At 45.7% G+C, this 144,179-nt stretch overlaps 2 protein-coding genes and 1 non-coding gene across 3 annotated transcripts in view; 1 reads left to right on the top strand and 2 right to left on the bottom strand.

Moving 5' to 3' along the window:
* Positions 1-40,738, bottom strand: part of MTHFD1 (methylenetetrahydrofolate dehydrogenase, cyclohydrolase and formyltetrahydrofolate synthetase 1) — a 66,400-nt gene extending 25,662 nt beyond the window's left edge. Inside the window, exons 1-21 of the mRNA XM_033136578.1 lie at positions 40,588-40,738; positions 31,440-31,524; positions 30,432-30,491; positions 29,104-29,157; positions 28,282-28,418; positions 26,623-26,723; positions 25,511-25,647; positions 24,458-24,569; positions 16,219-16,346; positions 14,404-14,501; positions 13,371-13,544; positions 12,616-12,752; positions 12,160-12,206; positions 11,015-11,122; positions 10,832-10,906; positions 9,767-9,869; positions 8,563-8,639; positions 5,428-5,568; positions 4,811-4,879; positions 2,370-2,481; positions 176-315 (exon numbers count right to left, since the gene is read on the bottom strand). Coding sequence (XP_032992469.1) covers positions 176-315; positions 2,370-2,481; positions 4,811-4,879; positions 5,428-5,568; positions 8,563-8,639; positions 9,767-9,869; positions 10,832-10,906; positions 11,015-11,122; positions 12,160-12,206; positions 12,616-12,752; positions 13,371-13,544; positions 14,404-14,501; positions 16,219-16,346; positions 24,458-24,569; positions 25,511-25,647; positions 26,623-26,723; positions 28,282-28,418; positions 29,104-29,157; positions 30,432-30,491; positions 31,440-31,524; positions 40,588-40,628 — 2,136 coding nt within the window. The 5' untranslated portion in view covers positions 40,629-40,738. The remainder of the gene's footprint in view (positions 1-175; positions 316-2,369; positions 2,482-4,810; positions 4,880-5,427; positions 5,569-8,562; positions 8,640-9,766; positions 9,870-10,831; positions 10,907-11,014; positions 11,123-12,159; positions 12,207-12,615; positions 12,753-13,370; positions 13,545-14,403; positions 14,502-16,218; positions 16,347-24,457; positions 24,570-25,510; positions 25,648-26,622; positions 26,724-28,281; positions 28,419-29,103; positions 29,158-30,431; positions 30,492-31,439; positions 31,525-40,587) is intronic.
* TRNAK-CUU lies at positions 12,038-12,107 on the bottom strand. Its single transcript has one exon. It is a non-coding gene; the product is annotated as a tRNA-Lys (tRNA).
* A 46,404-nt stretch (positions 40,739-87,142) lies between the features above and the next one.
* On the top strand, positions 87,143-142,977 carry ESR2 (estrogen receptor 2). Its single transcript, XM_033136462.1, has 9 exons — positions 87,143-87,410; positions 105,806-106,288; positions 109,413-109,588; positions 115,314-115,430; positions 119,928-120,227; positions 126,842-126,980; positions 128,721-128,854; positions 132,778-132,958; positions 142,419-142,977. The coding sequence occupies exons 2-9, from the start codon at positions 105,855-105,857 to the stop codon at positions 142,594-142,596; spliced, it is 1,659 nt and encodes a 552-aa protein (XP_032992353.1). The 5' UTR covers positions 87,143-87,410; positions 105,806-105,854; the 3' UTR covers positions 142,597-142,977.
* Positions 142,978-144,179: the final 1,202 nt, after the last annotated feature.

The raw sequence follows: 144,179 nt of genomic DNA, 5'->3' as shown, positions 1-144,179 counted from the left end.
AAGTCTTCAGAAATCAAAACATACATGTGAATAATATCCATAGGTATTAATGGCCATGCTTGCTGGAGCTGATGCGCAATGTGGTGCAGAATACCTGGAGGGCACCAGAACGGGGGAACTAAAATGACCTAAGCATTGGTCTCTGGGCTTCCCTATCGCCAAGGCTGCCACTCACTGTAGGTCCTCCGCCATGCATCTTCAGAGCTCGGACAGTAGCCACCAAGACGACCACATGGGGCTGCAGGCCAGAATACCGGCACTTGATGTCAAAGAACTTTTCCATGCCAATATCTGCTCCGAAGCCAGCTTCTGTCACTGCAGGCAGAGCAAAAGGAGAACACTGCATTATATTTTGTACCATCTCCTTCCTATTTGCTTGGCAGCGTTAGCATCATTCTCATTTTAATCTCCGTCCTTAAGCCATCCACTCTGCGTTCAACTCGGAGGAATTCACGCTTTGGGAAACATGCAAGAGTTCCCCAAAACGGCAAGAGCGAAACGAGGAAATGGAACTACCTGAAGCACAAATGAACCAGAGATGCGCAGCAAGGATGAAAACTGGAGGGTTTAATAACTCCTCTTTCCTTTCTATTCGCAAACCTCCAGCAGAAGCTCCCCAGGCATGGCATTAACAAGCAGCAGCAGCAAACTAGAGGAGACAGGGCAGTGACGATGCCGCAAAGGATAAGGCGTGCCTAGCAGAGATCCAGCAAGCCCCTGAGTCTCTTGACTCCTAGCGCTCAGATTACCTGGCCTCCTATCACCTGAGTCGCTGCAGCACACCTGGAGGGAGAGGGTCAAGGCAGCGGCGTGGCCAGCATGGTGCAAACACATCAGCACTTCTGGCACTTCTGCTGTTTGTTTGCACCACACTGACCTCATTCCTCTAGTCCAGGCATCCCCAAACTCAGCCCTCCAGCTGTTTTGGGACTACAATTCCCATCATCCCTGACCACTGGTCCTGTTAGCTAGGGATGATGGGACTTGTAGTCCCAAAACAGCTGGAGGGCCGAGTTTGGGGGTGCCTGCTCTAGTCACTTCATTGCCCTCACTCTTTCCTAGTTATGCAAAGTCCTTGCTCAAAGAGTTTATGCAAAATGCCATCTGGTTTGGGGACCCCAAGCAGTCAGGTGGGCTCCCACAAAATAGTCATTCGTTGTGGAATGGTCTCCCCCTGGATACAGAGCAGGCGCTGACAGTACTGATAGTCATTATCGATTTGTGATTATCACAGACAAAGGAGGATTTACTCCACGTGATTATTTTGTGGATAGGCTACAATAATATATATTAAGGTCTTAAGCAGAAATTTGTACCTGCACTCTGCCTCAGCTACTTCTGATTTAAAGGCTTCATGTAAATATTCTAAATAAATAAATGATGGCAGCCGGAAGGGTGAACCAAAGTGACAAGGCCCATTTTCTCAACCTCTTCGCCCACTTTGAAACCGGCTGTTTTGTTTGGCTAAAATCCTGGGGTGAGGTGAAATTATATTGGGGCGATTTGAAACAGAGGTGCAGCCATTTTGTTTCCCCCATGAAGTCCTGTTCTGAGGTGCTGTTTGAGAATACGGTGGAAAACACAGCCACTTCCTTTGCCATTCCCTGGGGGCTGCCAATTCAGTGGACAGCAGCTGAATATATGCCAAAAAATACACCCTTCTAGGAAGTGGGCGGCTTGTTCCTCAAGCATCTCATTTTATCCGTGAGGTGCAGTGTTAAATACACCTCCAGAGAAAGGGCAGCAACTGAAGCAGGCTTGTTAAATATATGAACTCACAGCGTGCTGTTCCTTGAAAGCCTTTTTGAAAACCCTGAACAAAACAAGACTTTTGTTTCATGCTTGAATTTCTCTCTGCCTTTCTTTTATTTTTAAAGCAGTATAGCTGTCAACTTTTCCCTTTTCTTGCGAGGAATCCTATTCGGAATAAGGGAATTTCCCTTAAAAAAGGGAAAAGTTGACAGCTATGCGTAGCAGTTCTATGTATATCCAAACAGAAGTAAGCTCACTGTGTTCAATACGACTTACTCCCAAGTAAACAAGCTGAGGAATCGTTGAACTGATTATGGGAAACAAACTTGTGGAAGGGGCCACAACTTCACAAAGCTATTCCTCCTTGAATTACTTAGGTCAATTTCACAAATGTTTTTCGGTGCAACAGTTTCTCTACTGCAACGATAGGGAACCCATGGCCCTCCAGATGTTGCTGGACTCCAACTCCCATCATCCCCAGCTAGAGAGGCCAACAGGGATCATGGGAGTTGTAGTCCAGAAACCTATGGAAGGCCACAGGCCCCCCACCCATTGCATCGTGCAGCCGTGGATTCCGCAAGTAAACGGTGCATGAAAGTCAGCGCATAGAGACTCACCCACAAACCCTTCCTTGCCGACGAGCTTCAGGGCAATCTTGTCTGCCAGGACGGATGAGTTGCCGTGGGCAATGTTGGCAAATGGACCGGCGTGGACAAACACGGGGTTGCCCTGAGAAGAGAAGGGGGAAATGGAAAGGGAGAAGAGCTGCTTTGCCATCTGGAATGCTGCAAGCCCAACGCACACTTAAAGGTAAAGGTACCCCTGACCGTTAGGTCCAGTCGTGTCCGACTCTGGGGTTGCGGCGCTCATCTTGCGTTACTGGCCGAGGGAGCTGGTGTACAGCTTCCGGGTCATGTGGCCAGCATGACTAAGCCGCTTCTGGCGAACCAGAGCAGCGCATGGAAACACCATTTACCTTCCCGGCAGAGCGGTACCTATTTATCTACTTGCACTCTGGCGTGCTTTCGAACTGCTAGGTAGGCAGGAGCTGGGACCGAGCAACGGGAGCTCACCCCATCATACGGATTCGAACCGCCAACCTTCTGATCCGCAAGCCCTAGGCTCTGTGGTTTAACCCACAGCGCCACTCGCATCAGAAATCCGGAAATCAGAAGCAAATTCCATGGATCTCAATAGTACTTGCTTGCGAGTAAGCATGTGTTAGGGCTCTAAAAATCTTGCAGCGAGTGTCTCTGGTGAAGCAACCCAACAAAGTAGAAATGGGGTAGAACTGAAAATCTGCAGGAAAAATCAGCCCATCACAGTCCCTTTTGTGTCGTCCCAAGTTGAGTGATATTTATTATAATTGTTAAGAGTGAATTTGATTATTATTTGCTGATGTTTTGAGAGTTAATTTTATTGTGTTCTATTATATTCTAACACATCATTGAATATCACTTTCTTTATATGACATAAGTCGTTCATTTTTAAAGTTGCGTTTCTTTATGGGTTTTTGTGCTGGATCAGATTATTTATAAGGTGTGTATATTTTGTTGCTGCAAACTGCCTTGTGTATAGTAATATAGAAAGATGGTATACAAGTGAAATGAAACGAGACACTCTCTCTTTCTGTACCTGTCAAACCCCACACAGTCCTACAGGTGAGGAGGGACCTCTCACTTCTCAATCCCTGAGCCAATCCTTTCCTGCACACAACGGGCAGGATCCAGGACGTTTAAACCTTTCTGGCTACTTCAGGAATGCAGATGGCAAACCCAGCTCCAGAAGCGGAAACCCACCCACCCCCCACCTCTGCTAGCTGAGGGTAGGGGAAGAAGATGTAATATTGCCTGTTAGGAATTGGCTTCCCTCACAGCTCAAGAGTCCTTTCTTGGCCACCCCCACACCTTCTGGGAATGCGACAAATCTGTAAACCACATCCATTCTTGCTGCGTTATATTTCGGTACTTAACTTTAAATAGCAAGAGCTTTGCCCCTGGAGGAAGAGCCTGCAGGATTTGCAAGAATCCCTGCTGGAGCAACTAGTCTAGCATCCTGATTCCAACAACACCTCTGGACAAACACTTCCTCTTGTTTTCCTCGCAGTAACTCGTATTCCAAGATACACTGCCTCTGCATGGGGAGGTTCTATTGATCATGGCCAGTTGCCCTTGATAGGTCTATGTAATTTCTGTTTTAAGCAACATGAAGACCAACCCCCATTTACAACCTGTGTGCTCTGAGGTAAGGCAGAAGCTAGGAGCACTAGGCCAAGCAGCAGAGAGCCACCAGCTCCTGACTGGACCACCACCGGCCTGGGAGATCTGTTGAGGCAGCCTTTGCCCCTCCTTCCCCAGACATTTATTTTTCCTTGGGGGAAGGCAAAAGAGGATAAATCCAGGCCGGGGATCTAGTGCCATCGGCATCTGATGCCACCCTGAGATTATTTTTCTGCCATTTCACAGATTAAGGGTCTCATGACTGAGCTATCCCATTTGTTTGTGTTAATATTTTTTAAACGTAAACCACTTTGGATGCCTTGTAGAAACGCAGCAAACAAACAAGGCAAACCGTGAAGGGGTGATTGGTTGCCAGGTGCAAAATGTTATTGAGAACCACTGCTTCACAGCAAGCAACAAACAAACAAACAAATGTGGGGGGGACGACTTCCGGTGAAGCGCCATTCTGACCAGTTGGGAGATCTCTCAGCTCCGAGAGACTCGGGCACTGTCAGGAACGGGGGTGCCGTAACTGCGCTACGGACCCCCAGAAAAACTTCAGGAAGAGCGTCCTGAAGACGTGGTGATCCGGCGGATGCCCATCGCGCCTCCCCTACTCCCCGGTATGTTAATATTTTTTAATCGTAAACCACTTTGGATACCTTGTAGAAACGCAACAAACAAACAACACAAACCGTGAAGGGGTGATTGGTTGCCAAGTGCAAAATGTTCTTGAGAACCACTGCTTCGCAGCAATCAATCAATCAATCAATAAATGGGGGTGGGTGTTTTCCGATTTCTAACTGAAAGTACAAAGCTTACACAGGATATGCACTTACCTCCAGAGTCTGCATGAGGTTTGGCTCAATAGCATCTTTCATCAAAACTGCCAGGGCACCACTAACTCCCTAAAGAAAGAAGTGTGTAGAGTTACCTGGGTGGCAGTTCTTATCCATTTCTCCAGGTTTAGGATGCACCAAGAACCGCAAGCAAACCCACTATTCTACCTTGACAGAAATAGGATGCTAAATGGACCCTAAGCATAGTCCTCGAGTGCTGAAGAGACCAGCCTTGGTGCGTGCGAGGCCTCTACTTCTCCCTATTTTTAATTCTAAAATGTAAATTAAAGCTGGTGTCCAGGGCAATTTACCTTAGGCACAGAATGGGATTCTGGAGCAGGGTCTCCTCAGAGGAATCATAGGAGTTGTAGTCCCAAAGCATCTGGAGGGCCGAGGTTGCCTATGCCTGGACTAGATGACCCTTGGGTCCCTCCCAATTCCACAACTCTATGATTCTAAGTTATCTTAGGGGCCAGCTTAGGTTTATGAGCTCCACACCCAGATCCAAGAGACATTTGAACCCGAATTAAGTCCGGCAGAGGTTTCTGGGAAACTTGCATCATCAAGGTCAGCTTTGGCAAAGTTTTGTCTTCTGAGAAAGATCACGGCCTACGTACCAGATCTTCTGTGGTAATTGGAACGCCTTTCTTGCTGGAAGCCACCACCATTTTGGCTAGGCGACGCCTCATGTCCTCCAGGCCATCTGTGAGAGCCAAGACCGCCATGATTTCACTGGCAACCGTAATGTCGAACTGAGCCTGCCAGAGGGAAGGACAGTCTCCTTTCAACCCAAGCGGCATTTTTTGTTTTAAAGGAGAACAACAGTGGGATACCACTGTCTCTGGATACAAACTCTATAGCGGGGATGTGGGGTGGGGGAATCTTCCTTGCTTCGCAAGGGCCCTGTTTCCTTGGAGGGACGCGGTTGCGGGCTGCATGCTTGTGAATGGGCAGGGCTTCTGCAACTGCAGAGGTTGGAGATCAGATGAGGGGATTTCAACAAATATAGCTTGTCCTGCAAACAACACCCACTGACCTTTCCGGAGCTCTGTCCTCTTTTCTATCTGGGCACCCTAGGGCCAAAGTGGGCAAGGCTGGAGCGTACAGCCCCCCTTCACCCCATACACTTTGCTCAGTCCCTGACCGCTGGATAGCTCAACTGGTTAGCAGAGCTTTCCAAACCTGTCATGTCGGTGACACACTTTTTAGACACGCGTCATTCCGCGACACGGTAATTCAGTTTTAGTAGCAAGCCAGAGGTTTAAACTAACTCCTTTCCAGCCCCGTGAGGAGCGCAGGGAGCATTCGCACGACACACCTGCACACTCCAGCTGACACGCTAACGTGTCGCGACACACAGTTTGGAAAGCTCTTGGTTAGAGTGTTATGCTGATAACGCCAAGGTTGCAGGTTTATTCCAGTAACAGACAGCTGCCTATTCCTGCATCGCAGGGGCTAGAAAGATAATTCTAAGGCTCCCTTCCAGCTCTATGATACCCCTGGCAAAGGTGGGGAGCCTCAGTCCCAGGGCACCTCAAGCCTCTCCATCCCACTCAGGACTCTCTCCATGCCACATCTCCTTGACCCTGTTCATTGCCCTCCTCAAGTATTTTCACCTGGCTGGAACGTGTCCTTGAACTGCAAGAGTGCCTCTTGCTTGCCTGGACGGCAAGATGGATTTTTGTGGTTAACAGGCGAGAGAAGCATTAGACTCAGGGGCCAATGTGGCCTTTCTGCTTGGCCCCCGAGGTGCTTCCCAGGTCACCCACATCCTGCAAGCTACACCTTCCTTGAGTGCTTTTGTCTTTCTGGAATGAATCCTTGAACTGTTAGCATTTTATGCATGCGATGCTGCAGATGTGATTGGTGTAAATCACATCCCTGTCTGGGAAGAACGTGGGAACGGAAGACAGCCTTATCTCTCTTCCATAGTGGGTACAGTTGGACTGTACTTTTGCTTTTACTTCGTCCTGTTCTCTCTCAGAGCTGATGAGAGAGGACGCCATAATTCTTTGTCTGTACATAGCATGTAAATAAATACGTCGATTAGCTCTACGATGTCTCACGCTTCTTGCTGTGTAATGCTAGAAGTTTAATGTGCATATGCCATCTGGTATATATCGCTGAGTGCACTGGAGAAGAAGGGAAATGCCTTTTCCAGAGCTGCGCATACTGGAGGACGCTCGGACAGTGGGGGCTGCAGGAGCACCCCAGGGCGTTTTCCAACATGAACTGCCACAACGCCTCTTGCTTGCGTGGAAGAAATCCATCTTTAGTGTGGCAGCGCCACACTTTGGAACTCCTTGCCTGTTGACACTGGGTAAGTGCCTTCACTGTAGCCTTTTTGCTGCTTGCTAAAAACATTTGTTTAAGGTGTGCAGAATGTTGATAAATGCTTTAATCTGGTTTTTGAATAAACAACAAAGGAAATCCCGTGTTGCAAAACAGACAACTCTTGAACAGCCACAGGCAACACGTGGCTAATAATCTGCTAACAAAATATTTGTAACATTATAATGTTTCACAATTCAGTCGGTATCAAAGAACCTGGAGATGGAGGCAAAATGCAGAGTCAGCGTAGAACAGTTTTTCCAGATAATGAATTGTTTCAATGGTAATTCTTCATCAGCAAATGAACTGTCCCCACAGGTACAGCTAGTAGCAAAGGATCAGCAAGCACTGAGAAAAGTAGTAAAAACTGTTCTACGCTATGTTCGGAGCACCGATCACTGCACAGACTGTGACTGTTGAAAGGCATTTGCCCTCCATCTCCAGGTTCTTTGATACCGACTAACTACGCTCTCTATTGTTGTTCATGAACATTGACTCCGATTATTCGTTACTCCATTGCATATTTTCTGTTTATGAATTGTGAAACGTTGTTGTTGTTCAGTCGTGTCCGATTCTTCGTGACCCCATGGACCAGAGCACGCCAGGCACGTCTACCTTTCACTGCCTCCCGCAGTTTGGCCAATGTTGTAAATATTTTGTTAGCACATTATTAGCCGTGTGTTGCCTGTGGTTGTTCAAATTAATCTGGTTTTTATCTGATCGCCGATTCCGTGTTTGTTTGTTTTTTTAAAAAAATGTTCCCAATCGTTGTTTTTAGCTGTTCCCCCAACCCCTGATAATGTTATTGTTTTTGTAAAACATTTTGAGGTTTTATTACGATCAAGCGGTGTCTAAATCTTGGGAAACAAAATATATAAATAAGAGATAAATGACGGGTGTCTACAATACACACACCTCTCACTTTCGTACGGCTGGAAAGTCACCTGTTGTAAGGTAAGAGTCACCCACATTTTGCCTCTGGCTCCACCTACCACCCACATGCCGTCCCCGGAAGGGATGAAAAGGGTTTCCAACCACTACCCCCTGTTCCACGGGAAAGATAGCGCAAGGTTGTGCTGGGGGAAGTGCCATTTTTATGCCAAAGACAACACAAGAGTCAAGCAAACTAGATGTCTGAAATGGAACAGACTACTCCGAAAGACTGTGGGTGGAAATGCCAGCCCCTCGGAGTAATTTAGCACCAGGTACATATTGTCACACACACAGGCCCACTTTTATGTTCTCATGCATATCATCTGTAGAAAAACACTCAGTGGGGAAACAAAACCCAACACCTCTTAGCTCAAGGTCAACCCAGTTGCTAAGGGAAGGTAAGATGGTATTGTTCAAAGACCAGCCAGCACCCCCCCCCCCCCCGCAATAGGAAAGCATTTCGGAATGAGCGAGGAAAGGGCACTTACTGTGCGTGAGAACCCCTTTTCGGTTGGAGACTGCCCAATAGTGATCTTCCGCAGAAACCTGTCATTTGTGTCCATCACTGAGCAAGGGAAAGCAAGGAGAGGGAGGGAAGGAAGGAGAGAATGAATGAATGAATGGGTGAAAGCAGGTTGAAAAAGACCCATGCATTTTAGGCAGGTTATTTTTGGGGGGGTTAGCAGGGGTCAGCAACCTTTTTCAGCAGTGGGCCGGTCCACCATCCCTCAGACCATGTGGTGGGCCAGACTATGTTTTTGGGGGTGGGGGGGGGGGGTGGGGAATGGACAAATTCCTATGCCCCACAAATAACTCAAAGATGCATTTTAAACAAAAGCACACATTCTACTCGTGTAAAAACACACTGATTCCCGGACCGCCCCCGGGCCGGATTGAGAAGGCGATTGGGCCACATCTGGCCCCCGGGCCTTAGCTTGCCTACCCCATTAGCTCAGAAAAGCTGCTGAAAGGGGAATGGCTATTCATACATGCACACACAGGGCACACACTCAAAACACATGCAGGAACACACACACAGGTGTACAGAGGCGGCCCTCTCCCTCCCAAAAACTTTTAGAGGTCAACAGGTCCCCCCAAGCACATCAGCGTTCCAATCAGTGCTGAGCAGCTACATCTTAAGAGCTGCCCAGCAGCGTCCGTGCGGCTGGCCTGCCAAGAAAATCAAATTAAATGGTAGCTCCGAAAGCCTGTGCTGACCAGAACATTTCTGCCGGCCACTTCCTGCTGCCAGATAAGCCCACTGAGAGCGAGGACATAGGAAGGAGAAGGCCCAGCAGAGGGGATATTGCACAGGGCCCCCCTCAAATCTGGAGCCAGCCCTATCAATAACACTGCAAAGGCCCAGCAATTCTGGGGGTGTTCCTGATTGGAAGTTGGCAAGCCCAGAGCAATGACTCATGCAGAGAAGCAACGGCCGTCTCCTTGGAGGATGGACGGTTCTGCTACACAGGAAGCTGAGGACCAAAACTATCTATAATCTGTGTGCAATCAGATGTTGGCTAACCTCGAAGGCTGTGGGATGGCAGTGGAGGGAGATAAGCAGGAATCTCTAAGTCTAAACCTTAAACCTTTTTTTTTTTTTGTACACACACAAAAACAAAAGCTCAAACTCCCCCACCCTTCTAAACATCTTTCTACTTTGCCCACTGCAGGTTTTTTTTGTGCCAGTACCTCTTTGCCATGTTATGCTGTCTGGATCAATATCCAATCTCACAAATTTGTTTATTTCATCATCCGTCAAAGCCCTTGGGTCTGTTTTCTCAATATGCAATCTCTGAGGAGGAAGGAAAGGAGGGGGAGAGAAACAAGATGATGGGTTGTTACAGGAAACGAGCAAGTTCATTTGTGGGGGGTGAGGGTGGGGGATAATTCTTAAAGCAAAATAATAATAAAGGGAGATCAGCGTCTAAAAGCCCAGGCTGAAACTCGAAACCTGCCAAGAAGAAATGTGGAAAAGCATGGTTTGCACATAACGCTGAGCCATGGTTTGTTTAACCCGTGGGTTAGCATCCTGTGCAAACCAGGAATGATGTATGTGACAGAATCTTAACAAAGCCAGAATGTCAATGGGCCAGCTATAGATATGGGTCCCAACCGTGTTTCCTGCCTAGCTAATCTGAAAGGAGATATATACTGTAATAAAGAAATGAAGAAATACTGAAGAAATAAAGAGAGACTTGTGCAAATCAGCCTTCTCCAACTTGGTGCCCTCCAGCTCTTTCAGACTATCCACCAAAACAGATGGGAGGGCATTGGTGAGGGCTGGCATAGTGCAAATCTGGCCTGGGTGCAAATCTCATAAATTAGAGGGCCAAGATTCTGGGTTTTGCAATTGTTTGCTGGCTCCTGATGGCCTACTTGGCAACACTGATGCACACATATGACTTCATTAGGTGTTCTTGATTAGTCCTTTGTGTGACTTTTCGGTTTTGTAATTTTTCCCCTGAATGTCTCATGCCTCACCCTCCTAAGGCAAGTCCTCACGTTACTCTTTGCACTCACTTGCCGGATACCTGACCTTGCATTTTTTTTTTGCCTCCTGTTTGCCTGTTGTTATTTATGCTTTGCTGTTTTCAGTACAAGTTATTAAAATAATATAAAGGGATTCTGGGCTTTGCACCAAATTCTATGCTTGCGAACATGCAAGGTGGTCACCCCCCTGAGTATATAGTCCACAAAACATCCACACGGAAGGGACCTGGAAATTCGTTACCGGAACAGGCTCTGTAAACTCACCCGCAATCTCTGGATCTGGACGTTGGAGAACTTCCTAGATCCGTCAACAGAAGGGACCAACCGGGAGTAGAGAGCCTTAAGGAGCAAAGGCACTTCATTAGCGGCTGCAGGGCAATCAATAAGACACACACACACACACACACACACACGCTAGAGGGGAAAAGATAAATCGCACCACGTTACCTGATCAGACTGTGTGGCCTCATGGAAGATGCGGGCGTCAATAGCGGCAGCGACCAGGTTATTGGCTGCAGTAATGGCGTGGATGTCACCAGTGAGGTGGAGATTGAACTGGGGGGGGGGGGGAGAGAAATGTCAGTTTGCATTTCTTAGTGCAGAAAGTATTGATCCAATGTGTGGAGATCTTTCCTATTCTAATTAATTCAAGAGGGTTCTGGAAGCTTCTCTGCGTGAAGGAAGATTCATGATATTTGGGTTATTCCTTCAGAGAAGCTGAGTACAGCTGGCTTAAACTGGTTCAGTTATCTCTTCTGTCAAGGTCATGCTGACTATAAAAATAAGGCCAGAAGGAGCCTGGGTTTCACTCTCTCTTTCTATCTCTTTCCCTTCTGGCGTGGTGTTCTGTACATAGTATGTTTAGTGTTAAGATTCAGACTTATTATAAGTTATTGCAAGTTTAAGTTAAGTCTGCTGCAGCTGGATTTCTTACGGACTGGGCCAATCCTGATTGTATTGGATTTGTGACCATTATGCGCATTTGCCTTCAGTAGCAGTAAAGCTCTGCTGGATGAAATATTAATTGCCTCCGGTCTATTTTTTGGGAATCCTGCAACATGTTAAGTTTTTACTCGGCTCACTATACATTGGAATCTACCCTGGATCAATATTGAGTAGAATTTCCATGACAAAAAGGGGCAGACAAATTGGATCGGGCTGGAGAGGACGTCAACAGCAATCTCAAACCCTCTGTTAAACCCCAGAAAGTCCCAAAACAGGACTATGAGCTGGAGAGGGAAGTATTAAGAGCAATGTTCCTGTAGGCGAGGTAAGAAAATTGCTCTGTGATAGGTAAGAAACAAGATGTCACACTGCAAAATTTCCTGAGGTCCAGGGAAGTAGGTATTGAAGAAAAAGTTCCTTCAACCAATACAGGCTTCCCAAAGGTTTCCCAGTCCTGCTTTAAACACAGAATTGTAGACTTGGAAGGAACCACAAGGCCCAACCCCCTGCAAGGCAGGAATCTTTCGCCCAATGTGGGGCTCGAACCCACGACCCCGAGATTAAGAGTCTCGTGCTCTACCGACTGAGCTAATGCCACATCAACCGTTCTGTCTCAAATGCAGTCATAAATTAAGGAATCAAGTTACCTCCTCCATAGGAATAACCTGAGAATATCCACCTCCAGCCGCACCGCCTGTATAAAAGGAAGGATGCGGTTCATCAGACCGCGCTTGCAAAAAGTGTGAGCATCTTTAGATTACGAAGAGGATGCATAGGTTTCTAAAACCGAACAACTTCTCTGAGCAGTGTTGGGTGTCAAAAAAAAAAAAGGGCTTGCCCAAAAACCTCCTGCATCTGATTACCAGAGATGAAAGTAGATCATGTGCTTATCCATAAGTTGTCTTGTGTTATCTCATAACTTTTAAGTCTAAATTACTGATACAATATTTCAGTAATGTTCTGGGAAGGGATGCAGCTCACGGCAGTGCATCTGCTTGGAATGCAGAAGGTCCCAGGTTCAACCCCCCCCCCCAACATCTCCAGGTGCACCCTGGACATAAGAAGAGGCTCCTGGATCAGGCCAACGGCCCATCTTTACGTACCTTTAATTCCAAACGTGGGTCCTTGCGAAGGCTGCCGGACGCAGGCAAAGGCATTCCGACCAAGGTATGCTCCCAGCGCTTGAACCAGTCCCACTGTTGTGGTGCTTTTCCCTTCTCCCAGGGGTGTGGGCGTTATACTGAAACGCAAAATAACCCCCAAACAACTCCCATGGCGTTGGGGAAATGCAGCCATTTCCTTCCGAGCAAAGCCGACAGGCTATGAACAAGGTGATCTCCCGCATGCACCCTTAGTGCTGGTAATCAAAGCTCAAGACAAGCTCTTTGGGGTCCAACAAATCACAGGAGAGCCACAGGTGCTGCCTCACCTCTGCCCCTCCCAGCAAACAACCACCCTCTGCCTCCTGGGAAGTCAGTGCAGAGGCTCCACCCAGTGGCATAGCATGGGAGGGGCCACAGAGGCAGCTGCCCCGGGCACGAAATTGTTTGGGGTGCACAATTTCAGCACCCAGAGCTGCCTCAACACAGCTGGGAACTTCCCGCGAGCGACTCTTCCTTTCTTATCCCTGCGGCTGCAATCCTCCTGAGTGATGCGGACACAGTTGAATGTGCATGCATACTCTGTCTGTTTCCATCCCTCTCTCCCACCCACCCTGCTCCAAGCAGCCCCGGGCACCAGGAACCCATGTTACGCCACTGGCTGGTTCCGCCCCACCTGGCAAGCTGCTCCCAAATCTCCTCAACCAAAAAAGACTACGAGCCGACCAGAGTAGCAGAAATGGACCCACGAAACTTACCCCGTTACAACAACATATCTGCCATCGGGCTGGTCCTTCAGGCGCTTCAGTGCCGAGAGCGAAATCTTGGCCTTGCACTGGCCGTAGAGTTGCACCTCATCTGAGAGCAGGCCGATCTCCTTGGCCAGCTGGCCGATGGGCTTGGGGAAGCAGGACCGGGATACTTCGATGTCGCTGAAAGTCAACAAGAGGGCGGTGAGGAAGAGTTATACGGAGCAACGATACGCAGGACTATAGGAAGCTGCTTTAATGCTGAATTATAGACCACTGGCCCAGTAAAGTTCATGGCCGAGTGAGGATTCGAACCCAGGTCTCCCGGGCTGCAGCCCACTACTTTAATCACAACACCACACTGGCTCTCTTCACCACAGGTGTGTGTGTGTGTGGAGTGGGAGTCACGTTTCTGAGTGCTCGCCTATATGAAAGGCTCCTAGCAAGCTGGAAAATTAGCACGACGAGAAGGATGGACCAGTGCGGGCTCTCATCTTGGGTGCCCTCCAGCTGTTTTAAAACTACAACACCTGTCACTCCCAGACACAACATCTGGAGATATTCCTGGAACCACAGAATTCTGGAGTTGGAAGTCATCATACAAGCATCATCTGATCCACACCCCTGCAATTGCAAAGCTCTCTCTGCCCAATGTAGAGCTTGAACGCACAGTCCTGAGATTAAGAGTCTCATGATCTTCCCCAGATTGGGGGAAGATAGACCTTGTTTTAAAACAACAACAACAACAACTAGATTATTATTATTTATTACAAAAAAGCTGTTCCCTGAAAATTCAACAAAAATCAATTGCATCACCCATTTGCAGACCACAGAAATATATCCCATCAGTTCCAAATTTCTATCACCCCATTCTGCTGCAGAGAACATGCTGCACCTCTGCAAAGACTTCATAAAAATATAACACCTCCTATCCCACCCCCCTGACACCCCCCACCCAATAAATTCAGGCAAAAACCAGAACGAAATCATCTTTATCAATGGCCTTCCAGCCGCAACCCTTCCCAGTCCAGTCGCTCCTTACCTTGGAACAGGCGTTCTAGGGATCAGCTGGTTATATTGAATATTCCACTTGCCAGGCTGATATTTCTCCAGAAAGCGCTGTGCGCTTTCTACAGTGCTCTAAATTTGTATTTGAAAACAAGGAAGCGAACCAAGGAAAGGTGCGTCACACAAAATGTTCCAGCGGGTCAGTCAACAATGTCACAGGCAAGACGGAACAGGAGCCCAGCACACACCTGGCAAGAATACTGGCCACAATTGCTGTGTTCTCCCTCTGAATACTAGCTGCTGGGAGTCGGGGAGAGTGCAGTTGCACCCAAGACCCGCTTGTGGGCTTTCGACAGGCGTCTGGCTGCCTACTGTGATAACAGGATGCTGGACTAGGTGGACCAGTGGCCTAGATTCTGCAGCCAGGCTCTCTTCTTACGCCTGCTGAAACCAGAGGAAGGGCACGGAGCATTTATGTCCAAAGAGAAATACAGAGCTCTCAGCCCCCCACTCCTCAGGGATTCAAATCATGCAAATTCTGCAAATTTGCAGAATATACGCTTGCAGAAACCTGCATTTTTGGTGCAGAATTTAGGTCCCCCAAAGGATTACCATTTCCCATAGATCTCGCATGAAGACTTCAGCCAGGAGCTAAGGTCCTTCACCAAGAACCTCCATCACTCATTGTTACGCAGGTGGGTACAAGCTGCAGGGGCTTTTTGGTTGTGGCACTGCTGTTATGGAATGCATTCTCTAGGAAACCTGGCCTCAATACTCCCATCCCCTGCCTCGTTCTAACATCTTCATTACAACCTGGTTGCTTGGGCAGGTTTTGGGGGAAGGCCGATTATTATTTCTGTTGCCCCTGAAGCCAATTCTAGATTATTCCCCCTCCCCAAAAGCAGGATATAGAACAAAGGACCGTAACTGTTTACAGCATTAATTGCTGTATTATAGGATTATCGTTTCTGATCTCTGCTGTCAGAGATACTCTGATGACATCAGCAGAAAGCCAGGATACAACGGTTAAATCATCATCGTGGTTTATATTTTGAGCAGGGGTGAGGAGCCTGTGGCCCTTCAGATGCTATTGGACTCCTGTCGTCTGTAGCCAGCATGCTCAATGGTCAAGGATAATGAGAGACAGGTTCCAATCTGCCCCTGATTTAGAGGCACAGCAATCAGAAATACTGAAGGTTTCTATTTATTCCGGCAATTTATATAGCTCTTCATGCGACACAGAAGTATCCAAGCAGCTTACAATGTTACAAAACTATCAAAAACAAGTTTTTAAAAAATCAACTAACATATGGGGGCCGTCATGGCTAATGGCAGGTGAAAAACACAGACATACAGCAGAGACAAGCAGCTAATAATAATAATAATAATAATAATAATAATAATAATAATATTTATAAGCTGGCCATCTGATTGGGTTGCCCCAGCCACTCTGGCCGGCCCCCCACAAAAAACATCAAACATTAAAAACTTCCTTATACAGAGTTGCCTTCTGATGTCTTCTAAAGTCAAATAGAATAATAATAATCCCAGTATTTATCATTTACAAGCATGCATTCATAGGTAGCAGCTGCACACTCACCTCTGCAATTTATGCTCACGCCAAAAGGTGGGACAAAAACAGACACACATTGAGAACACCCTGGAACACCCACAACCATCCCTCCCCCTCCCCCCACACCTGTACATAATGTGCAGGTGCTTTGGGGGGAAAGCAGAGTTTTGAGGGTGGGGTTGTGGGAGAGCAACGCAGCCCATATGCCTCCCCCACAGGTACAACCAGACAACGAGGAGGGGAGATGCGCTCTCTCCGCGAACCAAGGGCACACACCTGCATCAGCATGGCAACCGTCATTGGCCCGACACCTCCAGGGACCGGGGTGATGTAACCTGCCTTCTCCTTGGCCGCACTGTAGGCCACATCGCCGACAACCCTTTTCCCACTTGCCCTCGTGCTGTCTGTGTGCGAGAGAGAGAGAGGGAGATAAGGAGAGGGTGCGCATCAGAGCAATACAAAGAGGGAGCAGGAAAAAGGCCCAGGAACATCTTTGCAATGGCAGAAACACACATGCATAATCTCTTGGCAGCGCTAAGGCAACACACCAGACCACTCTGTTTCTCCTCCTCTTTCAGGTTTCACTAATAACTGCTGCGCTGTTAAGCTGGTGAACTGCACAGTTCACCCACAGAAGAACTCCCCTGGAACATTTCCCCACTCCCTGGGTTTTAGCGCTGTTTTTATCCATGTTCATGCTGCTCCAAGCGGCCTTATGCTGGTTCGACGTTCAGTTCTGAACACAGCGCAACGACTGCAGCAGCAATCGGATTTGCGTTTTGCAGATTTTAATTTGTGAACCACTCAGGAGGACGTGTATATAAAAAATTCAAAAAGAGAAAGAAAAATAAATTGATCAAAGAGCGAGCAAGGTTTGCTCAAAAACTCCTGCATGTACCTTTTTTTTTTTTAACAAGCGGCTGATGATACATTATGCTTTTCTCAAGACTTTGCAAGGCAGCTTGGGATTTGCGGGGCGAGGGGTTGGGCATGAAGAATAATCCTGCATTAATGCCATGGAGCCAGAGCTGCCTTAGCCAAATATTTTCCTTTCTTTAAAAAAACAAACACAAAAAAAACCCATTCAGTTAAACTGCAAGCACTTGTGGCCAGCTAATACGGATGGCACACTTCAATGACATTCAAGAGTCCAACACACTAACTGCTACTCTGCACTGTTTCAGAGAACCAGTTGGAGTGTTGGGCTTGGGTCTGTGAGACCTGGGTTCAAATCCTCCACTCAGCCATGGAGCTCACTGGGTGACTTTGGGCGAGGCGCAACCTCTCACAGGGCTGTTGTGAAGATAAAATGGAGATGGGGGGAATTGGAGGGAAAGTGGCATATAAATCCATAACACATTCTATGGCTTCCCTCTAGCGCTATTTAGATATAAGATCATGTACGGGGTGGGCTAAGAGGCAACACAACAGAAAGCGTATAAAATTTACTTGTTTATGAATGCAATTATCTTGCACGTGAAAAACTGAAAAAAAAAACGCCAACAAAAGGAGGATGGATTTCAAAGCTAATGGATTATGTAGAGCTGGCAGAACTAACAGCAAAAATTAGAAACCAACACCACAGGGTATTCATGGAAGAATGGAGGCCCTTTTTGGGGTATCTGAAAAAATGTAATCAGATGAAATCGCGAGCAGGATTTGAAATATGGGCAGCGGTAGGAGATTGATAATGTATGAAATAGAATATTATGTCTTAGGCGAAATGTTTATTAAAATGCAGTAAGTAAATGGGATGAGTTTATGAACCGCATGGAGGGAAAGGGAAGGAAGTCAAAGTTTAAAGAGAAATGTATAACAAGTTTAGAATCTGGGATATATATGTTAAGATTCTAAAGTTTAATAAAAATTTGACTCAAAAATAGTAATGAAAGTCTAGGATTAAGGACAGGCAAAATTAAAGTGCATAAACCAGAGAATTTGCTCCCACAATATCGTAACGGTAGCCATTGAAGTTGTTGTTGTTCAGTCATTCAGTCGTGTCCGACTCTTCGTGACCCCATGGACCAGAGCACGCCAGGCACCCCTATCCTCCACTGCCTCTCGCAGTTTGGCCAAACTCATGCTAGTCGCTTCGAGAACACTGTCCAACCATCTCATCCTCTGTCTTCCCCTTCTCCTTGTGTCCTCCATCTTTCCCAACATCAGGGTCTTTTCCAAGGAGTCTTCTCTTCTCATGTGATGACTTTAACAGCGAATTAGGCACATTATTGGAGGATAAGGCTATCAACGACCGTTGGCCACAATGGCTATCTTCTTCTATCTCCCCTGTGGAAGGCAGAGTCCTTCTGAATGCCAGTTGCGGGGAATCTTATTTTGGGAGAGCTCCGAGGCCTCCAAGTTTTGCTTGGGGGCTTCTCATAGGCATCTAGTTGGCCACCATGGGACCACGATGTAGGGCCTTGGCCTGATCTTCTTTTGTAGGGCATGTTTTAAAAAAGAAAGATGAGTTGCTATCTTATTCCTGCATTTGTCCAAGCCAGACCTGCCCGCAGCAATTTTAAGCAGTCACTTGGAAGGAAACAATGTCGGTATAGGGTAAAGGAAGGGATGCAACTTTTCAAGCATTTAGACTGATGCCTCTGCCTCTCTCCAGGAACAACAGCCGCTGAATGCAGAGCGAAGGGGTGACATGACACAGGGAGGGGAACTCAATTTATATTCATTTGCTGCACATTGCAGACACACAAAGCGAAATATCCCGGGGGGTTCCACAGGTTTCTGAGTTTTCATTTAAATACAGTGGTACCTCAGTTTTCAAACGTCTCTGGAGTGGAACGTTTCGGCTTTCAAACACCAAAAACCCAGAAGTAACTGCTTCAGTTTTCGAATGCTTTTCGGAAGCCGAACGTGCCACGAAGCTTCCGTATTGAGTTTTCCGGACATAACTGCTTCCGGAAATGCATGCTTCGGATTTCAAACGTTTCAGAATTCGAACAGTCTTCCGGAACAGATTATGTGCGAAAACCGAGGTACTACTGTACACACAAACACACGCCGCAAAAGAAAAGCGTCTAGTCCTCTTGACAAGGAAGGTTATCTTAAAATACTGGAGAAAAGTTCGTATGCATCTCTCACACTGGCTGCGAGAAAATAAAATAAAATAAAAATATGTTTGTACCCCACCCATCTGACTGGGTTGCCCAAGTCACTCCTGGTGGCTCCCCAGGTGAGAGCTGGGAGGGTTCACTTGCTTTTGTGTGAGATAAGGGTTAAGAGCTACCCTGACAGAGGGCTCTGTATTATTCTCTCTCTTTCTCTCCTCCCCGCCCCATCTCTATTTTCTGTTTTCTTTTCTTTTCTTCTCTATTTTTATTTAAGATTAGTTTGGTTTTTAGTGTATGGTATGTTGAAAACTTTCAATAAAAATTCAGGTTAAAAAACAAAACACATCTGTCACACTTTGTGTTGGCAGTCATTTCTTGGGGAAAGGGATTGGTGGAATCCTCAGTGCTTTTCACACCATCTCACCTTCCAGAACATTCTTTGGCAGCCTGGCATCCCTCAGGTGTTTCAGCCTAAAACTCCCATCAGCCCCAGCTAGCTGCGATGGGAGTTTTTTTGGTCCTAAACATCTGTAAGCTGCCAGGTTAGCAACAGCTGCTCTAGACTTCAGCTTAGGCAGCAGGGATCTTTAGAGCACATTATCCTTTTATGTAATTATACCCACAGTTCAAAAATAAAGAATTTAAGCTTCATGCATAATTTGATACCAGCTCCATGTAGCCCATTTCATCCAATAAGATTCTATTTCAATATATCCTTTTTTTTTTTTTAAAAAAAAATGACTTTGATCCTGAAATTGGGCTGTTTTATATCCCTACCTCAATAATAACCCGCAGAACAAGGGCAATTATTCTCAAGATCATTAAATTATTGCCTCCCCTTTTGAACTTCCAGATCAGCTGCCTGCGTCTCCATAGCAGCCGTCAAACTGATGCCCAGGGCAGAGATGGAGCCTCCATCTGACAGCTCCCAGGCCTGCAAATGCTCTCAATGTCTCTGAGAATTATATCCCACATGCAGAAGTCTGTGTTTGTCCACTTTACCTCCTCTCAACCTCTTCCCCTGCATTGAAGTGGTGTGGCTAGGGTCGGTGCATGGCCTGGGGAGACTCCCAGGGGCCAGGCCTAGATAGTTTGAGGTTCCTCAACCCTGTATTAAAGGTTGACTATACAGTATCATATACAGAAGGGACCTGAGGGTCATCTAGTCCAGCCCCCTGCAATCAGGGCCGGATTTAGGTCTGATGAGGCCCTAAGCTACTGAAGGTAACGGGGCCCTTTATATGTCCAGCTGTCCTTTGTCAACAACAAATTGTCACTTTTTGTGTTGAATATATGCTATATGGTAATTTATGGACCTAATAGGTATCTAAAGCCGTTTGCACATAACCAAACATGTATTTTATCAAAGTAATTGCTGAACTGAAATACAATTAAGAAGAAGTATATTAATAGTGAAATACATCATAGGAGCCTAAAAGGTAAAGGTAAAGAGACCCCTGACCGGCGCTCATCTCGCTTTACTGGCCGAGGGAGCCGGTGTACAGCTTCCAGGTCATGTGACCAGAGCAGCGCACGGAAACGCCATTTACCTTCCTGCTGGAGTGGTACCTATTTATCTACTTGCACTTTGACGTGCTTTTGAACTGCTAGGTTGGCAGGAGCAGGGACCGAGCAATGGGAGCTCATCCCGTCACGGGGATTCGAACAGCCGACCTTTTGATCGGCAAGCCCTAGGCTCTGTGGTTTAGACCACAGCGTCACCCGCGTCCCTACACAACACAAAACACTGTTGCTGCCATGTAGGTTTTATTTGTTTTTTATCTTATATTTTGGAAATGTTCATCCAGCTTTTTTCCCCCCTTTAATTTTTTGGGGGGCCCCCAAGAGAGTGGGGCCCTAAGCTATAGCTTGTTTAGCTTATACGTAAATCCTGCACCATCCAACCTCTGCTTAAAAGCCTCCAGGGAAGGAGAGTCCACTGCCTCCCAAGGGAGTTATTTCTGATGTTTAGTCGGAATCTCCTTTCTTGAAGCCACTGGTTCGAGTCCTAACCCCCCCCCCCCCCCAGGGCAGGAGAAAACAAGCTTGCTCCATCCTCTATGTGACATCCCTTGAGATATGTGAAGATGGTTATCTCCTTCACAAATCCTGGTGTGAAAGAGTTCTATTGGAAGTGGAGACACTTTATAAAAAGAGACCCATTCTAAAGGGGAATCCTAGGCCTGGGCCCTAAGGCAAGCTAAAGACATTCACAGAAGGAAATTTTCCTGCCCACCATACAAAGCAACCTGCCTCCCTCGCCCAAGGGTCCCCAGCCTAGTGGGTCCTGAACCGTGTACGCGCGTGTGTAAAATTTTTCCAAGCTAGGCTTGGATCGCAAAATAAAACAACTCAAAGATCGATTTGAGTTGAGCCTCCAGGTGCTGTTGAACTGCACAGCGTTTCTCAAACTTGAGTCCCCAGCTGGTGTTGGACTACAACTCCCATCATCCCTAGCTAGCAGGATCAGCGATCAGGAATGATGGGAACTGTAGCCCAACAACAGCTGGGGACCCAAATTTGAGAAACACTGGTTCCTCTGTTAATTCATAAAACTTGGGCCCCCAGAGCATCTCCCTACATGAGACCATGACGAGTCACAGTCGCTGAGCGAGAGGCGCCGATGGTCTGACCTGGTGGAAAGGCGGCTTGCGAAGTTCCCTGTCTGCCCCACAGCACAGCCCCCTAGACACCCACCTTTCACTCAAGCGCCTTTGTGTCGCTGGGATAAGTCCCTGGGCTGTGACGGCTTGCCTTGGTAGCTTTGGGGGGTTGTAACGAAACGGATCTAAGTTAAGGGATTTTCAGAAGCCCACGGTGTTTTATGAGTTAATGGGCACCCCAGTTTGAGTGGCAGGTATGTCATGGGAGGCGGGACATTCCGCTCTTTAAAAGGAGGGAGCAGCCGTTAGAGAGGGGGAGTGGTGACTGGAAGAAGGAGGGCGTGGGGCCAGGATAGTGGTGGGTAGGTTAGGATAGGTTAGGATACGTTGAAGATGTGTATATGCTGCTGAAAGAAAGAGTTTACACTGTTAGGAAACTAAGCTTATAAACCATTACTGAAACTGTTATGTTCTGAAAGAAATAAAGACTTCTTATTGTTGAGCTAAGAAAATATCGTCGTTCATTTGGTCCAGCGAGTTATGTATGCTCATGAGGAGGTGAACTCAGGGAAAGGACAAAACTGACCTGCAGGGTGATAGTTTGTGTCTTGGGAGTTCCCTCAGGAGGGGCGAGCGGGCGGAAACCCTGGTATTGCCACAGAGTTGCTAAGAGGGCTTAGCTAACTGACATAGTGAGGGATCTAATGAAAGAGAGACCCTGAACTGTAGGCAAAGGAGAGGTTAACCCCTGAAGACCTGAGAAGAGGATATAACCGGCCACGGCCGCTGGAAAGGAAAACTCCCGTTACTAAGAGATCCCCAGATTATAAATAAAAGGGAAGTGACATAACAGACGGACCTCAGAGGGACAGGTGGGGTGGACTGAAATTTGACGCAGAACACCTGATTAGAAATTCACTTAGTAACAAGGGGAGAGTGTGAAGTGGAGGTTCGTCGCAGAGCATGTGCGCCTCTGAACTTTGCACGGAGGGAATGCGCAACGTGAGGGCCACATCAATTGCTCCGCCCCAGTTTTTCCTCCGCCCTCGCCCACAAGCACAAAAAGGTTGCTCATGTGGGGACCCCATGCTGGAAAAGCTCACCCCACCTTGTTTGGAAGGCACGCTGACCAGTTTACAAGGGGGCAGCTCTTTCTCTAGATACCTGGCCTGCGAAGTGATGCAAAACGGCAGACGTAAAACACACACCTCGCTTATCCCTGCTTGGATGCAGAGGCCAAGATTTTTTGGCCCTGCTCTTCGCTGACAGCTCTAAGAACTCAGTTAATGAACCAGAGGCTGGTTGGCAGAGATTGCTTCTTTAGAAACACTTCTTTGCTGAGTTTCTCTCCCCCGCCCTGCACCTTGCGCTTAAGAATCTAACTCTCAGGTTCTTAAATAAGAGGATTACTCACACCTGTCAAGCTGTTGCTATCCTCCCACTTAACTGCGCTTCCATGAAGCCTGTTTTTATAAGTGATTTATTGCAATTATCTAATGGAAAGTGGGGGTCTTTTGTTTTTTGTTTTTTAAAAAGCACTCTTATGACTCCATAATTTTATTTAACATGGTGACAATCACGGCTTGCTGGAGTCTCTCGTCAACCCGATGGAGTACGGAAACTGCTTTGTTATGGGAAGGATGGGGGAGGGTGCATAATTTCGGGCTTTGGAAGCCACCTCCCAGTTTCTGGTTGCCAGGATCCTGTCCAGCTCCCTTCCCCTTCCTCCCCAACAGGGGAAGTCTCTTGCCCCCCCCCAACCTACGCTGACCTTTGGAGTCTTCATAGACTTAGTGGTCACTTCTCAGCTTTCTGAGAGTGTAGCAGCTGTGAAAACTGGTGAAATCCACACTAAGGAGCATTAGGAAAGGAAAATAAAACTCCTGATGTCATTACACAGCTGTGTTTGGAATACCGTGTGCAGTTCTGGCTGCCTCACCTTAGAAAGGGTATTGCCGAGTTGGGAAAACGTCCAGGAAAGGGCAACCAAAATAATCAAGGGGTTGTGAGGGAAGGTCGCAACCAAAACAATCAAGGTCGCAACATTTGGGACTTTTTAGTTTTAAGAGAAAAGGTGAGTAAGAGACTATCACGACAGCAGCTGAAACTATGGAATTTGCTCCTGTAAGAGGCAGAGATAACTACCAAATGGCATTTCTTTAAAGGAGGATTAGACAAATTCAATGGAGAATAAGGCTCTCAATGGCTACTGTGCGCTGACTCCACAGTTTGAGGCCGTAGCGGATAGCTCAATTGGTTAGAGTGCGGTGCGGATAATGCCAAGGTTGCAGGTTCAATCCCTGTAAGGGACAGGTGCATATTCCTGCACTGCCCGGGGTTGGGCTGGATGATCCTGTCGGCATCCGGGGGTCGAACGGCCAGACGGCTAGCCCCCAGCTGGACCGTCTCCTTCCAGCCGTCACGCTGCAAAGATCCCTTGACCTCTGGTGCGACATAAATCAGTGACCCAAGTCTGCTGACATGGGCACACTTTACTCAGCAGAGCAAATTGCGCAACAAAAAGAGGCTTGAGGCTTGTGATGACATACTAGCAAACTACGGATTTTATTACCATAAATCAGAAACATGTCGTCCCTCTCCTTGCCGCCTCTTCCGAGAGAAAGAGAGTAAAGCTAACTAAAGGTGGAATGGAAAATTCCAACAGATCCTCAGGGTCCCTTCCAACTCTATGATACCAGTTGCTAGAAACCACAGGAGGGGAGAGTGCTCTTGCTGGTTTCCCACAGACATCTGGTTGGCCACTGTAAGGATAGACAGGCCGTTGGCCTGATCCTGCAGGCTCTTCTAATGTTTTTGTTTCCCAGAAGCCGCTTTTTAAAAAATTACCTGGTATGTGGTTGATTCCACAGTCGATCACTACCGCGCCAGGTTTGATCCAATCGCCTTTCACCATCTCTGCCTTGCCAGCAGCAACCACCAGGATATCCGCTTTGCTGACCTGCAAACAGAGCTTGCATCAACCCAGGGGTCACCAGGCAGGCTCTACCACCCTTCCCTCTTGCTCAGTCTCTCTTCTACCCCACCCCTTTAAAGCGAATACTCTTATTTTAAAAGAAACGTTTAAAGACAGAGAGAAGAGAAGGACCCAGTGGTGGCTGGAGTCCATTAGGACTGCAAGGCCCATCCTCTTGATCCCATGCTTGATGGGGATGTAGGAGAGGGCCTTCTCGGTGGCTACTCCCAGACTCTGGAACTCCCCTCCACTTGAGAAGTCAGACTGGCGCTGTGCTATTTTTATTGTAATTATTTGTACAGTTATTACAGGTTTTTATATAATTATAAACAGTATGTGTTGGTGTGTGTGTGTTTGTGTATACATACATGTGTGTGTGGATATTGTTTAACCCCCCCCCCAATGTTTTAGCTGTTCCCATCAGGGGAGAAAGTGAGCTATACAGTGGTACCCCTGGTTAAGAACTTAATTCATTCCGGATGTCCGTTCTTAACCTGAAACTGTTCTTAACCTGAGGTACCACTTTAGCTAATGGGGCCTCCTGCTGCCACCGTGCGATTTCTATTCTCATCCTGAAGTAAAGTTCTTAACCTGAGGTACCACTTCCAGGTTAGCAGAGTCTGTAACCTGAAGTGTTTGTAACCTGAAGCGTTTGTAACCCAAGGTACCACTGTAAATAAATTTAGAAGAACAACAAGAACAGGAAGAGGAAGAAGTAAGGTGTAATGCAGGAGGCCAACAGTAGGTGGAGCCAGAGCCAATGATGGGCAGAGCCAACTAATCCTAGCTTTGTCCCCTGCACCCTTCTCTGCTGACTTCTACAAGGAAACGATGAATAGGGTGGTGATGCGATCGACTACTGCAACCGACACAAGATAGTATCATCACCAAGGCAACTTTGTGCAAGATCAGCCTCCCGGCCTTACCTCCTCAGCCAGGGAGGCTGTCTTCGAGTGGCATGTCGTCACGGTCGCGTGGTTCCAGAGCAGGAGGTCATGCATCGGAGCGCCAACTATCTTGCTGCGACCAATCACCACGGCTCTTTTCCCTGCCACCTGAACACCTGAAACACAGAGCTCACAACTTAGTTCCACCTGCGTGGTAATGACATATTTCAGCCTCTAGGGCTTGTGGGATTCCACTGCTCCCCGGGACCTACTGCATGAAAAAAGCAGAAGCTACACCACTGAGCCACTTTGCTTCCCCACAGGCGGGCTGGCATCTTTTTCCTAATCTTTTTTTATATATAATTTTTATTTATTTTCCATTTAATATTATACATTCACACCATCATTATCCACAATACCGCCCTGGCCCTTTACAGCCCAACGACTTCCTTCCCTCCCGCCTCATGGCTTTCAAAATTAACCTTTATTATCATTGCAATTTATACGTTTTCCAATTCTAATTACGCTCACTACTGAACGGCTCAAAATTTAAATATAGAAAGACAGAAAATTTCTCATTGCAAGTCTTCAAACAGCCCTGCTAGTGACGTTAATTGCTTACAATAATCTTTCAGGTATCGCATAAATTTACTCCAATCCCTCTGGAATACTTGATCGTGCTGGTTTTGGATTTTTCCTGTCAGCTTCGCCAGTTCTGCAAAGTCCATCATCTTCACCTGCCACTCTTCTTTCGTTGGGACTTTTTGTTATTTCTTGTTATAATTCTTGCCGCAGTTGTTGCAGACATAAACTGTCTTTTATTTCCCTTGGTATCTCTTCACCCACTATACCCAGTAAAAAGGCTTCTGGTTTTTTTTAACAAAAGTATTTTTAAACCTTTTCTTTAACTCATTATATATCATTTCCCAGAAAGCCTTTACCTCTTTGCAAGTCCACCCCATGTGGTAGAAGATACCTTTCCTTGCATTTCCAGCACTCATTAGTTCTTGTCTTGTAGATTTTTGCCCTTTTGCCTAATATTTTGTCCCTAGCACAGCAAAACTTTGCACCAGGACCTTAATTCTTCCCGGACCTCTTTCACAGTAGCATCTTTACCAAGGAAAGAGGCCACGTGGCTTTTCCTTGCTCACCTGTCTGCCTGATCAGCTCCATGCATCCTTTCGGCGTGCAGGGGATGAAACAGTCTCCGAGGTCGCCGCGTGAGAGCTTCCCTGCGTTAATACTGCTCAAGCTGAAAAGGTGAGAACAAAGCAGCGGTGGTCAGCGGTCTCTGAGGAAGGAAAAAGCTGGCTGGAATTCTATTCCCTCGTTCTAAGTCTGGGGCAAACTGAAGCGCAAGCTCCTCTGGAAATAAATGAATGGGGGGGGGGAGATGCAAATGTTATCTGTTCCAGAAGGTGCAGGCATCCGGTTCTGGACTGAAATCCCTTTGCCGTATACGGTATGCTTGTGATGATAGAGACCTGAAACCTTCTCACTTCAGTAGCAAACATCATCAGTAGCAAAGATCTCACTTCAGAAGCAAATATCACCAGTGTCAAAGAATCATAGAATAGAATCATAGAGTTGGAAGAGACCACAAGGGCCATCCAGTCCAACCCCCCTGCCAAGCAGGAAACACCATCAAAGCATTCCTGACAGGTGGCTGTCAAGCCTCCGCTTAAAGACCTCCAAAGAAGGAGACTCCACCACACTCCTTGGCAGCAAATTCCACTGCCAAACAGCTCTTACTGCCAGGAAGTTCTTCCTAATGTTTAGGTGGAATCTTCTTTCTTGTAGTTTGAATCCATTGCCCCATGTCCGCTTCTCTGGAGCAGCAGAAAACAACCTTTCTCCCTCCTCTATATGACATCCTTTTATATATTTGAACATGGCTATCATATCACCCCTTAACCTTCTCTTCTCCAGACTAAACATACCCAGCTCCCTAAGCCGTTCCTCATAAGGCATCGTTTCCAGGCCTTGGACCATTTTGGTTGCCCTCCTCTGGACACGTTCCAGCTTGTCAGTATCCTTCTTGAACTGTGGTGCCCAGAACTGGACACAGTATTCCAGGTGAGTTCTGACCAGAGCAGAATATAGTGGTACTATTACCTCCCTTGATCTAGATGCTATACTCCTATTGATGCAGCCCAGAATTGCATTGGCTTTTTTAGCTGCTGCATCACACTGTTGACTCATTGATTCTTCAACACCAACTGGTCATGTTGTGGACTGGTACTGTTGCGCTGATACCTGTTTACCGTCTCCCAAAGCAACTACTCTACTCCGAACTTCAAAATGGAAAGCGTAATGCTGGTGGTCAACAAAAGAAGTTCAAAGACTCTCTCAAGGCAAATCTAAAAAAAATGTAGTATAAACACCAACAAGTGGGAAACACTTGCCTGAGAGCGCTCCAATTGGAGAACTGCCTTTATCAAAGGTGTCAAGGGTTTTGAAGACGCTCGAACTCAGGATGAAATGGAGAAACATGCTAAGAGGAAAGCACGTTTGGCAAACCCTAACCGTGATCAACTCCTGCCTGGAAACCTATGTCCCTACTGTGGAAAGACATGCGGATCCAGAATTGGCCTCCGCAATCACTTAGACTCACTTATAAAACCGTGTTTATGGAAGACAATCTTACTCGGCTACGAGAGATCGCCAAAGAAGAAAGAAACCTTCCCACTTCAGTCTCCTCTCCAGGCAGTTCTCCGGGATTCCAGACACAGGACATTCCTATTTCTACCTGGAAATTGCCTACAAGGCAGATGCTCTACCGCTGACCTTTGACCCTTCTGCAAGCTTACCCGTCCACATCCTTTTCAGGTGCCACAGAATTGGTTACTTTCTCCGTGTTGATGGGCTTGTTGGTATCCAAAGGCAATTGTACTATAAACCCATGAACAGCAGGGTCGTCGTTCAGATTGTGAATGCATCTCAGCACCTGTTCATTTAAAAAGAGGAACAGGATGGGGGGGGGGCAATTAGAAAGAAACAGGTGAGGCTCTGCAACAAAATGTTGCAGCATAGCATTCTCCTGCTCAGTGTTCCAGACTGCCATTCTGTCTTCTATTCCCCACTGCTCCCCACATCTGTCAGCATTTTGTGCCTACTGAGAATGCTAACCCAGCATGCTAGTCCTCACTGAGCTGTTTTGAACCTTCTGGTTTTTTTTTTCTACATGTGATGCATGTGTATAGTTAGGGGGCTTTTTGGGAGGGGTCACAGGAGGATGGACACACTTACGTCCATTAAAATATTTGAATTATCCACTGATGTCTGAGGGTCACTCTCACATCTATCCCTGAGGAAGTTTAGAAATAACTCCTCTGTACGAAAGCAGGAAATTACCCATCTAAACAACAATATGGTTCTTTCTACACTTTAATTTTGTATCTCATAGAATCGTTCTCTCTCCTGAACCTCCCAATATGCAGCTTCATAGCACAACAGCAGATGACAGGAAGGTCACAGGTTCGATCCCAGGGACCTCCCAATTGAAAAAGGTCTCAGGGAGCAGAAGGTTTGGGAATCGATGAGGCACTTTCAGAAGAAACCGTGATCCGGCAAATGCAACAGGATCTCCCTGTGAAACCATAAGAGAGATTCGTAAAGCAAAACGGGGTTACCTCGGCTTCTGTTGCAGTGCTTGGCAGCTTGATGTGGTTGGCACTGATCCCGATCTGGAAAATAAAATAAGAGAGCAAAATAGAAATCTAATGTGACTCTATGAATTGTGATGTGATTAGATGAAAAGCAGCCAAGTAATTTTTCTCATTCTGATGGCAGAACTGAGCCGAAACCAAAGGCTCCCTTCTTCTCCCCCGCCACATGCACAGAAATGGACCTTGCTCTGGGCAACTTTTCCAGAGAGGGAAAGTGTTTGCCCACTGGGCAGGATAACACGTTGCCAAGGCAACCAGGAGACATGCGCCGTCTTCTCACGCCGTGATGTGAAGGTGGCTTAGCCGTCCACCATCAACAAGGCAGTGTGCGGCGGCAAGAGCATGTCTCCACTTTGCCCTCTTTCTCCCTGGTCTTGGGATATAAACAGAAATAATATTCTGAACATTTTGCCTTTCATAGAATCATAGAGTTGGAAGAGACCCCAAGGGCCATCCAGTCCAACCCCCTGCCAAGCAGGAAACACCATCAGAGCATTCCTGACAGATGGCTGTCAAGCCTCCGCTTAAAGACCTCCAAAGAAGGAGACTCCACCACACTCCTTGGCAGCAAATTCCACTGTCGGACAGCTCTTACTGTCAGGAAGTTCTTCCTAATGTTTAGGTGGAATCTTCTTTCTTGTAGTTTGAATCCATTGCCCCGTGTCCGCTTCTCGGGGCAATGGATTCAAACTACAAGAAAGAAGATTTCTTTCTTTCTTTCTCACTGTGACTTTCCGTGGAGGCGCTTATTTGGAGCAGCTGGGAATCAGGGCAGCGGCCACAGATCGGTGGCAGACCATAATGTTCCGGGAAGGGATGTAACCCAGTAACAAGAGCGTCTGCCGTTGATGCGGAAGGTTCAATCCCCAGCATCTCCAGGAAGGGCTGGGATAGATGCCCTATCTGAAATCTGGCTGCAAGTCAGTGCAGGTAATACTAAGCTGGATGGAGCAATGGTCTGGCCCAGCACATGGCAGCTTCTGATGTTTCGAACTCACTCCCCCATGCAGATTGGCCATCCTGTTGCCCATCACAACGTTCCTCCCATAATACTGCATCCTTTCCATGTGCCGCTGCCACAGCCAGGAACGGTGAGAGGAGTGCAGAACTACCACATGGCGCTGAAACAACACCCAGGTGCTCTCCCCGAGTCACTGTTTCCTGGGCTCTGACGTGGTCCACCAGACTAAAGCCACTGGGCCTCTTGGCCTTTCTCATCAACACCCAAGTGAAAAGGGGGAATGAAACACTCCAGAGAATCCTACGCTATTTGGGTGCGTGGGTAATATTACCTCAGCAGCGGCCTTGAGTTTCATGCTAATGTAGAGATTTGAATCATCCCGATCGCCAACCTTTAGCAGGAGGGAGAGACAGAGGGAGGGAGGGAGGGAGGGAAAAATCACAGATACGAGGCAATTTATTGGTTTATTTTTGGTTCGGTTCCCAAGATAACTTAGCTCAAGGAAGCCCACGAAAGAAAAGTTTCTCGCTCCCCTTGTGTAACCACCGACATGGTGTATCCTCGCACCCCAAGCTCATCCGGAGGATTATGGGACCCTCCTTTAAGGCATGCAGTGGTATGGAAGAGGGAACCTCACACAAAATTAGCAGACCTCCCGGTTTGGGGCAACCCCGCCCTCCCAACAACAGGCCTCCATACCAAATCCCACATTACGCAAGGACCACCCGCTTCCTCACGTTCCACTTCGGTCACTGAAATTCCAACTGGGGGAATGGGCAGTAGCAAATGGGGGGGAAGGGTTAAGAAGAAGAGAAGAAGAGTTTGGATTTGATATCTCGCTTTTCACTACCCGAAGGAGTCTCAAAGCAGCTAACATTCTCCTTTCCCTTCCTCCCCCACAACAAACACTCTGTGAGGTGAGCGGGGCTGAGAGACCTCAAAGAAGTGTGACTAGCCCAAGGTCACCCAGCAGCTGCATGTGGAGGAGCGGAGACGCAAACCCGGTTCCCCAGATTACGAGTCTGCCGCTCGTAACCACTACACCAAACTGGCTCTCCTCACCCTCTGTAAATTTTAATTTCCTCCTCCCAAAGACTGCTTCACGGGTAATAAGTGGTATTTCAAGACACAAAGTGGCCACGGACTGCATTGTCCTAGACAGGCCTATGCCAAAGTTTCAGATTTTGATATATAATACAGAAAAACTATATTTGCCCGAAATTCTGCCCAAAACATCTGGAGGACATCAAAGTGGGTGAAGGATGCTGCAACACCTGACCCCGTGAGCATCTGCTTTAGATGAAAACAAACCTCAGAAATTGTAGATAGAGCCACTAACCTGTAGAATTGCGAGGCCTGGTCTGAAACCCGGGACTCTCTCCTTCATTTCTGCCACTTGGCTCTTGAGCCTCTGCCTCACTTGCCTAGAAAAGGAAGAGACCGGAGGGAGAAAAAAAAAAAGGCAACGGTTACAAATCCAGAAGCGGGGAAAACTAGGAGAAGCAGAGTTCCAAACAGATGTGCCAGGGTTCAAACCATCTTGGAACTTCCTGGAAGACTTAATCTTGGAACCTACGTTCCCATGTTATTCATCGTGGAAGTGGGAAACGGGGTACTCCTGGCCACTACTTTGCTACTCTGCCCATAGAGGAAACTTCCCCTACTTGGCACTCTCCATGTTGTGGACTACAACTTCCATCAGCCCCAGCCAGCCTAAGCCAATGGTCGGGGTGATGGGAGGTGTAGTCCTGGGAGGCACCAGGTTGGGGAAGGCTGCCATAATGCCTGAAGGTGGATAGAAAAATTGTGACAAAGCAAAACCGTACACAGTGATGTACGAACCCAGGGAGCTGCCTTATACCAAATCAGACCTTTGGTCCACCTAGCTCAGTATTGTCCACACTGACTGGCAGCAGCTCTCCAGGGAGATGCTGGGGATTGAACCCGCAACCTTCTGCATGCAAAGCAGATGCTCTGTCACCAAGCTATGGATTCCAAGCCGCCGAGGTCCAATCACAGATAAAGCAGTAAGGAAATCCATGCATTTTCACAGAGAAACCACAATTCATTCTCATCTGTACTATATGTATGATCTCATGGATAAAAAGCTTCTTGTTCATGATATAGCTGGTCTCCAACAGCTGTTCAGGCACAAGCTAAAAAGATTAAGTCAGGCACATTCATTGTGCATTTAAAAGTAATAAGATTTAAAAATAACAGCCCCAGTGAAAACAAAATCAAATGGATCCGCCAGTTGCTGTTACAGTCACTCCTGAGGCGCACTGCACCACACCGGTTTGCAAAAATAATAATGCTCACATTGCAATGCCATCTACTGAGCACAGGGTGCAACTGCAAGTAACAGAAGCTGCTTTTGTAAATAAAAAAAGGTTTTAATTAAAGAGCATAAGTCCCATTTTCAGCCTACAGATATTCATATTTGACAAAGTACGCAGAATCTTCAACTATTGACCTCTGTTGAAAAGCGTTTTGCTTTGATTTTACAGCTTTCTGCTTCTTACTTTGCCCAACCTGGCACCCTCCAGATGTTGGGAACTAGTTTTCACATCTGGAGAGCAGCAGGTTGGCAAAGGCTGACATAGGAATGCGTTTGATACTCGCTTTACTTTTTTGAGGGGGGAATAAAAATCTGGTTCTGGCTGCAAATAAGTTAATACTCACACCTAAGTAAATTATTACTTCCACCTGGAGGAAACCAGTGTGCTACACAGATCTGGCACCAACAGATCTGGCAGATTAGGAGAACCACCACAGATTCACACCCAACCCCCACCCTTAATTTCTTTGCTAGTCCAGCACTCTAAAAAGCACCAGATGGCGCTAGATCTTGCCACCCTTTAAATATTCCATAATAATCCCCATCTGGGGCATTGTGGGAAATTAAAAGGGTGGCTAGAGCCAGCTGCCAGCACCACCCAAAACATTGTCACCATCAGGGACCACTGACAAAAGGATGCTCTCCAAGTGAGACCATTGGTCCAGCTAGCGCAGTAGTGTCTACACTGACTGGCAGCAGCTCCTTGGGATTTCAGACAGGGTTCTCTCCCAGCTATACCTGGAGATACCAGGGATTGAACCTGGGTACTTCTGCATGCCCATAAAGAAGACTGATCGCCGAAGAATTGATGCTTTTGAATTATGGTGCTGGAGGAGACTCTTTGAGAGTCCCATGGACTGCAAAAAGATCAAACTTATCCATCCTTAAAGAAATCAGCCCTGAGTGCTCACTGGAAGGACAGATCCTGAAGTTGAGGCTCCAGTACTTTGGCCACCTCATGAGAAGAGTAGACTCCCTGGAAAAGACCCTGATGTTGGGAAAGATGGAGGGCACAAGGAGAAGGGGACGACAGAGGATGAGATGGTTGGACAGTGTTCTCGAAGTGACTAGCATGAGTTTGGCCAAACTGCGGGAGGCAGTGGAGGATAGGGGTGCCTGGCGTGCTCTGGTCCATGGGGTCACGAAGAGTCGGACACGACTGAACAACAACAACTTCTACATGCAAGGTAGATGTTCCACCAAAGAGCTACAGCCCTTCTTCATCAGCAGTCACCTTCCCCAGGGCCCGTTCAGACCTGGTGTTGTCCCTTAAGATCATACTTTGTCCTTTGCCTGCAAAAGCTCCCTTGGGAGGTTGTGGACTCTCCTTCCTTGGAGGTTTTTAAGCAGAGGTAGGATGGCCATCTGCCATGCACGCTGTAGTTGAGATTCCTGGATGGCAGCGTTGGACTCTCCCCAGGGACATTCACCTGGCGCCTTCATTATACACCTTTAGGCGCCAAGACAAAAACGTTATTTTAACCCAGGCCTTTGGTTGATCTGATTTACATCTTATGCCCGTTTTAAATGTGGGATTTTTTTGGCGGGGGGGGGGGGGGTCCTACTGGATTGTTGTTTTTATTTTTATTATGTATTTTGTGGTTTTATATCTTGATTTTACTCTGCGAACTGCCCTGAGACCCCCCCAGGTACAGGGCATTATATAAATTCAATAAATAAAATAAAATAACCCTCGGGGACCCCTTCCAACTGTACAATTCTATGAATCGGCAAAATTGTTGTTGTTGTTGTTGTTGTTCAGTCGTTCAGTCGTGTCCGACTCTTCGTGACCCCATGGACCAGAGTACGCCAGGCACGCCTATCCTTCACTGTCTCTCGCAGTTTGGCCAAACTCATGTTAGTAGCTTCAAGAACACTGTCCAACCATCTCATCCTCTGTCGTCCCCTTCTCCTTGTGCCCTCCATCTTTCCCAACATCAGGGTCTTTTCTAGGGATTCTTCTCTTCTCATGAGGTGGCCAAAGTACTGGAGCCTCAACTTCAGGATCTGTCCTTCTAGTGAGTACTCAGGGCTGATTTCTTTGAGAATGGATAGGTTTGATCTTCTTGCAGTCCACGGGACTCTCAAGAGTCTCCTCCAGCACCATAATTCAAAAGCATCAATTCTACGGCGATCAGCCTTCTTTATGGTCCAGCTCTCACTTCCGTACATTACTACTGGGAAAACCATAGCTTTAACTATACGGCCTCCGCTCTTCCCCAGTAGCAAGTTGAGATCGGCAACATTATAACATGTGAATCTGTCAGCAGTTAGCATCTCCCCTGCTAACTTTTGTTTCACAATTTTTAGAGTTGAGTTGGCAGATTCCGTGATGAGCCATGAAGGACAATCTGTTCTAAATGTCAGCTAGTTAATACTTCACCAGAACCCACTCAAATATCTCCCTCGGCTGCCATGCTAGGGGAGGAAGGCGATGGCTGAAGTCCCAGTACAAGATATTACAGATGCTTCTCCCTTGTCCCAAATAATTTAAGAGAGAATGTAATTAAAATGCAATATAGATGGTACCTGAGCCTGGTCAGACTGGCAAAAATGTATAAAAACTGGCAGGAACCTTTCTACATATGTGGTGGGAGTGCAAAGAGATAGTGGGAATTCTGGGAAAAGATCTATAACGAATTGAAAAAAATGTTTAGATTTTCATTTGGGGGGGGGGAAAACCCAGAATCCTTTCTCCTAGCTTTCATGTCAGAGGAAATAAAAAGAATGGTCAGACCAATATTTATGTATGCGACTACGGCGGGAAGGTTATTGATTGCCAAAAATTGGAAAAGCAGCAGTGTCCCAACTAAAACAGACTGGCTATCTAAAACGATGGAATACTTCCATATTGCTGAACTAAGAGGGAGAATATGAGGAGATATGGTACAAAAAGTGAATAAGGAGTAGTGTAACAAGAGCGGCTGGAAGTCAAGTCACTTGGTGGGTGTCCGTGTGGGATAGCTGTGTAGGTATGTTGATATGTAAAGTATAGGTAGGTATTATATAGAGTAATGTAGGTACCGTATGTTTTATGTTATGAAAATAAGGTAGTGTGTTGTGTATGTGTATTGTGTAAATGTAAAAGTATGTGTTTTATATGTTAATAAAATGTAAAAAAAAATGTGATAGTAAATAAAAAATTGTGGGAACAAAGTACATTCTCTGGTCTGTCCTGCATCTCAGCAAGATATGTGCAAATCACATAAGCAATGTAAATCTATATATTAAATAACTTTGTGGCAACTGAAAAAGACATACAGATTTATTGTGGCACAATGAATGTAGCAAGACCAATTGCTGCAACATTTACTTCTTGGGTTTCATGCTTCTACAGCAGACTTCATCAACCTGGCATCCTCCAGATGTTTCAGACTACAATTCCCACCAGTCCTAGCCAGGAGCAGTAGTCCAAAACATCTGGAGGCAGTGTTCAAAATTCGCCAGCGCCAGGCGCATTTTGCACCTGGCTATCAGCCACTTGGGCCCCAGGTGGCGCTGTGGGTTAGACCACAGAGTCTAGGGCTTGCTGATCAGAAGGTTGACAGTTTGAATCCCTGCGACGGGGTGAGCTCCCGTTGCTCGGTCCCAGCTCCTGCCCACCTATCAGTTCGAAAGCATGTCAAAGTGCAAGTAGATAAATAGGTACCGCTCCAGCGGGAAGGTAAACGGCGTTTCCATGCGCTGCTCTGGTTCGCCAGAAGCGGCTTAGTCATGCTAGCCACATGACCCGGAAGCTGTCTGCGGACAAACGCCGGCTCCCTCGGACAATAAAGCGAGATGAGTGCCGCAACCCCAGAGTCGGACACGACTGGACCTGATGGTCAGGGGTCCCTTTACGTTTATCAGCCACTTGTGACCAAGTGAAGATGCCAGAGGGCTAGGACAGGACGGTACCTGATATCTCCACCATCTGGAGCTGCAGACACTAGCAACACATCCTGTAGAATTCTATCAGTTATATTTTATCTGCACAATCAGAATGGATTTTAGGAACCAAAATGCTATGTTTAAGCTAGATTTAAAAAATGGGGTTTGGGGACCAAAGCTCACAATTTGAAAGAGAATTAACACAGAACAAGGATAAACGTTTTTCTAAAATGTATATTTTTTTACTAGAACGGGAAACAAAAGATGAGCTGGTTAAAGCTTCAATGACACACTGGGCAACAGATATAGGACATAATATAAACTTAAACCTCTGGGAGAAACTTTGAAAGTAGGATTTGAAATATACTGCATGCGAATCACTGAAGGAGAACTATATGAAAATGATTCATAGATGGTATTTATCTCTGAGTAGGTTGGCTAAGGTGTATAAATCAGAATCAGGTATGTGTTGGAAATGTAAAGAAATGGAAAGTGCTTTTATTATATGTGGCGGACATGTAAAAAGGTAAAAGAATATTGGGAAATGATTTATAATGAGCTGGGAAAAAAAGTTTTAAATAACTTTCCCCAAAAAACCAGAGTTCTTTTCGTTAGGAAGAATCCAGACAGAAACCCCCAGATTTTAATCCCCAGAATAAAAATTATTTATGTATGCTACAACTGCAGCTCAAGTTTGTTATGAAAATTCAGCGGAGCAACTGCTGCACAGAAGATATGCAGAGGAAACTACACGTATTTAAAATGGTTTTTAATTATAGGAAAAAGAAGTTACACTAAAATTACAAAATCCCACAAACCATGACCTGGCCCAACCAGTGACCCACCGACCAGGGTACACAGAGGAGTACACAACACAACACTCCTTATACACTAAATTTACAGCTCAGTTAACAACACCTGTTGTGCTCCCTCACATCTGCAAAACTAGGTCATGAGATTTACAGTAACTTTTAAAGAGGTATACATTTTGTGGAATAATAATGAACCTTGATATCTGAACTAATCAACAGAGTTTTGTCAGCCCCAAACTGGAAAGTGAGAGAGGTCCCAGGCGAAGAAAACTGGCAACTTAAGGTGTTAGAATATGCGGAACTTAAAGGTTTAATATATAGAATAAGAGAGCAAGAAGAATATTTATTTAAAGAGGAGTGGAAAATATTTAGTGACTCTATGGAAAATAACTACATTGCTGAGAACAATGGCAGCATTAAGTTAAAAAACAACAGTGTAATTATTATTTGAGGGACGTAAAAATGGAGAACTGGCAAAAATAGTTTTAGTAAAATATGCAGGAAGAGTAAATAAACAAAATGAACCAAGGAAGGAGAGGGAGGGAAGTCCTTGCTGGATATTTAATGGTATGTAAAATGTCTGTTTTGTTTGTAAAATTGAAAATTATTATTATTATTATTATTATTTTAAAAAGAGAGGATCTAGGGGCAGCTGAAAGACTAGCAACCGTATTTCAGCATCAAATTCCATGAGCTAATGTCCACTTTACATATTGGATGAAGTCTGGGCTCAAATTCACAAAAGCTGATGCCCCAGTAAATCTGCGTCACCAAGAAGACACAGTGCTTGCTGTAACTCAGATGGGGGAGCCTATGGCCTTCCAGATGTTGGTCACAACTCTCACATCAGTCCCACAACCAATGGATGGAGATGGAGTCTGAGAACTTGAGAACTACCGTTCCCGACCCTTGCTAAGAACAGATTCACACTGGGAATTGCTTGGAAGAACACAGATACATTAATGTGAGCGTTTCAGGAACCAGAAAAGAGGGAAAGGGCACATGAACCTCACAAATAAAGGGCTAAGGCATCCCACGGGGTTGCACATTCAACCAGATGCAACTACAGTACAAGCGTTCCCTGGTTAAATTTCATGCAGGCCCAGATCCTGTAGTCGTCCAGTGCTCTTGCCTGAAGCTGTTTGCTTTGCTGGCTCCCTTGTCTTTCCACTTCTAGCGTTAAAATTGTGCAATTGAGCTGGGGGAGGGGGGGGAGAAGGGAAAAGCGGCTGGATCAGATGCCAGTTATCCACTTCCAATGCAAAATTGACAAATGAAGGTCAACCCGTATGGATTCAAGGGTGTACCAGCGGCAATAATGAAAGCAGCCCCACTAAATTAAAGCAGTCCACATTACTCAGTCATCAGCTCTGGCTGCATACAAGCCATACATTTAAAGCCAATGACTTGCCCCTGAATAATCACGGGAACTGTAGTTTACCTCCCGCGGAACTATAATTCCCAGCACCCTTCAACTAATCTACAGCTCCCTGCCTGCAAATTGCCTAGGGACGCATATGTCCAATTCACAAATAAATAACGGCAACAGCACAAGCCGCAACAAGTATTGCCAATGGTCAGGGATGATGGGAGTTGACCATATATATAAAGGACTGGGAACCTGCAGACTTGCAGGTGTTGCTGAACTACAATTCCCATCACCCCTGACCATTGGTCATGCTGGCTTGGACTGAAGACAGCATCCCATGGTTTGCATAATTTTCAGCTCCAATGCACCCCTGCACACAAGGGTAGAGATGAGCTTCAGAAAAGAGGCTGAGGGACAATGGCAAAACTCATGGTGGAATCCAATTTAACACTCACCCCATCATTTCAACAGCACAAAGATTTCAAGATCTGCCCCAATCCTCTGGAGCAGCTTGGGGAGAGGAGAGGAAGGGAGCAGTCTTTTGCACAAGCAGAAAACTTTGCACGGAAGGAACAAGGGAGGCAGCTTCTGCTCTCATGCTCCAAAGAGGTCCAACAAGCCTCCTGGGCACAGGCAGAAATCTAACAGGTGAGGTTTTGTTGTTGTTGTTGTTGTTTTGCAACATGCAGGTACAATGACAAGGGAATAAAACTAAAAGCAGCTTCTTCAGCCAAGCCCCCAGAGAGAATGAGTTTTAAAAGCAAAGGTTTCAAAAGAGGACAAACAGTTTCAGACACACACATATGATTTCAGGATCAAGGAATCAAATGTGAATCAGTCAGGGACCAGCTGCTGGGTTAATATTAAGCCAGCAGAGCAATAAAGGGAGACAGGGGTATAAGGGAAATCTCCGCAGGCCACAGCCCTCCTCCCTAGATCACACCCCTTCCTGGTCCTCTCCTAGTATTTCTACCAGGCTGGAATGTGACCCTTAGGGTGAAAATCCCCTGGAGCAGAGGTAAAATAGTAGAATTGCAGGGTTGGAAGGGAGCACGGCGGTCATCTAGTCTAAACCCTTGCAATGCAGAAATTTCTTGACCCTGAAATTAAAGAGTCTCATAGCTCAGTTGGTTAGAGCATGGTGCTGATAACGCCACAGTTGCAGGTTCAATTCCTGCATGGGAGAGCTGCATATTCCTGCGTTGCAGGGGGCTGGGCTGGATGACCCTCAGGGTCCCTTCCAACTCTACAATTCTTTGGTTCTATGCTCTAGCGACTGATCTATCCCTGACGAGTGGCCATGCTGGCTGGGGCTGATCTGAGTTGCCAGCCCAACAGCAGCTGGAGAGAGCCACGGGGCGGCTAGCCCTGCCCTGGAGGGAAAGGCCCGTCGCAGGTTCGATTTACAGTCCCATGACGCCACCAGCTTGCAGAGGCTCAGCAGCGCCGAGTCTGGCCCGTGCCTGGATGGGAGACTACCTGGAAACCGGGCATAGGACACTCCTTTGGCCTCCAGGCGATGGGGAAAAGGCGGGCGATTAAAAAAAAACAAAGCTAAAACGAACGGCAACTACATGCAACAACGAATAAGGTGGATGGAAGCGAAGGGAAATGGCACGTGGCTTTGGGGGAGTGTGCGTGGGAGGGCTCCCTCCCTCCAAGCACGAGACTCTTAATCTCACGGTCGTGGGTTCGAGTCCCCAGCTGGGAAAAAGAGCAGCTGATCCTCTGTTGTCCCTTCCAACTCTACAATTCCACGAACCTGGTGAAATCTACGCCAAGTGGCACGAAAGTCCCGCGGAACTCAGCGCGGGCGACTCCTGTCCGGACGTGCGCTGGGGCGCGCAGCAAACCCGGCAGCCTTCATCCTAAGGGGGTCTGGACCTCTTGGAGAAGTGGGGCGCAAAACACCTCCCCCCACTTACAGCCCCGGCGGCCAGGACCCGAGTCCATGTGCGCCCTAGCAGGCCCCGAGAGCGATGCATACACACGCCTTCAGCGAGCGGCTCCTTCCTTCCCGCTGCCCGCCTCCCCGCGCTCAAGCCCCGGCCCTCCCCAAACTAAGCCCCGAGGGGGGGGGGCGGCGGCGGCGACCTACTCGGAAACGGCCTTGCCGCTGATGATCTCGGCGGGAGGCATGGCGACTCCTCGGGCGAATGCAGCTCCTGCGCTCAGTGAAGCCCCGATGGTGCCTGCCGAGGGGTCAAAAGAGGCCCGGCACGCCCTCCCCGCCCCTCTGCACGAGCCACCCACGTGGCCGCGAAACTTTTTCCTCTTTTCCCCCCCGCGAGCCCAGGCCGGTCGACCCCGGCCGATCCCCGCCCGCGCCCTCCCCTCTTCGCCAGGGGCGGAGGCAGCAGCAGCAGCAGCGGTAGGAGGGAGCCAGCGGATCTCCAACGCGACTGGCCGCCTCTTCCTCCGGCGCGCCCGCCCCCTCGAGGCCCCCCGATCCGCCCCTTTGTGCGCGATCCAAGGTGCGTCGGTTCGCCCGAGCGAGTGCAGCCGCCTCCTCCTGGGTAGGTGGGGCCGGTGGTGATCGCTCGCTGCCTTTCGATATGGGGGAACAGAGGTCACGGGGTGGAAAGAAGGGTGGTTGTGTGGGACCCCCCTGACTGCTGCAGGCTTACCCAGCCCCGATCCTGTGCGCGTTTACTGTGCTGGGGAGTAAATCCTGCTTTGGGGCCGCTCCAGGGCTCCCCGTGACTTTTGGAACTGCCTACTTCAAAAACTCAGGCTGCTGGAACGGATCCCGTTCGTAACCAGAGGTACCACTGTACAGTGGAAACTTGTGTTACGTACTGTCGTCCTCGGGAACACTTCGGGTTACGAGCTCCACTAACCCAGAAGTAGAGGCTCCCAGTTGCAAACTTTGCCCCGGGATGCAAGCGAAAGTCGCACACCAGTGGTGCGGTAGCAGCAGGAGGCCCCATTAGCAAAAGCGCACCTCATGTTATGAGCAGTTTCAGCTTAAGAACGGACCTCTAGAACAGTGTTTTTCAACCTTTTTTGGGCAAAGGCACACTTGTTTCATGAAAAAAACCACGAGGCACACCACCATTAGAAAATGTTAAAAAAAATTAACTCTGTGTCTATATTGACTATATATAAAGTAATTCTCTTGAATTTTTCAATTTTTCCCACGGCACACCAGGCAACATCTCGCGGCACACTAGTGTGCCGCGGAACAGTGGTTGAAAAACACTGATCTAGAACAAATTAAGTTCGTAACAGGAGGTACCTTGCCGACAAAGGTCCGTATAGTTAAAGCTATGGTTTTCCCAGTAGTAATGTACGGAAGTGAGAGCTGGACCATCAAGAAGGCTGATCGCCGAAGAATTGATGCTTTTGAATTATGGTGCTGGAGGAGACTCTTGAGAGTCCCATGGACTGCAAGAAGATCAAACCTATCCATTCTCAAAGAAATCAGCCCTGAGTGCTCACTAGAAGGACAGATCCTGAAGCTGAGGCTCCAGTACTTTGGCCACCTCATGAGAAGAGAAGACTCCCTAGAAAAGACCCTGATGCTGGGAAAGATGGAGGGCACAAGGAGAAGGGGACGACAGAGGATGAGATGGTTGGACAGTGTTCTCGAAGCGACTGGCATGAGTTTGGCCAAACTGCGGGAGGCAGTGGAGGATAGGCGTGCCTGGCGTGCTCTGGTCCATGGGGTCACGAAGAGTCGGACACGACTGAACGACTGAACAACAACAGGAGGTACCACTGTAAATAAAATAAGGGCCTCCTAATGATGTTAAAAAACAAACAAACGGGAAATGATATATAATGAACTGAAAAGGATGTTTAAAATACCATTTGTAAAAAGACAAAAAACAGAAGTTTTTTCTTTTGGGACAGAACTACCTACAATGTACAGAAATCTATTCATGTCTGCTGCTACAGCGGCAAGAATGTTACTTGTCCCAAAATGGAAAGAAGCAGAAGTCCCAGCAAAGGAAGAATAGATTAAAAAAACCTTAAGGAATATGCAGAAATGGCAAAACTTACTGGAAAAATAAGAAATCAAGATAACAAACTTTTTTTCTAAAAGAATGGAAATGGTTTATTGAATATTTACAGATAAATTGTAAACAGATAAGAACATTGGCAGGATTATTGTAATAACCTGCAGTTTCATAAGAGTACCGGTATATATTTAAAGTAGATAAATAAATGAACAAATTAAGTTAATATGGCTATGCAGAATATATTGATAATAAATTTAAGGAACTGCAGAGAGGGGGAAGGAAGTCATGTTTTGAACTGTAAAATTATCAAAATGTATAAAACCAAAGAATCATAAATAAAATTTACAAACAAACAATGTGTTTAATGTAACTGTAGTTTGGCCATCAATTTTTCTTCAAAACCCTGGCCAGGTACAAAACAGAAAGTCAGCCCTCTAAGTGGGGCTACGACCTCTCTTTCTAAATTTCAGGCAGGTCTCCTGTTTGAAGAGTTAGCTGGCAGTGAGAAACAAGGAGTGAAGCTTTTTGCCACTAGATACTGCATTTTTCGCTCCATAGGACGCACTCGACCATAGGGCACACCTCATTTTTAGAGGAGGAAACAAGGGAAAAAATATTTTTCTGGTTTTCCTCTAAAAGCCCTGTTTTTTTGAAGATCAGCTAAAAGTTTTGCAGCTTTTTTTGCAAAGGGAAAAGCCCTGGTTTTTTTTGAGGATCAGCTAAAAGTTTTGCAGCTTTTTTGCAAAGGGAAAAGCCCTGGTTTTTTGAGGATCAGCTAAAGGTTTTGCAGCTTTTTTGCAAAGGGTAAAGCCCTGGTTTTTTGAGGATCAGCTAAAAGTTTTGCAGCTTTTCTGCAAAGGGTAAAGCCCTGGGTTTTTTTTAAGGATCAGCTAAAAGTTTTGCAGCTTTTTTTGCAAAGGGAAAAGCCCTGTTTTTTTGAGGATCAGCTAAAAGTTTTGCAGCTTTTTTTGCAAAGGGAAAAGCCCTGATTTTTTGAGGATCAGCTAAATGTTTTGCAGCTTCTTTTGCAAAGGGAAAAGCCCTGGGTTTTTTTTGAGGATCAGCTAAATGTTTTGCAGCTTTTTTTGCAAAGGGGGAAAAGCAAAGCTCCTTTTGCAAAGGGGGAAAAGCAAAGAGGAAAAGCCCCATTTTTATGGGATTCAACTCACATTTCTGAAAAGTCTTAAGGAAAGGGAGGGACTCTTATCTCTCTCCTGATCTCTTGCTGATCAGCTGCTGAGCAGGGTCCTTTCAATACCCCCTTTTCTCTTTGTAAAATAAAAAGCACAATCTGCTTTTGGCCCCTGGGCAATTTAGCTCCAGGGTCCACCATTCGTTCCAAAAGACGCACAGATATTTCCCCTTACTTTTTAGGAGGAAAAACGTGCGTCTTATGGAGCGAAGAATACGGTAAATGCAGAAACTGAGAAAGTTTGAATCTTTTGAAATCTGGCTTTGACACAGAAACTCAGCCTTACAATTATCCCGTCCTTCCCCTTTCTCTCATATTATCTCACCTTCAGTCCAGCGTTTTACCGGTCCTGTTTCGGAAATTGGAATGTTTGTGAACATTCTGTGTCACTGCAGTGGCTCAGTAGGAAGGCCTGAAGCTCTGAAGAGCAGCTGTCAGTCAGTGCATAGACAGTGATGAGCCAGCAGCACCTGTGATCTGATTTGGTATAAGAAAGCTTCATTTGCTCCCATGACCAGCTCTCTTGCTACCATTTCAGCAGACTCTAAAACACATTCTTATTCGCAGTTGCATTTATTGAAGGTTTGCGAAAGGCGGGGGCTTCTGTTTTCTATTTTTATTGAGCTGGCCGATGAAATTGAATTGGAAGTAATAAGGTGTTTTATCACTGCTGCTGTCATCGTTAGTGTACTGCTTGGTATTTTATGCGGTTTTAAATGGTTTTTATATGTTGTAAGCCCTGATGGGAAGGTAGTATATTTTGAAAGGAAGCGTATAAAATAGAATAATGATCAATACCCTTGCCTTTCAGCTCCTTCCAGATTCAGGACACAAAAATACAGTAAAGATAGTGAGGTTAAAGACAAATACATGAATTGCATCATTAAAATAGCAGCACCAGAGAGACATAAAACAACTGGTTCCATTCTTAAAAAAATAATTTGCAACAGTTTAAACACAGTCAGGATTAAAAAAATAAAGAAATGCCGATGCAGGGCTGCCTTCAGACAAATCTGCTTAATTTTGCCTGGGTAATGCCTGCTATAAATATACATAGGAGATGTATAAGATCAGTATCTGGGGGGACATATATTCCAATATTTTATTTATTATTGCATGTGTTATTCCTTCTTCAAGGAGCTCAACGTGGCATATGTGGTTCTCCTTCTTCCTGTGATTCCCAAACACCCAGTGGTTCCCCATTCTACCTTACAAAAAGAATTTTTCAGAATAGCCATTTGCACGACCCACAGAGGAAGGTAATAGTTGGCCTACCTCATGGGGATGTTGTGAAGGTTGTCAAGATAACAAAGTGTTTGAGCGCTTTGGAAAAGTTATGTATAAATACTAAGTGGCGTTATTAGCGATCAATGCCAATGAAGTAAAAGGTAAAGGGACCCCTGACCGTTAGGTCCAGTCGCGGACAACTCTGGGGTTGCGGCGCTCATCTCGCTTTACTGGCCGAGGGAGCCGGCGTACAGCTTCCGGGTCATGTGGCCAGCATGACTAAGCCGCTTCTGGTGAGCCAGAGCAGCACATGGAAATGCCGTTTACTTTCCCACCAGAGCGGTACCTATTTATCTACTTGCACTGGTGTGCTTTTGAAGTGCTAGGATAGCAGGAGCAGGGAATGAGCAATGGGAGCTCACCCCATCGTGGGGATTTGAACCTCCGACCTTCTGATCGGCAAGCCCTAGGCTCAGTGGTTTAACCCACAGCGCCACCCGCGTCCAATGAAGTACTTTGCCGCAACTCCGTTCCTGCCCATCTCTTCCTTGCTGCCCACACCCTTTGCCTTAAATTATCTTTACAACAACTGCATGTGGCTGTTAAGTGTAATTATTTTACTGATGAGAACCTGGGGTCGAGAGAAGAAACGGGTCTATTAATATCGAAAGCATTTTAGCTCGATAAGATTCGGAACAATCCCAGAGATGGCCTCAATAGGCCCCTCGTTTGAGGTTATCTTGACTCCTCTCCAGGGCGAGGAATGATTCAGAAGGAACAAATGAGTTTACAAATTGACATTTCACACCGCAGCCATAGCAATAATGCTTATGTACTTGCAGAGCTGTCTCGATGCTTCTGCAGCGTTTTGCCAGCTAATTAACCACGACTGGGCGGGGAGCTGGCATCCAGCCTCCTTCATCTGAAGGACAGTCATAATATTTGAGTAATCGGAAGTTTTCAGAGAAAACGGGGGCCTTTGAGGATGATGGTCTTAGAACAAAGCAGGAATAATGAGTAGCCAACCGTAGGCAGCAGAGGTAAAGTAGATTCGGGGCTAGCTTTGTAGGCAGGATGGGACAAATGGGTGCCCCCCCCCCCAATCACACTCTGAGCTGTGCATTATATCTTCCCTGGACTTTTCGGGGAAACTGCCTTTTCAGTTTACGACTTAGCAGACAGCTTCTGGTTAAAGAATTGCTTTTAGGACACAAGCAATTTAAGAATAGGACCCCCTGAAAAGTCCATCGAATGAGTCAGGGTAAGTGTGCAATAGAAATCTCACCAGGAAAAGCCTCCCCCCCCTCCCCGCAGTCCGCTCGTTCGAGACTCCCTGACTTCGGGTGGATTTTTCATCAACGCAATCGCTCTGTGGTTACTTAAGCGATAGTTAAATATTAAAACTTCATATTAGGAGCTCGAGTTAGACTTTACCCCTCAGACTTCCCTTTGCTGTGCTTCGGGCAATTTTTCGGGGGTTGGGGTTGGGTGGGGAGTTAGTTAAGTCTTGATCACAAGAAAGCAATGTGAGTAAAATAAGAGTAAAAACAACAACAACCCACGTGTATGCAGTGCAACAAATAAATGGTGATCAGTTTTGCGCCTCTGTTTCGGAAATATGTGAAGAGCTAACTGGATTTAAATCACTGGTTTTGATGGGCCTTTTTTTCTCTTGCTGAATTAAGCTGTCTGGATTTAAGTCTGGTACCTGTTGAAGTGTGCTGCATTTGTGCCATAGCTGTCAACTTTCCCCTTGCGAGGAATCCTATTCGGAATAAGGGAATTCCCCTTTTTTAAAAAGGAAAACGTTGACAGCTATGATTTGTGCACACTTAACCACAATCCAACTTGTCTTACAGGATGCTTGGGGGCTTGTCCAGATTGCCCAGGGGTGCTGCATCAGTGCTGCCCCCTCCCCTGGTTTCTTAAGATCCAGGAATATGATACCTGTGGTTTTCACTGGTGCAGACCATAGTCAGGAATCAATCCAGCCCCTTGCACAACGGTTGGATTCTCATGCTATCTTCACTGATGTCCTAGAGAAAAGTATTGTACAGTACCCAGGTCTCCCCAAGATCCTCTCCTTAATCCTGATTGGGCTCTGCAACCCTGTTTTAGAACTATTAGACTCCGCTATCTGGAATAGCCCATTGAGGCATAAAGCCAGCTCGTGTTTCTTCTGTAACACTGGTGCATTTATCTGAGAGAGGTCACGCTACTTCCTTTCCTTTCTCGATTTGGCATCCATGATTGCGAGAGGTCACAAGACAAGGGAACTCCCTAGAATTTGGGTAATGCAGGCTGGACACAGAGTGCTCTTCAGATCATACCCAGGGTGCAGAGTTCTTGTGTGGTTTTCACCAGCTGCACAAATTTATTTCTTCCTATTTTTCTTTCCAGGGCACTGCTTAGTGAGTTTAGTCAGCATGAATATGGCTGGAGCCCCTTCATTTAAAACACAGCAGCTAGGGTCAAAACCTTCTCAGGGACTCTTTAGCAAGATGGGGACTGATTCCTGTTCAAATACAACCTGAAAATGTCTTCAATATCACACTTCAAAATGACCGTAACAGATTAGAGAACTGGGCCAAAGCAAACAAGATGAATTTTAACAGGGAAAAATGTAAAGTACTACACTTGGGCAAAAAAAATATGAAAGGCACAAATACAGGATGGGTGACACCTGGCTTGAGAGCAGTACATGTGAAAAGGATCTAGGAGTCTTGGTAGACCATAAACTTGACATGAGTCAACAGTGTGATGCAGCAGCTAAAAAAGCCAATGCAATTCTGGGCTGCATCAATAGGAGTATAGCATCTAGATCAAGGGAAGTAATAGTACCATTGTATTCCGCTCTGGTCAGACCTCACCTGGAATATTGTGTCCAGTTCTGGGCACCACAGTTCAAGAAGGATACTGACAAGCTGGAACGGGTCCAGAGGAGGGCAACCAAAATGGTCCAAGGCCTGGAAACGATGCCTTATGAGGAACGGCTTAGGGAGCTGGGTATGTTTAGCCTGGAGAAGAGAAGGTTAAGGGGTGATATGATAGCCATGTTCAAATATATAAAAGGATGTCATATAGAGGAGGGAGAAAGGTTGTTTTCTGCTGCTCCAGAGAAGCGGACACGGGGCAATGGATTCAAACTACAAGAAAGAAGATTCCACCTAAACAATAGGAAGAAGTTCCTGACAGTAAGAGCTGTTCAACAGTGGAATTTGCTGCCAAGGAGTGTGGTGAAGTCTCCTTCTTTGGAGGCCTTTAAACGGAGGCTTGACAGCCATCTGTCAGGAATGCTTTGATGGTGTTTCCTGCTTGGCAGGGGGTTGGACTGGATGGCCCTTGTAGTCTCTTCCAATTCTATGATTCTAGTTCACCGGATTGTCTTAGCAGAGTGCTGCATTGACACCCTCTTTGACCAAAACGTTTTCATGTGTTTCAACAGTTTGCAAAGTCAGCACGAGACTGTTGAATACCAAACTGGAGCTGGCCCCAAGGGATTCACCCTACGACAGTAGGTTTTAAATGACATCTTCTGATATTTCCTGTTCCCTGGAAAATCTAGTGTCGGGGCGTCTGAGGAATTCTCAGCCTATTTTCTTCAGTGTTGTAAAATGCAAAGCCCATCTAAGATAGCTTCTTTGTGTAGGAGGAACTGGTTGATGGTAACTTCCCATGTTCCTAATACTTAACTAGGTGACTCTGGGGCAGTCTCTCTCCTGCTCAGCTAGAACAAACCAAGAACTGCAAGATCCGGGCTTGTCAGCTAAACCATTCCAGCACCTTGCCTGTATTCTCTAGTTCAAGGACTGAAACTCAGCTCCGGCAGAGCTTGAAGGCAGCCCTGTTGAATAAACGGTCAATAAAGAGGAGTCAATGTTGGCATGGACCAGAGAGATTTTTTATCAGCGATTCACTTGGCAAAGACGTCACAGCAGGCTACTGAGTAACTTATGTTTCTAGAAGGATGCCTGGAAGCAATTGCACCACTCTCTACCCAGAAAAACTCTTGAGTTCTGCCATCATTGCTAGCATCAAGTAGACATGGAAATTCCTCTCGCTTGGGTAGAGGGTACTGACTGCAGGACAACCCTAAAACCCTATAGCCTGTATTCCAGATATAATGAAAAAGGGGAGCCTGGAGTAGAGAATTCCAGAGGAAACAGGAGTGGAAATTGCCCATGTTCACTTACACATCCCATGTCCAGAATGGAAATAAATCCAGAAAATATGCTTGACATTCCAGAGGTTGTTGTTGTTGCTTTCAGCCTACAAACAATATGTAGTTGATTGTTTTCCCATTGCATTTTTTGGTGTGTTGAAATGAAGAGTGCAATGTATGTAATTAGATAAATTACGTAAGTTACATGCTTTTGCCACTGAGGTCATAGAGACAAATGTGTAGGTTCTGGCAGAAGGCGAATTGCAGCAGAGCAGAAACATCGCTGCGTGCAACAACTGCAGGGGAGAATGCCTTCTTGTACCCCATAATCCAGAGTGTCCCACATGGGCACCAAAGGGCAATGTCATCGTTTCACAAAGTAGCACTGTCACATCTTGATGCTGGGGCTCGGTTCCACCAACGCACAATTTTGTGTAAGTGATCAACTTTATCAGCAGATTGCTGCAACCTCCTGGCTTGGAGGCGCAAACTTTGCAGTACAAATAAAACAACCCCCCAACTACGTATTAGCTGCAAGGGGCAGCCAAGAAAAACAGAAAATTGGCAGGCATCAATTGGGGTAGAGCTCAATGCCCTTTCAAGCATTGCTGCAATCACTGGTTGATATTTTGCCTTAAGATCAGGACTAACTCCCAACTCAACCTCAACACCTGACATGGTATAATGCTTCTGAATACCAATTGCTGGAGACCACAAGAGGGGAGAATACTTGTGTGCTTGGATCCTGCTCGCAAGTTTCCCACAGGCAGATATCTGGTTGACCATCGTGAGAACAGAAGAACTGAACTAGATGGGCCACTGGCCTGATCCAGCAGGCTCTTCCAATGTTCTTGTGACCAGTACTGGTAGCAGACACAAACAGGGGCGTAGCAAGGTAAATTGGTACCCGGGGGCAAAAAAAAAATTGTCACCGCCCCCCCCCCCAGGCATGAGAAGGTCAGGAAAATTTCTTGTCAAACCCCCCCCCCCATTGATCCCCCCCCCGCAAAAATGGTTTTACGTTATTTCATATTTTCTTACAAAGGAATAATAACAAGTAATAATAATAATAAAACCTTTTATTTATATCCCACCCTCCCCGGCCAAAGTCGGGCTCAGGGTGGCTAACATCAGATACATAACATTGGTATAAAATCAAACAATAATTAAATTACCTCCTAAAAACATCTCAAAATCAAATTAAAGTCTAATTAGATGGCTTTCCACAGGGTTAGGGTTGGGAACAGTAAGTGTTCTCTGAACTGAAATTTCTGCCTTCACGACATAGGAAAACAGCCAAGTGAACAGCTATTTTGGTGGAGGAGGGTCAAGATATTAACCGATATGCATGAAATTTCATATATAGCTATATAATCCCTAGTATAGTAAGATAAGACCATCAGAGCAGGCATTTAAAAAAAAATTCAAAAAAAAATTGTTCCTTGATAATTTGTCACCCCCTCCATTATGGAACACGGGGCGGCCCGACCCCCCTTGCTACACCCCTGGACACAAACATCGCCCTCACACTCAAGATGGGCCTGAAGGCCACCAGATTTAGATGACAACTCTGTTTCAGATGGGATACACAATATTCATTGAAATGAACTCATTTTCTCCTGCTCGGGGGTGGGGTGGGGTGGGGGGAGGTAGGGCCCGAACCAAGTTACAAGAAAGGAGATTCCGACTAAACATCAGGAAGAACTTTCTGACATTAAGAGCTGTTCGACAGTGGAACGGACTCCCATGAAAGGTGATGGCATCCCCTTCACTGGAGGCTTATAAGCAGAGGTTGCGTGGGTTGGCCATCTGTCATGGATGCTTTAGTTAAAGTTCCTCCATTGCAGTGGGTTGGACCAAAATAACCCTTGGTGTACCTTCCAACTCTACAGTTCTGTGACTCTATGACCCAAAACGTTATTGTTTGTCATCACATATCTCCTCCTTACGTAGGAGGCCCTCTCAGCAGCTTCATTAACATGTCACATATTAATGAAGCTCTTTCAAGCCAGGGTATATTGATGGATAGCTTGTTGTTGGACTTTGCCCTAGTGGAAATGCACTGTTATCACAATACAATAGGATTTGTAGACCTACCTGGGAGCTGGAGCTGGCTTTGACGCTTCAGCTAGCAATTACAGTGGCTTCTGTGATCTTTTAATGCAAGGAAGAGGAACTTCTGACTCTCCAGATGTTGTAGAACACCAAATGCCATCATCCTTGAACACCGATGTGAGGTTGTTTGGAGCTTTCATGGTTAAAGAAGCTCAACTGTTCGCTCCTCCCACAGGGATGAGGATGTGTCACAACATCCGGGTTATATGCTGTATGCGATGTCTTTGTGATTTATGTGATGCACCGTTTATTTCCGAGTCAGTCTTACTTTCGGTTCTGAACTGGAGAGACCGGAGCGATGATGGCCTCCCACTCTCCGGGAAAGTGGCTATGATTTATATGCTTGTAAATAAAGCTTACTTGCTTTAATCAAGCCAGACTTTGTGGGAGTTTAATTGCTGGCACGAAAGGAAGAAGAAGTTAGAAGTTTGAACAAAAACTCTGCTAAAGCACTGGAGAAGCAGGAGAACGCAGATGAAGCGTTGCTGGACACCACTCCAAGTGCTAAACTGGTTTTAAGGCTTTTCCAGTTAAAACCAAAAGCCGCACAACCGACCATGCTGGCTGGGGTTGGTGGGGTCCCTGACACCATCACCCTGCTCCTTTTGGTCAGGAGAAAGGAGGTGGCAATAGAAGGAGGATAGATTTCATTTCAACTTTATTGCAGGAAATTGATCCTGCACCTACCCTCTAGAACTGCTCCCGCGACAGATATCAAACACGTGCTGCCTCTATTATCTTTCTGTCGCCTGCTGAAGAACTCCTTTTTCCGACAAACCTTTTAAGTGGAGATTTTTATCCCTCTTCAAGTCTGTATTGAAGCAGTTGAAATTGCTTTCGTATATGTGTTTTAAAATCACTTCAGGATGTTTTATGGGAAGTGATTCACAGACGCAATCGATAATACTTCTAGGGAGGCTGTGCACATCCTGCCCCGATGAAGAAGGGCAGCTCCACACAAGACACCAACAGCGCAAACCTGCCTGCTCAGAAGTAAGTCACCTAGAGTGGGCTTTAATCCCAGGTGAATGGTTCAGGCTTGCTGCTTTACTTCCCTAATGAATTGCTGAGAGTTCCATGGAGTCCATTTTCCTGGAAGACGCCCAGAGTGGCTGGAGCAACCCAGTCAGATGGGCGGAATATAAATAATAAAATTATTACAGTGGTACCTTGGTTCTCGAACGTAATCCATTCTAGAAGTTGGTTTGACTTCCTAAATGTTTGAAAACAAAGGCGTGGCTTCCGATTGGTGCAGGCGCCCTGGAAACAATAGCCAACAACTGCATCTGAAAACTGGAACACTTAACTTCCGGGTTTTCAGCGTTCGGGAGCCGAAATGTTCAAGTACCAAGGTTCCACTGTATTATGATGATAATGATGATGATGATGATGATGTACTGAGTTGAATAGGATCCAAAATGCAGCAGCCTGATTGGTCCTAAAACAATAGGATTGAGATTGCAGCAGTCTGATTGGTCCTAGAACAATAGGATTGAGATTGCAGCAGTCTGATTGGTCCGCAGGAGCCACCCAATCCAGCTCCAGGTGGAAGTGAATCCGCAACCTGATTGGCATACAGGAGTATCCTGGAATTAGCCAATCACGTGGGGCTGATTGTGTAAATAGTGTATATAAAGCAAACGTTTTGGGGAAACTGCATTCCTCACTACTATGAGCTGAATAAAGAGCATGAAATTCATACTTGACTCCGAGTATATTTCTATTATTATTATTATTATTATTATTATTATTATTATTATTATTATTATTTTTATTTTCTTCCGTGGTCTTCTTTGCTTCATTAGGGATAGGCCTTTCGATCTGCCCTTCTGTCACGGGCATATCCCAGCCAAAGGAATGCACACAACAATTCCAAACACCCATGCACACCAGTCTATTACAGCGGATTACAAAAGTGCAAAAGCCTCTCTCAGACCATCAGACGAGTCTGACACTGAATTGGAGGAACCACTGTTCACCATAGGCCACCATTCTCCTAAACAGGAGAAGTCTAGCATGGAAGACTTGCATATAGTACGCAGATCTGAAAGAGCCACAAAGGGTAAACCACCCCAAACAGGGGTCAGCAACCTTTTTTAGCCGTGGGCCGGTCCACTGTCCCTCAGACCATGTGGTGGGCCGGACTATATTTTTTTTGTGGGGGGGATGAACGAATTCCTATGCCCCACAAATAACCCAGAGATGCGTTTTAAATAAAAGCACGCATTCTACTCATGTAAAAACACCAGGCAGGCCCCTCAAATAATCCAGAGATGCATTTTAAATAAAAGGGCACATCCTATTCATGAAAAGCACGCTGATTCCCGGACTGTCCGCGGGCCGGAATGAGAAGGCGATTGGGCCGCATCCGGCCTCCAGGCCTTAGTTTGCCTACCCCTGACCCAAAAGATATGCTGAAGAGTTTGCTAAAACAGCCAAAGCAGCTGTTGTTAGTAACTCAGAGAAGGTTTGGGAACCTTCAAGCTTCCAAGTGGTCCAGAGTTTAACCTCAGAGGATGCTGAGCCATGGTTAAATGCCATGAAGGCTGAACTTGATTCCTTAGAGAGGAGCAAGACAAAACCTGTCCTATACAGGTTTACCAAGACAACAGGTCATGTTTGTCTTTGCTCACTTCTGAGGGACGTAAGCAAAGAACCAAATACTTGCAGGTAAAATTACATCGTGCAAGAGAGAGTATCCAGAAAGGACTCATTCAGGTGTCCTACATGCCAGGAAAAGAAATTCCTGCAGATCTGTTGTCAAAAGTTGTTGACAGGGAACAACTTCAGGTTTATGTACAGCGGTTGCAGTTAGGCTGAAATACTGCAGCAGCAGGTTACATGGAATGGGGGAGGATGTTGGTAATTCCATTCCTCCCGTGCTCAAGATGTGTGTGGGATTGTCACATGTCACATGTCTGTTTACATTCCAGCACTGGGAGTCTTGTGAGAAGAAATTGAGATACGCCGTTTCCGCTCTGTATAGCTTTTGCTTTTGCAGTTCTCACTCCGAGGAAGAAAGACAGAGAGAGAAGGCATGTTTTCTTTGTTCTGTTTGATTTAATTTGCAATAAATTAGGCTTAGATGTTACTCCTCAAGGCTGAGCTTCTGTTTTGAACTCTGCTAATCATGTGCTCATGTCCCTGGATATGGGCCACACCAGCGTGACAGGAGACCGGAGTGATGAATCCCGGGTGACGCTGCGTTGCGGGGAGGCACCAGGCCTCACCGTTATCACCCAACAGCCCCCCCCCTCTGCTAGTTTATGTACCTTCCCCTGAGAGGCTGTGCGCATGCAGCCAGAGACTGTGCCTACTTGGAAACGTCCTCTGCTCCTCCCTTTTCAGTCCCCTCCTGGTTCTGGATGACAGTGGTGCAGAAGAGGGTGGGGAAGCACCCAGCCTTCCACTTGCCTGACCTGCCTCTTCCTCCTCTTCTTCCAACACAACCTGTGCTCCACCCCCCTGGCTCTGAAGCTTCCCCTGCCTCCGACTCTTGCCTCTTGGCTGGTACAGTTCCTCACAAACCACTGCTCCCCCTCTCCTGAGTCAGACACCGGGTCCCATTCCCCTGGTACACCCTCGCCAGCATCGCCAGGTCTCTGACATTTGCTGGACACACGATGATTTTATTTATTTCTTTGTTTATTTATTTCCCATGTCACTCTAGGCCAGGCATAGCCAATGTGCTGCTTTCTAGACGCTACTGGACTGCAATTCAGTCTCCCTCGACCGTTGGCCAGGCTGGCTGTGGCTGGTGGGAGTTACAGTCCAATGACGTATGGAGGGAGGGCACCGTGTTGTCTAACCCTGCTTTAGACACCTCCTGCTCCTCAAATGTCCCAGCCACTGCTCAATAGGCATGAAGCAATCGGGAGAAGCAGGATTAGGCGGAAAAAGGCAGACTGTTGCACAGGCAGGCACTCAAAAGTGCCAAAGTCCATTGCTTCGGTACTTACGAAACAGCCCACTCGGTAGAATAGTTTCCACTTCCAACTCTGTCGTTGCTTTGTTTCCGATTAACTGAAGCGGAATAGCATATTCTTCGTTTAATTGCATGTTAACCACTTAAATACAGAAATAAAATTGTGCAGCCTTGCAACTTTGAACAGGGCAAAGGCAGGAAAGAGAGAAGAGGGAAACATTTAAGGGAAGAATATTGGAGTCTCTAGCCTAGCAGGTAGCAAATAGGAGGATTGGTGTGTGTGTGTGTGTGTGTGTGTGTGTGTGTGTGTGTGTTTTGAACTGAAGGCCAGCATAGAAGATGTTTGGTTGTTCAATTTGTTCTTCTGTTATAGGTTCTGATGCAACTGAAGATATTGCATGACAGTGGTTGTCTCCTCTCCCTGGCCCCTAAAAGTAAAGGTAAAGGTACCCCTGACCATTAGGTCCAGTCGCAGATGACTCTGGGGTTGCGGCGCTCATCTCGTTCTACAGGCCGAGGGAGCCGGCATTTGTTCGCAGACAGCTTCCGGGTCATGTGGCCAGCATGACTAAGCTGCTTCTGGCAAAGCAGAGCAGCGCACGGATACGCCTTTTACCTTCCTGCCAGAGCGGTACCTATTTATCTACTTGCACTTTGACGTGCTTTCGAACTGCTAGGTTGGCAGGAGCTGGGACCAAACATTGGGAGCTCGCCCCGTCGCGGGGATTCGAACCGCTGACCTTCCGATCGGCAAGCCTTAAGCTCTGTGCTTTAGACCACAGCACCACCCACGTCCCCTACTGGTATACTAATACAACAGCATATCTGGTAACAGGGGTGCAAGGAAACGTAATTTTCTCCAAGCCCCTAAACTCTTTGCATGGAAGCCATGGCACGTGCGATTTCTAGGTTCCCTCTGAGGAACAATGCTCTGGGGAAATTACATTTCCCAGGGTCTCTGGCACTTATCATAGAATTGGAAGGGATCCTTAGGGTCATCTAGTCCAACCCCCTGCAATGCAGGAATCTCAGCTAAAGCATCCGTGACAGATGGCCATCCAACCTCTGCTTAAAAACCTCCAAGGAAGGAGAGTCCACCACCTCTTGTGGGAGACTGTTCCACTGCCAAACAGCTCTTACCACCAGAAAGTTCTTCCTGATGTTTAGTCGGAATCTCCTTTCTTGTAACTTGAAGCCATTGGCTCGAGTCTTACCCTCTAGAGCAGGAGAAAACGAGCGTCGTGACACCCACACCCGGTCACATCCAAACGTCAAACCTTTTCACAAGAGCCATGGGGGGCGGGGAGCAAACAGATGCAGGAGCGTTCCCAAAATGTTGAGGCATTTGGGTCGCTTCAACTTGCAATTTTGCAATTTACCTAGAATGTGTGGCTATTTCAGCCATGCTCTTCTCGCAATCTAACACAAGGAGGAGCTCTTGGCATGAGACACACTTGGTGCCGGCAAATGTGCAATGGCTTCGATGTGCTTCCATGCCAAGCGGAAGCAGCCACAAAATACAAATTGGGGACTTGCTTTTGAGGTTGAGCTCTTGCCCTCGATTTGCAGAGCTCAAGGTTGAACTACCTGAAGAAAGAAGGCTGCTGGATCAGGCCTTTATAAGTCAGCAGATCTGCTGCACTGGGGAAGCTCCAGAAACTTGCCTTGTTCCACCTAGAAGAAGTATGCATGCACACGAAAGCTCATACCAAGAACAAACTTAGTTGGTCTCTAAGGTGCTACTGGAAGGAATTTTTTATTTTTTGTTTTGTTTTGACTATGGCAGACCAACACGGCCAACTACCTGTAACTTGTTCCACCTAGTTCAGTAGTGTCAGACTCTACACTGACTGCCAGCTGCTCTTTGGGATTTCAGACTGGGCGTGTTCTTAGCCCTCCCTGGAGATGCCAGGGACTAAACCTGCATGTCAGGCAGGTGTTCTGCCTCTTAGCTACGGCCCTTTCCCCTTGATTTGGTTATATAATGTATCGTACCCCACCTTGGGACTATAGAGACGATGCTTGTGTTTATATGCATAATTAAATGTTTATATGCATAATTAAAGTCAGCTGTCTGAGCTGTAAAGTGACAATAAATTGTGTGTGTGTGTGTGTGTGTGTAACGTGTATCTATCTACGCAAATGCCACACATTTGTGTAGTGTATTAACTCGGTGGGTTTTATTTCCATTTTGCAACAGGTGTGTTGCTGCAAATGTACCGGTACTCCTCCGAGTTTCTGTTTTAAACCAATTTGTAATTTTATAAGGGTGTTCATAAAATCACAGAATTGGAAGGGACCCCGAGGGCCATCTAGTCTAACCCCCTGCAATGCAGGAATCTCAGCCAAAGCATCCATGACAGATGGCCATGCAACTTGTTTGAAAACCTCCAAGGAAGGAGAGTCCACAATCTCTCGAGGGAGACGGTTGAACAACTCTTACTGTCAGAAAGTTCATCCTGATGTTTAGTTGGAATCTCCTTTCTTGTAACTTGAAGTCGTGGGTTCGGGTCCTGCCCTGTCCAGAGCAAAGAATGGTTTCTGCAAGATCTCCTAAAGCCGTCTTCTTCAATATTGGATCTCCAGATGTTGACAAACTACAGCCCCCATCATCCTCAGCCAGCTTTGCCAATGGTCAGGGATAGGAATGAGTAAATCTGCCAATTTTGGTTTCTCTCAGTTTCTCGTTTTTCCAACATTAAGTTCAATTCTCTGCACTTCTCTGCGATGGATTGGTTTATTATTATTTTTAAATCCTCATTTGGTCGCAAGAAACAAAGACCATCATGCCCTAGACATAACAAAATGACTACTCCTCTCACACACATTTTTGAATACAGTTCCCCCAAATTTATTTTACTTATTTATTTCAAAGAATTTATATGCTGCTCGATTGTAAAAACACTCCAAACACTCAGAAATGTTACTTGTTTTCACCTTAAGAGGAAGCAAATATTACAAAAACAAAACGGTTCATGGCTTACAGGTTTTAGTCAGAAAGCACAAAACAAAAACAACCCACAGGTTTGTATTAATTACATCATTTCCCCTCCACTAGCCCCCCCATCTCATCACATTTACAGTGCTAATGGAAAACAGGGCAAATAAATACTAGCCAGGAAAACATCTGTCAGGGGTTGTGTGTGTGTGTGTGTGTGTGTGTACACACACACCAAAAAAAACCCCACCCTGTCATTGGCTGAAAGTCCTGTTGCTTGAGACCTGTTTCCATGGAAACAGGAACTGGAAACTAAATTGAAAAGGAGCTGATGCAAAGAGCTGAAATAACAGACCAAGGGAAAGCCAGAACGTGTGGCCTGTGCTGAAAATGGTGCCGGCCAATTTCTATCTCCAATAGAATCAAGCAGTAAGGCTTTTCCTGGACTCAACCCTTTCAGGCTGCAGGTGTAACAAAAATGGGGCAAATACCTCACTTTTGGTTTCTTTCAGATTCTCATTTCCCCCCCCGATCTCAGGTGCAGTTCTCAGCATTTCTGCAACCCTTTGAGATTCTTAAAGCATTGACCAGAACTCGCCGCCATTTTGTGCGAATTTCTTCCAACATGCACATTTTTCTTATGGAATTTTGCACACTCCTTACGTAACTGCAAAGCAATTCCCCTTAATATAATGCATCTTTCTATGTCGTTTGCGCAAATATATGTGCTTCCATGTGCTCTTTACCCCGCTGTATGCACACATCACTTTTTGTACACGTCGCTTGGCTGGAGAATTGCACTGCAAAATGGTTTGGCATATTGTTTTAGAAAGTGAAAATTAGATATGTTCGCCTTTTAAGTGTAAGCTAAATCAAATTTCTCCCTCAGTCATAGCATTAGGATGTTTACATTCACACACACACACACACACACACACACACAGTCTCCAGACAGTCTTTATTTTCCAGGAGGGATTCATGCTTATATCAGAAATTTAGTTTTGTGCTATTAAAGTAGATTAAAGTGCTCTGTTGCAACAAATCCACTTGTGGTGCACACACACACACACACCCTTTTTTGCTGTTAAGAAAGTGATGCAGAAATGCCCTTTTGATCTGTCCTGCTGGACACATGGTGATTTCATATATATTATTTGTTTGCATTCCTCATATCACTCCAGGCCAGGAGTAGCCAAAATGGTGACTACCAGGGTTGTTGTTGTTGTTGTTCAGTCGTTCAGTCGTGTCCGACTCTTCGTGACTCCATGGACCAGAGCACGCCAGGCACGCCTATCCTTCACTGCCTCCCGCAGTTTGGCCAAACTCATGTTAGTAGCTTCGAGAACACTGTCCAACCATCTCATCCTCTGTCGTCCCCTTCTCCTTGTGCCCTCCATCTTTCCCAACATCAGGGTCTTTTCTAGGGAGTCTTCTCTTCTCATGAGGTGGCCAAAGTACTGGAGCCTCAACTTCAGGATCTGTCCTTCTAGTGAGCACTCAGGGCCGATTTCCTTGAGAATGGATAGGTTTGATCTTCTTGCAGTCCATGGGACTCTCAAGAGTCTCCTCCAGCACCATAATTCAAAAGCATCAAATCTTTGGCGATCCGCCAGGGTTACTAGACTACAATTCCCATCATCATCATCAGCCATTGGCCACCATGTTGGAGACCCCTGGATTAGACTGTTAACCAACCACACAGAATGAAGCGCGACCACCCACCCTGGTTTTCCTTCTGTATTATTAATCCTTTGTTTCAGGTTATGTTCCAGAGACTAGGTGGCCATCACTTTTCTTGAAGAAATGGGAGGAAGTGCAGTTTGCAGAACTGAAGGCAGACCACAGACTTAAAACTGATATAATTGTCATTTTTAGTGGAGGAGAGCGAAGTAAATGTAGCAGAGTATTCTCGAAGCCCTTCAAACAATGAAACTCAGTGCTTTTTTTCGAGATGGTACGCACTGGTATGCCCCTACCACCACCTCTCTCACACACACATTACAAATTGGCACGACCCATTTACGATTAGCAAAGCGCCTTCCAGGAAACTGACTGACAATCTGAAAAAGGTTGTGCCAAGAGCAGAGGCACTTTGGCACGACCCTTTTACAATAATCAGGCGAGTTCTTGGAAGGTGCTTTTGCTAATCATAAAAGGGCCGTGCCAAAGTGTCTCTGGGAGGCTGTCTGCCGCTGCAGGAAGCGGTGGAGGAGGCAGTGGCAGGCAAAGGTGCAATGGAGAGAGAAGGCAGGGAAGCAGTGGCAGTGGGAAAGTGGGGTGGGGTGGGGTGGGAACAGGCAAATGGCAGCAGGATTGTCAAGAATGAGTCAGCTCCCAACGAAGGTTTGCAGTCAACTGCAGAAAGCAGCCAGGAACAGAGAGGCATTAATGTTAGCCAGACAGGGGAGAGCCGGCAGCTGCAGACTTCGGCTCTTCCTGACTTTGATGGAGAGGCAGTAGCTGAGAGCAGGCTAGAACACAGCCAAAGCTTGCCAGAAGCACAATCAGGCGCGAATAATCTCAGAAACAGCCTCTCAGAACCGGAAGAAGTTGGAGCTGATCCAATAAGTCCAAGGAGTCGGCAAATGGGAGGGTTGTTTTACAGGAAGCAAAACAAGAGAAGTAAGGGTCTCGAGAGTCCCATGGACTGCAAGAAGATCAAACCTATCCATTCTTAAAGAAAGCCCTGAGTGCTCACTAGAAGGACAGATCCTGAAGTTGAGGCTCCAGTACTTTGGCCACCTCATGAGAAGAGAAGACTCCCTAGAAAAGACCCTGATGTTGGGAAAGATGGAGGGCACAAGGAGAAGGGGACGACAGAGGATGAGATGGTTGGACAGTGTTCTCGAAGCTACTAACATGAGTTTGGCCAAACTGCGAGAGGCAGTGAAGGATAGGCGTGCCTGGTGTGCTCTGGTCCATGGGGTCACGAAGAGTCGGACACGACTGAACAACTGAACAACAACAACAAGGGTCATAAGTTCAATATCTGCTGGAGATGCCGGAAGGAGTCATCAGAAGGGTCATCTTGAGTAATGATGCCGTCCGGAGCTATCTGTTTGTTTTTGCAATAAATCCTCCTTTTAATTAGCTATGCTTACTGTGTTATTGAGCTGGGAACCTAGACTCCTGGTGGGGCATGGTGCATACCAACCCCTTTCCCCCTAGAAACAAAGCTATGACGATACCCAGGATTCTTTCGAAAGAAGCCACAGTGGACGTAAAATCCATTAAAAACAAACTTATTTCTTTGTTAAGTAATTTGTTGGCCACCTTTGGGGGGCATTGCCCACACAAGGCAGCTTACACATTGCAATTCAAAAGGCAGTAGTACTGCTTTAAAAAAAAAAAAGAATACTACAAAAATAAATGAATAAAACCAGTAGTAGCAGCAGTGGGGGGGGGACCATACGTTTTAAAACAACCCTCTAATTTAAATTCATAATATCTGCAATAGTTTCCAAGGCCTCGCTTAGCAATATGAGCTGTGGGGTGGGACTCAAGCAGCAGAACTGGATCACCTCATTTTGATGCACATGTTATCATCTAATGATGGGGGCCCTTGTAAGACAATTAACTCTAGAGCCTTAACTATATCACTTACAGCAATTCTTGTTTACCTACTGTGCACAACTTTGGAACGGATGGGTATGCGAAGACAGGATTCAGTGGACTGAGTAGACGAAACCAATAACATCCAATCATTCTATCCATCTTCAAATCCTGATGTTACAAGTTTGTTTTCTCTTTCACGCAAAAAGTCCGTAAGAAGTTTCCAGTCCTGAATAAATGTTGATAATGATTTTTATCTCATTAAACTTTGCCATCTCAGCCACATCCAATAGTTTTTATCAGCCATTCCTCTTTAGTGAGTAGGGCTGTATCTTTCCACTTTTCTGCATATAACAATATCGCCGCTGTAATCATATATTGGAGTAATTATCCCTAGTCCTTTTCTGGTTGTGTGTCCATTGACCCTAAAAGAGTTCTGGCTTCAACTGAGTATTTAACCTTTAAAATCTGCTGTATCAGTATATGTATGTGTATCCATGTGTTTAAAGCCTTTTTACATGTCCACGAAGCATGATAAAATGTCCCTTCGTGTATTTGGCACTTCCAGCAAACATTTGAAACATCTTTATACTTTGTGATTAGTTTCTCGGGAGTTAAATACCAATGATACATCATATTATAAAATTTCTCTTTTAGATCATAACACAATGTAAAATTTTAACCCCATATGTTCCCACTGTTCTATCTGTATATTATAATCAAAATAAACTGCATCCTTTTCCGAGTGAAATGCTCCTGTTCCTGTTTTCGTTACACATGCTGAAAACTCTCCTTCTCCGTCAGCCCCCAAAGTCCCAGTGGTAAGAAATCTGCAACTTCTGTTAAACCCTGCACATGCCAGGTCTGCAGTAAAGAGAGTGCCTACAACTTATAATAGATGCAATTTCTTGCAATCACACAATGTTCCTGACCTTTAGCTGGTCATAAAGCAAATGTACCTTTACTTATGTCAAGTAACATCAAATTTTCTTTCCTGTTGAATCAGAAGAATGAAGTTATACGCTATGCAGGCTAATAGGAAATTTGAGCAAAGTATTCGATCAGAGCGTCTTTGTTAAAATACTTTAATGGCCACCAATGCTCTACTGCAATTTTCTTCTTCAGAGTCTTCCTCCTCTGCCTTTTCCTTGTACACATAGAAGGAGGCAGAGACAACCAAAATAGGGAAAATATTTTGTACGCCAGCTGAGAAGCTCACATTTCAAACGGTGGCTTTAAACACGCTCTGTATGAACGTTAAAGGTAAAGGGACCCCTGACCGTTAAGTCCAGTTGCGGACGACTCTGGGGTTGCGGCGCTCATCTCGCTTTACTGGCCGTGGGAGCCGGCGTTTGTCCGCAAACAGTTTTCCCGGGTCATGTGGCCAGCATGACTAAGCCGCTTCTGGCGAAGCAGAGCAGCACACGGAAATGAACGTTGTTGTTGTTCAGTCGTGTCCGACTCTTCGTGACCCCATGGACCAGAGCACGCCAGGCACGCCTATCTTCCACTGCCTCCCGCAGTTTGGCCAAACTCATGCTAGTCGCTTCGAGAACACTGTCCAACCATCTCATCCTCATTGTTGTTGTTCAGTCGTTCAGTCGTGTCCGACTCTTCGTGACCCCATGGACCAGAGCACGCCAGGCACGCCTATCCTTCACTGCCTCTCGCAGTTTGGCCAAACTCATGTTAGTAGCTTCAAGAACACTGTCCAACCATCTCATCCTCTGTCGTCCCCTTCTCCTTGTGCCCTCCATCTTTCCCAACATCAGGGTCTTTTCTAGGGATTCTTCTCTTCTCATGAGGTGGCCAAAGTACTGGAGCCTCAACTTCAGGATCTGTCCTTCTAGTGAGTACTCAGGGCTGATTTCTTTGAGAATGGATAGGTTTGATCTTCTTGCAGTCCACGGGACTCTCAAGAGTCTCCTCCAGCACCATAATTCAAAAGCATCAATTCTACGGCGATCAGCCTTCTTTATGGTCCAGCTCTCACTTCCGTACATTACTACTGGGAAAACCATAGCTTTAACTATACGGACTTTTGTCGGCAAGGTGATGTCTTTGCTTTTTAAGATGCTGTCTAGGTTTGTCATTGCTTTTCTCCCAAGAAGCAGGCGTCTTCTGATTTCGTGACTGCTGTCACCATCTGCAGTGATCATGGAACCCAAGAAAGTGAAATCTCTCACTGCCTCCATTTCTTCCCCTTCTATTTGCCAGGAGGTGATGGGACCAGTGGCCATGATCTTAGTTTTTTTGATGTTGAGCTTCAGACCATATTTTGCGCTCTCTTCTTTCACCCTCATTAAAAGGTTCTTCAATTCTTCCTCACTTTCTGCCATCAAGGTAGTATCATCAGCATATCTGAGGTTGTTGATATTTTTTCCGGCAATCTTAATTCCGGTTGGGGATTCATCCAGTCCAGCCTTTCGCATGATGTATTCTGCATATAAGTTAAATAAGCAGGGAGACAATATACAGCCTTGTCGTACTCCTTTCCCAATTTTGAACCAATCAGTTGTTCCCTATCCAGTTCTAACTGTAGCTTCTTGTCCCACATAGAGATTTCTCAGGAGGCAAATGAGGTGATCCGGCACTCCCATTTCTTTAAGAACTTGCCATAGTTTGCTGTGGTCGACACAGTCAAATGCTTTTGCATAATCAATGAAGCAGAAGTAGATGTTTTTCTGGAACTCTCTGGCTTTCTCCATAATCCATAATCATCCATAATCATCCTCATTACTCATTGGTAAATGAACGTTACCTACATACAAATAATTATAGCTTGCATTCTGCAATATACCCTCCTGCTGCTGTAAGGGTCTCCTCTAAATCCTTGGGATATTCAACACACCTCAGAAGCTTGGGGGTAGTAGTGGCATACCCTCCCGACATTTCTCCGATGAAAATAGGGACGTCCCATTCCATCTTACTATTTATACCCCAGTCATCTTATTGGGTTGTTCTGGGCAGCTTTCAACATATATGAAAACGCAATAAAGCATTAAACATTAAAATAAAACTTCCCTATACAGAAACAAAATAGAAAATTCTTTCCAGTAGCACCTTAGAGACCAACTGAGTTTGTTCTTGGTATGAGCTTTCGTGTGCATGCACACTTCTTCAGATACCCTATACAGGATTGCCTTCAGAGGACTTGGGGGCTGGATAAATACATACCCTCCAACACAGGGGTCAGAAAACCTTTTCAGCAGGGGGCCGGTCCCCTGTCCCTCAGACCTTGTGGGCGGCCAGACTATAAGCCACCCCAACTCGCCCCTCCCTTCTCCACAGCACCAGACAAGCCCCAGTTGCTGTTTACCTGTGTCTTGCGAGTGGCAGGGGCTGGTGGCGGCGGCGAAGGGAGGATGAGCGGCACAGGAAAGGACTCCGAAGAGGGGCTACTTAAAATGGCGGTCACTCGAGCCACTCGAGCGCTGCTGCTGCTGGCACCAACAAAGCCCAGCCCCCTTCCTCCTCAAGGTAGGGTGGGGAGAAGCCAGGAGGAGGGAGGGAGGGAGGGAGGGAGGGAGGGAGGGAGGAGGCGGTGGCTGAGCTGCCGTGTGAGGGAGATGTAGGGAGAGGGAAAGGATGTGTGCACTGGTGATCCACGTGGCAATTCGCAGACCATCTGCAGGCCGGATCCAGAAGGCAATTGGGCCTGATCCGGCCCACAGGCCTTAGTTTGCTGACCCATGCTCCAACATTTCTCCAATGAAAATAGGGACCCATGTGGCGCTGTGGGTTAAACCACAGAGTCTAGGGCTTGCTGATCAGAAGGTCAGCGGTTCGAATCCCTGCCATGGGGTGAGATCCCGTTGCTCGGTCCCAGCTCCTGCCCACCTAGCAGTTCGAAAGCACGTCAAAGTGCAAGTAGATAAATAGGGACCCCTCCAGTGGGAAGGTAAACGGCGTTTCCGTGCGCTGCCCTGGTTCTCCAGAAGTGGCTTTGTCATGCTGTCTGCTCCCTCGGCCGGCTCCCTCGGCCTATAGAGTGAGATGAGCGCTGCAACCCCAGAGTCGGACACGACTGGGCCTGATGGTCAGGGGTTCCTTTACCTTTAAGGAAAAGCAGGACATTCCAGGATCAAATCAGAAACTGGGACAGCTTCTCTAAATCAGAGACATCCCTGGAAGATGAAGAAGAAGAAGAAGAAGAAGAAGAAGAAGAAGAAGAAGAAGAGGAGGAGGAGGAGTTTGGATTTGATATCCCGCTTTATCACTACCCTAAAGAGTCTCAAAGTGGCTAACATTCTCCTTTCCCTTCCTCCCCCACAACAAACACTCTGTGAGGTGAGTGGGGCTGAGAGACTTCAAAGAAGTGTGACTAGCCCAAGGTCACCCAGCAGCTGCATGTGGAGGAGCGGGGAATCGAACCTGGTTCCCCCGATTACGAGTCCACTGCTCTTAACCACTACACCACACTGGCTCTCTCTCTCACTAGAAAATAGGGACACTTGGAGGGTCTGTAGTGGCCTGGGAGAGGGCATCTCTGTGGCAGCCCCCAAGTTGTGGGACTCCCTCCAGGGGTGAACCTTGGTAATATGTGTGAGGCCATTTGACACCTTTCCACCAGCTCTTGTGGCACTGGCTTAAGCCGGGCTCTGGGAAGGAGGCTCAAGGCTCTGACAGGGTCCTAGAGCCCTCTTATCTCCTTCCAAAAGCCCAAAGTGCTTGCACAGGGAGCTGCTGAAATTTTAGAGCCCAAAATGTGCCACTGAATACAAGAGCTCTCCTGTGCCACCTCTCCCAGAATGCCTCACATGGTTGCATGTCACACTTGGTTTCCAGTGCACTGCTGCCATATTAGCAGCATTAAAACGCTGAAAGTAAGTCACGTTGGAAAAGGAGCAGAGCAGCAGTTTAGCTTGCATGGTGCCATGACTTGCAATGCGCTCTATGTGGGGCTACCTTTGAAGGTGACCCGGAAACTGCAATTAATCCAGAATGTGGCAGCTAGACTGGTGACTGGGAGTGGCCGCCGGGACCACATAACACCGGTCCTGAGAGATCTACATTGGCTCCCAGTACGTTTCCGAGCACAATTCAAAGTGTTGGTGCTGACCTTTAAAGCCCTAAACGGCCTCGGTCCTGTATACCTGAAGGAGCGTCTCCACCCCCATCATTCAGCCCAGACACTGAGATCCAGCACCGAGGGCCTTCTGGCGGTTCCCTCACTGCGAGAAGCAAAGCTACAGGGAACCAGGCAGAGGGCCTTCTCGGTAGTGGCGCCTGCCCTGTGGAACGCCCTCCCATCACAGGTCAAGGAGATAAACAACTACCTGACATTCAGAAAAAACCTGAAGGCAGCCCTTTTCAGGGAAGTTTTTAATGTGTGATATTTTTGTATCTGTTTTTTGTTGGAAGCCGCCCAGAGTGGCTGGGGAAATCCAGCCAGATGGGCGGGGTACAAATTATTATTATTATTATTATTATTATTATTATTATTATTATTATTATTATTATTATGACTTGCCAACTGGCCCTCCCAAGAAGGAAAATGCATTTCTTTCAAATCACTTTCGCCACATTATGCATAAGTTTGTTGTCAAGTTGGCCACCCGTGTGCCAACTTGCAGCTCTTCTAAAGAGTTCCATTTGTGGCAGAGCTTCATATAAAGTTGTTTTTCTCTTCGATGACAGTTTCATTCTTTGGATGAGGAGGCTGAAGGGCCTCTCTTTTCCATGGTAACAGCTTCCAGAATTCTTGAAAGAAGGTCTATTGGAAATGTTGAGAAGTCAAAATTCTGGGGAAGGGGGGGGGGGAAAGGCGAGGATGAGCTACTCAAGAAAGGGAAACGTGGAACGATAAAGTTGGAAAGGGACAAGGGTACAAAATGGGTTGTTCTGTGTATGTCACTGCATTGTCAATGGCTTAGAAGTCATTTTGGCATTTAGGAAGTATATAAATTAATAGATAATAACAATAAGGTGCAGTCCAACCCCCTGTTTGGATGTAGGAACTACAGAGGTATGCATTCCCAGCAGAAGAATGTTAATATGAGCCAGTGTGGTGTAGAGGTTAAGAGCGGTGGACTTGTAATCTGGTGAACCAGGTTCGATTCCCCGCTCTTGCACATGCAGCTGCTGGGTTTCCTTGGGCTAGTCACACTTCTCTGAAGTCTCTCAGCCCCACTCACCTCACAGAGTGTTTGTTTTGGGGGAGGAAGGGAAAGGAGAATGTGAGCCGCTTTGAGACTCCTTCGGGTAGTGATAAAGCGGGGTATCAAATCCAAACTCTTCCTCCTCCCCTTCTTCTTCTTCTTCTCTGCTCAAAGACCTCCAGGGAGAAAGAGCCCACCGCGCCATTTGGGAGTTGCTCCTATTGTTTTAGCGTTTTTCCTTATGTTCCACCGAAACCTGCTTTCCTCTAGCTTGTCCTTTTCCTCTTCTGCGTGACACCTCTTCAGTAGGGATGGAAGGATTTGTCCGTTTCGAAGCTGAGCCTTCATTCAGTAGTTTTCTACATGGCAGCGATGTTGAAAGACAACCCTCATGTCCTTCATCCTGGGGAGACCTTAGGAATTCCTTGTTTACGTTGCGAAATGTCTCGTGTCACAAACAGGGGTGGAAGGATCTGGCAATTTCAGTTCTCCCAGGTTCTTGTTTTTCCAACCTCAAAATCAGTTCTCCACATTTCTGCAACCACCTGTGATTATAATAAAAATGCCCTAATGAAAATTCATCTAGAATAGTGAGAATTTCTCCTAACGTGCACATTCTTATTTAGTTTCGTACACATTTTTTTTGCAAGAGATTTCCTGTAATGTGATGCATGTTTTATTTTTTCTAATATATTCATTTCGATGCATTCTCTCGCCTCATGTTTGCGTTCTCCCAAACACTGGCCGGTTGGAGAGCGGGAACACAAAATTCAGATAAGCATGAATTTTGGAAAAAAGATGCATTTCAGTTCTCATATTGATCCAGAAAGTGCAGCATTGATAGATTTGTCTTTGCATGTGAACGGAGTCAAATTTCTCCACTACCCCACCTCTTTTGGTACCTATGTGACTACCCTTTGGTTAGTAATAAAACCTTCAGTTTTATTCAGGCTAAACATACACAGTTCATCCAACCTTGTAGAACCATAGAATTGGGAGGGACCCTGAGGTTCATAATTAGAGCAACCCCCTGCCACGCAGGAAGCTCAGCTAAACTTTCATCCCATAGGACTTGTTTTCTATTATTCTGACCATGTTTGCTGCCCTACCTTGAACCCGTTCCAGTTTGCCTGCTTAAAGTGAAGGCGCCAGTTGAACCTCCCTGGGGACAACATTCCAAAAATGGCGATAACATTCTGCATTTGAAAAAAATTAAAATAAGATTATAGACAGAGCCTAGGGCTTGCTGATCAGAAGGTTGGCGGATCGAATCCCCGCAACGGGGTGAGCTCCCGTTGCTCGGTCCCAGCTCCTGCCCACCTAGCAGTTCGAAAGCACGTCAAAGTGCAAGTAGATAAATAGGTACCACTCCGGCGGGAAGGTAAACGGCGTTTCCGTGCACTGCTCTGGTTCGCCAGAAGCGGCTTTGTCATGCTGGCCACATGACCCGGAAGCTGTCTGCAGACAAACACCGGCTCCCTCAGCCTATAGAGCGAGATGAGCACCACAACCCCAGAGTCGGACACGACTGGGACCTAATGGTCAGGGGTCCCTTTACCTTACCTTTATAGACAAACTGGATGGGTTTTGGGGGGGGTGTGTCAAAGGACAATTAACCATTAATACAGCATTGCCCGATAAGGTGGTGAGTTTGAAAATAGATCTTGAGAGAGCAGTATGAAGATCTATCCAATGCTGCAAATGGATACTAATAAGCTTCACACTTTGAAAGAAAAGAAAAGAAAAGAAAGAAAGAAAGAAAGAAAGAAAGAAAGAAAGAAAGAAAGAACATTTCAGCCACCAAAAGGAGGAGAAAATACTTCATTTTTCCTCTCCATTTTCTTCCTCTGCTGAAGTCAATCATTCTGGTCTTTTTTTTTTTAAGCAATCCTTTAAAAAAACTAATTAGTAATATTCTGATTCATATATAGGTTGCAGCTTAGTTCACAGAGTGGCAGTTAAAAGAGAGGATGGGGCACAGAAAGAGTGTGAGCCACCAAGTGCTCCACGAAAACACTTAATGTCTTGAGGACTGGCACCTTATTTAACAACCTGAATTAAAAGCTTCTTATACCTTAAAGGTATTTGAGCACTGCATTAAAAAAAAAAGATGAGGAGGAGAAGGAGAAGGAGGCAAAAGCAGACACTCTTCACAAGAAATGTAACCAGCCTACATGGAGATGACCTTATCCATATTTTTTAAAAATAAAAATAAAAATGATGAGAAAAGTAAAGGAGAAGGATTAAAAGGTGTGGGGGGGGAATGGTTTTCTAAGCCTTTAATTAAAAAGCAATATTGAAGTAGACAGCTATTTCTCCCTACAGCTGCTCTTCACAACACCCTTATTACTTCCACTCCTTGATGAAAGCAAGCGATACTCTACTCACAATTGTTGCAGGGTTGTTGTTTCTTGGAGTTTTTTTTGGTAGCTTGTTGAATTTAGAGAAGCCGCTGAGGAGATGATAGGATTTTTGCATGAGCACCTTTGATGTTTCTGGCGAAGAGATTCAGAGAAGTCAATTAAACCGAGCACCAAGGAAACCTTAAGAACTCTTGAGCAACTTTTAAGGATGGATCAACGGCTCCCATTGTCACGTTGCAACCAGGACTGAGAATTGGCAGCTGAGGGAGAAAGCTACAAAAACAAGGGACTGTGGTGACTTTTACTAGACAAGAAGCCTGAATGTAAGGGCACAAGAAGATCTCTGCTAGATCAGGTCAAAGGGCAATAGCCCTCTCCTGCTGTTGTCCCCCAGTGACTGATGGGTGATATATCACAATAGGATACAGCTACCATGATGACCAGTAGCTGTTGAGAGTCTCTAGCTAAGCTGTACAGCTTCTAACTGGTGGAGACTGGTAACACACACTGCAATTGTGAGAAAACCGGAGATGTACCGCTTGTGAAAAAGCCTAAACAACTTGTGCTGCCACCCTCTGGACCTCTTGTGGAGGAGGCGCATGAAGAAGGGCCTCAGATGGTGATCTCAGGTAGGTTCATAGAGAGAGAGGCGGTCTTTGGGGCATTGTGGTCCTCTGTGGGGATAGCCAGCAGATGGGACGACCAGTAATCCCGGAGTTCCTGCTCCCACTGCCTTGTGAAAGGGTCCGCTGGCTATGATCTGAAGGTAGTTTGTCGTGAGTTCTGAAGGTTGTTGAATGCCTCTGAAGGTTTTCTGCAGGTATCTGGAGGTTCCGAAGATTCCGGAGGTCTCCGGAGAAGAAGATAGGCTAAACTAGGTAGCGGCCAAAACTTAGAAGGCCAAATAAAAGTTTTTAAACAAAATGAAATAAATGCTAAGAGACTGCAGTCAATGGTGAAGAAGCTCTCAACTGCTCTGTGCGGCTACAGAGAGCGCAGGCTATTTATTAAGGAATCAAACAGCGTCATAACATTTACACAAACCAATCACAACCTTGTTTCTATGCTAGTTTTAGGCGGGAAACCATCTATTAACCGTAACATGGGCACGCTTTTCCCAAACGCGGAGGGATCCATGCAGTAAACTCCCTGCTGGATCTTTTGTCCTTCCTTCCTAAAGCGGAAGGATACCTTAAAGTAAAATACAAACTAATAGGTGCAGTAGCACCTTTAAAACATATTCCCACAGTCCTCAGCCATTTAAGGCTTTACAGGGCAAAACCAGCACTTTGAATTGGGCTTGGAAGCTCATTGGCAGCCAGCGCAGTCAGGCCAGGATCAGTGTCATATACTCAAACCGTCTTGCCCCCAGCGAGCAACCTGGCTGCCAAATTCTGCACCAGCTGAAGTTTCTGAACCATCTTTAGAGGCAGAGGTAACTCTTTTGTCCAAGAGTGCATGCATTTATCACAAGATGGCAAAGGCTGCATTTTGGGTGGCCCAAGATCTTTCATTAAAGCTCAGCGTCTTTCGCAGGTTGAACCTATGCACAGGGGCGTAGCAAGGGGGGGGGGCATAGGGGGCGAACCGCCCCAGTTTCCACAATGGAGGGGGTGACAAATTATCAAGGAACAATTACTGCCCTACTAGGGCGCTTCATTAAAAACTTTTTTTTTTTGGAAAATGCCTGCTCCAAAGGTCTTATCTTACTATACTAGGGATTATATAGCTATATATGAAATTTCATGCATATCGGTTAATATCTTGACCCTCCTCCACCAAAATAGCTGTTTACTTGGCTGTTTTCCTATGTCGTGAAGGCTGAAATTTCAGTTCAGTAGAGCACTTACTGTTCCCAACCCTAACCCTGTGGAAAGCCATCTAATTAGACTTTAATTTGATTTTGAGATGTTTTTAGGAGGTAATTTAATTATTGTTTGATTTTATACCAATGTTATGTATCTGATGTTAGCCACCCTGAGCCCGACTTCAGCCGGGGAGGGCGGGATATAAATAAAAGTTTATTATTATTATTACTTGTTATTATTCCTTTGTAAGAAAATATGAAATAACGTAAAACCATTTTTGCGGTGTGTGTGTGTGTGTGTGGGGAAGCAATGGGGGGTGACAAAAAATATTTTGCTCCCAGGTACCAATTTACCTTGCTACGCCCCTGCCTATGCAGTTAAATCAAGCACCACTGAGTTCAATGGAACATAATCCCAAGTAATTGTTTCCTTTGAGTGGCATGTGCAATATGCCATACAGTATCAAATCCTGGCACATCTAAGGGTTTCCCCACAAACACTCCATCATACAGAACTATTTTCACACAGGTTGCACCCTAAAAGAGAGGGAGGTCTCTTCTGACTCCCAATTCAGCTGAACTCAAGAAATTTCAGCCTCATATTAGACAGCTATTATAAGACTACTGTCATATTGTTGCCACTGGCAATTCATTCACACCTATTATCTTTCTATTGGCTGAAAATATGTTCTCCATAGAGGGTCCTCATTTAGCCTTCATTTCAAAGAGCCTGATGGGTTTGAAACAAAAAGGATAATTAAACAAGATTAAAAGAAGACAAAACCACCCTTAATATAATTTAGGAAAATATTCTCTCTCTGTGTGTGTGTCTTTCTGTCTCTCCTCTCTCTTAGGGTTGTCATATTTCAAAAAGCAAAAACCAGGACACCCCGAAAGACCCCAAAATTGTTGAGGTTTTGTTTTTTTAAAAGGAAAACCCCAAAGTTGCTTCCCCCCCACAAAAATGTCAAATTTCACAAAAATGATAGGCGGTTGACTTGCCTAAAATCCAGGACAAAGTGTCACCTTTCAGAAATTTCCCCCAAACGCCTTTAAAATCCCAGTAATGTCCGGGAAAATCCATACAGCCTGGACAGCCCTAATCTATCTTTCATCTATCTATCACCCATCTTTTAAACAAAGAAATCTTATCAACTTAGCATTTTAACAATGCCCAGCTTTTTGATTGTCCAAAGTAACACACACACACACACACACACACACACACACACACACACACCACCACTGAATGATGGTAATGTACTGTATTCCACTATACAAAGGTCAGAGTCACATGCATTGTTCTCCCCAGATTTGTAGCTGCCCTACCTGGTACATGCCACACACACACATCCCGCCCAGAGGGTTGCCCATAACAGAAAGTGTCTATCAGGCCGTGCATGGCAGCTCCTAGGAGCTGGGGCAGTTTCGGGCCCCCAATGTATTTTTTTGAGAGGGCTGGGCCCCCTCAATGTGCAGAGGGCGATCAGTTCCACCCACCGGCTCCTTGTGATGTTGTGCGTGTGAAATCAGAACATCAATCAACTTGAGAAGGCTGAAAAAGACTCCCAGCAGGGATGGATTCAGAGCTGCGCAAGTTTTAAGGAGGATCGAGGATCTGACAGGGCCCTAGAGTCGACTCCTCCTGCCTCTTTCCCAAAGTCTAGTTAGTGCTTTCCCAGCTTTGGGACTCTGCCAGAGCCTTACGCCTCCTTCCCAAAGCCTTGTGCCTCTCTTACCCGGCTCTGGGAAGGCAGAGTGAGGGCTGCTGGGTGTGGGTGTCACATTTTGGCCTCGTGCAGGGTGCCATATTACCCAAGTCCCCCTCTACTCCCAGCTATGATTTATGCAGTTTGTTGGCCACCTTCAGGGCTCATTTTTTTGGGTACCAAGAACTGGAGTAACTCCAATAAATGATGATGATGATGATGATGATGTTCCTTCTGAAAGAGGAGCTCCCTATAATGTTCTGTAACAGAGATGGCCGTCATCAACCTTGGCCAGGATAGTGGAAGTTTTGATTCTGAACATCTGGAGGGCACCACATTGGCTACTCCTGTAGACCCTGTGAAGAGCATTGGGCTTGCTCATTAGTTAGCTTTTTTGTGACATTACAACAAAAGAACACAACGTGGCCCATGTTTGCACTAGCTCCTTCCCAACATGGAGCTGAGAAACTGTCTATAAAAACAGCCCATGTTGGGAGGGTAGGGGACGTCAAGGAAATCTGTGAAATGGTTGTGAAGATGATTCTTCTGGCATTAATAAGAGAAAAATAACAAGCCATTGTCCTTTCCTATAACTGGACTCTGCCTTATGGAGTGATAAATATGGCAGAAAATGAGACTGTCTTGATTACTCTTCAAGCATAAAATAAGGGCTCTTACTAGCAAATCCAGAGGTTTCCTAAGAAATTGGTTAGCCTTTGTGATCCTTCCATTTCTGATGTTATTGGGTAGTCTAGGGCTGCTTAAGCCTAATCATTTTTTTGACAAGGTAAAATACCACTATTACCGTTGAACATTTTCTTGGCAGAGGAATCTATTTCACAAATTAGGTTCTTGATCATGTTGGCTGGTCAGCAATGTCACGCACCATCCTCTGTCAAGAGAATGTGTGTGTGCATGCAATATCAAAAAAGGAGCAATGCAAAAAACAAAAACAACCCCAACAATTCTGTTTAATTGTTTTAGTGCTATGCTTTTCCCTTAACCTCACGTCATTTTAGTTAATGCGTTGAGGTTTGAGTGAACGTCTAAAGATTTTCTGCCTTCTTTCTAATATGCCCCCCATGGAGCAATTACTGTATTTTTCACTCCATAAGACACACTATTTCCCTCCTAAAAAGTAAGGGGAAATATCTGTGCGTCTTGTGGAGTGAATGGGGGTCCCTGGAGCCGAATTGCCTAGGGGCCAAAAGCAGATAGTGCTTTTCTTTTTTACAAAGAGAAAAGGGGGTGTTGAAAGGACCCGCTCAGCAGCTGATCAGCAAGAGATCGGGAGAGAGATAAGAGTCCCTGGCTCCCTTTTGCCCTGCCCCCTTGCCCAGGCCTCCTTTGTTGAATGTGCTGCAGAGGGAGGTTGTTTGTTTCCCCAGCGACATGTGACTGGCTGATTAGATTATCTGTCTGGAAACTGTAGAAACGGCTCACTTTCCTTAAGAAGCTGCAGAAATGTGAGTAGAACCCCATAAAAACGGGGCTTTTCCTCTTTGCTTTTCCCCCTTTGCAAAAAAGCTGCACAAATCTGAGCTGATCTTCAAAAAAAGGGCTTTTTCCTTTGCAAAAAAAGCTGCAAAACTTTGAGCTGATCCTCAAAAAGGGGGCTTTTCCTTTTGCAAAAAAGCTGCAAAACTTTGAGCTGATCCTCAAAAAAACAGGGCTTTTAGAGGAGGAAAACCAGAAAAATATTTTTTTTCTTGTTTCCTCCTCTAAAAACAAGGTGCGCCCTATGGTCTGGTGCGCCCTATGGAGCGAAAAATGCGGTATCATTAGAGGCAAAAACTCGCATTGATGTCAATGGCAGTTCCCCATCCCAATGCTAATTGTTGCGTGTGTGTTCTGAGGGAGGCTTTTAATGCCTTGCTTCAGAAAGGATTATTGTAGACTTGGAAAAGGTTCAGAAAAAAGACCAATTCTTTGTAGTAAGAATTTCAGAAATAGACTGGAAAGAGAAGTTGCTGAATTGCAACTCATTACCAAACTTAAAACCATGGAGAGACCTGGTCTGAACAAAGACATTGGATTCTTATCTCATTATACACGACAAAGCTATCTTTAGCCATCTCACCCCTTGCTTTTTCCTGTAAGACCAATTGCAATCGTTAACAGTTGTCAACAGGTTTTCCACACCTATCAGCCGATCACCCATTCCCACCACCCTTCTGAGTAATACCCCTCCCCACTCTCTCACTATATATAAGGGTCTGGTGACTTCTGTTTCAGTGTATCTGAAGAAGTGTGCATGCGCACGAAAGCTCATCCCAAGAACAAACTTAGTTGGTCTCTAAGGTGCTACTGGAAGGATTATTTTTATTTTTTATTTTGCTTTGACTATGGCAAACCAACACGGCTACCTACCCGTAACCAGGCTAGAAAAGTTCCCTACCCCTATTCTACAGCTTGTTTCATGAGGGTTAAACAACCTGTCGAGAATCAATTTCATGGTTTTTCTAAGGAGGCCCAGCCCTACCATTAGGCAGAGTGAAATGGCAGCCTCAGGAAGCACATAGTTGTTTATTATTATTTTTACTCCTAGGGGGATGTGTTTCTTGGGATTTTCTGCCTCAGATACCAAAATACATTGACCGGTCTTGAGTACTAAGCAATCTGCCTATGGGAAGGTGCCAATTGGGGAAGCCTGGGAAGTTTCCTTAAGCATCTGATAACACGTAAATCGAGAGAATACTCGGTGGATCTCTCTCCTGAGAGGAATCCTGACAGAGAGGGTTTTTTGTTTTATTTTTTGGATTGAATACTTCAACTCCCTCCTTTTTTCTGACTATGATTAAATATTCAAGGGGTATGGGAAATTCTACCATTAAAGAAGCTGATGGATGTGCAAATTTTTTTCCATAATCTGACATTTTGCCAACTTTTTAAATGTTGCGTCTAAAATTCTGTCTCTGTGCTTGCCATATGAGGCCAGGCACTGTAAACTGACATCAGTGTGGGGCTTGGAGAAATATAAATATATTAAGGAGTGGGTGGACATAGCAGACGACACAGTGATTCTCCAAGCAGCTCTCTTTATTCTCAGGCTGGAACAGAACTCAACTGAAGGGCCCAGCCAGCCTGCTTATATAGTACTCAGTAACATGCAACAGTAACGACTCTCTCTCTAGCTACCCAATCCGTGAACGGCACTCTCAATCCTTCATTTGCATGTTGTGGACCTGAGTGAGAACTGCAGCCACGGTGGGCAGAGTGAAACTATATACACAACACCCCTAGTGGCCTAGGGTGAGAAGTTCAATACATAACAAAATAGGCATAGACTATTTTTATTATTAACAGTTCCATCAGAGCTGGCCCAACCACGAGGCAAAGTGAGGTGAACTGCCACAGGTGCTAAGCCCCCCTGGCCTCAGGACAGAGCTGTTAGGGAATCATTCTGCAAAGAAACAATTAGAAAGTTTCTAGAAGGTTCCAGAGTTTTTCCTTTAAGTTTGGGAGTGGCACTCTGAGCTTAATTAGGGTCAGCTGGAAGTGCTAATAAAAAGAAGACCACTCGGCTTCGTTTTTGCAGACGCCTGATAGCAAGCGTCTGACTGAAGCTCTGCTAAACAGTTTAGAAAGAGGTTTACCTAACCACCGGTATTAGCGCAGCGAAAGTGTGTGGACGGTAACCTCTAATATGAGCAACAAGATCTCTCTCCTGGGCCCCTTAATCTGTTTGCCATGGAGGATGCTATCCTGTCGCAACTCTTGATGTACGATTCAACTCCCACTTCAGTCAACTTCTGTACATGGCAGCCATCTTGTCTTTCATCTTAGGGCGCAAAATGTCTTGGGCAGGCCCCGAGCTCCAGCAACGTACATGGTGGTCAAAAAGGATTGGGAGTGAGGTCGGTTGATGCCTGAATCAACCGAAGGGGAGATGTTCTGTTCAGTTCCTGGCTGGGCCTCTCCTGCATTAAACCCTCTTCCCCCAAATAGGCCCGCATGCGGTTGGATGCCAGAATTGGACACATCCACCCCCTTCTGTTCTAAACAGGAGATGTGTAAAGTACTTCTTTCTGTGAGCGATTGTGGTGGTAGCTGATGTAGGCGCCTATGCCCCCCATTGATAGGAATAGCTTATGGGGAAGGGGCATGCCCACAGCATTTTGTTTTTCTGTTTCTTTTTCAGCTCTTTTAGGTATGGTGGCCATTTTGTCACACCCCATGGCAGCCATTTTGTGACTGGCACCCACAACCCTTTCTCAAAATGCGCCCACTGGCTCAAAAAGTTTGGGGACCCCTGATATATAGCCTCAGTGACAACTGCAGCAAGTCGAGGAGAGATGCGTACGTCGAAAAATTGGTCACAACCCTTCTGCGAATAATTACAATGTCCTTTCAGATACGCGTTTCCTTTTCTACAGGTTGTGGAGTTCACCACAGAGACACACGATGAATAAACAAGAACTTGTCTTTCCCTGTAATGTCAGAAGAGGCCCTGAGCCAAATAGTTTTTTGGGGGTGTGATAGATGAAATCTCACAGGCCTTAAGGAAAGCAATGAAGTGGGCAAGCGTTTTTTTCTCTCTTCTTCTTGTTCCGTGCAACTCATCTTCTTGACAATGACAACAAAGAAAACACTTGTTCGTCTCTCTCCAGCCCCAAATTTTCTAAACGCAAAGCACTCCAGAGCTAAGTCATTGCAAGTGTTTGCATTCAGCAATGAACAAAGCCCGGCTCCTTCAAGAGATGTGGCTGCGTCGTAAACAACTTGGCCACTCCGTGCGTGACTTCGCCGCTCATCTTTCCTTCTCCTTGTTCCCATCAGGGAAGTAGCATCTCCACCCTGAACTTTTATTTTCTAGTCTGAATGACATTAAACTTACTTTAGTTGAAGAGTTTTCTCTCTGTAACGTGACTCTACTTTCTAGGAAGACCTTTCAGTCAGAAAGCACAGGAGAAAAGCTATGGGGTCCGGGCTGAGTAAAATATATTATCTTTCAATATTTCCTGTGCTATTTTGCTTTACTAGGCATTAGAATGGACAAGCAGACTTTCTTCTAAATGGAATTGAGGGTGATGGCAGGTACGTACTTTTGGGCGGTGCCGGCCTTGGAATGGAGGGACGGTGACTGCGGTCGCACCATGCATGAAAAGCACCGTTATACCACTTTAACAACCATGGCTTCCCCCAGCGAATCCTGGGAACGGTTATTTTTAAAGGGTGTTGGGACCCTGTTACTAGTTCAAACTGATAGCTGCAGGAAGCAATTGGGTAAGAGAGGAAGGCTGGAAGATGTCCACTGTTTCTTTGCAAAGGAGGAAAATAGGGAGAGACCCAGGACACAGAACCAGAACCACACAGTATTTCTCTCCAAGCTGGAACGTGTCCAGAGGAGGGCAACCAAAATGGTCAAAGGCCTGGAAACAATGCCTTATGAGGAACGGCTTAGGGAGCTGGGTATGTTTAGCCTGGAGAAGAGAAGGTTAAGGGGTGATATGATAGCCATGTTCAAATATATCAAAGGATGTCGTATAGAGGAGGGTGAAAAGGTTGTTTTCTGCTGCTCCAGAGAAGCGGACAGGGGGCAATGGATTCAAACTACAATAAAGAAGATTCCACCTAAACATTAGGAAGAACTTCCTGACAGTAAGAGCTGTTCGACCGTGGAATTTGCTGCCAAGGAGTGTGGTGGAGTCTCCTCCTTTGGAGGTCTTTAAGCGGAGGCTTGACAGCCATCTGTCAGGAATGCTTTGATGGTGTTTCCTGCTTGGCAGGGGGTTGGACTGGATGGCCCTTGTGGTCTCTTCCAACTCTATGATTCTATGATTCTCTCAGCCGAGAAGCAATTGTGGCAGCAGAGATCCCCCCCCCCCTTCTGATCCAAAGTAAGACACTGTTCAGTTCAGTTAGATGTTAAGCATGCATGGTATATTTGCAAGGGAAGAGGGAGGAAAGAAAAGGAGAGCCACTTGACAACTCCCCTTATGACCTCTCATTGGCCACACTCCTGTGACCTCAGTGCAGCCACACCAAGTTACCGCAGTTTTCCATGTATAAGCCGATTTTTTAAAATTATAAAATAATCTTTAAATTTTTGGGTCATCTTATACACGGATAGTGCGGGGGGGGGGGCGATTGATTGCAGCTGTGAACAGTAGGTTGCCAGCGGCGATTGGACGGGCGATTGGTGGCTGCGGCAAAGGCTGTTGTCGATTGGCTGTCGCTGTGGCAATTGTGCAGACGATTTTTGGCAACTCCCCCAAAAAAAGCTCAACAACCCCCATTTTCTAAATTTGTAGTCCCCCAAAATAGGGGTCATCTTATACACGGTACATGTTGAGAACATTTATAAATAGATGGCAGCAAAGAAACAGTAAGGTGAAAGTAGGATAAAAAGAAAATGTTCCAATTTCTGATGGCTCAGTGGGTTAGAGCATGGCGCTGATTACACCAGGGTTGCAGGTTTGATCCCCCTATGGGACAGCTGCATATTCCTGCATTGTAGGGGGTTGGACTAGATGATCCTCAGGGTCCTTTCCAACTCTACGAATCTGTGATTCTAATCTGCCTCCTTGTTTCTTTCCTCCTAAGTCCTTAAGAGACTGGCTGCTGGATCAGAGCAACGGCACACATAGACCAGCATCCAGTTATCATATTGGCCAACTGGATGCCTAAGGGAACCTGCAAGCAGGAACCGAGAACAAGAGCACTCTCCCCATTGTGAATACCAAGGTGGTATTCAGCAGCATTGCTTCCTCCAGTGATGGAGGGAGAATGCAGCCATCTTGGCTAGTAGCACCGATAGTCTTCTCTTCCACAAACTGGCCTAATCCTTCGACATGCACCCCAGATTGGCTCAAAGGCACCAGGAAACCCCCAAACAGCATATAGGGGAAGAGTGGGGATATTGTTCCATCTGGAAAGCTCCAGTGCTTCTGCAGATGGTGTGTTCACCATAGTGCAACATGGATTTCCATCCTCAGAGGATCAACCACCAGAGGGCTACATAAAGTAAGAAAAGAAAAATAACTGGTTTGGTTTCTCTCAGGTTCTCAGTTTTCCAGCCTACAGTTCTACTCATTTCCACATTAGTTTGAGATTTGTTTGTTTGTTTGGAGTCTGCATTATAATGTATATGTATATTAAAATGTATATGTATATTTTTTACCTAAAATGTACGGTTTTGCAAGCATTCCCTCCCCCAGAATATAATGCTCTTCTTCTTTTTTTGCATTGCTTTCACTATTAATTTTTGTGTGCACTTTCCCTTAATATGAGGCACACATTTCTTTTGTTGGAGAGCTGCATTGTAAAGAAATCTGAGAAGTGTGAAGGATACCTGTGTTTCAGTTGGTTTGAGAAATGCAAATGGTGTAGATTCACATCAATACGTGAACCAAACAAATTCACCCTCCATTACAAATCAGGGGTTATTACAATTAATTACAAACTTAGTTACGTTAGTTTCGGCCATAGCAGATAGCAAGACAAATAAAGTAGGTTTTAGCAGAAGCCGAACTGCAGCAGAACCAAAACAGCGCTGATTGCAGCGAACACAGGACGGGATGGAAATCGCTGCCTCCTTACATCCTTAACTGCCATCTTGGGGAGCAAGGTGAGTTCTAACAAGCTAAGAAGAGCCTGCCGGATCAGGCCAATGGTGCACCCAGTCTAGCATCCTCTTCTCACAGTGGCTGAGCAGATGCTTGTGGGAAACCATTGATAGCTCTCTCCTCCTCCACGGTAGGCATTCTTTCCCATAGGACAGGGGTCTGCAACCTTTAAGACAAAAAGAGCCACTTACACCCATTTCCGACGGGGAAAAAAAAACTGGGAGCCGCAAAACCGTTGCGACATTTAAAACAAATATAACACTGCATTTTATTTTTAAAAATCCGATTTAATTTTAAAAAATCTGATTTAGATAAAAAAAATCTGATTTAAATAAAAAAAATCCATTTATTATTATTATTTTTAAAAAAATCATTCATTTTTATCCACCCTGGGGGCCACTACCAGGTCACAGCCTGATCCAAGGTGGGTTGCAACAGCATACAAATATTTGATTTGTTGTTGTTTTTTTTTAAAAAAATGAGTCCTCAACTGCACACTTGTGTTAAATGTTTATCCCATGTCTAATTGAAGACTGCTGGCTTTTACAATAATCTTAGTGTCTTTTACCCTTAATATTCCAGACCAGAGGCTATGCTCACCTCTTCCAACCTCCTCTCTTGCTAAATAAAGCACAGAATTGCACCAGAGAAGCCTGTGATGTTTGTGCTGACTTGCATACAGGTGGCTGTAGTAGTTCATAGTGTTCAAACATTTTTAGGGGAGTTCCCTGCCCCCTTAATGACAATGGCGATAGATTTTGCACATGAACACAGATCCAAGTTAGGACTCCTCTCTTCCACGCCAAAAGGTGCTTTGTCAAGGCTCCCCTAACACACACTCAGGACAGAGGAAAAACTGCAACCTTTTGGGGCGTCCCGGCCTTGTTCCGGGGTGAGAGAGATGCGCGCCCACGAGAGCGCGGTCTGAGGCTGCGAGCGGAACCAGGAGCGAAGAAGGCAGTGGCAGGGAAACAGGCGCCACTTCCTCGACCATTTTTAAAAAGAGGGCTTCCCCCCTCGCCCTCGCCCTGGCCCTCGCCCGCCGCCCCTGGCCCAACCCGCAGCTGCCTACCTCGTCGTCACCTCGACGCAGCAGCCAGCAGCAGCTCCATGCCGGCAGCAGCAGCCACACCTCCGGAGGGAAACTGCTGCTGTCTGCTGCTGCGCCTGCGCTGGCAGAAACGAGGCACAACGCATGAGCACAGCAGCACAGCAGCAGCGCCCTCAGCCTCCGGAGGGCGGGCTGCCGGCCAGCTGGAGGGCGGCTGCTGCCGCTGGCCAGCTGGAGAAGTGGACAGGTGTATCCGGCCCGGAGCCCCGGAGCCGCGGCAAAGGTGTAAAAGAGCCACATGCGGCTCCGGAGCCGTGGGTTGCTGACCCCTGCCATAGGAGGTGGTGTCATCGTCACCCAAATCTATTCTGGGAAATAAGCATTGGTAATCCTTGATGCTACCCTGAATGAGACAGAGGAAGACAAGGAAGACAAAGCACAAAATATGAGGGCTGATCTGTTCAATGACAGACCACCACCATGATACGGTGGTGGTGGGGGGGCTCCAAGTCCTCAAAAAACTGTGACCAGTACTCGTTTTCTCCTTCCCGTCTGCTTCCTTTGCTGAATGTATATTGCTTTGTTCCATTTTGTGTGTAGCTTATAATTTTTATGAATTTGTTTGTTTTCATTATTATATGTCCTGCAAAGACCACCAGTGTTGAAGCAACGCTTCTTCAACATCAACTTTGTTGGACTGGTCATGTTGTGCGGATGCCTGATTATCGCCTTCCAAAGCAACGATTCTATTCTGAACTTAAAAATGGAAAGCATAATGCTGGTGGTCAGCAAAAGAGGTTTAAAGACTCTGTCAAGGCAAATCTAAAAAAAAAAAAAAAGTAGTATAAACACCAACAACTGGGAAACACTTGCCTGAGAGCACTCCAATTGGAGAACGGCCTTTACCAAAGGTGTCATGGGCTTTGAAGACACTCAAACTCAGGATGAAAGGGAGAAACGCGCCAAGAGGAAGGCACGCTTGGCAAATCCACACCGTGATCAACTCCCGCCCGGAAACCGACGTCCCCACTGTGGAAGGATGTGTGGTTCCAGAATTGGCCTCCACAGTCACTTACGGACTTGTTAAGACCGTGTTTGGCTACGAGTTATCGCCAAAGAAGAAGACTGCACCCTGTTGTTGTAGCCTCCCCCTGGAACCTCATGACAAAAGATGGGGCAATAAATATTATCCAACAAATAAAAAAAAACATTTTCAAATATCGGTGGGATGGTTGCTCTGAAGGAGATTCTGCCAAGCCCCTTTGACAGAGTGACAGGTGAGAAACCCCACAGGAGGAATCTAGAGCAATATAGAGGAAGAGTTTCCTTATATAAAGAGGCTTTAATTGTGAGAATGTAACTGCTTCTTACGAGAACCTTACAAGATGGGGAATGTCTCTCCCCTCCCCTCCACCAGCAAATTGTTTCTCATCTTTAAGCGATCCTTGCAATATCAGCACTGTGGGGATCAGTTGGTTATAAGCCACTAGCAGCTCCCAGCTTTAAAAACCTGCATGATTTAGAAAAGGATTATTATTATTTTTGGAAGAAACAGTGTGGTGCTAGACTTGCATTATCACCCTTGCAAAGCCACTCATTATACAGATTTGGTTTTACTCGGTAACAGTACATACGGCTTTCCTTTCAAATGCTCCACCGTCCCCATATTTGCAAAGTAGCAACATGGCATTAAATTTATATAGCAATTCCACCCTCCTGTCTTGGAGGCTTTGGTTTAATATTGATTTTGGAAAGAGCAGTGATTCAGTCTGTTTTAATTGATCTCACCCCCTGTAGATGTCTGCTGCTGGTTAATGCCCTTCACCCGGAAAGCATTGATGATATATATTGCCGGTAACCAGTATTCTCCAGATATATTGCATTATAGAGCTACCAGATTCTGATGTGGGGAAACTTTAAACCCTTCCAGGCTCAGGAGTTTCCCCAAATCTGGTAGCTCTACAATACTAAAAGTTAAAGGTACCCCTGAGCGTTAGGTCCAGTCGCAAACGACTCTGGGGTTGCGTGCTCATCTCGTTCTATAGGGCGAGGGAGCTGGCGTTTCTCTGCAGACAGCTTTCCGGGTCATGTGGCCAGCATGACAAAGCCACTTCTGGCAAACCAGAGCAATGCCGTTTACCTTCCTGTCGGAGTGGTACCTATTTATCTACTTGCACTTTGACGTGCTTTCGAACTGCTAGGTTGGCAGGAGCTCGGACCGAACAACGGGAGCTCACCCCGTCGCAGGGATTTGAGCCGCAGACCTTCTGATCGGCAAGCCCTAGGCTCAGTGGTTTAGACCACAGCGCCACCCGCGTCCCTACTACAATACTAGTTACCTGCAATATATATCACTTTGCTCTAGTTTCCCAGTGGCAACTCTCCTTGCCATCAGCTGAAGCGCTGAATGGCCTGGGATGAGGGACAGCTCATCCCAGTTCAATGACTGAGCCAAAATAGGAAGTGCCATCTCATCCCGCTCCGTCCTTACTGAAGCCTTGCCCTTACCCAGGTTGTGTGGCGGCAACAGCAGAGGATTCTGGTGCAATCTTGCATGGCCTTGCCAAAATCTCAGGAGATCTCACACGCTCTGCAAGATTTTCAGAAGAAGAAGAAGAGTTTGGATTTGATATCCTGCTTTATCACTACCTGAAGGAGTCTCAAAGCGGCTAACATTCTCCTTTCCCTTTCTCCCCAACAACAAACACTGTGAGGTGAGTGGGGCTGAGAGACTTCAGAGAAGTGTGACTAGCCCAAGGTCACCCAGCAGCTGCATGTGGAGGAGCGGGGAAGCGAACCCGGTTCCCCAGATTACGAGTCTACCGCTCTTAACCACTACACCACACTGGCTCTAATGTCAGCACTGCTTGTCTGCCACTGGCAGAGGTGGCAGGATACCCACAGGGGTCTTCTGCTGCTTGAGGCAGCTGCTTCACCCTATCCCTATCCAGAAAACATGTATCTGTCAGATTTCCTCTTCCCCTATCAACTGACCTGGGATTGTGGAGCAGGGCTTCTTGCTGCCCTGCCAGTAGATGTATGGGATTGGTGTAGGGCCTTCTCTGTAGTGGTGCCCTGGCTGCGGAAGGGCTCCTCAAGAACGCCTGTTTATTGATCATTCGGCCTGATTTGCTTGCACAGAGCTTATGGGGAGTTTATATTAGGTCTCTTCCTTAGTGAGGCTACTGCTCATTGTCAAAGCACCTCCCTGCAACATGCAACAACCTATTTTTAAAAAATTCAGCAGCCTGAATAACAATAATGCCAGACCTTTTGTCACAGATGAAAATATGGGCATCCTTGTGTACTTCTAACTTTCATTGCCCCTGTGCATTGTCCAGCTAAAGTGTGCCCTCCTTTTGCACATTGCTGATGGCATTTCTCTGCTGGCTTTGCATGAAATGGACCAGAACAGTCACACACACACACACACACACACACCTGCTCTTCGAAGAAACATAAGACTGTCCAGTCTGTAGGGATGGATGAATCTGCCAATCTAGGTCTACTCTTCCACATTTCCACATCAATTTGCATTTTAAAAATAATCTTAATGACTTATAGTGTGACGTTCTCCTGGTATATAATTTTTAAATGCAATTTTGCCCAAGAGATGCATTTTTGCAAGCACTTTTGCCCAAGATAATTCACTTTTGTAGGATACTTTCCACCAACATGTGCATTTTTTTATGTACGTTTCCCCCTAGCGAACACATTTTTTTTTCTACATGGCTGGAGATACTGCACTGCAAAATTCAGAGAGGTGCAAATTTCAAAAGAGAGATGTGTTTCAGGCTGCACATTGCTCCAGGAAGTGCGAATTAAATAATTCTGCCTTTAAATGTGATCTGAGCTGCATTTCTTTCCCATCCTTACCATCCAGTGTCATAGTGAGGACCTGGTTGCAATGGAGTCTCCTTCTTTGGAGGTCTTTAAGCAGAGGCTTGACAGCCATCTGTCAGGAATGCTTTGATGGTGTTTCCTGCTTGGCAGGGGGTTGGACTGGATGGCCCTTGTGGTCTCTTCCAACTCGATGATTCTATGAATATCTAGAATGGCCTCTGCCACTCAAGCACATCCAGCGACAATTACTACATTGAGGGGCAGTTATGGGTGAGGGTGAAAGTTCAGAAGCAGCCCACTGGTGTTATGTTCATGCATTCATGTGTAATCCCATGCATGCTGGCTCAGAAGTCAGTCCCATTGAGTTTAAGGAGACTTAGGTAAAGGGAGCCCTGACCATTAGGTCCAGTCACGAACGACTCTGGGGTTGCGGCGCTCCTCTCGCGTTACTGGCCGAGGGAGCCAGCATACAGCTTCCGGGTCATGTGGCTAGCATGACTAAGCAGCTTCTAGCGAACCAGAGCAGTGCACGGAAATGCCGTTTACCTTTCCACCGGAGCGCTACCTATTTATCTACTTGCACTTTGATGTGCTTTCAAAGTGCTAGGTTGACAGGATCTGGGACCGAGCAAGGGGAGCTCACTCCGTCGCGGGGATTCGAACTGCTGACCTGATCGGCAAGTCCTAGGCTCTGTGGTTTAACCCACAGCGCCACCCGCTTACTCCAAGGTTAATGCAGCCTGTGTGTGGAATCAAGATGCAACTGGCTCTCCTAAGACTTCTGTTGCATTCTGTCAGGGCACGGTCGCAAACTTACTAAATAAATAAAAACATGGCCCTCCCCAACTACTCCCCTCCCAAGGGAAAAAAGGGAGAGAGTTTTTACCAGCAGCACACCCTTCAAAAAATAAAAATAAAATAATACACAGGGACCTGTCCCTGGTTAAGGATACTTGGTTCAAATATTTCCTTTGGTAATTAGGTCTGTGTTGTCAGATAATAGATTATTCTTGCGGTGTCTGCAAGGATAGACTAGTTTAGAACGAGCACAGACAAGGCCGGGCACTAGAGCAGGCAGTGACTAACCAGCTTCTGAAATTTGTCATGTCAGGGAAGGAGGGGGAACTTAAACTAAGCTCTTGCTTTTGCCGGGGAAAGAAAACACCGGGCGTCTGCATGTGTGCGTGTGTGCGCGCTCACTAGCTGACAAGATACCGCTCCGTAGCGGCTGGTATTTGAGCTCACGGAGGCTCAGCGGTGTGCTGTCGGAGTCGGTCTTGGATACAGCTGTTGCTCTGGTGAGGCAAAAGGAAGCAAAGAAAGCAAACTCGGAAATGCTGGCTCGGGTTTAATGTGTTCCCAGTAATTGCAGAGTCAAGAATAATCCATTCAAAAGCACTCAGGTAGGTGCTTGTTTTGAGCTGTGTGAATTTTAATACATATAGAGAGAGATTGTGTATGAGTGAATGAAAGAGAGAGAGAGAGAGAGAGAGAGAGAGAGAGAGAGAGAGAGGTAATGGATCATGGAAAGGGGTATGGGAGAGCAATAAATGATGCTATTGTTGATTTGATTGATAATAATTCTGGAAAGAGGACAGTTAGATTAATAAAGCTCAAAATGGCCTTTCTTGGGACCATTTCAGAATTATCCCTTTCAGATTTTTTATCTCTTAAAGTTGTCTAGAAAAAAATTGCAAAAGTTTGTTACTTAAGTCATTTGTGGTTTGCTTTTGTGTGTGTCTCTGTGTGTGTGTGTGTGTGTTTGTGTGTGTGTTTGTGTTTAAATGACACCTGAAGAAGAAAGACTGGGGATGGCACAAGTGTTCAAAAACTCATGTGAATACTTTAACCAAAATGATGGGGAAACTGGATATGAATGAGAGAGAAGCCAAATGATTTATTTTTTCATATGCTTGGAGCTCCCTGTTTTACTGGAGTTTATTTGGGCAAAAAGATCTCAAATCCATTATAATGATGTGGAGCAGTGGTTTTTGGCTTGAGCCCAGTCTGAGCAGTGGGGGAACTTAAATATGTAATCCTATATGCAAATAACTCAGGAGTACTCCCCATTGAGTTCAATGGAGATTACTTCTGAGTAGGAAGGCATAGGCTCACCATTGGGATGAGAGTTTTTTCAGCCTTTGTATCTATGCTCTACTCTTTTTTTTAAGGAATGTTATGAAAGGGTTAATTCAATGGCATTCCCAATTAATTAATTAATTTCACCAATTCCTCATCGATTCTACTAATGCCTCATCAATTCCTAATTCCACTATATGGAAGTAGCAGTAGACTGTTAACTGCTGGGTAGAAAAATACCCCCCAGCTCTGAGGGAAAATCACACACTGGGCACAATTTGCTCACCGTAAAATGCCCCCAAGTCCCATTGATGTCAGTGGGGAACTTAAGCTGTTGCTTAACTCACTTCCATTGAAACCAATGGGACTCCAAATCATTTAGCTCTGGCTGGATCTTGCCCAGTGTGTATGCTTCCTAAAACAGAGAGACACAGACTTGAAGGTCGCATCCTTGAAGCCCTCACATCCCTGTTAAGAAAGTCGAGGGTGGGGGGCTTGTTGTGGTTACTCTGTACAAGCCTCCTTTTAACTGTATCACATGTTTCATGTATCTGAAGAAGTGTGCATGCACACGAAAGCTCATACCAAGAACAAACTTAGTTGGTCTCTAAGGTGCTACTGGAAGGAATTTTTTATTTTATTTTGTTTTGACTATGGCAGACCAACACGGCTACCTACCTGTAACATGTTTCCTCTCAGAGTCCTCCTTGCACTGGAAACCAGTCTCCAAGGCAAAGTCTTATATGCATCCAATACACATCTTCTGTGGCTTTTTCTTGGAGTTGTAGCCCACTCTGTGCCACAGTGATGTCAGGACAGGTGTCGATTCCCTCTTACACCACGCCAAGGGCTTTGTGCAATTGCTAGCGATGCCTCAAAAGGTTGTGTTTTGCAGCCTGAAATGTGGCATTGAATGTGAGGGTTCGAATCTCCCAGATTGCTGCCCTCTTAGGGCTTGGCTTCATTACTGTTTTTCGTAGCCTTTCCACGAGGAGGGGGCCACAGCTCAGAGGTAAAGCCCATGCGCTGTCTGTTGCAGATCTCTGGTTCAACCCCGCGCATCTCTACCCAAGTCCCTGGGAAGCCATATCGAACCAGAGGTTGCAGCATTATACCGAGTTAGCACAACCAATGGTTTGGCTCAGACAATGGTGACTTCATGGGCACTGTGTCCTTGAACCTCACAATTTCCCGCTTGTTTAAAGTGGGTAGAGGGATTTATCCTGGTAAAGCCCCCCCTCCCCCACAAAATGTGCACCATCTGTACTCATTTGTTTCTCCCTGACAAAGGCTACTCGGACGGTTTACTCAGTCCACTTCTTGGAGAAGCCCAGTGTGGCAAAGGGTCGAGAACATGGAGCGTTATGCAATTTCTATGCAACGCAGAGGTGAAGAGATTGTAGGATTAAACCTCAAGATAGCGTTTTGGGCTAGCTGATCACATCAGTTAAAAAGGGTCTGTGGTTCCGGATCCGTGCAGCACAGCCTATGTTTATTATAATTTTGCAGCCTTCTCTTTTATTTTTAATACTCTGCTGAATCACAATGTCTGTGCGTTCACATTTTTGGAATGCCAATGATAAAAACGGCAAATAGTTGGGCAGAGATCCAGTCCCTGAAAAAAAAAAAAAGTTTGGATGAGCCCGAGAAATTGTGTCTCCTTGCAATATGCAGAAATGTGTGGATCCTATTCTGGTTTGCAAGACGAGCAATAGTATGCATCCACATAATGGCAAACCAGCTTGTTGGGACCCCTTCCTGCTTGCAGCCTTCTCAATTCGAGGAGAACAAAGCAAAAACCAGACAAGCTAGCAGCACACAGGAGAGCAGAACCCTTGGTGGGCTTTCACAGCATGTACCTATGCATTATTTGTTTATTTATTCAAAACATTTCCGTACCGCCCCGAAAGTCAAAATTCCCGGGGTGTTTTGCCATGACAATACAAATAGCAAGATAAAAACAAGGAAAGGCAAGTGCCAAAATAACGAGGAAGAGCCGTAGCTGAGTGGAAAGCACCTGCCTTGGATGCAGAAAGCTCCTGGTTCTATTCCATCTCCACTTACATCTACCTGAGTCATTGGAGAGATACTGCCTGTCTGTGGTGACAGCACTGAGCTGGATGGACCAATGTTGTGTACGAGGCTGCTTCCTATGATCTTAATAAATCACCTCAGGTGGGAAATGGCTTAAAGGTTTTTTTAAAAATAAAAATAATAATAATATTTTGAAATGAATTTATCTCCAGTGCCTTTTGGAAGGATCAGATTTCATCCACATGTGTGCAGACACCACAGGGTTTTCTTTTACCCCCCCCCCCCAACATGACAATGTAATTCTTTTATCCTCCAGAGGCTGCCATTTTATCCACATGTACCTTTAATGTTTTTAAATGTACCACATGTTTTTAATGTTCTGTTGAAAGCCGCCCAGAGTGGCTGGGGAAACCCAGCCAAATGGGCAGGGTAGAAATCTACACTAATAAAGTGCAAGTCTCTCTGCGTCCAGTCCCTGTGTCCGTGGGATTGCGCTACTGCGCATGTGCCCCACGGACAGCCGTTGGGACTTGGAACGCAGAGACTTTGGGCGGCCGGCGGCGGCGGGGGGGCCGCGAGAGGATCGCCGCCCCGCCCGTGAAGCAGTTGAAGCCAAGGCGGGAGGCCGCAGGGCATCTGCGCACGTGCGTCCCGGCAGGAGGGGCGAAGTGGGCCCCACCCAAGTGGGGCCGCCTGGCGCGCGGGGGCCGAGAGAGGCCTCTTGGCTTTCCTTTGGGGGCTGCTGTGGGCGGCAGGAGGAAGAGGCGGCGGCGAGGGGGCCGTTCCTCCTCCGCCTCTTCTTCTCTGAGGGGGTCTATTCTGGGGGCGCCGGGGTCTGCAGTGTCCCGGGGGTCCCCCAAAGCGCAGCCGCCTTCCTCCTCCTCGCGCCCCCTCACTCCGCCTGATGAAGGCCTTCCCTGCTCCTGTCTCGCGTTTGTGTTCCGAGAGAGGAGAGGAACGTTTCTCCCCGCTGGGCAGAAGCCTCTCTGGTCGCCTTCCGCTTGCTTTTTCCTGCAACCTTTCTTCCCAGAGGAGCCGTCCTCCACCCCCTGGATGCTTGGGCCCCGAGGGCCTCCTGGCCATCCCCTCGGAGCCAGAAGTCTAGATGGCCCTTGGGGGTGCCTTTTACAATCCTATGATTCTATTAAGAGTTTTAGAAACAGTTTGTGAAATGGCATGGAAATCTAATGTTCAAAGCTAAAAAGTGAACACAACTGTATCTTACTATATTTACTTAAAAAAACCTGAAAAAGAAAGTTTTAAAAAAATTAACAGAGGCTATAGGCCTAAACCAAACAGATACATATATACAACATTCATAAGAAGAGTGTTCAACTCAGAAAGATGAGTTAAACAGTACAAAGGCCAAAAGACAAAGAATAAAAAATAGATCTGTTGAAGAACAGGAAAATGAACATAAAAAAGTAATGTTAAATGTAAAACAAAGAGAAAATCTGACTCCTGAAAAACTACAATCTTTACGACAACAAAATGCAGAAAGTGAAAGACAAATACGAGCAAAAAAATCAAAAAAAGGAAAAGAAAATCTGTTTTTACAAATGTTTGACCACATATGTTCTAGTGCCCGTTAATTTAACATGCTTAATGTCTACGAGTAATAATAATAATAATAATAATAATAATAATAATAATAATAACAACAACAACAATAATAATAATAATACCTGGGAGGGAGTTAAGCTCCGTGACAAACATGGACTTATTCCTGAGTAGGCACATGAACACAAATGCAGAGTTAGGGATTGTAATTAATACATTTTTGAGACCTCGTGTCAATGTTTTGCTCTTTTTTTCAGAATAGGAAAGAGATGCTAGACAGGTCAAACTCGAAAAAATAGAATATCATGGAGAGGTTCATTTCTTTCAGTAATTCAACTTAAAAGGTGAAACTAATATATGAGATAGACTCATGACATGCAAAGGGAGATTATGTCAAGCCTTTATTTGTTATAATTGTGATGATTATGGCGTACAGCTGATGAGAACCCCAAATTAACAATTTCAACTTTGGGGTTTTCAACAGCTGTACACCATAATCATCACAATTATAACAAATAAAGGCTTTGCATATCTCGCTTTGCATGTCATGAGTCTATCTCATATATTAAACTCCAGTAGCTAATGAAAACAATTGCTTACATAAATGGACTTTTCCACGATATTCTAATTTTTCGAGTTTCACCTGTTCTTGGCTCTAGATGCAGTACACTATGGACTGGCACATGCTAAAATCTGCCAACCTCTTCAAAGTAGATTACCAGGACTCTTACCTCTCAATAGTTCTTGGCCATCAGTTAAACACACAAACGCACAGACAACCAGCAACAAAAACAAACAAACCCTGCTAGACATTTTGAACTGATTTGAAGTTCAAATTTGAGCTTAAAGCTTGAAATAGGAATTGAAGGGATGCTCATCAAATCTGCAGATGACACCAAACTGGGAGGGGTAGCTGATGCTGCAGAAGACAGAATCAGAATTCAATATGACTGGGCGCAAACTAACAAAATGAATGTCAATGGGGACAAATGTAAGGTTCTGCACTTAGGCAGGAAGAACCGGATGCACAAATATAGGATGTGGGGCACCTGGCTTACTAGCTGCACATGTGAAAAAGGATCTAGGGGTCTTGGACCATAACCTTAACATGACATGAGTCTATGGTGTGATGCAACAGCAAAACAAGCTAACGCTGTTCCAGGCTGCATCAACAGAAGTCTAGTGTCTGATCAAGAAAGGTAATAGTACTGCTATTCTGACTTGGTCAGAACACACCTGAAATACTGTGTCTAGTTCTGGGTGCCATAATTTAGGAAGGAGGTTGACAAGCTGAAACGTGTGCAGAGGAGGACGACCAAGATGATCAAGGGTCTGGAAACCAAAGCCTTATGAGGGATGGTTGAGGGAATTGGGTATGTTTAGCCTGGAAAAGAGGGGACTGAGAGGAGATATGGTAGCCATCTTTAAATATCTAAACGGCTGTCACACGGAAGATGAAGCAAGCTTGTTTTCTCCTGCTCTGGCAGGTAGGACCCAAATTAGTGGATTTAAGTTACAAGAAAAGAGATTCCGACTAAACATCAGGAAGAACTTTCAGACAGTAAAAGCTGTTTGGCAGTGGAACAGATTCCCACGGGAGGTGGTGGGCTCTCCTTCCTTGGAGGTTTTGAAGCAGAGGTGGAATGGCCATCTGTCATGGATGCTTTTAGCTGAGATTCCTGCATTGCAGGGGGTTGGACTAGATGACCCTTGGGGTCTCTTCCAGCTCTAAGATTCTATGAAGGTAAAATTATGCATGATGCTTCCAAGATTTGTGTCCCACCAATGCTGGAGTGGATTGGGGTGGGTGTTTGAGGCAGCGTTGGGTTTGAATGAAGCTCCATTTCCCTGCTAAGTCACAAATCTCCCACTTTGGCCTTGGGCAAGTCTGAACTTACTAGGGCTCTTCCAAGGGTTCTGTTTTGCTGCTTTAAACCAGTGGCGCGCAGTGAAATTTTTCGTAGGGGAATAGTTAAGGCCAGAGGTGCCAGCTTGCAAGGGCAGTTGGAGGGGGGGTTGATGTTGTGTGCATGACATCACACATGTGAGCATCATACACTCTTTCTAAGGCAGAAGCTTCCAGAACTTTGGGAAGGAGGCACCAGGCCTCTGACAGGATGCTGGTTCATACAGTGACGGAGTGCATGGGATCTCATGAGAGTTCTGAACCTTGCAGGATATTGCATTTACAGTATCTCTTTTGGACAGAATTGCCAAGTCTTCTTTACCTCTTCCAGGTTCTCCTCCATTTGGGTTCCTGTCAAGATTTTGAACACTTGGCCATCTATTTTTGATAAATTTGTTTTCTTATTAAAAGATCTTCATGCTCAGCACTCAGCATGTGAATAGCATTCTAGACCAGGGTTTCCCAAACAACAATTTTAAAAATGCAATATTACCAGCAGTTACAAACAGGCTTATCAGTTGTGGCTCTGTTCCTGTTAGCATGGCAGCACAGAGTTCACTGTTGGAGGGAGTGATATCAGGACATAGCTGCCCCACAGAGCTCTCCAAAGTATTGATTCTTACTGTGCTCCTGAAACTGACTCTCTGTTCTCAGAGAGCCTAATCCCATTGCTTTCTGCTGTTCACTCCTGACTCTCTCCCATCCAGATCTAGGAGTTTTAATGAACCATAAGCTTAACATGAGTCCACAGTGTGATGCAGCAGCAAAAGAAGCTAACACTGTTCCAGGCTGCATCAACAGAAGTCTAGTGTCTGATCAAGAAAGGTAATAGTACTGCTATTCCGCCTTGGTCAGAACACACCTGAAATACTGTGTCTAGTTCTGGGTGCCACAATTTAGGAAGGAGGTTGACAAGCTGGAACGTGTGCAGAGGAGGACGATCAAGATGATCAAGGGTCTGGAAACCAAGCCTTATGAGGGATGGTTGATGGAATTGGGTATGTTTAGCCTGGAAAAGAGGGGACTGAGAGGAGATATGGTAGCCATCTTTAAATATCTAAACGGCTGTCACACGGAAGATGAAGCAAGCTTGTTTTCTCCTGCTCTGACAGGTAGTGGATTTAAGTTACAAGAAAAGAGATTCCGACTAAATATCCAGAAGACCTTTCTGGTGGTAAGAGCTGTTCGAGGAAGTGGAATAAACAAACCAGAAAAACAGGTCATGGCTTGTTGCTCCCTATTGCTAGCCAACCTTAATCCATAGTTGTTGGTGGCTAGGGAATGTGCCTTGTTTCAGAGAATCACTTAGACTTTAAAAGAAAAGGCACACCTGGTGTTTATTTTTTTAAATTGAAGAGATGGCTAAGATCAACAAGAACCCCATGTCCTTCAGATGTTGCTGGACTTCAGCTCCCATCAACTCCCTGCCAGTATGGCCAATGGTCAAGGAGGATGAGAGTTATAGTCCAACAACGTCTGGAGGGCCACGAATTCCAAATCCCTGTATTAAACGAGGAATACATGAGAACTGCTGGAACATTCAGATAGTTCAGACTGTTCCCAGTCCACTGCTGAAGTATGGTTATTTTTCTGGATTGATATCTAAGTCAATTTCCATCTCTTTTTTGCACATGACCTGCCTAGAGAACTGCATTGCAAAATTCAGGGAGATGAGACGTTTGAAAGATGGCTGTGTTTCGGTTCATTTACTGCATTGGAAAATGTGGATTAGGTAGGTTCACCTTTATATATGAACTGAATCCAATTCTACCCCCATCCTCATTTACATCCAGGGGGTTTAAGGCACTGCTTGTATCTTTATTTTATAAATTTGCACCACGCCTTTATAGGCACAAGCCAGCTCAAGGCAGCTTACGACGATCTAAATATAATGAAGGTTTATAGGATTTCCAGCTAGTCCTCCATCCAGGCACTCAGCAGGTTGAGATCACCTGAGCTTCACCAAGCTTGCTGCATTGTCCTGGGATAGCTCACTCAGTAGAGCACGAGACTCTTAATCTCAGGGTCATGAGTTTGAGTCCCACATTGGGCAAAAGATTCCTTCCCTTTTTTGCGGGAAATTGCCCTATCAGTACTATACTATAGACTATAGTACTGATAGGGGAATTTCCCACAAAAAGGGAAAGTTGACAGCTATGTTCCTGCCTTGCAGGGGGCTGGACTAGATGACCCTCGGGGTGCTTCCAGCTCTACAATTCTATGATTATATATGCCTTCCAGCCAGCCAAAGTCGGATATCTCTTCCTATGACCTATTTTTGACCTCCCCCCCCCTTTAAAAGTCAGAAATAGTATTTTAATTTATCTTGCAGTGTGGTGTAGTGGTCAAGAGCGGTAGACTCGTCGTAATCTGGTGAACCGGGTTCGATTCCCCGCTCCTCCACATGCAGCTGCTGGGTGACCTTGGGCTAGCCACACTTCTCTCAGCCTCACTCACCTCACAGAGTGTTTGTTGTGGGGGAGGAAGGGAAAGGAGAATGTTAGCCGCTTTGAGACTCCTTCGGGTAGTGATAAAGCGGGATATCAAATCCAAACTTCTGTGACTTCAGCATCAAAAAAGCTTTCCTCCCCCTGTCAGCACCATCCTAACTTGGCTTAAAATCCAGCCTGATTAAGAGTTCTGGGGGCTTCAGAAGCCCCCAGAAGCTTCCTCTCTCTTCTCTTGACGTTGCAGTTGGTCCTAATAAAAATATTGTGGATTCTGTCCCCCGGAATATAAGAGACGAGTGGGGGGGGGGGGAAAGAGGAGAAAGGAAAAGAAATTATAAAGCATTTCTGATTAAAGGAGACTGTGGGAGCAAATATCAGCAGCAGGAAATATTTTGTCTCCTGATGCTTAGAAACAGCATATCGTGGCTCACATCTTCCTGTTGGCAAGGACTCAGGCTGAGACTGCCGGCCTTGAAACCACCTATGCTTCGAGGAGTTCCCGGCTACCCAGCATCTATGGGACATTATTACAGCTCCTGAGGAAGGCCAGTATTGCAACCGATTGAAATAAACCCCCTACATAAAGATGTGCTTTTCTGAAACGAATGGCTAAATTTGTTCTTTTTTTTTTTTTTTTTTTAATAAATAAATCTTTATTGAGAATTGTAACATTCATACATTAAAAACAATACACAAGAAAACAAACATCACACACACACATAACCATAATACATCAAAAAGAAATTTAAACAAAACAAGTCGTACATATTCATTCATTCAATCATATTGTCTATTAATAAAATATCAATATTCACTACTTAAATAAATAAATCATAACTAATCCAAGTTAATCATAAATCATAATACCCAGTTGTAAACTTGACTAAGGCTTCCGCCTGCCCTCCTCCCGGATTGCTTAATTTACTTGTTACTGCGTTTTCAATCATTTAATCAAAGTTCATGTGAATTTATTGACTTTTTGTCTTTCCTTCCCTTTTTTACCAATACAGAATGTTAGAAATGGATCCAAGTTTTTATATTCGGGCACTGGTTTTTCATATATATTCCAAATTTCTCCCATCTTTGATTAAATTTTTGATTACTACCACCTCTTATCACTTCTGTTAATCTTGCCAAATCCAGGAAGCTAAATAATTTTTCTTGCCATTCCTGTATACTAGGTACTTCTTGTGTCTTCCAATAAGATGCAATCAAAATTCTTGCGGCCGCTACTGCGTACAAAAACAAATTTCCATCTTCCTTTTTTACTCCATCTAAATTTGTTCTTAAGCAGAAAACACCGTCCCCGCAAAAACCAATAAAACTGGTAATGTCGTTCATGGATTCCTTTATATTGACACAACTCTTGGGTTTAAAGTTGTGCAAATATGACTCAACAGGCTGGATTTAATAGATTTGTCTCTTCGGAAGGAATTGAAGCCCAAAATTTGGACATCAAATATACGATAAGGATATACTTGCGCAGGAAACAGTTGGGTGTGGTTCAAATAAACACACTTTGCAGGTCGCAGTGACCATCGGTATTTGCAGAAGCAGGGGGCCAATGTCTAAAACCAATTCCTCTGCAACATGGACCAAGTTTTGATTTTTTTTTACCTACAGTACATGTTTTTTTTAAAAAAATCAGTTTAACAGACTAGGCCTTGAAAATTTACCATCTACTGCAATTAAGCAATGTAAGTATATTAAGTAACGGGGGAGGGGTGGGGGAGCCCAGAAAGGCTAATAGGAATTAAATTGAATACTTTGGCTGGTAAAAAAAAAAATATAACAGTGAACGTATGTTGTGTCTTGGGTTCGTGGAGCAATAAGTCCAGAGACACTTCTTCGTGAACAGCTCTTTATTGTAAGGATAGGACAAGACTGGGGAATAGGGGGTAGGGGAAGCTCTATTTATAGACACACTGGTACAGAGGGGAAAGATACATTTAAGCGGGAACCAATAATATTCAAACTTTCCGGCGGGACCCAATCAGGCTGTGGATTGTGCTTGTACTCTTTAAATTGACCAATGACATTACTCCACCCGGCTGACAGAATATCTTACTTAATACACAACACATATCATGTGAAGTGATGTATCGTTTTGTGACATAGTTTGTATTCTTGGATTATTGCATGTGGGGTTTGCGTCGGTGTGCTCACTGTCTGGTGGACATACAGACAGATTTTTGTTCTTGTCCAAGGGCTTTTGAATCAAGAAGAGATGAAGCAGGCCGAGTTCTGCTTCTTGCAACAACAACAACAAAACCGGGAGATTGCTCTAGTTCCTTTGAGAGCTGAGGTGTATCGCTTTGACTTCAAGAACGAGGCTGGCGATCCTGCCAGGAAGCTGGCTTTCTTGCTTAGGGAGTTGAAATATACTCGGAGTCCAGTGTGAATTTCATGCTCTTTATTCAGCTCATAGTAGTGAGGAATGCAGTTCCCCCAAAACGTTTGCTTTATATACACTATTTACACAATGGGCCCCACGTGATTGGCTAATTCCGGGATACTCCTGTATGCCAATCGGAGTGCGGATTCACTTCCACCTGGAGCTGGATTGGGTGGCTCCTGCGGACCAATCAGACTGCTGCAATCTCAATCCTATTGTTCTGGGACCAATCAGACTGCTGCAATCTCAATCCTATTGTTCTGGGACCAGTCAGACTGCTGCAATCTCAATCCTATTGTTCTAGGACCAATCAGACTGCTGCATTTTGGATCCTATTCAACTCAGTACATAACAGGAGTCAAATAGATGTGAATCATAGAATTGTAGAGCTGGAAGGAAGGAGCCCTGAACGGGAGTGCCAACTTGGCCCTGCAACCGTGTCTGCCTGGGGCCATGAGTGCCACGTAGCATATATGGCCCTGACCCCGGAATTTGGGGCACCCAGGGCCCCAGGGAGTTGGCACCTATGTCCATGAGAGTCATCTAGTCCAACCCCCTGCAACATAGGAATCTTTTGCCCAAAGTGGGGCTTGAATCCATTACCCCGAGATTAAGAGTCTTGAAAGGGCTACAATTTCACAGACCGTTCTCTGAAAAGCCACTCTCTGGATTTCTCTAGGAGCATGGAGGAGGGCCTCCGATAATGATCTCAGGGTGCAGGCAGTGGTCTGGGTACAGGATTGTGCCACTGCAGCCTGGAGGTGGTATGTGCCTGTGTGCATGTTTCTATAGGTTTGTGCAGTGCTTTTTTCTGGGAGGGGGGGGTGAACGCAGGGGTACGCATACCCAGGGCCGTCTTAACCACTGAGCCTACTGGCGCACTCCAGCCCCACCGGCAGCGCCCGCCGGCTGCCTGTCAGAGCGCGGGGGGCGCGAGCTGGCCAGCCGCGCCGCACCCTCCATCTGCCTGGCGGAGCACAGGAGCATGAGTTCACCGGCCGCGCCCTCCGGCTGCCCGGCGGAGCATGGGAGTGCGAGTTTGCCAGCCGCGCCAGGGTGCCTGATATCTTAAGACAGCCCTGCGCATACCCCTAAACATTTTGTGAATCTTTGTACTTTTGTCCATTTACAGCGGTACCTCCGGTTGCGGACAGGATCTGTTCTGGAGCTCCGGTCGGATCCTGAGGTTTTCGCAACCTGAGGTGCCTGTTCTGCACATGCGTGCAGCGTAAACCAGAAAAATACTTCCGGGTTTGCCACGTGCATATCCCAAAGGATATGTAACCAGAGGTGTGCGTAAGTAGAGGTACCAGTGTACTCTCTTTATTTTTAAGGATTTGAACTATAAAATTGTGATTTACTTTTTTTAAAGTCAGAACAAGAGTACCCCTTAGGGGGGGGAAAGCACTGGGTTTGTGTATGTGTGTTGTTTATTCAGATGTTTACACCAGCTATAAAGACTTCCTGTCTATAGCAAAGTAGCAGAACAGGAAGAGAGATGGAGCCTCTATTTTGGATGTGAAAGTTATTACATCCTGGGTTTTGTTTGTTTTTTTGCTTTTTGTATGGGAGACATCCAAAAATATGGCATCTCCCCACATGAATTATATGACCTTATTCTGTGTACCTTGCAACATTTCTCTGTTGAAAATAGGGACATCCCATTCCACAATGATAATTTTACTGTTTAAGCCCCACACCTCTTACTGGGTTGCCCCAGCCACTCTGGGCAGCTTCCAACATACATAAAAATATAATAAAAACAATAAACATTAAAAAAATCACTTCCCTATACAGGATTGCCTTCAGATGGCTCAGGGGTCAGTTAGCTCCATACCCTCTAACATTTTTCCAAGGAAAATAGGGACATCCTAAGGAAAAGTGGGACATTTCAGGATCAAATCAGAAACTGGGACTGCTTTTCTCAGGGCTGTCCCTGGAAAATAGGGACACTTGGAGGGACTGCTATATAGATCTGAGCTAGACTGACCAGGAGTGATCTCTCTCTCTCTCTCTCTCTCTCTCTCTCTCTCTCTCCAGTCCTCCTGCAGTCTCAGAGCTTCAGACTGCGCAGAATATTCTGTGTTTGCTCTCTGGTTTATTAACGCTAATTGAGGCTTCACCAATTTGCATGCTGAAATTATCCTGGCTTCGCTAGGTATTTGTTGAATGGACTTCAATGCAACAATCAGAGGTTTCCTTGAATAGATGTTGTTACGAGGCTCTAGCACCTATGATTGCTATGATTAAAGGAGAGTTAAGAAGAAAAAGAGCCCATTTCTCTCCTTTCAGTGCTGTTGCAGTTTATTTACTTTCTCAAGGCTTTCTTCAGCTGCTTTCTGAGCACCTATATCTGAAGAGGTACAGTGGTAAAAGTAAGCAACTATCATCATGTATGGAGTGCCTGCACAAGCTGTTGCTGAAATATTGCCACTATAAACTATGAAAGCTTTTTAAACCAACCAGCCAACAATTTTGTTTCTGAAAAGGCAAATGATGCTGGATCTCAGGGCCGGATTTAGGTTTGATGAGGCCTTAAGCTACTGAAGGGAATGGGGCCCTTTATATGTTCAGCTGTCCTTTGTCAGTAACAAATTGTCACTGTTTTTTGTGTTGAATATATGCTATATGGCAGGGGTGGCCAACTCCCAAGAAACTGTGATCTACCGGTACTTACAGAGTTAAAAGCTGGCAGTGATCTACCCCCTTTTGGGGGGTTCAGGTCAAAGTTGTCAAGCTTTTTTTTAGGGAAAAGAAGGAAATCCCTGTTTTTGGAGGGTGCAGGGCAAAAAAAATGAGGGGAGCCAAAGTTGTTGAACTTCTTTGGGGGAGCCGGTGAGCTACCGGTGATCTACCACACACGTCCAGTGATCTATCGGTAGATCACGATCTACCTGTTGGATGTGCCTGCTTTATAGTGATTTATGGACCTAATAGATATCTGCAGCCATTTGCACATAACAAATAGGAGCCTATACAACACAAAACACTGTTGCTGTATGTAGGTTTTATTTTATTTGTTTTTTTAATCTTATATTTTGGAAATGCACACCCAGTTGTTCCCCCTTTAAATTTTTTGGGACCCCCCCCCCCAAGAGAGTGGGGCCCTAAGCTTTAGCTTGTTTAGCTTTATACGTAAATCTGGCACTGCCTCCAAGGAATGTATCACCTGCTGCCACTGCGGCTGCAACAGCTCCGGCACATTCCTTGAAGGCTGGATATGGCGTCTCCTCAGCTGCTCTCCCCAATGCTTCCTCTACATCGGTCTCTTGGCAAATAGGAGGAACCACCAATCTTCCCCCACCCTGGTTCCTGATGCAGGGGCGTCGCAGGGGGGGGGCGGAGGGGGCGGGGGGGCCCGGGCAGCACCCCTGTTGGGGTGACACATGGGGGGCCAGCCCCGCCCACTGGGATTTTTTATTTTTTAAAAAATAATAATAAAAAAATAGGTTATTTTCGGCACTGCGGGGGGGGGGGGAGCCGCAGGGGCGGCCAGCGAGGAGGGGTGTCACCCCCCCCTCGCTGGCCGCCCCTGCAGCTCCGCCCCAGCAGCGCCAAAAATAGCCCCCCCTTGCAGCGGCGCAGCTCGGCATGGAAGCAAGGGGCGGGCCAGCGAGGTGGCCCGTCCCTCTCCCTGCCCTGACTTGTGCTGCGCCAAGGGAGCCCGGGCGGCAGATTCAGGAGTCTTTGCGCGCTGCAAAAACTCCTGAAGAAGCCTCCGCCCGGCGGCAGCACCCCTTCTTGCCGCGGCTGCTCGTACCTGCGGGAGCAGCCGTGGCAAGAAGGGGTGCTGCTGCCGGGCGGAGGCTTCTTCAGGAGTCTTTGCAGCGCGCAAAGACTCCTGAATCCGCCGCCCGGCTCCCCCGGGGGCGGGGCGTCGCATGCGTCATGACGTCATGACGCACGCACGCCCCGCCCCCCAGGGGTGTCTCTTGGCTTCCCGCCCCCGGCAGCCAAGGGGCTAAGAACGCCCCTGTCCTGATGTATTTCTTTATTCCCTCCTTGTTCCTGATGCAGATCTTCACACACCCCTTCTTCCCTGGTGGCGAGGGTCGCCATTTTGCGGTTTGCCTCAGGCGCCAAAATATCTTGGGCCAGCTCTGCTTTGACCAGTCTAATAATAATAATAATAATAATAATAATACATTTTTATTTATGCCCCGCCCTTCCCGATCAAAACCGGGCTCAGGGCGGCTAACAACAAACATAAAAACATTGATTAAAAACGAGTTTAAAAACAGCTTAAAAACAGCATAAATACAACATAAATGTGGCATCACCAGGGCTAACTGGCCAGATTAATCCTGCTAGGGAGACCAGGGGAGAAAATTAAGGTGGGGTCTCAGTAGGGTTTCTTCATAGAAAAAGGGGAAGGGAAAAGGAAGAAAGATCAGGCTAAGTTGAAGGCCAGGTGGAATAGCCCTGTCTTACAGGCCCTGCGGAAGGAGATCAAGTCCTGCAGGGCCCTAGTCTCATGGGACAGAGCATTCCACCAGGTCGGAGCCAACACTGAAAAGGCCCTGGCCCTGGTGGAGGATAATCTGGCTTCTTTAAGGCCCGGGACCCTTAAGCTATTAATATTCGTGGACCTTAGGGTCCTCTGCGGGATATACCAGGAGAGGCGGTCCTGTACGTACGAGGGTCCTAGGCCGCGTAGGGCTTTAAAGGTCAAAACCAGCACCTTAAACCTTAATAAGAAACACAATTTCTGTTCCCTTCTATTTTTATTTTGTTTCGTTTCGAAACTGGGCAACATATCGCTACAGGTATGAAAAGCCTGAATACATAGATCTTTTCTCCAGGATTTCCCGTCAACCATCAATTTACCGTTTGTTTGTTTGTACGTGCATATCTCCTTCGGCTTGGTTAGTTTAATCTTTTATCTGTGTACCTATTTGACCGTGGCATCTGAATCAGCCGTTGTACTTGATTGGAGAAATAATTGGCAAATTGTTCAGTGGGAGCGGGAACAAAATAAAGATCGTTCAAACGCAGAGCAGCTCAGCAGAAACAGCTAGAAGACTAAATTTGGAGATATTGGTGGTGTGGTCATTTTTATAACTTCAGACATCCAAGCCGTTTTCTTCGGTTGTTTTTGATTTGTGGAAGCAGAAAGCTACTCACTGAATAACAGTAGCAAATATATTTATAGTTCACACTACATTCTACAAACACCTGCTTTTAAGAACTGTGTTTCCTAAGGACAAGTTATTTCTAATGATCATTGGAAATATTCCTCTTCTTTTAAGCACACACACACACACACACAAGCACACACACTCCTTTAATTGTGCTGAGGGCTGCGAATATAAATTAGTTACATGTACCAGGTCAAACCTTGTGAAAAGGTGTTCAGAATAATTTTTATTATTATTCCATGCAAATATTTAGACAACCTGCAAGCACCTGGCACAATCATTACATGTCATTAGGTGGCGGGCGAAAACCTTCCTCGTTGCCCAGGCCTTCAGTCATTAATCTATGTTCTTTTAAAAATGGGGAAATGTTATTCTGACACCCCTCCCCCCCCGGTGGTTGCTTTAATAAATCAGCACTGGTGAAATGTTTGGTAGTTCAGATGATGAACCACCACTCTAAATCTCAGAGGCTCCCAAATATGTTGACAGGAGCAAGTGAGAATCTGAGTAGTCACATTGCTGTCAGCCTTGCAAGATGTCTCAGGCAGAGACTCAGTACACAACCTTGTGTTTTCAGGGACTGCTTGTACCTTTGACAACGGTACATTCTTCAGAATCGGAACAAAGTGCTCCGTGCAGGATCTACAGGGCAGAATGCAACCTTGGCATCTCTGGCAGATGAGTGCCTAGATTAAGCTAAAATGCCTCTTACCATCATATAGTTTATCCTAATGTTTTGCCATCTGCTCACCCGATATTTCCACCTGCTGGTTTGAGTCCAGCCCTCTACAGCAGCAGAGGTATTTCCTTAGAATTCGGAAACTGGTAATCTAAGGACTTGTCTTAAAGTCATTTGACCCAGGCAGGTCCTAAAGACTCAGGGATTGTTGATGGGAGTTGGTTATGTTCAGGGGAAGAGAAGATTTAGAGGTGGTAATATAGCCAGAGGTAATACAATAGGGTCACATTATTTCAAGAAGTAAAAATCGGGACACAAAAAATGTTTTTGGTAAAAGCAAGTTGCTTTTAGGAAAGTTAGCTTTTTTGGGGGGGCAAGTTTCAAAAGCCCAGACATTTTGCCAATTCCCCAAAATTCCCCCTACATTATGATGCTCCAGATGGCAGGACACAAAATAATGGATTAAAATTTCAAGAAAGGAGATTCCGACCAAACGTCAGGAAGAACTTTCTGACAGTGAGAGCAGTTGGACAGTGGAATGGACTACTTCTGAAGGTTGTGGACTCTCCTTCCTTGGAGGTTTTTAAGCAGAGGTTGGATGTTTACCTGTCATGGATGCTTTAGCTGTGATTCCTGCATTGCAGGGGGTTGGACTAGATGGCCCCTGGGGTCCCTTCCATCTCTATAAAAGTCTGTTATTCTAAATTTATCTTAGATGTTCTGGTGAATGACGTTGTTTCAAGTTGTTCCTCATTCTTCTAGTCTATCTGTGGACCAAGAATCATAATAGTATAGGTTGCCAGGTCCTCTTGTACAACAAAGCTCTGCTTCTTCCTCTGGCTTAAGGACTGTGATGACTAATTTTACCGTAATCGATGTTTTTGAGATTCTGTGCCTGCAAAGTAATTCCTCTGGCAGTGAGGGTCAAAGTTATTATGTGAGCATTGTGAGCGCTTTCATTGGGTCAAAGAGAACAAAGTCTAAATTTAGCCCTGTGTGTTTGTTGTGGGTCATTTGAATGTGTTGTTTTGGTCTTTCCCCTAGAAATTAATGGGAAATACATGTAGGAAGAAGATAAACAGCCAAAGATATCCACAGGCTTAAATACATTTTGTGATGTTATATCCCCAGCAGTTAAGTTTTAAAAATAAATCAAGCAAGCAATCAGAGAACAACCCAAGGTTCAGAGCACAAGTTGGGGAGTCTGTGACCCTCCAAGTTGTCATTGAACTCAAACTCCCATCATCCCCAGTCAACATGGTCAATGGTCAAGCGAAAACATCTGAAGGGTGACAGGTTCCGCATCCCTGATCTAGATACTGGCAAATCCATCCAAGAAAAGTGGAATAATCTGTTGTTATCGCACATGATCAGGTCATGTGTCTTTGTAGACATCTTGGACAGGATTCAACCAATGAGTTCCATCAGCAGAAGATTGTGCAAGGACTTCTGCTTGCACAATGGAGGTTGCCCTCTTTTCCACCTGTTTCAGCCCCAGAGTCGTGCAGCAAGAGAGGAGACCAAATACCTATAATTCTTAACGTTTCTGTTTTCCAGATTAAATATTTGAGGATGACTGCTTGAAGAGGAGGCACTTGGCTCCAGCATGTCCCTCTGTGCATCATCTCACAAGGAATTTTCGCAGTTGCCACCAGTCCAAGATCTCGGATGTACCAAAACAGAAGTGAAAAGCTCCCTCTCCGAGCTGGTCTCTCCTGTCCCTTTCAGCTGCAGCCAGTCTGCTTTGAGCGTAGAGCACAGCCCAATTTACATACCATCCTCTTATATGGAAAACAGGCATGAGTATCCGGCCATGACCTTCTACACCCCCGCTATGATGAACTACAGCATTCCAAGCACTTTCGGCGACTCGGAAAGTGCCTCTCTCAGACAGTCGGCCAGCCCAAGCATGTTATGGTCTGGTTCTGACCACATCTCTCCTTTGACTTTACACTGCCAGTCGTCCGTTTTATATGCAGAGCAACCAAAAAGCCCGTGGTGCGAAGCGAGACCCGGGGATCATGTCCTTCCTATGCACAGGTAACAAATGCTTATCTATCTGTCTTTCATGAGTTCCAGCAGTGTTGTTTCTCCAAATCATAGGCTTGGGTGGGTGGGGGGGGGGAGATTGCTGTAGTGTGAACAACTTTGGAACTCCCTGCTGATTGACACCAGACTGGTATTTTCATGGTACTCTTTTTGGAACCTGCTAAGAACGTTTTTCTTTAGGCAAGTCTACCCAGATAATTAGGGACGCGGGTGGCACTGTGGGTTAAACCACAGAGCCTAGGGCTTGCTGATCAGACGGTTGGTGGTTCGAATCCCCGCGACGGAGTGAGCTCCCGTTGCTCGGTCCCAGCTCCTGCCCACCTAGCAGTTTGAAAGCATGTCAAAATGCAAGTAGATAAATAGGTACCACTCTGGCAGGAAGGTAAACGGTGTTTCTGTGCTCTGCTCTGGTTCGCCAAAAGCAGCTTAGTCATGCTGGCCACATGACCCGGAAGCTGTATGCTGGCTCCCTCGGCCAGTAACGCGAGATGAGCGCCGCAACCCCAGAGTCGGACACGACTGGGACCTAATGGTTAGGGGTCCCTTTACCTTAGCTTTATAGACAAACTGGATGGTATTTTGGGGGGTGTGTGTGTCAAAGGACAATAAACCATTAATATAGCATTGCCCGATAAGGTGGTGAGTTTGAAAATAGATCTTGAGAGAGCAGTATGAAGTGAGCTCCCGTTGCTCGGTCCCAGCTCCTGCCCACCTAGCAGTTCGAAAGAATGTCAAAGTGCAAGTAGATAAATAGGTACCACTCTGGCAGGAAGGTAAACGGCGTTTCTGTGCTCTGCTCTGGTTCGCCAAAAGTAGCTTAGTCATGCTGGCCACATGACCCGGAAGCTGTATGCTGGCTCCCTTGACCAGTAAAGCGAGATGAGTGCCGCAACCCCAGAGTTGGACACGACTGGGACCTAATGGTCGGGGGTCCCTTTACCTTTACCTTTACCCAGATAATTATTCATATTTGAATATTTTACATACCAGTAGTTGTTTTTAACTGTTTCTTTTTCTTTTTCTGACAATTCCATTATTTTCTTCTTTTCGTAAACCACTGTTTGTTTGCTTCCCCCCCCAAAAGTAACAACAAACAAAGGGTTGTTGTTGTTGTTCAGTCGTTCAGTCGTGTCCGACTCTTCGTGACCCCATGGACCAGAGCACGCCAGGCACGCCTATCCTTCACTGCCTCCCGCAGTCTGGCCAAACTCATGTTAGTAGCTTCAAGAACACTGTCCAACCATCTCATCCTCTGTCGTCCCCTTCTCCTTGTGCCCTCCATCTTTCCCAACATCAGGGTCTAGGGAGTCTTCTCTTCTCATGAGGTGGCCAAAGTACTGGAGCCTCAACTTCAGGATCTGTCCTTCTAGTGAGTACTCAGGGCTGATTTCTTGGAGAATGGATAGGTTTGATCTTCTTGCAGTCCATGGGACTCTCAAGAGTCTCCTCCAGCACAAAGGGTATATACATTATAAGTGGGTTTCTTGCTATCATGGCAAGTCAGGCTTGTGACAAGAGAATGGCTTATTGCAGCAGAGATTTTGACCGATCACCTTCCTGCCTTCTTTTCTGAGAATTGGTCTTAAGGAGTCATTTCTTGTCTTCAGAATGATCTGCCTTTGCAGATACCCCCCTTTTTGCAGTTGTGCTTCTCCTCCCGTTCGTTTTTTTTTTTGTGGCGGTGTCTTAATGGTGTGTTCATGTCATTAATTTATTGCCATGGAAACAATGATTGTGGTATTGAGCATTCGTGAATTATAACTTAAATGAAAGTTCAAAGATGGGAAGAGTATGAACTCCATAGAGCCAACCCTCCCTTTCCTTGATTAAATGAGCATAGGCCATTATTATTATTATTATTTTAATGAAAGGGTTTTGTTTTTAAATACGATGTACAAAACTTTGCTTGAGTTCGAAAGGAGCCTCTTTGGATTTGTTGAGCAACGCCAGCTATTGTAGGGTTGCCATATTTCAAAAAGTAAAAACCTGGACACCCGAAAGTTGTTGAGCTTCTAGCATAACCCCTCCAATTTTTTATTTTTTTTACAAAACAAACAAACAAACAAAAAACAACCCATGAGTTTTCGATTGACTTGACTAACATCCAGGACAAAGCGCAGCCTTTTGGAAATTCACCCCAGATGTCAGTTCCGCCTTTGAAACCCCAGTAATGTCCAGGAAAATCTGGATGTATAGCAACCTTCAGCTACTGAAGAAATGTTAGCAAGCCCCCTGCTCTTCTCGCTTCCCCTCCCCAACACAAAAATCAAACGTAAAAGTTTTTCATTGAAAACTGTCAGTTTGGCTCTGCTGAGGTAAAAAAAAAAAGCCATTATTTTTACACATCCTCAGGTAAGCAGAAAGGGAAGTGACTAGGGCATGGGTAGGCAAACTAAGGCCCGGGGGCCGGATCCAGCCCAGTCGCCTTCTAAATCCAGCCTGCAGACGGTCCGGGAATCAGCGTGTTACATGAGTAGAATGTGTGCTTTTATTTAAAATGCATCTCTGGGTTATTTGTAGGGCCTGCCTGGTGTTTTTACGTGAGTAGAATGTGTGCTTTTATTTAAAATGCATCTTTGGGTTATTTGTGGGGCATAGGAATTTTGTTGTTGTTGTTGTTTTCCAAAATATAGTCCGGCCCCCCACAAGGTCTGAGGGACAGTGGACTGGCCCCCTGCTGAAAAAGTTTGCTGACCCCTGGACTAGGACTTTGGAATAAGGGGCAAACAGTGGGAATATATAGGCTATGTACTTCAAACATATTTTTATGTGTGGTAATTTAATATAATTTTTAGGAACAGCGGCAATTTTATTATTTCTACCCCATCCATCTGACTCTGGGCGGCTTCCAGCATATACAAAAACGTAACAAAACGTTAAACGTTAAAAAACTTCCCTATACAAGGGGTCCTTCCTGCAGCATTGTAAAGGCAGCCAGATTTATGGAGGTACAAAACAAAAAAACCACCAAAGGTTTTGAGGTAACACACACACACACACACACACACACACAAACCCCACCCTAAATGTTTTGAGGGCCTCCACAAAAAGTTATGAGGTAAATGTGTGCGTGCCACTTCACTGTTTCCTAACGGCTCTTCTCCTGTTCCCTCAGAGAAACGCTGAAAAGAAAAGCCAACAGCAACGACTGTACCAGCCCCTCCACAAACAGCCCCGTCTCGAAAAGGGATGCCCATTTCTGTGCTGTGTGCAGCGATTATGCCTCAGGATATCACTATGGCGTTTGGTCATGTGAGGGCTGCAAAGCGTTCTTCAAAAGAAGCATTCAAGGTAGGGAGAATGGCAGGTTTTCCCGGGAAAGGAAATTCTTCGGGGATGCAAATCTTTCTGCAAAAACGCATGTGTGTGTTACTACTTTCACAGATAAAAGCGCTTAAGTACATGGAACTTGCATATATGGCAGAAAAGATCGGAGATTGTTCAACCCAAAATTTCAGGAGGGAATGGGAAATTTATAAACAATATTTTTTAAAAGAACAGTGCCCTCAAATAATTTTTTTTAGAATGCTTCGAATAACTCTTGGAATTGATTAAGGTATAAAGAATGCAAACAAGATTTAATAAGGATAAAGTTTATTGGAAGATAGAGGCAAGTAATTAAGAAAACAAAGAACCCATATCAAGGAAGTCGGAAGCTGATGGAATATTCTTGTGAATTTGTGATGTATTGTTCTATTTTTTGTTTAAACAAAATCGAAAATTCTTTCTAGTAGCACCTTAGAGACCAACTGAGTTTGTTCCTGGTATGAGCTTTCGTGTGCATGCACACTTCTTCAGATACACTGAAACAGAAGTCACCAGATCCTTAAATACAGTGGGGGAGTGGGGAGGGGTATTACTCAGAAGGGTGGTGGGAATGGGTGATAGGCTGATAAAATTCTTTTGTTTCATTTTCTTTTTTCAAGCTTTTGTTGTTTGTTTGTTTGTGTGTGTGTTGATTTTAAACCAATAAAATTATTTTTTAAAATAAATAAATAGATGCCCCTCTCTCCAGCTACTTTCCTACCATTGGTGGGAGTGGGGAAGATCCATAGTTCCCAGTTTGGAAGGAGGGAGAGCTGAAAATCTGAACGCCACCCACAATGAACAAACATTAATTTCTTGGGAGAGAGAATGACTTTTGAACCCCAGTTCACACTGAATGCTGCTGGTCAGGCTCTGAGTGGTTTACAACAGCCCTGCAGTGTTGTCCAGCATCATTAAGCACCTGCTGCAGGTTGGAGAGTCTAAAGCAAAGAGAGTTCAGCAACCACCCTCCCGGTGGTGTGATCCATTGCTTTTCTCTCGACCTTGGAGCTTGGGCCTTGTCAGAGGAATCTGTGCACAGGCTTGCTTCCTGTGCCCCGTTCCTGCTCTTGAATTAGCCTGAAATCCATGTTTGCTCTGAAGAAAATCTCATTCTCTTTGAATGGTTACTCCCCAATAAATGGTCAGTTTTAGTGCAGGTCTGGTTACAGGAGCTCAATGTTATTTGGGGAAAGCAAAACATGTGCATGTCATACGTTTCTGCTTTATAGAACAGGACAAAATAACCTTTTGAAGGCCGTGACATATGCTGAGAAACTTGGTGGCCCAACATTTTAATCTTGCTTCCAGGGGACCTTTGATTGCAAACAACCTTCGCTGCCAACCACAGACTCCACATCTGGTCTCTGAAGGCTTATCAAAAACCACCCAGCAATCCTGCAGAACTGATTTTTTTTAGGTCACGTTAAACTAAATTTTCTTAGTATCTGTGTCAAAGAGCAGACGAGCTCCTCCACCCTGAAATATCTAAGCTGAAAAATTTCATAAAGCTTTTTGTGAAGGCTTATGGAAATTCAGCACGAAATGTTTGCAATAATTTTATGATCCAGGACACCTTCCCACTTGAGGCTTATATATTTGCAAGGGACAGAGGAGAATGAAACAGAATTTGCCTTTTCTTTCCCTGAAAGCTAGCCTTGCTGATAACCCACAGACATTTCTAGCCTGCAGACATTTTTATTAGCTGGGAGCAGAGCTGGGAGAGCTGGCAGAGGAGTGAGTGAGATTTCTGCCCTTCCTGAAACATGCCCAAAAAAACCCCAAAGTGCTGCACCAGCAAGCACAAAACAACCCCTCTGCAGTGCCACAAATCCAACTCAATGGTGTAACATTGGAAAGTGTCGATCACTTCTCCTACCTGGGCAGTTACCTTTCCACAAGGGTTGACATGGATACCGTGGATACCGAAATCCAGCATTGCCTGACCTTGGCGAGTGCAGCTTTTTCCTGATTGAAGTGCAGAGTGTTTGAGGACCAGGACATTTGCAGTGAAACCAAAATGCTTGTTTGCAAAGCTATTGTACTACCAACCCTACTGTATGCTTGTGAAACATGGACCACTTATAAACGCCACCTCCAACTCCTTGAAAGATTCCATCAGTGGTGTCTCTGAAACTTTTTACATATCACTTGGGAGGACAGGCAAACTAATATCAGTGTACTGGATGAAGTAAAGATCACCAGTGTTGAAGCAATGATTCTTCAACTTCAGTTTTGTTGGACTGGTCATGTTGTGCAGATGCCTGATTATCGTCTTCCAAAGCAACTACTCTATTCCGAACTTCAAAATGGAAAGCGTAATGCTGGTGGTCAACCAAAGAGGTTTGGAGACTCTCTCAAGGCAAATCTAAAAAAATGTAGTCTAAACACCAACAACTGGGAAACACTGGCCTGCGAGCCACCAAAGGTGTCATGGATCAAGCGAGGTAATAGTACCACTATATTCTGCTCTGGTCAGACCTCACCTGGAATACTGTGTCCAGTTCTGGGCACCACAGTTCAAGAAGGATACTGACAAGCTGGAACGTGTCCAGAAGAGGGCAACCAAAATGGTCAAAGGCCTGGAAACAATGCCTTATGAGGAACGGCTTAGGGAGCTGGGTATGTTTAGCCTGGAGAAGAGAAGGTTAAGGGGTGATATGATAGCCATGTTCAAATATATAAAAGGATGTCATATAGAGGAGGGTGAAAGGTTGTTTTCTGCTGCTCCAGAGAAGCGGACACGGGGCAATGGATTCAAACTACAAGAAAGAAGATTCCACCTAAACATTAGGAAGAACTTCCTGACAGTAAGAGCTGTTCGATAGTGGAATTTGCTGCCAAGGAGTGTGGTGGAGTCTCCTTCTTTGGAGGTCTTTAAGCGGAGACTTGACAGCCATCTGTCAGGAATGCTTTGATGGTGTTTCCTGCTTGGCAGGGGGTTGGACTGGATGGCCCTTGTGGTCTCTTCCAACTCTATGATTCTATGACTTTGAAGACACTCGAACTCAGGATGAAAGGGAGAAACACGCTAAGAGGGAGGCACGTTTGACAAATCCTCACCATGATCAATTCCTGCCGGAAACCTATGTCCCCACAGTGGAAGGACATGTGGATCCAGAATTGGCCTCTAGAGTCACCTACGGATTCACTGTTAAGACTGTGTTCATGGAAGACAATCTTACTCAGCTACGAGTGATCTCCAAAGAAGAGAAGAGTTGCATTTCTGTGCTGGACACGGAAGAGGGGACAACCCACCTGGTTTCTATGCTGGGTGCAGTGGAGGGACTTGACTGCGTGCAATTCCTTCTCACTTCTGGCTACCAGGTGCATGCTTCATGAAAGCCTGCCGTAAACCCACATGCATGCAGCCTCTCTAAAGGTGAAGGTGAAAGGAAAGGAAAGCGAGAAGCTTAGCTGGGCAGCTGGTAGGCCCTCCAAGGCTTGTGCGTGTTCCCTGTTGCTACGATGCTGTTTGTCAAATCAAGGATGCCTGACTGCTCAGGGCCACATACCGAGTGTTCGGTGCAGTGAGATCAGCATGCAGAAGCCGAGGCTTCGTTTGGCAGCCTTCCACGTAGCAGCTGTGTTGAAAGACAACCCTGGGGTCCTCCGAGGGCAAGCCAACCTTGCCACTGTCGCCCCGTGATACAGGAAAACTTAGGAATTGCCAGCTCACGCTGTGAAATGCCTTGTGTCCCAAATAGGGATGGGAGGATCTGTCAGTTTTGATCCTCACATTTTCCTATCTTAAATTCAGTTCTTCACAGTCTGCATCAATTTGAGAATTTCCATTAAAAAGGGGGGAAGGAACCTTCCCTCCCCCAAAACCAGCATTTTAGTGCAAAGTTCTCACGATAAGCACATTTTTATACGCAGTTTTGACCAATGTGCCCATTTTTGCAAACCATCTATCACCTAGCAGTTCGAAAGCACGTCAAAGTGCAAGTAGATAAATAGGTACCGCTCCAGCGGGAAGGTAAACGGCGTTTCCGTGCGCTGCTCTGGTTCGCCAGAAGCGGCTTAGTCATGCTGGCCACATGACCCGGAAGCTGTACGCCGGCTCCCTCGACCAGGAAAGCGAGATGAGCGCCGCAACCCCAGAGTCGTCGGCAACTGAACCTAAAGGGTTCCCTTTACCTTTACCTTTTATCCCTGTCCTATTCATTTTTGTGCAAACCTGCCTCTAGTGCAGGCATTTCTGTAATGGTTGGTTGGAGAGCCGTATTACAAAATGTGGATAAGGGTGGATTTTGAATGATAGCCATGTTCCAGTTTGCATGAGGGAATGGATGCAGAAGGAATGGTGGGAGGCACCAGCTGGGGAACCCCCAGGGGAAGAAGGCTCAGAGCCAGGGGGTTGCTGGTGGGGCAACAACAAGTGATGAGAGGGAGAAAAGGGAGCAGACTGGGAGGAGGAAGAGGTTTTCGGAAGCTGAAGAGGCAGTGGGGCTTAGTGAGCAGAGAGAGGCTGTGACAGAGAGCAGTCCAGAATCAGAGGCAGAATCAGAGGCTGGGGAGGAAGGAGGTCCGGAGACAGAGGCGAGGCAGGCTGCTGAAGAATCCGAATCCGAATTATTTTCCCTTAGCGCTAATTAGTCACCTCAGGTAGAAGAAGGCGGAGAGAAGCACTAAATACAGAGGAGCCTCTGCCTGGAGATGTTACTCCTTCGCCATCTTAGAATCGTGATAGTTATTAAATTAGCCCCATCCTTTTTCCGCTGAAGAATCCAGGGAGTCTCCTCCTGCTGCTGCTGTGACTAGCTCACCTCCTCCCAGACCTCAGAGAGGCATGAAGTGCCCAGAGTGTATCAGGCAAGATGAAGGAGCCTCAAGTTGCTTGGGAAGGACCCAGGAGTGGAGGAAGCTTAGGCAACTATGGGAAGACAGGGAGCTCCTGGAGAAGAGAAGGTTAAGGGGTGATATGATAGCCATGTTCAAATATATATAAGGATGTCATATAGAGGAGGGTGAAAGGTTGTTTTCTGCTGCTCCAGAGAAGCGGACACGGGGCAATGGATTCAAACTACAAGAAAGAAGATTCCACCTAAACATTAGGAGGAACTTCCTGACAGTAAGAGCTGTTCGGCAGTGGAATTTGCTGCCAAGGAGTGTGGTGGAGTCTCCTTCTTTGGAGGTCTTTAAGCGGAGGCTTGACAGCCACCTGTCAGGAATGCTTTGATGGTGTTTCCTGCTTGGCAGGGGGTTGGACTGGATGGCCCTTGTGGTCTCTTCCAACTCTATGATTCTATGATTCTATGATTCTGTCTCTGCCTCATAGGGGCAAGACCTACTGAAGAAGCTGCTGTGCTCACTAGGCCTGGGCTGCCTTGTTTCTTTGCATAAAGAGTTAACTTCACTGACACCTTGTGAGTTATTGCTGACCTGTTCCTGACACCCGCCCAGACAATTTGGCTTTAAAATGTGAACTGAATTTCTTCCCTATCCTTAAATCACAGAAACCTAGGAGCCTGCCTTATCCTAAGTCAGTCCATCAAGTTCAGTATTGTCTACACAGACTGGCAGCAGCTCTTCACAGTTTCAGGCATGAGTTCAGTACTACTTGGAGATGCTGGGGATTTGAACCCCGAACCTACTGCACGCCAGGCAAATGCTTAACCTCTGGACCAATTGCCGCAGGTGTAATCTTAGTCCGCAGCAGTGATTTCCTTCTTCTTCAAGTATTCCTCCCTTTCATCTCTCCTTGCAGGACACAACGATTATATTTGCCCAGCGACGAATCAGTGCACGATAGATAAAAACAGACGCAAAAGCTGCCAAGCGTGCCGACTCCGGAAATGCTACGAAGTCGGGATGATGAAATGTGGTGAGTTTTGCATTCCCTTGGGTCTGTCCTGTCGCGTTTCTCAGTGACAGATCTTTGCTCACATTCTAGAGGAGTCGCGGGCTCTCATTCTGACCACAGTTATGCACGTGCGAATTCTATTAATGCCAGTGGTAGGTGGATCTGGAACTCTGGTTGGTCATCAGGCCTTAGCTTAATCATTCAATATTGTTTGGGAACCCTTTGGAGGGAAAGGGACTGGTACTGCATACTGGTCAGTAAAACCAGGAAAAAAAATACTGCTGCTTTAAAGAACAACACAAAAACAACAATAATTCTGGAAGGTTATATGCAACTGGGATAGAGCTGGTGGTCTTTCCCATGGACTGATTCTTCTGCCTTAAGGTGTCTTGAAAATGCTGGTGCCATCATTGATATTTTTCATTCTCATGGTTCAGACAGACTGTACTGGCTTTACTTGAGTGAGTCACCACTGAATCTCTTGTACTAAAAATCCATTTTGGGAAAACCTGACAATACCCGCTGCCTGCCTAAAGTCACATGTCCTCAGTTTGCTCCTTCCCTTCCCATTGCATTCTGCTGGATGCTCTTGACTGTGTTAGGTTGCAGGCACAGAGCCAACACGAAGCTACGTCAAAGTGCAAGTAGATAAATAGGTACCACTCCGGCGGGAAGGTAAACAACATTATCGTGCGCTGCTCTGGCTTCGCCAGAAGCAGCTTAGTCATGCTGACCACATGACCCGGAAGCTGTACGCCGGCTCCCTCGGCCAGTAAAGCGAGATGAGTGCCGCAACCCCAGAGTTGTCCGCGACTGGACCTAATGGTCAGGGGTCCCTTTACCTTTAAGAATCCATGTACAGTGGATGCTCAGGTTGTGAACGTGATCCGTGCGGGAGGCACATTCGCAGTGCCGTTGGTGCGCACACGCGAGGTCGTGATTCGGCACTTCTGCACACACGTGGGTCGTGATTCAGCACTTTGCGTGAAGTGCAATTTAGTGCTTCTGCACATGCGCAAAGCGCTGAACCTGGAAGTAACCCGTTCCGTTACTTCCGGGTTCGGCACGGTGCGCAACCCGAAATTGCGCAGCTCGCAGCATTTGCAACCCGAGGTATGACTGTATCAGGATTCTGATTACATTTTTTCCCTTTGCCATATATTATACCAGTTCATTTTATTTGTATGCAATGGGAAGTTATTTTTTTCAAGGTACAGGAATGCTTACCTAAACTTCGGAGTCACTTGAGTTGAATTGCAGAGTGGTTTTCAAGGGGAAAGAATATTATTGACACTTATGACTTCATGCTGAAAATGAAAAGCAGTTTTCAATCATTAATTTTTTTTTCCTTGAGGTTTCATGTGTCTCATTTCATTTGGGGAGCCTGCCCAGCTCAATCATTATCCTTTTATTCTAGGAGAGGGAAACAGATATTATATATATATATACTGCAATCAAAGCCGAATTCTCTCAGGCTACCCAATCAGTTCATTTATACAACAACTGTGATAAAAGGGTGTTGTTGTCTGTCAGCCTTGGATTTTAGGCTGCTGGGATCAACAGAAGCAGAACTCAGCAGAAACAGGAGACTGTTTCCTTACTCATTCTGATCATTTAGAAGCGAAATCTCCTATTGACTTTTATATGCAAATTTAAAATAAATGGGCATGTACTGAAGGTGCAATGAGGCAGGGGTATGGCAAATAAGTACTCTGTTCTGTCTTTGGAGCAATCATAGAAACTACAAAAAGCACAACCCCCCGCCAGCCCCCCCCAAAAAACACCGGGGTTTGGGTTATTCATGGTATGATAAAAGCAACAATTTGTTTTTCTGCTAGAATTGTAGAGTTGGAAGGGACCCTGAGGGTCATCTTGTCCAAACTCCAGTGAAGGAGAGTCCACCACTTCCCAAAGGAGTCTGTTCCACTGTTGAACAGCTCTCACCGCCAGAAAGTTTGTGGTTCGTTTCTCTCCAACAAAACCATGATTTGTAAGCCAAGAAGAAACCTGCGCTACAAAATTGTGGCTCAATGTGGTGCCTTCCATAGAAGAAGTGTGCATGCACACGAAAGCTCATACCAAGAACAAACTTAGTTGATCTCTAAGGTGCTACTGGAAGGAATTTATTTTATTTTATTTTGTTTTGACTATGGCAGACCAACACGGCTACCTACCTGTAACTACAAAATTGTGGTTTGTTTGGAGTGAAATGAATGACAATTCCCAGTTCGGACATAAATCTAAGCCAGGGGTTGGGTGGCACGTTTTCCCTGCATGCTTGAGGTGGAGGAACAAAGCAGCCCAAATCGAGGGATTCATTATAAATCATTTACTATGGCCTTACAGTGAGTACAAACTGGTGCATTCCCTGTTCAGGCATAGCAGTAAGTCAGAAACCATGGCAATGTGATGACTGCTGGCTGATTCCTTGCGGCTAGTGAGAGATGACGGGTTGATCTTCAGCAAAGAGCCAATGGCGGGAAGTTTCTCTCCCCTGCCTTTGGAATGTGACACCTTCAGCCAACGCCAAGGGTAGAGAAACAGTGTTGAATTAAGAGGACAAAGAATGAGACAGGGAGCTGGATTGCAAGCAGCCCAGCAGGTTCCAGGGGTCTACACTGCTCCTTTGGTTCCACCTGGATCATGACCAGAAGCTTTAACGCTTGCATTAGGATCTGATGTATATTTGTAAATAAAACAAGCAATTCAAAGATGAGTCTTCAGTGCAGTCTTATCCAAAGCAAAATATACCCTGTAATGATACCTCTGGAACTTCTAATCACTTAGGGAAGTGGAGAGTGCTTAGTAAGAAAAAGCAGTGGAAAATGTTGTAGTAATCTGGGACCGACCCAGCAATCAAATATCAAAACTGGGACGTGATATTTATAATTTCAGGGTGGGTGAATCGGGGCTGGTGATTGCCTCTATTGAATCTTTAAATAGACCTACCGGGCAGTGTTCTTTCTGGTGCTCAACAGTGGTGAATCGCTGACATGTGTTGTTCTGGCTAGGATGATCTCTTTTGCTGTTTACAAAGGGGTAATTGGCAGTGAGGAGCTATTGTGCCCAAGCAGTGTGGCAGGGCAGTGGCGATGCCAATGGAGGATGTTTGGACTCCATATAAAAGATGACAAATAGGGGTTGGCATTTTCAAAAGGAAGATGAGAAGTTCAGGTGCTTCCCTTCAGCAAGCTTCTCTTCGGGAAATTTCCAGAGGGGTTGTGTGCTGCACTTCCTGTGCCTCTTCCTCCCTGTTCTCTGAGACTCTGGCTTTTCCCTTGTAGCGTGCAGGGAGAGGAGGGAAAGCACAATGCAGAATGGAAACAAAGGAGAGGGCAGGCTCATTTGATGGAGAGAGCACCAGGTTGGCATCACTGGGATAAGATGAGTCACTTGTTTGACACCGAATATATGTGCTGCTGGTCGCACTTCCACTTTTCTGACTTTATTAATGGTGGCGGTAATTACAGGTAGTCAGCATGGCATTGATTTTTGGCAAAATAATGACAAGGTTGATGCAGGATCTCTAAGGGGTGCAAGAACAGGGGCATCATAGGTACTCCTGGACAGCAGTGGCTTTTGGAAAATTCTTCTCAGAATGATCAGTTTCATAAAGAAAAAAAATTATGACCAATAAGGGCTGGTACACTAATTTAATATGTGTAAAAACAAAATAACACGAAAGCTCATACCAAGAACAAACTTAGTTGGTCTCTAGGGTGCTACTGGAAGGATTTTTTAAATTTTGTTTTGACTATGTCAGAGCAACACGGCTACCTACCTGTAACTTAATATGTGTAGACGTCTTGACTTGCAAACTTATTACAGTTGTACCTCGGAAGTCTAATGGAAACCATTCTGGAAGTCCGTTAGACTTCCAAAACATTCGGAAACCAAAGCATGGCTTCTGATTGGCTGCAGGAAGCTCCTGCAGCCAATCAGAAGTCACGGAAGCCCCGTCGGACGTTCAGATTCCAAATGAACATTCAAAAACTGGAACACTCACTTCTGGTTTTCGATCATTCGGGAGCCGGAACGTTCAACTCCCAAAGTGTTTGGGAGCCAAGGAACGACTGTATATCCCAAGGAAAAATAGAAATATTCCACATTTATAAATGAGTTACCAACTTACCAAGTGATATGTCTTAAAAGGCCTGTTGTTGTTTTCAATTATGTTGACAGCCATCTGTCAGGAATGCTTTGATGGTGTTTCCTGCTTGGCAGGGGGTTGGACTGGATGGCCCTTGTGGTCTCTTCCAACTCTATGATTCTATGATGTTTCCAATAGAGTTTGGAAGTGATTGTAGACCTAATTTCCGTGTCTACAACCTGAATGCTGGGCGCACTGGGGAATTTGGCAATTAGTACATTGTTCTTGTATTTGCCAGTTTTGTGTTTTAAAATATCATAATTGTATTATTATTATTATTATTATTATTATTATTCCCTGCACAAAGGAAATGTGGTGACTGGGTTAATGAAAATTTCCCTTTAGTTCTGAAATATTGTAAATTTCAGGTTCAAGAAGAGAGCGCTGTGGCTACCGCATAATTCGGCGCCACCGTAACTCGGACGATCCAGTGCACTGCGTAGGCAAAGTTAAGAAGAACAATGAAGCCATAATTCAAGTAAAAGAACTGCTGGTCAATGCACTGACCCCGGAACAGTTCGTTTCCATATTACTTGAAGCCGAGCCGCCAAATGTTTTGGTGAGCCGCCCCAGCAAACCGTTTACAGAAGCCTCCATGATGATGTCGCTGACGAAGCTTGCAGACAAGGAACTGGTCCACATGATTGGCTGGGCCAAAAAGATTCCTGGTAAGAATTTTGAACATTCCAGTTTCCCCAGTGGACTTTTGTGCCATGTAACATACACTGCAGACATAGGCACTCATGTAATTTAGATCCCAGAACAGATCCCGTATTGTGATTTGGTTGTGCAACCTGGTTTGTGCCATCGCTAGTAAGAAGACACATGTTGAAATAAGAGTAGCAAATTAAGAGGCTCAAATCATATATATCACTGACACCCTTCTTTGGAAATTAAAACCAATTCCAGACTTTAACATTCATAGACTTTACTTGCAGAAACTTATAGATGAATCAAAGCATAACATTTACAGCCCCGTGCTTCTCCAAGCCTGGGCTTACAGTCTCTTCTTCTAACTTCCAAACAACTGTATTTTCATCTCTTTCCAGAGCTCAGCACTTTCAGCCTTCTGTATCTCAATTAGGCCATGCCTTGCAGCTCCTATGGGAGATTCCCACTTTCACCTTCTCCTGCAGCTTTGCTCTCTTTCTTTCAAGCACAGAAGAAGCACTCCCACACTCGATTGAACTTAGCAGTGTTCACAGTGGATTCTAAAACACAGTCATCTTGTCGCACGTAAAATTGGAGTCTTTCCTTCACTAGATACCTCCCATGCAACCAACGTTAGCCAGTCGCATGAGACCTACTAGACTCTCTAGAATTCAGTTACCAACCAATCAAATTTAAGCAACTTGGTAATGCATACAAGCGTTATCTATTTTGGTGAATTAAATTACTGTACTTAACAACACATGCTTTGAATGTAGAATGTTTCAGGTTCAATCCCTGACCATTTCCCAGGAACTGCAGGAAGCTGCGACTCTCCAGACGTTGCAGGACTCCAACTCTCATCGGCCCCAGCAAGCGTAGCCAATGATCAGGTAGCAGGTGATGGAAAAGACTTTGACCTTGGAAAGCCACGGCTACTCAGAGTAGGCAATACAGATGTTGTTGGACAATAGGGTAGCTAGGAATAAGGAAGCACGTTATGCAATTGGTGGAATGCCTTTGCAATTCCAGGCATAACTTTGTAATCAGAACGCCCACCCAACAGCTGCAATTTCTTATCTATATGGCTAGTTTTCTTTTTTCCTCGTGAGTGATTTGGGCAGAGTGAATGGAATCAATCCAAAGCCCTTTAAAAAATGAAAATAAAATAAAAAGATCAACTTACTTTTTTTTTTTTAAGTGCTGGAGAATCAGTCCTTCAGCTGTTTAAACAGTCTTGGCAATTTCTAATTTTTCTAAGGCGTCTAAAATCTCCACACAGCGGGGCGACTGAGAGCTGCCTGTTGCAGTGGAAGAAAGGATCACAAATACAAGAAGAGCATTATCTCCCAAAAGTCTCAAATGAAATTTAGAGTCACCGGGGTCTTGAGTGGGAGCTCCGGCGAAGAGTAATTTTACTTTGATCATTGGAAAGTGCCAGGCATTTGCACTCAGCTGGGGAATGAATCCATTTTTCACATTAGAGTGGCTATCGCTGCTTATTTTGTCACTTAAAGTGTTGGTGGTAGGAGATAGAGATAGAGATAGAGAGAGAGATAGAGATAGAGATAGAGATAGAGATAGAGATAGAGATAGAGATAGAGATGATAGAGATAGAGATAGAGATAGAGATAGAGAGGATAGAGATAGAGTGTGTGTGTGTGTGTGTTTGTAGGAGTGTCTGATTTTCTTATCCCAAGATAGTAAATGCTGCTGTTAGAGATTCTATATTCTTTTCATATAGGGTGGGGGTGGGGAAACAATATCTTCTTTCACAAGTTGATGATCCTCAGAATTATTGTCCTCTTCAATTTCAGGCTGGTCTGCTTTTTCTCTTTTAATTTTACTCTGAGCAGAAATGCGAACTAAATTCAAAGCATTATTTTCCCCCCGAAAAATCGAGTTGGCACGCTGTACTTGTGTAGCAGGGTGCATCTGTGGTGCGAATGATGGTGGGGCGGGGCGGCGAGAATGAATAACAGTGCGATCATACTGTAAATTTAGTACCACAGATATTTGCTCAGTTCCGCCCCCCCCCACATTCTGCATCAACACAGGCCTGCAGAGCAGCGTTGTAACTCCCATGTTGACTCTGGAAGTAGGATACTGAGGGGAGTATTAGTGTAGTGAGGAGGAGCAGGGGTTGGAGCACAGCGCAGGGACTTTTTTCTTTTTTTTCAGAGGAGGAGGAGGGATGATGTCAACTGCAAGAGCGCCAGGGTAAATGATGGCCCCTCCTTGCTTTGGCAAGTACAAGAGGTGACAACGAGGCAGGGCTGTCTTAACCATAGGCGTTAGGGGTGTGGGGCACCCGGGCGCAGGGGTCTCAGTGGCGCCAGGCTGAGAGTCTGGGGACCATTGGTCAGAGCACTGTGGCGGGCTTAATTGCTGCGTGTGGCTCTGTGCCACAAGTTCAGGGGCAACCGAGCCAGCGAGATGCTGAGGCGGCTGGCTGGCTCCACCCTCCTGTGTGCCTGGGATTGGCGTAGGGCCATGAAGAGGCCCACCCAGAGCATGCTGCGCACCCGACAAGGTGCCCGGCCTAGCGGCGCCACCTCGCGCTCCTCTGTGCCCTGCTCTGCCCTGCCTGCGTACCTTGACGGCTGGCCCAGAACACACTGCCCCACCCCAAAAGGTTGACAACTCTGGGCAACCTGGGGTGGTGGTGCTGGGGGGATTTTTGCACCCTGGTGCCGCATATGCTTAAGACAGCCCTGCAATGATGCTTTTGAGTTTGCGACGGATTATCACAGCAGTAGTCAAAGGATGTGGGGCATCAATAAGCAGAACTTCCCTTTGATGGAGTTCCTTCCTCATTCATGACAGCAGTTTAAATGGAAGATGGTAAGTTTAGAAGTTGCTCTTCACCTGGCTGAAGATATTTTGTTACAGCTCAGTGGACTGAATCTATGCCATTCAGGAGTAAGCACCATTCAATTCAAAGCAGCTTTACTCCCAGGAAACAATGCAGAGAGCTGCAGTCATAGAATCAGAGAGTCATAGTGGGGTTGGAAGGGACCCTGGGGGTCATCTAGTCCAACCCCCGGCCATGCAGAAATCACAATGGCAGGCAAAGAAGCTTTGTTCCAGGCAAGCAAGATTTGGACAAACTTGAGAGTGGCAAGGAACTTGATAGGACATTGGAAAGCAGAAATTCCTAGGCCGGTGCCTCTTTATTCTCTTTACCAACCATTGGTATTGAGGTGGGAGAGAGGGGTGTCCGACCCTCTATTTCCTTTGTTCAGAACCTCTCCCTTCTGGAGTTGCTTTTTTTTCTTCCAAAGAAGGGGTGGGGAACCTCACACCCAGGAGTCAGATGTGGCCCTCCAGGCCTCTTCACTTGGCCCCTGGGACTCTCTCCAGCCATACCCCTCCACTGACCCTCTTCGAGTGATTTTGCCTGGCTGGGAAAAATGCCTTTGATCTCTTATGCCATATGCTTGCTTGGCTAGATAACAAGAGAGCTGTGTGCGTGTGTGAAAAAGTAGGTGAAATTTATATCAATTGCCCCTGCTTACTTTTGCTGTGGCCCTGCGCACCACCGGCACGCGGCCCTTAGAACGTTGCCCAGAAGGAAATGTGGCCCCTGAATTGGAAAAACAACGAACTGGAATAAAAGTTCCTCTTTCAAGCAGGAAGGGGAGGCAGAAGCAGCAGGGCTTCTTTACATGGATATGTGAGCCAAGTGTTGGTGCCTCGGCGCTTCTCCTGCACGTATCTGTATCCTTATTTTCCCCTCCCCCTCCTCCTTTGCCTTTTCTTTTTCAATTTGCCACTTTCCCCCTCTCTACGAAGATGACACTTCTCCTTCCCATAAGGCTTTGCTGCTGGTGCCAGAGAGAACAGCAGGTTCCTGCTGCTGACTCATTCTCCAAGTAGTTTCATGCTGTTTCTTGCTCTTGGGATGCAGCGTGTAGGAGGGGTGTGTGAGAGATCCTGCGGGGTGGATCGCCATCCGTCAATTTCCCAGCAGCCCTCATTTTAGTGAGGGTACCCTCCGCGCCCTTTGTTTAGCATCCCAGATGATGGAGCAGGACATTCGAGAGAGCACAGCACCACGGCACTAAGACCGGGGGTCCATATGGCAGGCTGTCGCACTGCGTTGCCGCTGCAAATTTCTGTAAGAAGATCTCTTTCATTCCCCAAGTTGCGTTTGTGTGGTCTATACTTTGCTCTCCTCTCCTGCTGCCGCTGCTTCTGCCTGCTTTTCTTCACTGCTGCCTTCACCTCGTGTGGGTGAAATACACCGCAGTTCAAAAAGAAAAGGGGGAAAGGAGGCTTTTGTTGACATTCCTGTCTGGAGACAGGCTTCCTCCTGTGTGCCAACAGCACAAGTACGGGGGTCAATTTTGTTAAAAGAAGTAATCCAAAAAAGGATAAGGAGTTGGTTTATTCATATGGACACATGAGCAGACCAGGAACAAGCAGAAACTAGCCAAGCTTGAGCCTCGTGCGTTAGGGTTGTCATATTTCAAAGAGTGAAAATCCAGATACAAAAGTTGTTGAACCATTTTTTAGTTTTGCCCAAAGTTGTTGAGCTTGCAAGATCTCAAAAAAAAAGAGAGCAAGTGATTTTAAAGGAAATTCGCCAAAATCTAGACTTCCGACACGGCTTGCCATACGTCTGGATTTTCCCAGACATTGAAGAAGAAGAAGAGTTTGGATTTGATATCCCGCTTTATCACTACCCGAAGGAGTCTCAAAGCGGCTCACATTCTCCTTTCCCTTCCTCCCCCACAACAAACACTCTGTGTGGTGAGTGGAGCTGAGAGACTTCATAGAAGTGTGACTAGCCCAATGTCACCCAGCAGCTGCATGTGGAGGAGACGAGACGCGAACCTGGTTCCCCAGATAACAAGTCTACCGCTCTTAACCACTACACCACACTGGCTCTCTGCCCAGAATTTCTGCCCAGAATCCCAACAATGTCCGGGAAATTCTGGACGTATGGCCACCCTCCTTGAGTCAAATGAAAATCTGTTGCATACGCAAATCAACTTTCAATGATAACTTTATAAAAACAACGCCGTAGCCCAACGGTCAAGATATTTGTCCCCATGTGCAATAACAATGACAAACTAGATACATATAGATATACAAATCAGTTAAAATGTGCTAGACACATTTCAATGAATAGGTGGCAGATAAGGAATGCAGAACAATCGTAGAGTTGGAAGGGACCCAAGGGCCATCTAGTCCAGCCCCCTGCAATGCAGTAATCTCTGCTAAAGCATCCATGACAGATGGCCATCCAGCCTCTGCTTAACAACCTCAAAGAAAGGAGAGTCCACAAAAGAAAAGTTGCATAAAACAAAAGGGAAAGTTTTAAAATACCCAAATGGCCTAAGGGCCTGTGATGTACAGGGTATATTTTCATTTTCAGGTGTCTGTTGAGGAGAGGAGAGGAGGGAAAGGAAAGTGGAGGTGAGGGAAGAAGAATGAATTTACTTGCTCAATCTCCCTAAGAACTTATAGTAAACGCCCTGGAGGAGTTTGTGTGTGTCTAAGACATTAGAAAGCTCCATCCCTTGCATTATACAAGGCTATTTCAGAAGGAAGGAACGGGAAGAAAAACTGTTTTTCCATTTCCGACTCTCCAGGACCCCTCACAAGTATAAAATGTTCCAGTTCAGGGCTATTCCTTATACCGACTCAGCCAGTTTGTCTAGCTCAGTATTGTTGACATCAACTGCTACCAGCTCTATCCAAGGTCTCTGGTAGAAGGTCTCTCCCATCACCTGCTACCTGATATGTTTAGCACAACAGCGGAAGGCTGCAAGTGAAAGTGAAGGTCTCCTTTCCCCCTTTAACCGCCCCCCCCCCCCCAACTACAGAACTAAGCAATTGCAGGTTTGCTGGATCCATGAACAGAAACGCTTCTCTTAGGGGCTGGGGACACACTCCAGTATTTTGTCGCTGTCCCACTTGTATTGATGGATATGGGCATGTAGAAACAAACTGGCTTCCCGTCTGCTCAGATCCTTGTCAGCCTCTCCACCACCTGCTGCCCTGGGTTTCCCGCGTGCATGTCTCTTCCTCGGGAGGATGACGCACGATGCCCAAAGCCCCGTGCGATCAAGAGATTAAGTGCTGCCACAATGGAAAAGTTCATGGTTTCTCTGGTTTTAAAAATGGCATTCAAAGATGCAAGGCATTCAAAGTTCTGATTCTGAAATGATTTGGTGCTTTCGAAAGTCACACTTTTCCGTTCTAGAAAAGAAGGGTGGTTAACTGGATGTTTATGACGCGGGTGGCGCTCTGGTCTAAACCACAGAGCCTAGGGCTTGCCGATCAGAAGGTCGGCGGTTCAAATCCCCGCAATGGGGTGAGCTCCCGTTGCTCGGTCCCAGCTCCTGCCAACCTAGCAGTTCGAAAGCACGCCAGTGCAAGTAGATAAATAGGTACCACTCCAGTGGGAAGGTAAACGGCATTTACATGCGCTGCTCTGGTTCGCCAGAAGCGGCTTAGTCATGCTGGCCACATGACCCGGAAGCTGTACGCCGGCTCCCTCGGCCAATAAAACAAGATAAGCACCGCAACCCCAGAGTCGGACACGACTGGACCTAATGGTCAGGGGTCCCTTTTACCCTTTACCTATGATGTAATGACACCCCACTCCTTCCTCCCCTTAAAGGCTTTATAGAACTCAGTCTGTTCGATCAAGTAAGGCTTTTGGAAAGCTGTTGGCTCGAAGTGTTGATGGTGGGTTTGATGTGGAGATCCATTGATCACCCTGGCAAGCTCATCTTCGCGCCAGATCTCATACTCGACAGGTGAGAAAACGAAGCGTCTTTTGGGGTTACGGGGCTCCTTTTTATTTTTGCTTGTTAGTCTGATTTGCATTTCAACCTTGTGGCACAGAAACATCGCGGGGGCTGCCAACTTGGACACTTCAATGGAGGGATTGGGCATTTGTGGAGGATGAAGCTATCCATGGTTGCATTCCGCCACCAGTATTGGAGATGACATGCCTCTGAAAACTGGGGGATATGAGTTCTGTTGTGCTCGTGCCTTGCTTGTGCCTTGCTTGTAAGAGCATCTCTTGGGCTGTTGTGGGAAGAGAGCTAGCTGGGCCTTTGATGTAATAATGCAAATATTTGAAGTCCTTAAACCATAGAATCATAGAGTTAGAAGGGACCACAAGGGTCATCTATTCCAGTGGCCAGCAAACTTTTTCAGCAGGGGGCCGGTCCACTGACCCTCAGACCTTGTGGGGGGCTGGACTATTTTTTTTTTGGGGGGGGGGAACCACGAATTCCTATTCCCCACAAATAACCCAGAGATGCATTTTAAATAAAAGCACACATTCTACTCATGTAAAATCACGCTGATTCCTGGACCGCCCGCAGGCCAGATTTAGAAGGCGATTGGGCCGGATCTGGCCCCCAGGCCTTAGTTTGCCTACCCATGATCTAGCCCAATCCCCTACAATGCAGGAATCTTTCACCCAACATGGGGCTCGAATCCACGACCCTGAGATTAAGAATCTCAGGTTTAAAGAGAACCTGCGTGTTTATATTGGACTAGAAAACCTGCTGACGTGAAGGGGGGAAGTCAAAGCTCGGCAGAGCGAGATTTATTGTTATATGTTTACAATGTTTATAATCTGTTTAATTTGTTTAATTGGGAAAATATAATAAAAAATAATTTTAAAAAAGAGATTAAGAATCTCATGTTCTACCAACCAAGTTAAAGAAGCTAATAATAATAACAACAACAACAACAACAACAACAACAACAACAACAACAACAATAGGAATAGGAATACTTTCCTGGGCTGAGTTTCAAGTCAGGATTGGGAATCTGTGGCCCTCCAGATGTTGCAGGACTCCTGGATAGGAATGGATGAATCTTCATTTTCAGATCTCTAAGTTTCTTATTTTGCCGGTCTTAAATTCAGTTAACCAAAATTGGTGCAGCAACTTACGATTTTTGCAAATAAACAATTCTCATGAATATTTGGCAACATTTTCATGTGAATTTCTCTGCAACCATTTTCTCTAATAAACTGCATTTTGTATGTTATTTTCACTAATATATTATGCACATTTCCCCCGAATATATTCACTGTTGTACATATTGTTTGGTTGGAAACCAAAATTGAGTGAAGTGTGAATGTCAAAGGATAACTGTGTTTCAGTTTGTGTATGGGTGGAACAAGTGCAAATTAGGTCGTTTCTAATAAAAATGCAAATAAAATCGAATTTCTCCTCTCCTCTCCAACTCCCACCAGCTCCAGCCAGCAGAGATATTAATGGATGATGGGCATTGTAGCCTAACAACTTCTGAGAGGCTGCAGGTTCCTCATTTGCATTGTAAAGGCAACAACAAGGATTTTGTGCAAGACACTTAGAATTTCAACATGCTCATTTCAAAGACAAAACAAAAACTGTGGACGTCGACAAAAAAAGAAAATACATATACTTGAGCATACTGGAGTGTTTTTGTTTTTGTTTTTTTAAAGGAAATGCTGTTTTGCATCCTCAGTAATTCTTTTATGTCTCCAAAATTAGGGATGAAGGGAAATGTGTGGAAGGAATTTTGGAAATCTTTGACATGCTCTTGGCGACGACTTCAAGGCTCCGGGAGCTGAAATTGCAGCACAAGGAATATATTTGTGTCAAGGCCATGATCCTCCTCAATTCCAGTGAGTAGACGCTTCAGTCATGTCAAGCTGTGCTTATTACCCGGGACAAAAAGTTAGGTGGTAGCAGAAGAAATACCAAAGGGCACAAGAGCCATTAAGGCAAAGGGAGAAATAAATGCCCTAAGTGCTTTTTCCGTCCTCACGCTCTAATGGTTTTATGACTGGTGCGCAGAAATAATACCGAGGTCACCATGTGCCATTTCATCCTAGACACTGTGTTTTTATACTCTCCAAAGGCAAAACTTAAGGACCCTTAATGAAACCTGGGACTTGAGCAGTTGCTCCTCAGTGCCTGCCCATCCGTGAGGCAGACTGAGGTGGCTGCCTCAGGCGGCAGAATCCAAGGGGCACCTCTGTGGACATGCCTCCCCGCTGTCACTGGAGAAGGGAAGAGAAGCGGAGGCTTCCAGGTTCCAGGTTCTGGCGAGTTCTCATGGGAGCCCCACAACACTTGTGAGAGCCCAGTGAGCAGGGGCAGAGGAAGTGGGCTGTGGGGGGCGGGGCGCCCCGGGTCTCACTCACCACAGGGCCTGCAGCGTGCCCGAGCCACGCATCTCTCCTGGGAGTGACGCGGTGGCTTGGGTGCCCGCAGGCTCCGCGCTGCCGCAAACAGTCCACCCACCGCCTCCCCCCCAGCTGTAGGGCATCTGAGTGGAAGGAGGCAGGCAGACTCCTCGGAGGCCCCGCGGAGCATCCTGCCCCGACTGGCCCCGCCCTGTGGGTGGATGGCCTCGCCCCTGGTGCCCGATTGGCTTCCTCCGCTGCTGCCAGTGAGATCTTGCCAGCCATGTAACCCTGATAAGCAGGGCTTTGGAGGGGGTGGCAAGGGGAGTTTTGCGCCCACGGAAGTGCCCCATTTTGCCTCAGGCAGAGAGGTAGGACAGGCTGCCCCTGTCCCTCACACTTTGTTTGAATCATGAATCATGTTTGAATCATGGTGTGGTTTGTCCTCATGCACACGGCTGACCTAGGGAGCGATGGGATTTAAAACTGCTTTCATTTTTCCTGGGAAGTGGCTGTTGTGTTCCCTTAGGTCTGCTCTGATCAGACCACAGGCTTATCAGACCCAACTCTGAATGGGGCAGATATATCCAGCTGCTATTTGTCTGTGAATCTTCAAAGAAATATCAATATTTCAAGGGGTGGGGTGGGGGGAGCATGTTCTTAACTGCCGCTTAGCTAGTTAAACTAAATACCCTCGCCATCAATCCCCATGAGGCTTTGTAGGATTTATTTTTTTAAGTCCCTGCCCCAAGGAACGTACGATTGACATTTCAGCATTTCAGGCAAGAAAAGAAAGAACAGTGAATGGAAGGGGTGAGATTATTAGATAGCAAATGCAATTACACATATTTAACTTGGGTTGGAGGTGGAGAATGAAGATAAAGGGATTGAGCCAAAGTTGTCTGAAAAGGTGGCTTTTAAGCAGAGATGCTGGCAAAGTTCTCCTGAGTCAAGATAATTATCTTGTGAAAAAGCACTGTAAAGAACAGATGAGCTTTTAAAGTTCCAGTGTAAAAACATAGCAGCACAGTTCCAAAAATCTTGCCAAGAAACGTTCTATCTCACAATATGCAACGCTTCCCTCACTAACACAGGAACATCCCATCCAATTTCTCTCTTACATCGAAACAAATGACGCTACTCATCCAATATCACCCATCCCATTCTATTCTCACTGATCACACTCTTCCCCCGATACTCACAAGCACACACCCTCCGCCTAATCTCTCCAATATCTCCCACTCAGTTGCCTGTTAACATCAATCACTCCTTCCACTCCACTAAAAAACTATTGCAGAAACACACCAGGAGACAACGGCACCACTCACTGATGAAACCGTATAAAATATCAAAGCAAAATCGCTACCCACCAATCGCACAGACGTACCATTCTAGGTAGTAACTCTTGTTGCTGCCTCTCAACTAAGGATTCCTTCCTCTCAACAAGGCATGGCCTCAGACATTTACTGTTGTTTATTAATTTATATGCTGCTTCTAAGTGGTTCGAAGCTATCAAAGCCAATTACAAAATGCCAACCTCCTTCATTAAAGCTCACCCACTGAAACACCGAAATAAACAACAGTGATTAAAATATGCTGCAAAACAATATAGCTGATCTCCGAAGAATTGATGCTTTTGAATTATGGTGCTGGAGGAGACTCTTGAGAGTCCCATGGACTGCAAGAAGATCAAACCTATCTATTCTGAAGGAAATCAGCCCCGAGTGCTCAATCCTTGAGTGTTTCTTAATGGATAGGGGTTTCTTAATGGATAGGGGTTTCCCATGGACTGCAAAAAGATCAAACATATCCATCCTTAAAGAAATCAGCCCTGAGTGCTCACTGGAAGGACAGATCCTGAAGTTGAGGCTCCAATACTTTGGCCACCTCATGAGAAGAGAAGACTCCCTGGGAAAGACCCTGATGTTGGGGAAGATGGAGGGCACAAGGAGAAGGGGACGACAGAGGACGAGATGGTTGGACAATGTTCTCAAAGCTACTAACATGAGTCTGACCAAACTGCGGGAGGCAGTGGAAGACAGGAGTGCCTGGAGCATAGCTGTCAAGTTTCGGATTTGAAAATAAGGGATCAGCAGTCTCACCTATCCCGGGGACAGTCACATGTCAGTGGTGGGCGGAGCCAGAAGCAAAAGTGGGCGGAGCAGCAATGTAAACTTCAAGCGGGCTCAGGCTTGGAGCAGAGCAAAGAGGAGGGCAGCCAGCAAAGAGGAGGGCAGCCATGTGCTCCGCGCAATGAAGCCCCATTGTCTTCTTGTCTGATCCCATCAAAACAGGACAGGAAGCAGCAGCTGCTCAAAGGCAGCTAGGCTCCGCCCACCAGCTAACCCTGTTGGCCGTCTGAGGGGCTCGGTGGCAACGGATAGGGGCTGATGCAGGGGGAGGAATACACCCCCCTGTAAGCACAGGAAACGGCTCCCACTTGCTTTGAGGGCTGAGGCTTTTCTCTCCAAGTAGGCGAGGTCTTCCCACCCAGTCCCTGGCCAGCAGGGGAGGAGCTGCTTCCATTAAAAACGGGAAATTTAAGGGAAATAAAAAATAAGGGAGAGCAGCGGGGAAACTGCTTAAAATAAGGGAGAATCCCGGGGAAAACGGGATACTTGACAGCACTGGCCTGGAGTGCTCTGGTCCATGGGGTCACAAAGAGTCGGATACGACTAAACAACTAAACAACAACAACAATATAGCCATCATAACCAAGAGACCCCCCTCAAGAGATCAACCATGGTTTCTTCAAACGGTGACAGAGTGCCATTACCTCGGGGCCTTTCGAGATCAACCATGGTTTCTTCAAACGGTGACAGAGTGCCGTTACCTCGGGGCCTTTCGAGATCAAACATGGTTTCTTCAAACGGTGACAGAGTGCCGTTACCTCGGGGCCTTTCGAGATCAACCATGGTTTCTTCAAACGGTGACAGAGTGCCGTTACCTCGGGGCCTTTCGAGATCAACCATGGTTTCTTCAAATGGTGACAGAGTGCCGTTACCTCGGGGCCTTTCGTATTTCAGCGGGGAGGGCATTCCCGTAATACCAGGACTGGTTTTTTAGCCAAAACGCGCCGGAACTTAGATCAGGCACCTCTCCAGTGGGCACCGTTGCCATTATAAGAGAACAAGGGAGTTGTAGCACCTCTTTTCCTAGAAAAATAGCACTGCGTAATACTGATGTGACCAGAGAGATTATTTAATAATAATAATAATAATAATAATAATAATAATAATAATAATAATATACCTCCACAGTTAGTTGTTTCTGGGAACTGGAAGTGAGTGGCCACAGTTGCACTCAAGCACACTTTGGGAAGCTTACCAGGCTGTGCTAGATGAGCCAGCCCCCCCCCCCCAAATGCAGTACAGCTCTTATTACTTAAACTCTGCTCTTTTGGCATCTTTCTTGCGTAGATATGTTTCCACTCTCCTCTGCTGCAGAAGAGCCCGAGAGCAACAGGAAACTGAGTCACCTGCTGAACTCCGTGACGGACGCCTTGGTGTGGGTCATTGCAAAGAGCGGGGTCCCTTTGGCCCAACAGACAACACGCTTGGCGAACTTGCTGATGCTGCTCTCACATGTCCGGCACGCAAGGTAAGGTCATTCTAGGGGGGTGCTCCAGATTCCCATCCTAGAGACCGCCAGCCATTTCAAAAAAAAATCTGTGGCAAAAAGCAACAACAGGGCATATGACTGGCCTGCTCAAGTCTTAGATGTCCATTTCTCTTTTCCTCTTATTTTTCTCGACTCCTCACCTTTTTCCCCACAGAGTTGTAGTTTCTCTCCTTCTGCTGCACCCTATTTTCTATCTGTCAAATCATAACCACAGTATTATAATCTAATTCCTTCTGTTGCTCATAGCTCAAATCCTGCTTGCAAGTTCATCGTACTATAACAGGCTTCCTCAACCTCGGCCCTCCACGTTTTTGGCCTACAACTACCATGATCCCCAGCCAGCAGGACCAGTGGTCAGGGATGATGGGAATTGTAGTCTCAAAACACCTGGAGGGCCAAAGTTGAGGAAGCCTGTACTATAATATTTCTTTAAATAGTCTGAAAAAGGCATCCATTTTTCCAAGATGTTAGCTTAACCCAAACCAGTCCTCTGGTCCATGTATCACAATCTTTCTCAATGTTGGGTTTCCGGCTGTTGCTGGACTACAACTCCCATCATCCCTTGCCACTGTTACTGCTAGCTAGGGGAGGATGGGAGATGTTGTCCAACAACAGCTGGGGACTCAATGTTGAGAAAGGCTGGTGTAGCACATTATCCAGATTTCAGGCTTGCCAGATCTACTTTGGTTTTTATTAGAGTCCCAAGAGCTCTGAACTAGAAGCAAGGGGGAAAGACAGTTGGAATGAAAGAACAAAGTGTCTCTGAGTGCATTCTGAGTCAAGGAATTTGTTTTCGGTACCAAGACTTAAGAGAGCTCAATGTCCTTTCCCACAAGAATCCAACCCTGGTGTTATGTACCGCTAGTAAAATATACTCAGAGTAAAGTTGTGAATTTCATGCTCTTTATTCAGCTCATTGTAGCAAAGAATGAATCTTTCCCTAAAACACCTGCTATATATACATTATTTACACAATGGGCCCCACGTGATTGGCTAATTCTGGGCTACTCCCTGTAGGCCAATCAGGTTGCGGATTCACTTTCTCCAGGAGCCTGATTGGCTGCTCTTGCAGGCCAATCAGGTCGCTGATTCACTTCCACCTGGAGCTGGATTGGGTGGCTCCTGCGGACCAATCAGACTGCTGCATTCTTGATCCTATTGTTCTAGGACCAATCAGACTGCTGCATTCTGGATCCTATTGTTGTAGCATTCAGCTCAGTACATAACACCTGGTTAGCTTTCTTCGCTTTGACAACTGAATTTAGGTAGGAAAAAAGATCGCCATTGCTATTGTAAAGAAGTGAGAGTCTGTATTTGAGGAGGCAGCAATTTCCATCCCGTACTGTGTTCATCACAAACAGCCTTGCTTCCATTCCGCCACACTTCAGCTTTCCCTAAAACCTACATTGTTCTCGCTATCTGTTGTGGCTGAAACTAACTAATACATTGGCTTGCTGGTGCAGTGCCAGACCATGGGATGTTGTTGTTTTGGAACAGACAAATTGGTGATTCACTTTGTGCTTTGTGACCATGCTGGTTCCGTGTTTTGAGCTTCTTCTTTCTTAAGTTTAGCTTGCTTTGCATTTGGGATTCCAAAAACTGCGCTCTTCATTGAAAGAAGTTGGCTGATGGCTTCTTCTGCAAAAGGGCCCCTTGTTCTCAGTGGGCAGTTGGATAGTTTAAATGGGCTCTTAATAAAGTGAGAAGCAAATCCTAATTGCAATTGAGCACTTGTGTTTTTCCAAGGCTTCCGATCGTAAACGGTGGAAGATAAGGCTATCGGTAACTACTAGACACAAAGGCCACATGTAATCTGAAGGTTCAGGGGCACTATGCTGTTGTGAATATCAGCTGCTGGTGAGCAGCAACAAGAGAAAGAGCTGTTGTCCTGATGTCCTGCTTGCTAGCTAGCTTCCCAGAGGCACCTGATTAGCTGCTTGTGGGAACAGGACACTGAATGAGATGGTCCCCTTTGTCTTATCCTTCTGGGCTCTCCTTATGTTCTCTTGCTCGGTCTCACGGTACTCACTAACCAGGCAAGACTAGGTGGCCTTGTGCTCTGATCCAGGAGGGCTGTTGGTATGATGTTGCTGGCATCGTGCTTAGTCCACTAAGCAGATTGAGGCTCTGTTCAAGAGACTAGATTTACCCTCAACGGTTAATCCAAGTGCTATTAAAATACTCCATTCAGGATAACATTCAGTTGGTTAGAGCATGCTGCTGAGAACGCCAAGGTTGTGGGTTCGATCCCTGCATGGGGCAGCTGCATATTCCTGCAATGCGGGGGGTTGCATTAGGTGATCCTCAGGGTCCCTTCCAACTCTACAATTCTGTGATGGTTCTGGTTTAGACTTTGTAGGCCCATTTCATGTGGATTGTCTCATGATACTGTTTAAGCCAGGGGTCCCCAAACTAAGGCCCAGTGGCCGGATACGGCCCAATTGCCTTCTAAATCTGGCCCGCAGACGGTCCGGGAATCGCCATGTTTTTACATGAGTAGAATGTGTCCTTTTCTTTAAAATGCATCTCTGGGTTATTTGTGGGGCATAGGAATTCATTCGTTGTTGTTTTTTTCAAAATATAGTCTGGCCCCCCACAAGGTCTGAGGGACAGTGGACCGGCCCCCTGCTGAAAAAGTTTGCTGACCCCTGGTTTAGGCCCCTGGGCCTGTTCCAAAGAAACAACTCACCCTACGGTCAGACTTTCCCCAGACTGCATCATTTCAGCTGGGAGATGGCATATTCAAATGCTCCTTTCCACACAAACCAAATGATGTTGCCAAAGGCTCTTCTTCCTGGCAGCTGGTTTTCTATGTGCAACAAATTCTGTATATGGGACAGCATTCAGTTTTTACGCCATGATAGCTTCGTACATTCAGTTGCAATCAGGTCCTGCTTGGAGGCTTCCCATAGGCATCTGGTTGGCCGATGTGGGAACAGGATGCTAGCCTAGATGGGGCATTGGCCTGATCCAGTAGGCTCTTCCACCCATAGCCTGCCGCCATAAAGTGCTTGATGACTGCTGGGTATAGACTGGATCCTCCTTGTGGGCATATCTAATAAGAATGGTAACTTATTTAGATTTTCCTTACACAACTAAGACACGTTATATTTTGTTTACAAGGCAAAAAAAGGCTATTCAGCAGTTGCATTGCTCACAAAATTATATCATAGGGTGGTAGAGCTGGAAGGGACCCCAAGGGTCATACTGTATAGTCTAATCCCCTGCAATACAGGAATCTCCCCTAAAGCATTCATGACAGATGGCCATCCAACCTCTGATTAAAAACCTCCAAGGAAGGAGAGTCCACAACCTTCCACAGTCAAATAGCTCTTACCGTCAGAAAGTTCTTCCTGATGTTCAGTCGGAATCTCCTTTCTTGTAACTTGGAGCCATTGGTTCGAGTCCTACCCTCCAGAGCAGGAGAAAACAAGCTTTCTCCCTCTTCCAAGTGACAGCAGCTGTGATATTGGAAGATGGCTGTCGTATCTCCTCTCAGCCTCCTCTTTTCCAGCTTCATTCATTCTGAAAATTTCCACTACTGTTAGAAATGCGTTCTGGGTCTTCATTTCAAAGGAATTCTCTGTGACTCACAAAAGGCACGAACCTCTGTGGTTTTTCTGGTGAGATAGCTGCTATCGTGTGTCTGACGCATTCAGAACTTTAGGTTAGAGAAGTCAAGGCCTAAGTTTAAGTTGCTCTCATATCATCAAACTCCAGAGTCAGCAACTACCGGTAACTGTGTTCGACACTCACGTCTGGAAAATCATATCTAGCCGTTCTAATAAAAATATCCTATTGGTTTGTTTGTTTTTTAATTAAGATCTTTGTATACTGCCTTGAACAGAAAGATGTCCTGGATTTCAACTGGTATGTTATTTTGCAAGTACCGGGTACATTCAGTATTACAGTGGCTGTGTTTGGATGATGTAATGCTAAATCTTGGTTTGGTGTACATGAACAAGCCTAACCTCCCTCCTGAGTCACGTGCTGCAGCCACAACTGGGAGATTTGAAGCTTCCGTTTCCATTTTAGATTAAGCACAATTTAGCATGTTGTCCAAATTCTAAACTGTGGTTAATCTTAACTAGGGTTAGTGGGGAACAAAGCAGTTTCATAAACCATGGGTTGAAGCTGGCTTGTTTCCATTGATTGTACTTGAGGTTAACCAAAGTTTGTCCAGATTCTGATGACATGGTATCAGCTGCCCTCCAAGATCCCTTAGGGGGGAATTCCCTATGGACTGGAGAAGGGTGCCCCTGCCCCTCCCATCTAATGATCCAGCCCAACGCCTCTTCTGCTGAAGGAAAGTTGTGACAATAGCTATGAAGTAACCTGAAAAGAAATGCCAGAATTTCAATAGTTAACATTATAGGGTGGGTAGATAGGAAGCTCACTTGAAGGCCGAGGTGGAGGCATCAAGCATGTAGCCCCTTTTATGCTCCTGGGGTGCACCAGTCCTCCACAGTCTCCTCTCTGGTCCACCCCCCAGAAGTCTCAGCACCTGGGAGCCCAGCAACAAAGCTGATTGGCTCACAGTTCCACCACAGTCCATACCCTCTGCCCAATTGTGAGGCATGCACGATTCATTCTTCACACACACACCCTCTTTCTGTCTCTGTTTTACATGGATGCCGGCTCTAAAAGTCTGTTCGTTTCATCACCTCTCTTTCAAGAAGAACAGAAATTGGACAAGAGTTTCCATTAATGTTGCTGGATTGTATTTCTTCCCAGCAAAAGAGTAGATAAGTTTTGGCTGAATAAATGATTACCATGGATTCTTTTCTCTCTTTTTTTGCTCTGCTCTCCCCTAGCAATTATTTATTCTTTGATAGTGTTAGCAGTCCTCTCAGTAATTACGTTAAAATGTTCGCTCATCACAGGAAAACGTATCCGTTCCTTTTCTCCCCCTTTTAAAAAATGACACATTAAAATGATTTGAATCAAATTATTTTAGTTGTATGTAGGAATGACCTCATGATGTTTTTCCAGCAGTGAAGCTAAGGAATGGAGCAACCTGATTTATGGCTTGTTTTTGCATTTGTGTGTGTGTGTGCGTGCGTGCATGTGCATTTCCATTAACCCAATTATTGACTGCATGAATGCAAAGCAAAACAGTATGTTAAACTATGGACTGAATAGCAGTATTGCAAAAATACTGTGGCACGAATGGGGAACCAGTAGCCATCTGGTTGCTGTCGGACTACAACTCTCATAATCCATGGCCATTGGGCACAATGGCTAGGACTGATGGGAGTTGGAGTCCAGCAACATTTGTTGAGCCACAGGTTACCTAGCCCTGTGCTGGGCAGCCAGTGTGATATCTTCCAACTGTTGTTGGACTAGAGCTCCCATCAGCCCCAGCCAGCATGGCCAACAGTCAAGAATGATGGGAGTTGGAGTCCTAACAGCATCTTTAGGGCACCACATTGGCACATGATCTTACTCCAGTCACATTTTCCCTCTTCTGTTTTCTTCCCTGTTTGGCTAACGTAAGTACGGTAGCTTGAGAAAGGCTCAAAAGCCATTTTTAAGCCTCCTGTGTGAAAATGCACTTAGGTACTCAGCTGGTTTGCCATGGCAGGAACTACATTTGCAAGCTCCAATGAGGTGGAGAAGATGGAACAGACTGTACCACTTCAGCTGTGTGTGAATGGAAGTGGGGCAGGATACAAGAAAATAATGCTTGTAAGGTAGAAAATTACTCCATCAGGGGGTAAGTCTAGGTCAGGACTCTCATTCTGTGCTAATGTTCTGCCTCCAGGGTGTTTAGAAGCATTTAGAAATGTCACACACAAACATTGGTCTGAAGTGGTACAGACCAGTTTACCACCTCATTCTGAAGTACGTCTGCTGCAGATATCTGCTATCTGGCTCTAATGCTTAATGGCAAGAACCTTCCATGCAACTCTTATTTGCCCCCAGTTCATAGAATTGTAGAGATGGAAGGGACCCCGAAGGTCCTCTAGTCCAACCCCCCGCAATGCAGGAATCTCAACTAAAGCATCCATGACATTTGGCCAGATGTTTAGAAACCTCCAGTGAAGGAGAGTCCACCAGCTCTGTTCTACAGGTGAACAGCTTTTACCCCAATAAAGTTTTTCCTCATGTTTAGTATCTCCTTTCTTGTAATTTGAATCCATTGGTTTGTTGTTGTTTTTTAAAGAAATGTTATTGGTTTTCCACAATAAACAACAAAAACACAACAAATAGACAAATACATAATACAAATACAATTACATTAAAAAGAGGGGGGAAAATAAACATTAAAAGAAAGAAAACTTATACATACCTGACACACCAACATTAGAACATAATGTGCTTATTAATAAATTCTAGTTTCAAATCTTCTAGGGGGACTTCCCCCGTTCTCTCGACTGCATTCAATACTACTGTAATTTACTTTAGTAACTTCATCATTATTCTTAATACCATTTCCAATAACTATCTTATCTCATATATCTTTCTACAATGCAAACATAAACAAAAACATTCCATTTTATATCTTTTAACTTCTAAATGTCAAAATATAACATCTTAATGCAAATCTTAACTTCTTATATCCTTAAGCTGTTGCTTAATTTATACAAAATGAATAATAAATGAATCCATTGGTTTGGGTCCAGAGCAGGAGAAAATAAACTTGCTCCACCCTCCATGCGACAGCACTTTAGATATCTGAAGATGGCTATCGTATCTCCTCTCAGCCTCCTCTTTCCCAGGCTAAACATACCCGGCTCCTTCAACCGTTCCTTATAAGGCTTGGTTTCCAGACCCTTGATCATCTTGGTCGCCCTCCTCTGCACATGTTGACAACTTCATGGCATGGAGGAAATGAAACGTTCATTGAGAGGGATGGATTGGCCGTTAGCTTAACTTGAGCATCAGATACGTAGCGGGGGAGAGGAGGATGTCCAGTGGCTGACAATGCTTTTATTGCTTTGAGACGGAAATTCCACAGGTGCGTCTCTTCTCAATGAAAAATTAATGGCAAGTCACAACGCATAAAATGCCACAAAACATACAAAACCATGTAAAAGGGTCAAACTGAGGAACAAGGACACACAACCTATAAAATTATTATATTATTGGCCTCAAATAACCTGGATGATAGATAGATAAAAGCTTTATTCGCATAGCCAACAGCCATAGCAACAACAGACACGCAATATACAAATAAAAACAACAATGGATAAAGAGAACAAACATATATCTATGATATCAATTTATGGATATTGTGACATCATATATTAGTTTTTGTGAAGATTTACGTGTGGCTACTAAGACCTTGCGCATATACCTGTACAATAATAACAAACCCTGGTTTACAGGAAAACTCAAGCAACTCAGATATGCCAAAGAGGAGGCTTATAACAAAGGAAATAGAATTTTGTATAATCAAGCGAGGAATGCACTGAACAAAGAGATTAACGTGGCAAAACGAACTTATGGAGCAAAACTGCAGACTCAATTTTCAAACAGTGATTCGGCTACTCTTTGGAATAATTTACAGAATATTACTGGATGTAAGAAAACATCTTTTTCTGCTCTGGAGAGTCATAAGTTGGCAAATGACCTGAACCAGTTTTATAGCGGGTTTGAAAGTCAATTATTATCAACTAGTGCCATTCAGCTGTTGCCAGAGGCACCAATAGACACAACCACCTCAACCTGTTCTGAAGTCACTCCGCTGGTGATCAGGGAAAAAGATGTACGGTGCCTTTTACAGAGACAGAGGCCCAAAAAAACTCCAGGCGCAGACGGGGTGACTCCTCTTTGTTTGAAAGTGTGTGCGGTACAATTGGCCCCGATCCTCACACAGATATTTAACTGTTCATTGGAGTTGTGTAGGGTTCCACCTTGCTTTAAACATTCTATTATCATTCCAGTACCTAAGAAACCTTTCATTAGTAGGATGAAAGATTATAGACCGGTTGCTCTAACATCTGTAGTAATGAATTTTTTTGAAAGATTAGTGTTGGCCTATTTGAAAGACACTACTGACCCAGTGCTGGATCCTTTGCAATATGCTTATCGAGCCAATAGGTCAGTAGATGATACAGTCAACATGGCACTGCATTACATCCTGCAACATCTGGATTCCCCAGGGGGGTTACGTGCGAGTTTTGTTTGTGGACTTTAGTTCAGCTTTCAATGCTATTGTCCCATCCAAATTGTTTTCTAAATTACTTCAGCTTAACGTGCCTGCTTCTGTTTGCCAATGGATGTACAGCTTTTTGGTGGACAGGAGGCAGCAGGTGAGGCTGGGGAAAATTATATCAAGTAATAATACCATCAGAACATGTGCTCCCCAGGGGTGTGTGCTCTCCCCACTGCTTTTTTCTTCATACACAAATGACTGCACCTCAACTGACCCATCGGTTAAGATCCTGAAATTTGTGGATGATACGACAGTCATTGGGCTTATCTGGGAAGATGTTGAATCTGCATATGGGCGGGAAATAGACCATCTTGTTTCGTGGTGCAGCAGGAATAACTTGGTGCTAAATGCCCAAAAGACAGTGGAAATGATAATTGATTTTAGGAAGCATTTTCCCATCTCGCTGCCACTTTCCATTCTTGGTAACATGGTTGTAGTGGTAAAGTCCTTTAAGTTCCTGGGCTCTATAATTTCTCAAAACTTAAACTGGTCAGGCAGCATCAATATTATTATTAAAAAGGTCCACCAGAAATTGTGTTTCTTGCGACGACTAAGAAAATTTAATTTGCCCCAAGAATTGTTGATCCAATTTTACAGAGGTACTATTGAAACTGTTCTCTGTAATTCTATTAATGTCTGGTATGGCACAGCCTCTAAGCTGGATAAGAAGAGGCTCCAACGAGCAGTAAGAATTGCAGAGAGGGTAATTGGTGTTAGTTTGCCTTCAATAGAGACACTTTATGCTGCTCGAGGCAGGAAGAGAGCAGAGAGAATTGTCGCAGACCCTTCGCATCCTGGTCATTACCTGTTTGATTTCCGGATGTCGTTACAGGACTCTATACACAAAAACATCTAGGCACAGGAATAGTTTTTTCCTTGTGCCATCAAACTGTTGAATTTGTAGTTGTGTGCGGAAGGGAGGTCAGTTGGTGGTATGGGGTTCCTTTGTTGTGCTGTTGTAGCGTGAGGGGAATAGTGTTTGTATGAGGTACGTTTTCTTTACATTGCAATGTAGTTGAAGCAAAATTCCAAGTATGATTGATACCTGGCCAATAAAATTATTCCTTATTCCTTATTATTATTATTATTATTAAAATATCCCTGACCTCTTCCCTCTTCCCAGCTGCTTCTGCTGTCATGGTCTGGGAAAGACTTCCAGAGGGTGGGGCAACGCAGGTAGAGAAAGCTGTTGCCTGACGAACAGCAGAAAGTCTCTCCCCCCCCACAGTGCATTTTAAACCTCAGCGCCTCGCTGTAACCTCTTTGCTTTCTTCGCAGTAACAAAGGGATGGAGCACCTTCTGAGCATGAAGTGCAAGAATGTTGTTCCCGTCTATGACCTACTGCTGGAGATGCTCAACGCTCACACCATCCGGAACAACAGAAAAACCTCTGCCTCCAATATCGAGGTCAGCCCATCAGAACAAACTGAGAGCACAGATGGACCTCAGCAGTGATTTCGTACTGGAATGGGAGCCCAGGGAAGCACCAAGAAATCAGTCCCAAGATTCAAGGTGTGGGTGTTTGCTCTAAAAGAAAGAAGGCACAAATCTTGATCTCTCTCTCTCTCTCGCCTGGAGTTTTTTTAATGGGATTGTACGCTAATCTTTTTACACTGCAGTATGTCTTGGAAAAGCCTCATGGGGTTGGAATGGAAGAATCTGCTGGTGAATGTAGCTTTATCATCAACTCTGCACTTCTGGAGTGCCTTTTAGAGGAGACTGTTGAAGTGCCGTATGCGCCTTAAGCTTCATGGTTATCCTAGTTGGGTGGCAGAGCACATTTTTTTGTAGAAAGAAGGAGGTTGGGTGATGCACAGATCTAGGGTTCCAATGCAAAAAAATAAAATGGGAGCAGCCTCTTCTAACTGAAGTAACCTATGAAATACGCTGTACATTACAGCAGACAGGAGGGATCCCATCCACCTTAAGAAATACACGCTGTTCCAACTTGCAAAAGACATGGATAAGCTTACCTTTGCGCAAATGCACCTTTGATCGGTAGTGGGAGAAGGAGGTCCTCCTATTTAAAGGAAAGCACTTGGAGAGTTTGTATCCTGACCCACTTTGACAATGTGGACCAGAAGCTTATTTTTTATTATTACAAAGCTCCAGTTTGTATTGACTGTTATCTAAGCATTTGCCGTGTTTGATTTTCTGTGCTCAAGCACTTGAGTGGGTGCAAGGCTTGCCCTTTTCGTTTCCTGCTGCAGACTCGTGCAACGTATTGCCATGTGTGGAGGAATTATTGCTATGAATAGTCAGAATTCGTGAGTAAATTATTTCATGCTTAGCTACACAGGATCAATATGATTGTGGCTATAATTGTGAAAACAGGTTTTGGTGTCCATAAATGTATTCATCCTATGGGGAGGGGGAGGGGAGCCCACAATAAGGTGCCTTCCAGTGGACCAATTAGAGTATGTCCCAACAGGAGCAGATGAAACAGCTATGTGCCATATCAGCGCATGGATTCCAAATGCACATGCACAAACAGCTCTCCCAGTAGCAAGTGCTTCCCCAGTTACTTACCGGTAAGTGGAAGAGGCACACAAAAAGAAAACATGCACAAGTTAATGTGAAAGTGTGATAACCCCCCCCCCCATGCAAATGTGCCAGCATTTCTTGCGTTCGTTAGCTAATGCACCTTGGATAGAAAAGGGAGCCTGGAGCATCTTTGTCTTCAGGCTTCATTGGAAAGCCACGGGAAAACTCTTGGGTAGCTCAGTTGGTTAGAACATAGTGCTGATAATTCCAAGGTTGCAGGTTTGATCCCCAAATGGGACAGCTGCATATTCCTGCACTGCATGCGGTTGGACTAGGCAATCCTCAGGGGCCCTTCCAACTCTACAATTCTATGATTCTTACCTGATTATATTATTCTTACTTGATCCTTAGCGTGGGAAATGTCCAGTGGGAGGCAGCTTACCCCTAGACATCCTCCCATGTACTAGGAGAATCCAGCGACAACCACAGTTGCCTCTTTAGACCAGCACTGGCTCACACACACACACACACACACACACACTCCCAAATTTGAT

The sequence above is a fragment of the Lacerta agilis genome, chromosome 1 (assembly GCF_009819535.1).
Source record: "Lacerta agilis isolate rLacAgi1 chromosome 1, rLacAgi1.pri, whole genome shotgun sequence".
Classification (NCBI taxonomy): Eukaryota; Metazoa; Chordata; class Lepidosauria; order Squamata; family Lacertidae; genus Lacerta; species Lacerta agilis.
This window is presented reverse-complemented; position numbering and strand designations above follow the sequence as displayed.

What these genes read in the sequence shown, in the direction of transcription:
- ESR2 (XM_033136462.1), top strand. Translation starts at nt 105,855, where the DNA reads ATGTCCCTCTGTGCATCATCTCACAAGGAATTTTCGCAGTTGCCACCA. An exon ending in CTTCAAAAGAAGCATTCAAG is followed by an intron (nt 109,589 to 115,313) that starts GTAGGGAGAATG and finishes CTCTCCTTGCAG; the next exon opens with GACACAACGATTATATTTGC. An exon ending in CTGGGCCAAAAAGATTCCTG is followed by an intron (nt 120,228 to 126,841) that starts GTAAGAATTTTG and finishes CTCCCCTTAAAG; the next exon opens with GCTTTATAGAACTCAGTCTG.